This window comes from Trichomycterus rosablanca, chromosome 6 (assembly GCF_030014385.1).
Source record: "Trichomycterus rosablanca isolate fTriRos1 chromosome 6, fTriRos1.hap1, whole genome shotgun sequence".
Classification (NCBI taxonomy): domain Eukaryota; kingdom Metazoa; phylum Chordata; class Actinopteri; order Siluriformes; family Trichomycteridae; genus Trichomycterus; species Trichomycterus rosablanca.
The window spans coordinates 26,935,345-27,079,523 of NC_085993.1; the positions used below are offsets into that span (position 1 = coordinate 26,935,345).

The 144,179-nt window shown below is 38.8% G+C and overlaps 2 protein-coding genes across 6 annotated transcripts; one reads left to right on the forward strand and one right to left on the reverse strand.

Moving 5' to 3' along the window:
- Positions 1 to 7,310: 7,310 nt before the first annotated feature.
- On the forward strand, positions 7,311 to 117,373 carry caskb (calcium/calmodulin-dependent serine protein kinase b). 5 transcript variants are annotated; one of them, XM_062997620.1, is made up of 26 exons: positions 7,311 to 7,512; positions 22,485 to 22,597; positions 27,394 to 27,499; positions 32,030 to 32,107; positions 32,208 to 32,280; positions 53,126 to 53,228; positions 53,463 to 53,638; positions 54,113 to 54,235; positions 54,514 to 54,597; positions 57,749 to 57,848; positions 61,544 to 61,665; positions 65,163 to 65,321; positions 65,683 to 65,871; positions 66,620 to 66,698; positions 70,046 to 70,131; positions 70,275 to 70,343; positions 70,501 to 70,569; positions 76,841 to 76,876; positions 77,167 to 77,205; positions 77,772 to 77,968; positions 79,720 to 79,835; positions 95,986 to 96,066; positions 108,890 to 108,970; positions 111,751 to 111,953; positions 112,052 to 112,135; positions 117,107 to 117,373. In XM_062997620.1, exons 1-26 carry the CDS (start codon positions 7,454 to 7,456, stop codon positions 117,281 to 117,283), a joined length of 2,802 nt encoding a protein of 933 aa, XP_062853690.1. In that variant the 5' UTR covers positions 7,311 to 7,453; the 3' UTR covers positions 117,284 to 117,373. The 5 variants fall into 5 exon arrangements, with proteins under 5 accessions (XP_062853690.1, XP_062853691.1, XP_062853693.1 ...); XM_062997621.1 differs by having other exon boundaries at positions 96,001 to 96,066; XM_062997623.1 differs by having other exon boundaries at positions 79,720 to 79,784.
- Positions 37,029 to 41,529, reverse strand: gpr34a (G protein-coupled receptor 34a). Its single transcript, XM_062996785.1, has 2 exons — positions 41,407 to 41,529; positions 37,029 to 38,931 (listed from the first exon to the last, which is right to left on the reverse strand). Exons 1-2 carry the CDS (start codon positions 41,415 to 41,417, stop codon positions 37,698 to 37,700), a joined length of 1,245 nt encoding a protein of 414 aa, XP_062852855.1. The 5' UTR covers positions 41,418 to 41,529; the 3' UTR covers positions 37,029 to 37,697.
- Positions 117,374 to 144,179: the final 26,806 nt, after the last annotated feature.

The window sequence follows — 144,179 nt, forward strand, 5'->3', positions numbered from 1 at the left end:
GCACTGAAGGTATATTTAAGCACTTTTTACTGAGCCAAATTATTCATATGGGAGTGTAATGGAACAATATTGTTATTGGCAATGTGAAGATGAATTATGAATTTATAGTATATTTTGCTTTTGATAGTGTACGTATATTTAAGGTGGATATTAATGTGACTTTTATATTAGTAATCCAAATGTATAAAAAAAGGATTTTCTATCGTTTTATTTTGAATAACACAGAAGCATGTATTTGCTCTAAATTCAGAATGACTGTTTAAAGAAGACTGCATGTGTCAAATTGTTAGTTTTTACAATTATATTACAAGAATTCGAGGAGTTATTAAGCCTAAAATTGGATTATTAAAGCCTGGGCCCTCTTTCGTTAAGCAGGCCTATTTGTTTCACATTTCGATGCACAGCTGTTCCAGGGCAGGTTATGTTGTGGATCACAGGTACATGCTTGTCAGCCCAATCAGATACCAAAGAAATGTCATGCATTCATACATAGAGTCCCCAGAATCTTATGATTTAAGCTTTTCTTTTGTAAATGCTTACCACTGTGGTTATTCCTCTACCAGTACAGTCGTGGCCAATATTTTAAAGACTGACAAAAATTTTGGTTTTCACAAAGTTTGCTGCTTTAATTTTTATGGTGGCAATTTGCTTTAACTCTAGATTGTTATAAAGAGTGATCAGATGAATTGCAATTAGTTTCAGTCTGTTCTTGCCATGAAAATTGAGGGTTCCTATTAAGTCTTGCTTCTCTCAAGGTTTCTTCCTTAGATTATTAAGGGTTTTTATTCTTGTCACTGTTGCCCTTGGCTTACTTATTAGGTGTTTTTGGACCTAAAATCTGTACATTTGCTTTAAGGCAATTTTATTGTATAAAAAAAGCTATAATATACAGTGGGGCCAAAAAGTATTTAGTCAGCCACTGATTGTGCAAGTTCTCCTACTTAGAAAGATGAGAGAGGTCTGTAATTTTCATCATAGGTACACTTCAATGAGAGACAAAATGAGAGACAAAATGAGAAAAAAAAATCCAGGAAATCACATTGAGAGACAAAATGAGAAAAAAAAAAAATCCAGGAAATCACATTGTAGGATTTTTAAAGAATTTATTTGTAAATTATGGTGGAAAATAAGTATTTGGTCAATTACAAAAGTTCAACTCAACTTTGTAACATAACCTTTGTTGGCAATGACAGAGGTCAAACGTTTCCTGTAAGTCTTCACCAGGTTTGCACACACTGTAGCTGGTATTTTGGCCCATTCCTCCATGCAGATCTCCTCTAGAGCAGTGATGTTTTGGGGCTGTCGCTGGGCAACACGGACTTTCAACTCCCTCCACAAATTTTCTATGGGGTTGAGGTCTGGAGACTGGCTAGGCCACTCCAGGACCTTGAAATTCTTTTTATGGAGCCACTCCTTCGTTGCCCGAGCGGTGTGTTTGGGATCATTGTCATGCTGGAAGACCAAGCCACGTTCCATCTTCAATGCTCTCACTGATGGAAGGAGGTTTTGGCTTAAAATATCACGATACATGGCCCCGTTCATTCTTCCCTTAACATGGATCAGTCGTCCTGTCCCCTTTGCAGAAAAACAGCCCCAAAGCATGATGTTTCCACCCCCATGCTTCACAGTAGGTATGGTGTTCTTGGGATGCAACTCAGCATTCTTCTTCCTCCAAACACGACGAGTTGAGTTTTTACCAAAAAGTTCCATTTTGGTTTCATCTGACCACATGATATTCTCCCAATCCTCTTCTGGATCTTCCATATGCTCTCTGGCAAACTTCAGACGGCCTGGACATGTACTGGCTTAAGCAGGGGGACACGCCTGGCACTGCAGGATTTGAGTCCCTCTCGGCGTAATGTGTTACTGATGGTAGCCTTTGTTACTTTGGTCCCAGCTCTCTGCAGGTCATTCATCAGGTCCCTCCGTGTAGTTCTGGGATTTTTGCTCACCGTTCTCATGATCATGATCATCATGATCACGCATGAGATCTTGCGTGGGGCCCCAGATTGAGGGAGATTATCAATGTCTTGTATGTCTTCCATTTTCTTACAATTGCTCCCACAGTTGATTTATTCACACCAACCTACTTGCCTATTGTAGATTCACTCTTCCCAGCCTGGTGCAAGTCTACAATTTTCTTCCTGGTGTCCTTCGACAGCTCTTTGGTCTTGGCCATGGTTGAGTTTGGAGTCTGACTGTTTGAGGCAGTGGACAGGTGTCTTTTATACAGATAACGAGGTCAAACAGGTGCCATTAATACAGGTAACGAGTGGAGGACAGAAGAGCTTCTTAAAGAAGAAGTTACAGGTCTGTGAGAGCCAGAAATCTTGCTTGTTTGTGGGTGACCAAATACTTATTTTCCACCATAAATTACAAATAAATTCTTTAAAAATCCTACAATGTGATTTCCTGGATTTTTTTTTTTCTCATTTTGTCTCTCATAGTTGAAGTGTACCTATGATGAAAATTACAGACCTCTCTCATCTTTCTAAGTAGGAGAACTTGCACAATCAGTGGCTGACTAAATACTTTTTGGCCCCACTGTACTTGACAAATATACAAATACACTGCCTGGCCAAAAAAAAGGTCACACACTCTAATATTTTGTTGGACCGCCTTTAGCTTTGATTACGGCACGCATTCACTGTGGCATTGTTTCCACAAGCTTCTGCAATGTCACAACATTTATTTCTGTCCAGAGTTGCATGAATTTTTCCCCAAGATCTTGTATTGATGATGGGAGATTTGGACCACTGCGCAAAGTCTTCTCCAGCACATCCCAAAGATTCTCAATGAGGTTCAGGTCTGGACTCTGTGGTGGCCAATCCATGTGTGAAAATGATGTCTCATGCTCCCTGAACCACTCTTTCACAATTTGAGCCCGATGAATCCTGGCATTGTCATCTTGGAATATGCCCGTGCGATCAGGGAAGAAAAAATTCATTGATGGAATAACCTGGTCATTCAGTATATTCAGGTAGTCAGCTGACCTCATTCTTTGGTCACATAACATTGCTGAACCTAGACCTGACCAACTGCAGCAACCCCAGATCATAGCACTGCCCCCACAGGCTTGTACGGTAGGCACTAGGCATGAAGGGTGCATCACTTCAGCCGCCTCTCTTCTTACCCTGATGCGCCCATAACTCTGGAACAGGGTAAATCTGGACTCATCAGACCACATGACCTTCTTCCATTGCTCCAGAGTCCAATCTTTATGCTCCCTAGCTAATTGAAGCCGTTTTTGCTGGTTAGCCTCACTGACAAGTGGTTTTCTTAAGGCTACACAGCTGTTTAGTGCGTGTGGAAATGCTCTACTTTCACTATTAAACATTTCCCTGAGTTCTGCTGTAGTTTTTCTACCATTTGATTTCACCAAACCTTTAAGTGATCGCCGATCACAATCATTCAAGATTTTTTTCTGAACACATTCCTTCCTCGAAGATCGCGTTGGACAGTTCTTAACCTGATTTTAGTAGTTTTAGCAATCTCCTTAGATGTTTTCTCAGCTTGATGCATGCCAATAATTTGACCCTTCTGAAACAGATTAACATCTTTTCCACGACCACAGGATGTGTCTTTTGACATGGTTGTTTAACAAATGAGAAGCTACTCACTGCATCAGTTAGGGTTAAATAACTTGTTGCCAGCTGAAACATAATCACCCATGCAGTAATTATCCAATGGGAGGCTCTTACCTATTTACTTAGTTAAATTCAGGTGGTGACCTTTTTTTGGCCAGGCAGTGTATATTTGACTTGTTTAAGCATGTTTAGCATTGTCATCTCATTAGCATTGTCATCTCTCAGCTCCAAGGGACTGGGCGACCAGGTTTCTTTCTGTGTTAAGTTTGTTCTCCCTGTGTCTGGAAGGAAACCGCAGCATTATACACTAATTAAATAGAAAATGTTGGGAACTGCTTTGGGTCTGTGACAAAATAGGCAGCTATCACCAGCTACCACTAGATTCCTGTGGAGGCAGGTGGTCAAAAACTCTCAAGTGACCTCAAACTCTCAAAACTCTCAAAAGACCAGCAGAATGATTTGGTGGTAGCAGGCACTGAGGTACAGTAGGCATTCAGTGTGGTTATATCAGCTATTAATGAATGACTGTTTTTGATTCAGTGACATTTGAGGGATCGTATAGCAGCTTAGGCTTGCAACCTTGCCCTTTACGCACTGAAAGTCCTCCAGATAACTTAAATTGTTTAATAATATTATGCACTGTAGAGAACTTCCAATCTTTCTTTGAGAAACATTCTTTGAGAATGTTAGCATTTCAGTAATTTTCTTATGCATTTGTTGACAAACTGGAGTTTCTCTGCCCATCTTTACTCCTTAAAGACACAGCCTTTTGTAGATACTGCTTTTGAAACAAATCATGATTACAATCACCTGTTAACATCATCTGTTTAAAATCACATCAATGTTTAGTTTTTTTTTAACCTGATTTGGGGGCATAATAGATAAATGCTGATACATATTTTAAACCTCTGATGAACAATTGTGTAATTGATTTACATTTTAATTAAAAAGGATGCTGCCTTTTCAACTAACCAGTTTGGTATCTTTTTGTCCAGCTAGAGCTGCTATGGTTATCTGTAAGCACTGTTAGTTAGAAGTAAAAAAGCAAGGAGCAACAACACTAAATCTTAAATTACTAGGCAACACAAGATCGAAAAACAGGACCACTTAGTACATGTGTTTTTATCATGTAAAAGCCACACACAAGCTTAACATTACTATTTACAATACCAGGTGTGAGCTTTAGTGTGGTACTTTGTGATGCATCCAGGTTAGATTTAAACACTTATTTTTAATGCAAATTATATGTTTTGTTATAAAAGGTTGTAATTGTTTGAGAAGAATTCACTTAATGAGAAAAAGTAATAGTAAAAATGAAGAAAGTTTATAAAGTTATCAGGAATAAAACTTTTTAAAGTCGGCTTGGTCAAGGACGAGACCAGTGGGAATGGTTTAGCATGTTTTACTGAACAGGTGAAGCAGGAGTCTACTCCGAATTTACATTGAACAGGCTTATTAGACCACCAATAGCAATGAATAATGTGTAAATGCTAACTAACTCATCATAAATGCTCATACCTCAACACAACAAGCATCAATCCTTACAAACCCCTTTAAAGACTATTATTAAGCATTTGCCAGCATTGCGAGTAGGTAATTAAAGAAAAAACACTTTTTACATTTTTATTCTTTGAGTAATATGAGTAATATACTGTGTATGACTATGCATGTGACAAATAAACTTTGATTTTTGATTTCTTTTGTTTACATTCATTAAATTATTTACATTGAATTACATTATTTAGTTCCCCCAGCTCTCACAAGTGTGATGCATGGTGTTCTGGGCCACAAAAATTTTTTGTTACCTTTTAGCAAGTTGGCCTTTTGCAAAAATTGTAATGAAAAAGCTAACAAGAAATGCTTTAAACATCCCTGTCAGTACATGTGATTAAATAATCCACCAGTGAAAATTTTAATAAAACCACAAGTATTCATTTTCTGACAGGTGCACAAGCTAAAAATCTTATTCATTACCAAGGAATAGTGAACTATATTTTAACCACAGCAAAATTATAATATTATATTAAATCAAAGATTTAAGTTGCAGTCATTACTGCTAAATGTGGTGCAACCAGTTATGAAATTAAGGGACAATTACTGTTAGATAAGTTTGTTCAATATCATGAATGATTAATGAATGTTACCATAAATTGTGTTTAAAGAAGGTAAACGTTATAAAACTCAAAAATAAAATATGAAAACTCTACAGGACAGCTTCCAGGAGTGAGTTAAGATCTCCTACACTACAGCATTTTCAACTTTAGTACCAGTGCCAATTAAAATGGTCGCTATAGTAACTAAAATTAAAGCAAGATTAAAACTTTATCTTGTGCTTAACATTGTTATTACACTACTTAAGTTACAGATTTCTAGTCTGTCAACATCTTTCAATATTAATATAAATATATGATAAATAGTACATATACTTTAACCTACAGTGCCTTAAAATGTGCCCTCTTTATGTTTGTTTTTGCATATTTGTCACTATAAATGGTTTCCGATTTTCCAACAAAATAAAAAATATTAAAATGTTTAAAACAATGTAGAATCAAAAAAACAATAAATAAATCCATATTTTTCCTGTGTGAAATATTAATTGCTCCCATAATTACTTAATGTTTTAAAAAATATATGCGGTGTGGTATTTAAACACCCAACAATTATTTCCAAACATTAATTTTATAATGCATGAACTAAACAGTTATATATTTTAAATGTATGTTATGTATCAGTCCAAATGGGACCCAGTAGTAGCCCATGGGTTAAACCCAGTCAGCTAAATTCACCTAGTCCACCGTTAATCAGTGTGGACCCCACGTATGGCTAGTTTGTGTAAGATTTGATATTTCCTTACTATTTTTGGCTTTCCCAAAGTTAAGATGCCATATTGTAGCATAAAAGTAATTAGAGGATAAAAAAATCAACCTTGCCTAACATAACGTGTCATGTGAGAATGTATTTTTTCGCTGGGGGAGATAATGGGTATATAAGAAACTGCTTGGCGTTTAGAGCGGGGCGCGCCCTTCCTTGGACATCTTGGCTCAAGTGGTGAGCTTTTAAACTGGATTCATCCGGGAATTCGAATGCGTTGGCTCAACCATTTTGGCTCCTCGTCTCCCGGCGGCATACGTTTTTGAGGGAGGGGCCTGTAGATTCTGGACGGGAGTATCAGCATCGGAGCAGTACATTGACGCTCAGGGAGATTAGGAAAACGTCGATAGCTTTAGGGAACAAGAATATTTTGTTAGTGGAAAAGCTGCATTACTTAAAGCCAGGGCAACTACAATCATTTCAGCCATACGTGATTTAAAGAAAAATGTGAGCGCCGGTGGTTATTGTAGACTGCGCGGCAACGCGCCATATCTGTAACCGGTTGGTTTAATAAATCCTACTAGCCAACAATAGTCAACCATTTTCAGCTAGCATCCTAGCTAGCTGCTTAGGCAGCGGTGGTACGGATGTTGCGACCCAATCGGTGGAACGCTGTTGTTTTTACACCAATCCCAGCATCGTTTTTGGATCTTTGTTTTAATCAGCATCGCCAGCACTGTAATTGTCGACCCGAATCAAAGGATTAGAAAGCCGGGCTGCTAGACGGGGAAGAAGAAGGTGGGGCGGAGGAGTGTCAAACCCGACCAAACGTCCACTGCAAGCAAGTGAGGCTAACTGGTTAGCCTTCTACTGGAATTTGTATGAATAAACATTTTATAAGGAATATCTGCTGCTATCCGACATATTTGTAGCCAGCATTCAAATTTTGCATCTAATTGCAAAACAAAACAAAGCGGCTTTAAACCGCTTATCAATTTTAAAAGGCTTTTTCCCGAAGAGAAGGTTAGCAAGCTATCACTAATTCTCTTTGGACCATGGCTGACGACGACGTGCTGTTTGAAGATGTATACGAGCTCTGTGAGGTGATTGGGAAGTAAGTATCTAAATAAAATATTAACCAAACCATTTAAAGTGCTTTTTGGCGTTTTGATTTTAGGCAGTTCTAGCTGAATAAACGTTTTCCTTCTTAACTTGCGTACATACATGGGCTGACGTTAATGCCTTCTATCTATCTATCTATCTATCTATCTATCTATCTATCTATCTATCTATCTATCTATCTATCTATCTATCTATCTATATATATATATATATATATATATATATATATATACACACACACACACACACACACACACACACACACACACACACACACATACATACATATAAAGTATGTATATAAAGCTATATTTATTGATTGTCTGAAATATTCATGATCCACTTCAAGAAATGGTTCGTATTGATTTCCAGACCTGCTGTAAGCTTTCCTCAACCCTTTAACATTGGTACTGACCTCAATTATTTCATTTTTCATCTTGTATGGTTCAACGTCTTGGACAGATGAAGTAAAACAGAGGGAGAACTCGCCTTTTAGACTTGCTTCTTTCCAACAGCGCCTCCATTTGTAATTTACAGGTGTGGTGTAGGGCTGGTCGATATGATTTGGATATTGCAAAATGCATGTCAGAATTTCTTCAGATATCGCAGGTACCTTTAACAGGTGTGCCCCATAATGCAATAATCACGTCTGTAATACCTTATCCTCTAGTGTTTTAAGTAAAAGACAAAAAAGATAAGATCATTTTCATCTGACTGGCCAAAAATGTCCAAACACAAAAAACAGATTTCTGGTTGTATTGACTTTTAGGTCGGTTGAATTTAAAAGGTTTTAAAAGAATTTGTGAACCTGTAAGAAGATGTGAATTAGAAATTCTCTTTGTTTTTAGTAGAGATGCATGAGCACCGATACTAGTATCGGGTATTAGCCCGATACCGCACTCATTAACTCGTACTCGCAAACGAGGCTCCGATACTAAACATCCGATACCTTGTGCCTAGTGCACGTTGCTGGCTGCGTTAACGCAGGTATTTTCAACCTGTGGGGCGGCAGTGCTTGTCTGGGGGGGGGCGCGAGTGCCTGACCGGGGGGCGCTCACACGCACGTTTAATGTTATTTAGTTCCGTTTGAAAAAAAAACAAAACTTCAAAATAGAGCTAACAGCGAAGATAACCGGTTACAAAAGCAGCGACCGCTGTTATAGGACGTGTGTGTGTCTTTAATTCTCTGTTCACAGTGTCGATACAAGTGATTCAGGAGTCGACTAATTTTAAGCGCAGCGTAAGTTTCTTTTCTCAGTCATCTCTCCGTGTTTACTGTTATAATGAATGATGCGGTTGTAAATAAACACCAAATACTACAGAACATTTTGTGTGACTCGCTTACATTGTAAAGCTCAGGCTTAATTATACTGGTTATTACCACAGAGCGGGAGCCTTTTACAATTTACCGAGGTGAACCACGAATGTATGTGCTGATAGAATCGGCTCAGATGGGATCGGACTGTATTATCCTTTTAAAGTAAATATTTCAATCAGCAGAATCGTATCGCTTGTATGATGTGCACAACGTTAATTACGTGCGTTTAATAATGAACGTTAACGTTAGCTTGTCAGAAGCTTTCTCAATGATGTCTGTGTGGTGTTTTTTTTTTTTTTTTTTTTTTTTACAATTAGTGATGGCACCCCAAGCAACTGTTCCACTGCACTATTTTACACTAAAAACTACACTATTCCATAATGCTCCAGATTGCATCATTCTAAATAGGTATCGGTATCGGCGAGTACAAAAATACATGTACTTGTACTCTTACTCGGTTGGGAAAAATTGGTATCGATGCATCCCTAGTTTTTAGTGTTCTTTTTTATCACTTACAGCCATATTACGATATCTTGGCTAAATATCTTATGTTAACTATACTGTTCAATCACTTTAAACAAAGACATTTGCACGAACACACAGTATAATTAATGGGAAGCACCAGAGTGCCAACACAAAAACTACTACAGTGTCAGTAGTGCACTCTGTGAAGAAACTTTGGCCTGTTAAACACAACTGAACAAATTACAAGCCAGGTCCTTTGGAATGGTACTTTCTTAAAACCAGCTAAATGGGAATGAAATGCTGTAAAGACAACAAATGAACAAAAGTAAAGAGACTTTTGTAGCAATGTATTAATAATATGGGGCTAATAAAAAAGTAGGTTTAAAACTATATTGTGCACTGGACATTATTGGATTATTTTCTCTGATGAAGCCCTCTTGAGACTGTTTGGGCCATCTGGAAAGATTATTGTCCGAAGAAGAAAAGGTGAGCGATACCATGAGTACTATGTCATGCCAACAGTAAAGGATCCTGAGACTATTCATGTATGGGGTTGCTTCTTATCCAAGGGAGTGGGCTCACTCACAATTTTGCCTAAGAACACTGCCATAAAAACTTCTCTCAACAACCCAGGAGCAAGTTGGTGATAAGCAGTGCTTTTTCCAGCATGATGAAGCACCATGTCATAAAGCAAAAGTGGCTTGGTGAACAAAACATTTAATTTTTTGGTTCATAAGCCAGAACACTCCCCAGACCTTAATTCCTTTGAGGACCTGTGGTCAGCACTCAAAAAGTGGGTGGACAAACAAAAACAAAATTGTGATGAACTCCAAGCACTGTTTAGGCAATAATGGGTTGACATCAGTCAAGGTTTGGCCCAGAAGCTGATGCCCAGCATACCAGGGCAAATTGTAGAGATCTTGAAATAGCATGGTCAACACTGTAAATATCGAGTCTTTGCATAAACTAGATGTATTTGTCAATAACAGTGAGAAAAAAAAAACGTATGAAATGCTTATAATTGTACCTCAGTATGCCATAGAAACATCTGAAAAAATGTTTTAAAAACACTGAAGCAACAAACTTTGCGAAAACCAACATTTTTGTCTCAAAACTTTTGGCCACGACTATATGTTCAATTCATGGCTACTGCCATGGACCACTAAAACTAATTGGTTAAACAATAATTAAAGCAGTTATGTAAAAAACAGCATTTGACATACACTGAGCTAGATTTAGGCACTTTTACCACAATCTTTACTTACAGGTAAAAACATAGATGCTGTTCCTAAGGTACCTTGATTGCATGAAAAAATTACCAGAGTCAAATCTCTACCACACATGTAATCCATCGTAGCTATGCAGTCCTGAATTGTAGTATTGGTAAGACTGGTAAGGGTTGGGTTTGTCACTAAAATAAATGAATTCCAGTTCTTTAAAGGGACAGAGAAGGTGAATGTGCTTTCTTGCACCAGACAAACCGTTGATCCACATGGCAAAACAGTTCCAGTTTTAAATTGTTATTTTATAGAACTGTGATCTAGAACTCTGCTTGCCTATCCAAATTATTTCTAACGTATTTTAGTCCATTCTGTGCTGCTTGTTTAAGAGTGGTGTTCATTATGGAGTCTGGCCATGAAGTCCTTGGGTGTTAAATGAGCTTCTTATGGTTGCTGCTAACACATTTGTGTCACATTTGCCTTCATCAGGTCATCCTGCAAGTCTATACTTACAGTATGACCTAATGAAAACAGGTTTTATCTTCATTGTCCTAATAAGAATGCTAAGGCCTTGACGAAATTTAGGGTTTTTTACATGACCAGGCAGGTTTGCTGCTGTGCCATAAGTTTGGAACTTTCTGACGATACTCCCAGTGGTGTCTCTAGGAATGTTCCAGGTCTTGGAAATCATCCTATACCCAGTAATTTTGGTGCAATGAAATGAACTCTTCTGTCTCAGCATTTGTCACAGTTCCTTAGTTTTTTTTCCTCATGGTTGCAACACATGTTAAACACATTTAACATTATACAAATTTCTGCTGTTCAGAAAAGTGAAGGTCTGTTCCTTTTCTTTATAAAAATGTAGTAAGTAAAAAATATTGTTCCAAAATTATTTTTTTGGCATGAAAAACTACTGTGCAGGTACTGTGACTGACAAAAGTATTGTCAGTACCTGCTGTACACCGAATACAACCTTAATATAGTAATACAGTTGTGTCAGAAAACTTTTTTTTTTTTTTTTTTTTTTTTTTTTTTTTTTTTTTTTTTTTTTAAATAAACTAGTTTATATTGCCTGTTTTGCAAGTACAAAACAAAACCTATGGTTACAGCATCCAAACTCTACACACAAATATCAAATGAACAGCTTTTGCGATATAACAACTGTACACTGATGTGTTAAATGGAAAACACTACTAACTTGTGTTTTTTTGAGTTTTCAGTGTGCAGGGTGCAGCGGTCTCCTGTAAAACGCTGTCATAGTATTCAGGTGTATATGTATTTTCACAAATATACAGGCTATTTATGTATATTTCGTTTATATGCACCATAAAGTAAAACAATTACAATGAGAATGTTTGTTTTTATTTACTGCTGTATATACTGTATAAACAAAAACAAACAAAAACTAGACTTAACAAAAATTAGGGTGCGTAGTGTCTTCTATTTGGGTCCGGCCACAAGATCTGATCGATTTCACAGGTGATGTCCTCTCTGGCCAGACAGTGGGGGAAGTACCGTCTGGAGTCATGCATCCACCCCTGGCAAGCTGCCTCATTAGTGTCACCACAAGCTCCATGGCCTGGAAAATCGTTGTGCTCTGGAGGGGTTGGTGATCATAACCCTTCCACTTCCATGCCTAAAAGAACAGGATTAAGGAATGGAGAGTATGCAGGCAGGTGAAGCACAACAGATCACTGGTGTTCAGTAAACCAATTGCATACCAGTGCATCCCGGTAAAAACAAACCTGGACTGCTCTGGTCCAATCACCTGGTGATGTTAAGAAAGGTAATGATGTGTTGTAGGGACCAAGAGTAGCATGATGAACACCACCATTTTGGCTAATAGCTGCACACATTTCTATGTTGCCACCACGCTGCACAGGGACACTGATGATTGCAAGGTGTCTTAATATGTTTCTTCCCCTGTGCCTTGTTTTGGCAAGGTTGAAGCCAGCTTCCCAGTGTAAAGGAACTTGTTCCACTACAGCAGCATTTAGCTCCATCACTATTCATAGCGCTTCATAGCTGCATCATGCAAACTTGATGTCTTGTCAGGAGACAACCAAGTGCAGATAACTCACTGATTGGATGTTGCTGATTGTGACAATGTCAGTAATGATGTGCTTTTGTAGTTCTTGTAAATTTATGCTATTGTTTGCTCCGACCATGTTGTTGTACTATGGTCTTTTCATGCTTTGGGGTGAATATAGTCTTCTTCCAAGGGGTAGTCTAGCAGTTCTGCAAAAATATGATGCAAATGGCTTTTCAGCATTAAATGAAATGTACAGTGGTATACATAATTAAACTCTGCCAGTTCAATAGTTATGGTATAGAGGACAGGTCTACTTACCTATTCTCATTTCTGTGAGAGTGTTCGCATGATGCTTGCTACAGTGTAGCGGCTCAGATTAGGCTGGACCCTCTGCCTGGCCTCCTGAGAACTCAACCCATGTTTGACCACATGGTCAACCAAAGTGACCTTGATCTCATCTGTGATGGTTGCTCGTCCTTTTCCTTGTCCTCCTTGTCCAGTACTGGCTTTCATTGTTGTGCAAACCAACATATGCAACATGTTGCCTCTTTTTAGGGCTCAGGCTCTGATTTACAAAGGTTTGTAGTAATTAGCCAGAATTGTTTTTACTTGTGAGAACTGGGTTTTGGGTAATTCATTGGTGGGTGTGATATTTTCATTGGCAGTGTTTTCCAAAAGAAACAAGGGATTTTCAATTTTGAATGATGTGTCTGTCTACTGTAAGGAACAATGTTTGTTTAATGTTTTGCAAAAAGTGTGTTTTAGAATTGCTAAATAATGTAAGGCAGACAACGTGCTTATGGTTTAGTGTACCTGTCATGTTTGTTTAACCTGGCTTGATGGAGGTAAATGTACTTAGGCTACATTACTGGCATGTACAGGATTATTATAACAGGTAATAAAATGGTTATGTGTCATTCACACATGCTGGCTTAACATGGGAAATCTGTGCCCTGATTTGACTCTCAGTCAGATTTGATAACTGATGCAGCTGCATGATCGTCCTGTTTACAATTAGTGTCTGGGGCTACACAAAACTACAAAAATCAAAATGTCTGCAAACTAGGCTTTCATGTATAGAAAGTACCCTAATAAAATGAACATCTGTTGTCAGATTGTTGGGTTTTTTTTCTTAGTAGTTTGTGTGTTGTTACTAGGGATGCATCAATACCATTTTTTCCCCAACCGAGTACGAGTACATGTATTTTTGCACTCGCCGATACCGATACCTATTTAGAATGATGCAATCTGGAGCATTATGGAATAGTGTAGTTTTTAGTGTAAAATAGTGCAGTGGAACAGACATCATTGAGAAAGCTTCTGACAAGCTAACGTTAACGTTTATTAATAAACGCACGTAATTAACGTTGTGCACATCATACATGCGATGCGATTCTGCTGATTGAAATATTTACTTTAAAAAGATAATACAGTCCGATCCCATCTGAGTTGATTCTATCAGCACATACATTCGTGGTTCACCTCGGTAAATCGTAAACGACTTTGAGTCGGCTCCCGCTCTGTGGTAATAACCAGTATAATTAAGCCTGAGCTTTATAAGGTAAGCGAGTCACACAAAATGTTCTGTAGTATTTGGTGTTTATTTACAACCGCAACATTCATTATAACAGTAAACACGGAGAAATGACTGAGAAAAGAAACTTACGCTGTGCTTAAAATGAGTCGACTCCTGAATCACTTGTATCGACACTGAACAGAGTATTGAACACAAACACGTCCTATAACAGCGGTCGCTGCTTTTGTAAACCGGTTATCTTCGCTGTTAGCTCTATTTTGAAGTTTTTTTTTTTTGTCAAACAGAACTAAATAACATTAAATGTGCGTGTGAGCGTGGTCAGTGAGAATAATTATATCTGTCTCCCGTGGGTGAAAAATGAATTGCTTTAGTTTTAGAAGTAAAAAAATCTCGTAATGTCACGCCCCCCGGTCAGGCACTCACGCCCCACAGGTTGAAAATCCCTGCGTTAACGCAGCAACGTGCACTAGGCACAAGGTATCGGATGTTTAGTATCGGAGCCTCGTTTGCGAGTACGAGTACGAGTTAATGAGCGCGGTATCGGGCTAATACCCGATACTAGTATCGGTACTCCTGCATCTCTAGTTGTTACTAATTCCATATTTGCTTTATGGAATTTAAAGGTGGTGAGAGTAGCCTTACTGTAATAAAGGCATTAGCTGCTGTTATGCTCAATTTGATTTATGGTCGCAAATGGCCTCTCAAAGCAATCAGCAGAGATGCAGCTCATCAATGATTTAAAATGTGAAAGCTGATACAAAAGCCAAACCATTTAGTTCAGGCTACACCTCATATATATTTCATTACTATCTAAGACTTGTCTGTATTAACAGGTTTGCATTTATCTTTTCTTTCTCATATACATCTTTGGGATGATCTGGAATGTTTGAAGTGGTCGTAAGCTAAGCCTTCTCAACCAACACCAGGAGCTTACCCCACAAATGCTTTTAATTGAATGGACACAGATTCTCACAAATTTGTATGTTTAGACACTGGTGTTAAACTACAAGGCCTGGCCTGCAGTTGTGATTTCACTTCATCCCAAAGCATTTTGATTTAGTTGGGGACAGAGCTCTGTTCAGGCATCTGCAGGGGCACAGTCATTGTTATTCACAGGAACAGGAATGAACATTTCTCAAACTGGTGCCACCATGTTGGAAGTATATAATTTATTATATATAATATTTTTCTGTATGTATATGGATGGAGAGTTGTTTGGTTGATTCGCAGACCTGCCAACATGTACGCATTTTGCGTAACGGGCACGCATTTTCACCTCCTAGTACGCTTGTACGATTCCATTTTCTAAAGTACGCATATCGTTTGATCTCGCATTTCACCAGTTTCAGTCAAGTTGTCACCAGGTTTTTACTAAAGTTGATTCCACCGCTGAGCCACAGAGATCTGCGCGTAAGCCAATCAGAGCGCTTCTTTTTCACCCAACCACCCTGCCCCGCGCTTCAGTCAGAGACCTTATTAATGATGAGACCTGCCACTGACTGCAGCATGAATGGGACTTCTCACAACGCGAATCATGGCGTCCGTTTAAGGGGGGGGGGGGGGGGGGGGGGGGTAGTCAGCGTGCTAGTGGCGATGCCCCCCTCGATGTGGAGTTGTGCGCAGGCGCAGTAGCCATAACAAGCCGAAAAATCTCGTTTTTTGTGCATTATTGAGAAAGCCGCTACAAACTGTTCATGAGGTTTTTATCAGATTTGATCAATGATGTAAAATATGTTGTTCAAATGGTAATCCGCTTTTGCCCGTTGAGCCGATAACATTGAAAAGGTAAAATTAAGACGTTGAGTTAGCCCATTAGGGGATTTGTACTCATAAAATTCTTTCAAGGTTGGCAGGTCTGGATTCGGTTGTTCAACCCTCACTAGTTGGTGGAACATTTTTGACTTAATATCTTCTGATATCCCCTGCTCCATAGAACTGTGTCCAAGAACCTTTTACTTTAGACGAAAAGTCAACATCTTGCTTGGTAGGCAGCTCACAGGACAACATCAAGCACAGCTTTACACTGGGTGAAATAAGTCTTTTTTTATTTAAACTCAAGTGGCAAGTTTGACAGATCAACTGGCAGTAAAAACCCACTGCTAAGATGGTAAAATAATAAAAAAGAGGCTTATTTGGGCCAAACAGCACCACCAGTGGACTACTAATGACTGGAGGAAGGTCCGGGTGCACTGATAAATCATATTTTGAAATCTTTAGTTGTTTGCAGTGTAAATGGTGTCAGTAAATGCAATATTGAGCCAAAGAGCCAAACACATCATTTTGCAGTGACATGTTGTATTGTCTTATTGCAGTACCTTCTCATCCTGCAACAAGACAAGAACCTGAACCACAACTTCAGGCTATGTCAGAACTAGGTGATTGGCTTCATATCATAAAATAGCCAGCAAAGTCCCTCGCTCCAGACTTAAACCCCATCAATCTGGTTTGGCATGAACTGGACAGAGCTGAGAGAAAAGCAAACTAATGTGTGAAACAATTTGAACAATATGTGATTTCTAATGTAGAAGAATTGCCTATACAGATGTCTACCCCCATCCAAGCAAAGCATTTGTGTGAAATCTTTTGTAGGCCGACATGGCATAAAGTGAAGAAGTGATTCCAATAATTTTTATTTAAATCTTTTAAATTCTCTAGCTTGACATTTTTTTTACAAATGATAAAGTTTTTATTTCAGTCAAACTGGATATTTGTTTAATTTACATTTTTATAGCCCTGCATTACTGGTTTTTAATTACCCATGTGGTGTGACTGACTAAGCAAAGAATGTGGTGATTGTGGTGTTGGTAATGCACACTGTGTAGAGCTGTGGCACTGTGTGGTTAAGGGTCGGAGTTATCATTTCCTTGCCAAGCTTCAAGGACACACTCTTAAATCACTTTTCATATTTAAATGCGGTGTAAATATCTGGTTGTAAATACCTGGAAATGATAAACTTTGATAAACAGTGAATTTGGTAAAATCTCTAAAAAGGTGTGGTGTTTAGGGCTGCATCTAACGATAATTTTTTTTATCGATTAATCTAACGATTATTTTTTATTGATTAATCTATTGATTATTTTTTTGATTAATCTAATAATTAATGTATTCATTTTTCTAAAGGGGGTTATGTGTGTGCTCAAATCAAATAATTTACCCAAAATAATGAAAAAACAGAATTCATTTTAATGTTTCAATATTTTCTCTGATCCTCTCTTAACACAAAATCTCCCATAAAATTAAAGCAAGAGCTTGTAAAATTCAGGTAAAGGAATATAGTGCAATACATTTACCAATAACAATGTAAAGTCACTTTTAGGATGAATACCACCAGTCCAAAATAAAATTGTTTTACAGTAAAAATTGGTGCAGTTTAAGTAATACTCTTTTGTCTTAAGAATCATCTGGTTGATGTTGTCAGAAAGCTCAGCAGCCATCTGGGTGAGCATGGACCTGAGTTTCTTTTGTGGAAAAAAAAGTCCTCCACACTTCTTTGCTTGACCCTTAAAAACATAAAGCAGCATATCAGAATTACAATGATAGTGGCATAATCACTACTGTGTTGTCAGATGTCTCATCAGAAAAAAAACACTAGACCTCAAATTCAAATTACTGTGACAGTTTTATTTTATCACAGCAGCTCTACCTGAAATATAGTGCTCTACCTGAAATATAGTATCAATATTCTACTTTAAAACGAGACTTCAAACCTAAAATGGTTATTCATTCTGTTGTAATGTGTAGTTAAGCTAATCACTGGTAAATGTATTTTTACACAGATAAAGTGCAAAGAAAATAAATAAAATGATTTACAGGCTGTAGTGACAGGCTGTAATGTTAGTTTAAACTGTTCTCTTCCACTAATGTGCCGTTAAAGTAAACAGAAAAAATATAAAACGGCTGAATAACAATCTTACATAACGCAAGGTTCTATATTATGTTACCGCAACAGCAACAAATTACTTTGTTAATTGTTAAATTAATTTTACTAACATGGGGTGATGAGTAGGGCTGTCGCGGTGACAGAATTTCCCCTTGCGGTATTCAGCCTGTCTCAATATCGCGGTATGCGGTTATATCGCCATTTTTTTTTTGTTTTTGAAAATTACTTAATTGATCTGGATTTTAGAGCTATATAAACAAGCTTTATTGTTAGGCTATGATTCGGTATATTATTGCTTTATAATGACAAAGATGAGACGGCTTTAAGACCAATGAAATGCGTGTTTAGGCTATTGTTAAATACAGAACAGAGCAGGGATGCGCGTCTTTTCTCTATTAAAAAAAGGTTTAAATTAGCTTCTAGCCTAGGTTAGATATACACTGTGAAACAAAAAAAAAGTGTTTAGGCTAAATATTTTAAATGCACATCTAATCAAAATATGGTAAAAAAATAGAATAAAGAATAAAGTCTGTAAGAGTTTAAACCTGCGTTATCATGCGCGCTAGACGAACCAACATGTTCACCTGGATCTGAGTGGGGTAGCGATGTTCCCCTCGGTACTAAAACTCTCTCTGATGGTGCTCGTTGCATTAATACACTGTAGATGTACTGAACCTGCATGCGACTTTAGAGATCAGAGAAAGTCTAGCCTGGTTATCGCGCCACTATTAACCATCTATTTAGTAGATATAATTAACATAACAATATATACTACATTTCAAGTTATTATTCGTTTCAATACATTTTTATTCAACGAAAAAATGCATTTAAATCATTCCAGCAAGCCAGCAAGAGAGAATCTGCAGGCTGCAATGCCATATTAACCGTCATTAAATGTTTTAGTACGCCAAGGCTGTTTGAATATAGTCTAAATTACAAGTATTTATTGAGTGTGAACTCAATTTAATCATTAATAAACTTGCCTATAATTCCTGTTGCGATTGTTTACATTTTAAAACACAAAGCCTGACACTCAGCAGCAACGCATGAGAACAGGTTGCGGGAAAATGTCGCTCCTAGCTCATTTTCATTATGAATTTATTTAACATTTATTACGCACGAATGTAAGCGTATAAAACAAGATGGACCTGCAACAATAAAAAAAAGGAGAAGAAAGAAAGAAAAAACGTGAATATCGCGGTGTTGCGGTTGTCCAGCATGCCCTGCGGTTGGCTGGTCTATACCGCGATATTTCAAAATTGCGGTTAGCGCGACAGCCCTAGTGATGAGGACAGTAGTAGTCAGTATAAAGTTGATTTTCTAACTAACATAAGCACCTTAGCTACATATGTTAATAACCCTAATATATAATGTCAGGGTAGAGAAGTAAATGTAAACAGAAGTCAAGCCGGAAAGTCTGCACACCCCTTTCACCTTTTCCACGTTTTATTACGTTACAGACTCATTCTATAACAGATAAGAGTTCTTTTTTTTGCCTCAAACATCTACATACAATTGCCAATAATTACAAAGTAATTAAAAAAAAGGGTTTAGAAAATATGCAATTTTATTTTACTAACAAAAATCTTTATTTAGGGGTTACATATCTGTACACACCCTTAGCCTAATACTTGGTTGATGCACCTTTGGCAGCAATTACAGCCTCAAAGCGTCTTGGGAAAGAAGCTATGAGCTTGGCACACTTATTTCTGGACTATTATTTTTGCCCATTCCTCTTGGCATATGCTTGCAAGCTCCATCAGGTTGGATGAGAAGTGTCGGTACACAGCCGTTTTCAGCTCCTTCCACAGATGTTTGATTGGATTCAGGTCTGGGTCACTCAAGGACATTCACAGACTTTCTCCGAAGCCACTCCTTTGTTCTCTTGGCTGTGTGCTTCGGGTCGTTGTCATGTTGGAAGTTAAACCTTCGCCCCAGTATAAGGTCCAGAGTGCTCTGGAGCAGGTTTTCTTCAAGGATCTTGGTGTATTTAGCTGCATTTATCTTTCCCTCTATCAGGACTAGTCGCCCTGGTCCCGTTGCTGAAAAACATCCCCATATCATGATGCTGCCACTGCCATGCTTCACTGTAGGGATGGTAATAGCCAGGTGATGAGCGGTGCCTTGTTTGCTTCAGACGTGACGCTTGGTATTCAGGCCAAAAAGTTCAATTTTGGTTTTATCAAACCAGAGAATCTTGTTTCTCATGGTTTGAGAGTCCTCTAGGTGCCTTTTGGCAAACTCCAAGCGGGCTGTCATGTGCCTTTTACTAAAAAGTGGCTTCCGTCTAGCCACTCTACCATAAAGGCATGATTTGTGGAGTGTTTCCTGGATTGTTGATTTTCTGATAGGTTGTCCCATCTCCACAAGGATAGGCTGGAGCTCTGTCAGAGTGACCCTTGGCTTCCTGCTCACCTCCCTGACCAAGGCCTGTCTTCCCCGATCGCTCAGTTTGGCCAGGCGGCCAGGTCTAGGAAGATTTTTGGTGGTTCCAAACTTCTTCCATTTACGAATGATGGTGGCCACTGTGCCACAGGAATTTTTCTGTACCCTTCTCCAGATCTATGCCTTGACACAATCCTGTTTCTGAGGTCTGCAGATAATTCCTTTGACTCCATGGCTTGGAGTTTGTTCTGATATGCACTGTCAACTGTGGGACCTTATATAGGCAGGTGTTGGCAATCCCCAATCATATCCAATCAATTAAATTGAGCACAGGTGGACTCCAATTAAATTGTAGAAACATCTCAAGCAGTTTGTATATTAACTCTTTCCCTTTACTTTAGCCACTTTCTCTGCTATAAATTGTGAATGTTTTGTGCCTTTTATTTATTTCTTTGTTTTTGTATTTTCAGCTGTTGCTTCCCTTTGTTTGTTTGTGCTTTATAGCCACATAATTGTTCTACCTTAGTTAAGCATCCTGCAAATGTAACAGTATCTGCTGGGTCAAAAATACGCATACTACACAGCAACTATTTGGATTTACACTGATCAGCCATAACATTAAAACCACCTCCTTGTTTCTACACTCACTGTCCATTTTATTAGCTCCACCTACCATATAGAAGCACTTTGTAGTTCTACAATTACTGACTGTAGTCCATCTGTTTCTCTGCATGCTTTTTTTTAGCCTGCGTTCACTATGTTCCTTAATGGTCAGGTATTATTTAGGTGGTGGATGATTCTCAGCACTGCAGTGACAATGACGTGGTGGTGTGTTAGTGTGTGTTGTGCTGGTATGAGTGGATCAGTCAAAGCAGCACTGCTGGAGTTTTTAAATACCTTGTCCACTCACTGTTCACTCTATTAGACACTTCTATTTAGTTGGTCCACCTTGCTGATGTAAAGTCAGAGACGGCTGCTTATCTATTGCTGCTGTTTGAGTTGTCATCTACTAGACCTTCATCACTGGTCGCAGGACGCTGCCCGCGGGGCGCTCTTGGCTGGATATTTTTGGTCTAGCAGTGACTGTGAGGTGTTTAAAAACTCCATCAGCATTGCTGTATCTTATTCACTCATACCAGCCCAACACACACTAACACACCACCACCATGTCTGTCACTACCATGCTGAGAATGATCCACCACCCAAATAATACCTTTAATAAAATGGACAGTGGGTGTAGAAACAAGCAGGTGGTTTTAATGTTATGGCTGATCGGTGTATGTATATAGATATAGCCATCTGCATGCTTATGACACTACTCTGGATGGAACTTGACCACTTGGCAGAACTAGTGGAGTTAAAATAAACTTTTTCTTAATATTTTTTATAGTGTTAAAAACACGACTTTGGTAAGGTCATACTAAAAGCTTTATTTTGGCTCAATTTTACCATTTAAAAATACAGTTTTATTATTCGCATATGTAATGGTCATGGTCCTTTTTCTTTGTCTGTGTAATTACTACATGTAAGCATAGAAATACAAGGTGGATTCCAACTCCAAAAATCCTTACAGTTTTAGTCAGTGTAGCTAGATGATAGGCTATTTAAATTCCATTTTTCAAACAAGTGCTATCATACAGTGTCATAACAATGTTGGTTGCCTTGGAAAACCTAAATTAGTTCACATTAGCTAACAATAACCATTAGCTTTCATTAGCTAACTCAATGGAAAATAAAAAAGCCGAAAACCAAAAATCAAAGAAGGGGTGGGTCACTTTTGCATTGCCCCTGATTGCAGCAATTAACTTGATGGTCAGACTTGTGGCCAATTTTGTCTGCTGCAGGCACTGCCAATTTTGTCTGCTGCAGGCACTGCCAGTTGTGCCTGCTAGGGGGCGCTTAGCTGACCGGTAGCAGAGCTGAGATTAGAATTCTAAGAGATACAACTTTTGACCATCAGTACAAATTTGATTGGAAAATAGACCACTGTTTCATGTACCTTGTACTTCTGGACCATTGTTTTTTATGCTGACATATTTATGAGATTCATGGAGTGATGTCATGTAGTGGCTTTACAAGGCCAGAGTGGTTTTAGCACAGCAGTGAATAATTTTCTGTGTTTCTCAGGGGGCCTTTTAGTGTGGTGCGAAGATGCATCAACAGAGACACAGGGCAGCAGTTTGCTGTGAAGATTGTGGATGTAGCCAGCTTCACCTCCAGCCCTGGACTTAGCACTGAAGGTAATTTATTTGTTTTTCATTTATTCATGCACTTTTTCTAGAATAGTATAGTTTTTGTGCCATGGCATGTGGTGAGGACATGTTTAGGGATGAATTCTCTGCAAGTTTTAATGTATGTGTTTTTGTGTGTATGCACATGTGTGCCATAGTGTCCTGGGTAGTGCCATGCTGTGCTGGCACAGCTCTGGGCTTTGGCTACAACTCTTTGCCATCTGTGAGTGTGTGTTTGCAGCCACTTTTGATCATTTGATGCCTATAGCTTTTGAGTGTGGTGAACGATGTCCTGGCATCCTAACCTTTATTTATTTATTTTGTTTCCCCCACTTTGCACATAATTTCTGGATGCTTAATTTCTATGTGCACTCTGGCGATCTCTATTTGCCAAACAATGCTTTTGCAATGCCTTTGCTGGCCTGAAGACATGTGAGCAGCCTGGCCGCATCTTGTAGATGAATTCTTTGTATTCTTCTACCATTTATGCTGGTTTCCTGGGCAGACGCTCTGACAAGGCGAAAAATCCCTATTTGGCCAGTGCCCCCTTACACAAAGCCAGTTGTGTCTGTCATTCGTACAGACAGAATTGTGGCTGGAGTTGGCTATCGTACTAGACCACTGTGCCACTTGACAATTTATATTTGAATTTTGTTTTATATAAACAGTGTAAAAATACATACATAGATGAGCCAAAAAATAAGGACATCCAATATGCTGTCAGAACAGCTCTGGCCTGTAGAGACATGGACTCAAAAAAAGACATCTAAAATAGTCCTGTTGTGTCTTGTACCAGGGCAATACCAGCAGGTCCTTCAACCTATCCTGTATGGAGGTAAATATGTAGCAAAAGTTTTGCACCTGTGAAAACGAAATCTGTAAAATTTGTACCTGTAAAAAAAAAAATCTGTAACTGTGAAAAAGATTTGTACCTGTAAAAAATACATTTGTAACTGTAAAAAAAATCTGTAAAATTTTTATCTGTAAAAATAAAATCTGTAACTGTAAAAAAGATTTGTACCTGTAAAAAATAAATTTGTACTTTTATTTTCGATGTGAGAATAAAAACATTGCAGCACAGTTTCAAATCTGCCCGCCACGAGTTTTGCAACAAATATCTCGTCAGCGTGCTGCAAAACTGATCTGTACCTGTAGCTGCAGGGGCGGGGCGCAGGGGGCGGGACTACTGGGGAGATAGACGTAATTACCGACCAATCAAAAGAGTTTGTTTTTAGAGCAGCAAGAAGCGTGTCAATCACAAAGTTTCAGTGTAGTTGGATCAGAACATCATAACTCACGTTATAACCTCCTTATTAGTGTTGCTGTGGGTATTTTGTTGGATGTTGCCTGCGTGTTGTCTGCTAGTTAATGTGTTAATGCGTTTAACCCTGCTAGTTTTATAGTGGACATAATGGTCACTCGGCCTGACATTCGAGTTTCTTTCATCTCGTTCTCGGCTAATAAACATTCAAAAGCGAATAAACCTTCACGAACTGACTCTGCAGTAAACAAAGCACAAACTACAATCTAATATGTTTTTAAAAGTCTTTCTGTTTATTTTTAACTAACTCTATTTCGTGATTGTGAGCTTCATCTGCCTTGAAAAGCCAAGGGAGCCTCACAAAGTGCATAAAACCCGATTATAGTTCTGTATTACCTAGTGACATGTACCATTCACCACAACTGTATTAAGTCCTACAGTACCGGTACAGTCAAATACATATCGTGTAAAATAAATCTAAACGTACATTTTAATGTAATAAGCAATGTAAATTGCAATGAAAAATTTCTATATTTCATTCTTTATTATTATACTCATGCTGTAGGACTTTGTATGATTTATCACTGCTGTAAGACTTATGTAAAATAGTGAGTAGTGCAAGTGACATGGTAACTACTACAACCTTTTTTGTATAAAAATGTACGTTTCTATATTATATTTCTACGTTTATATTTTATTCTTTATTACTATACCCACACTGTAAAGCTTTTTTTCTGTAATTTAGGGGTAGTAGGTGGTGCATGTCACTACATTGCTTATTACATTAAAATGTACGTTTAGATTTATTTTACACGATATGTATTTGACTGTACCGGTACTGTAGGACTTAATACAGTTGTGGTGAATGGTACATGTCATTAGGTAATACATGACATGTATTACTTATAACCGGGTTTTATGCACTTTTGAGAGGCTCCCTTGGCTTTTTAAAAACATATTAGATTGTAGTTTGTGCTTTGTTTACTGCAGAGTCAGTTCGTGCAGGTTTATTCGCTTTTGAATGTATTAGCCGAGAACGAGAAGAAAGAAACTCTGTTTCTTGTCAGGCCGAGTGACCATTATGTCCACTATAAAACTAGCAGGGTTAAACGCATTAACACATTAACTAGCAGACAACACGAAGGCAACATCCAACATAATACCCACAGCAACACTAATAAGGAGGTTATAACGTGAGTTATGATGTTCTGATCCAACTACACTGAAACTTTGTGATTGACACGCTTCTTGCTGCTCTAAAAACAAACTCTTTTGATTGGTCGGTAATTACGTCTATCTCCCCAGTAGTCCCGCCCCCTGTGCCCCTAAGCCCCGCAGCTACAGGTACAGATCAGTTTTGCAGCCCGCTGACTTGAGATATTTGTTGCAAAACTCGTGGTGGGCAGATTTGAAACTGTGCTGTAGTGTTTTTATTCTCACATCGAAAATAAAAGTACAAATTAATTTTTTACAGGTACAAATTTTTTTTACAGTTACAGATTTATTTTTTACAGGTACAAATCTTTTTTACAGTTACAGATTTTATTTTTACAGATAAAAATTTTACAGATTTTTTTTTACAGTTACAAATGTATTTTTTACAGGTACAAATCTTTTTCACAGTTACAGATTTTTTTTTTACAGGTACAAATTTTACAGATTTCGTTTTCACAGGTGCAAAACTTTTGCTACATATTTACCTCCATAATCCTGGTGCTACCTCTTCTGCAAGTGAACAATACACTTGTGTAGGGCTGCACCTAATGATTATTTTTTTTGATTAATCTAATAACTAATTTATTGATTTCATCTAAAGGGTGTGTGCTCAAATAAAATAATTTATCTAAAATAATGAAAAAAATAATTTTAATGTTCAATATTTTTTTTGTTCTCTTAACACAATGCACTTTCAGGGCATTATTCTGCAAAACAAATACCTGCGTTAAAAGGTACCTTTATTGTAATGTCAAAGATAAAATCTCCCATAAAATTAAAGCAAGAGCTTGTAAAATTCCAGAAATGTAGTGTGATACATTTAACAACAACGTAAAGTCACTTTTATGATGCACTCAGCACATAGAATTTCACAGATGTAGTTTTGTTATTTAAGTATCCTAGATCAGCTATTAGACAACTATTTTTCATTACTTATGTTAACATTAGTCTTTACTAGTGTACGGTTTTTGCATCTACATAATAGATGTGTTTTTTTTCCTATAACAAAAGTGAATATTTCTGCTTGATTATGGGAGGCATTTGTAAGCATTTGTCTCTTACTTCAGTCAGTGCATTTCTTTTATTTCTTATAAACTTACTACCCAACAGTAACAGTAGATTTTTCTGTCTTTCATCCTCCTGCTGCCCACACATCCGTCCATAATCAGTGCCATCTCACATATTGATTTAAACCATTAACAAAGTCTGTATGTTGGCCTTGAAACACTTGTTTGGTGTTGTTTTTACCATTATTTAAAGATATCTGATATCATGCATCTGTGTGATAAACACAAATGCCTTTGTCTGAATTTTGATAAATAACTACTAGATAGAAGAACATAGCACAAAATGAGTGGAGCACCTCCAGGTCACTCAGGTCTTGACGTCACAAAGCACCCCCATACAATTGCACTAAGTCCGCTATGTTTGACTACTGATATAGTGTACGTTATTAAGTTCTGTATTTGCTTTTCTACAGACATAGTGAGACCCCTGTTTTCTGAACATTGAGGTCATCCAGATTTTTTTTGTTCATTTAATTATATTTTTGCAAATTTTAGACCTATAAGATTGGTTAGCAGTGGTTGTTAACTTAGTACTCTTCCATATATCTAAGTTCTGCTTAGTTGCATTTATGTTGTGGAGTCAAAACATTTGTTAATTCACTGATTAACCAAAAACAAATTAATTTTAAGCATGATGAATGTGTCACACAATGCATCTACAGCTACTTTTTGGTGCAATTAACTATCTCAACTTCATTTAACAAGAGCAGGAGAGGTACTATGTCACAAAAATTACACCATGTACTAAATATGCAGTAAATTACTTATTATTAATTAATACATTAGGTTCAAAATAGCAACCTGACCATTAATAGTGTGGGTTGAGAGACAGCTCTTATCTTATTGACATCTTACTAAGCATCCCATGTAGAGAGCTTCCTTTTGTGAACAATTTAAAAATGATGTGACAAAATGCCATCTCTCTTAATCCTGTGATCTCTGTAACGCTGCGTTTTAGCTTTAAATCCATCAGCGTGTGAATAAATCAAAATGCATCCTTGCTCCCTCTAGCGTTTCTTCGGGGTAAAGCAGAGTGACGTCAGCCTGTCTAGCACAACAGAACAGTAGTGTTGAGAGTAATAGGGGTCTGCAGTGCAGACATACAATATGAAGCCCACTCAGCACCATACACTCGTACTGAGACATCATATTAACTGCTTGTTGATAAATCTTCTTGCATAAAGGTGATGTAGTGTGGAAGCTTGTTGCATAAGCTTGGTATTGTTTTATAAATGTTAATAAGTGCCCTTTTGTTTTTGTAGATCTAAAGCGAGAAGCTAGTATTTGTCACATGCTGAAGCATCCTCACATTGTAGAGCTTTTGGAAACCTACAGCTCAGATGGAATGCTCTACATGGTTTTTGAGTTGTAAGTGTGTGCTTTTTTTCTGTCCTAATTAGGGGTGTAACGATACACTTTGCTCACAATTCGATTCACGATGCTGAGTTCACGATTCGATTTTCTCACGATATTTTAAACAAATGTGAATGAAGAAAATGATTTTATTTTTTCTGAAGTGTAAACAGTGCAAAACAATGCACATTTTCTTGTAAATTTTTTTAAACGAAAAAAACGTCAGTCCCCTGCAATTAAAGGTAATTACCAAGAACAGAGGTTTAACATTGTAAACACTGTAAACAAAATGCTCTATTGTGTTATATTATATCTTGTGAGTGAATTTTTTTTTCTAAAGCATAACAGTGTACTTTTTCTTTAATATAAAAATAAACATAATAACCTCTGCAAAAAGAACAAAAAATGAGCTTGAAATGATGCTACTGCAACAAAATGTGCTACTGTAACAGTACTGTACTGTAACCTACTAACAGGTTTACCAAATTTAAGTTACGTATCGCCATCTTAAATTGAAAATTAAAGTAATCAAACAAGCTCACTGAGCTTAGCTGAGTTTTTAAACACTCCAGGCTCAGCCTACTTTCATAACCTAGGATACTGACATGTTTCTACTGACATGTTTCACTTTTAGGCAAAAGCTGAGATCTTTGAGCACTTACCATGGCTCCTGCTGCTGAAAAAACTCGTTCACTTGGCGCCCTCTTGTGTTAAAACAATGCAATTTAATTAAATGCCATAAATAACAGAACGCACGTGTGCAATCGTGGATCTCCACGATGCACATCGCTACATTTTTGCATCGCGATGCATCGTGAAACGATGTATCGTTACACCCCTAGTCCTAATCTTTTAAAAACTAAGTGAATTCTTAAAATTCTTGCAGCCATTGTTTACCTATTACAACTATAACCTTGGGCAGAACATTTCATATTAGCTACTTATCACAAATCGACTTCTCATACATTCCCTTAGCGTCAATGCATTTGCCCGCAGAAGCTGAGCGTCTATTCACTGTAATGGAACCGTTTTTTCATTGCTTCAAAACTCGCCGGTCATTGGATAAATGCCACGATTTTGTCCCGCCCCCGGATGCTGAGCGTCTCTGGGGGTGAATGGAGCTGTGGGCGGGTCTGGACGCTGAGCTTCTGCAAGATGATTGGAGGATCAGTCGAAAGGCTGAATCCCGTTTTGATTGACAGCTATTTTGATATCTACACCTTCACTTAATCACTGGGAGCTTCAGTCCCATTGTGGATTTTGCGAGTGAAGTCGAAAGACAAACTGCAACCCATTTCAGGCCATTTTCTTGAAAAGGAACGGAGGGCAAAGAGGGGCGAGAGGCGAACAAATAAAGCGGCTTGCTTGCCATGAGGTGTGATCTGTGTCTGCAGAGGAAGAGATCCTGGCTTAAGGGAAATGGCAAGATGTGGCTGCCAGGACCCAACACAGTGCTTTGGCTCCTGCTTTGCATAGACAGGAGGTTGGAGAGGCCCAACCTCAGGCATTGGCTTAGGGTGACTTGACTCATCATGAATAAAACAAACAACAAAACAAAAGAAGTGATAAACCAAGGCACCAACTATTGGAATCATAACACCGGAAGTTCCTTTGTCAAAAAAAAAAAATCTTTTGCTATTCATTAAGGAATACTCGGAATAGTTAAAAACCGTCAGGTAATTAAGATCCGGACATTGAATGTGCCAAAAAAGCCCAGATGAAAAATCATCTTTGCACCACAGAATGGGCTGGAATACAAATTAAAACATAATTCCATCTTTGTCTAAACAGCAGCAAAGGATTTATCCGTAACAAAGAAATTAGAAGGCACGGAAGTGTAATTATATACACCCCCAAACCTTGGTGTAATTACCAAACCCTCTCAGATTTTTATATTCCCATTTTCTCCCAATTTAGCGTAGTCAATTTGTCTTCCGCTGCTGAGGATCCCCGATTTTCTTGCAGTTGAGGAGGGTATATTGCTGCTCACGCCTCCTCCGACCCTTTTCCACCCATGCACTCTGCACAGGTACCTCTATCCGCCGATCAGGGTCCTTACACAGCGTTTGAAGACCCAGCCCACATATTCCCATCATGTAGGCTTGATTTATAAGTTAAAAAACTTATAAATGCCAAAAACATATGCCTCGTACATGATTGAACCAACATATACCTACACCCAGAACATGGAGCATACTCGGCCATAGACTTAACAATAACAATGACCAGAAGTTATTTTTGTCATCTTGTGCAAAGTATGGGATGACCTGTGCGGCAATGACCACTTTCCAATAAAAGTGACTTTGGCTACAACAGTAAACCAACATGCGAAACAAAAACAGCAACTTAAAAAATCAAGCTGGCCTCAGAAAAACTCAATTAAACCAGGATACCACAGCCCCAATGAAATGATTTACAAACACACTTAAAAAAATAGCTGAACAAACCATACCAAGAACAGCCACAAAAATCTCGAAACCCCACAATCTGTGATTCAATGAAGAATGCAAAGATGCTTGCAGCCAAATACACTTTACTAAATTTCCCACCAGAGAACACAAACCTGTAGAATAATAAAACAAACAAACAAACCTAGAAAGACTTAATTTGGGGGAAAAAACATCACCAATAAGGTGTCTACCAGAATTTCAAGAGCTAATAAAAATTACGGTAAAAAGACAACCCAAATTTCTCTTAGTACACAGTAAGCCCTATACCAAACATATCACAACAGAGGAATTCATAATAACTATTAACAAATTACACAACACAAAATTCAATATTCACTTTGATTTTTAAAACTCCTTCCTCCACTGCAACATAGGATGAGGCAGTAGTCATCCCCCTCCCCAAACCAGAAAAGGATCACAAGGATCTGAAGAACTACTGTCCAATGACAGTCAAAAACTATGGAGAGGTAAACCAACGGTCAGTCTGGTTTCTAGACAACATTATAAAAAAAAGGAGTACGATAGATTACCTCACCATGATAAAATCATATATTAGAGATGAATTCCTAAACAAACAACACATAATTGCAGTATTCTTCAATTTGGAGAAACCCTGTGACACCACCTGGAGAAATGGCATCTTAGACAACATGCAACAAATGGGACTATGTGCATTTATCCATATACGTATACTAAAATAAACATATTAGCAAACACAAAATGGGGTGCAAACTTTACACTGCCAAAACAACAATAAAACAATGGTACAATCTTGACTAGAACAAAATCCACCATCAAGGACTAAGACTAGCATTAGGAGCACATAGAACATCACCAGTAAATAGCCTATATGAAGAAGTACACAAAACAGCTAGCAATACAATATGCCATAAAACTTAAAGGTAATGAACTAAACCCAGCCCAACACTCCATCTACAACCCCAAATCAGAAAAAGTTGGGACAGCATGGAAAATGCAAATAAAATAAAAATGCAGTGTTCCTTACTTTTACTTTTATTTGATTGCAGACAGTTTAAACCCAAGATATTTCATGTTTTGTCTGCTCAACTTCATTTCATTTGTTAATATGCTGTACCTCCATTCCTGCATTTCAAACCTGCAACACATTCCAAAAAAGTTGGATGAGCAAAGATGGCCAGAGGATCTCCAATTTGTCAACAAATGAGTGAGAAAATTATTGAAAAAACAATGTACCTCAAAGAAAGACTGGAAGGGATTTGCATATTTCTCCCTCTACAGTGCATAATATCATTAAGCGATTTAAGGAATCAGGAGGAATTTCAGTGCGTAAAGGTCAAGGGCGCAAGCTTAAGCTGAATGCCCGTGATCTTTGATCATCACTGCATCAAGAACCGCCACTCAACAATAGCTGATATAACCACATGGGCAAGGGATTACTTTGGCAAACCATTGACAAGCACTACAATACGGAGTTACATGCACAAATGCCACTTAAAACTTTACTGTGCAAAAAAGAAGCCTTATGTTAACCATGTCCAGAAGCGGCATCGACTTCTCTGGGCTCTGAGGCATCTAGGATGGACCATCACACGATGGAAACATGTATTGTGGTCAGATGAATCAGCATTCCAGGTCTTTTTTGGAAAAAATGGACACCATGTGCTCCGGACCAAAGACGAAAAAGACCGTCCAGACGAAAAAGACCGTCCAGACAACAAAACAAAGCAGAACCACATGCCGCACACATTACAAAGGCATGGCTTACAAAGAAGAGGGTACGGTTACTGGACTGGCCTGCCTGTCCCCAGTAGAGAATGTGTGTAGAATTTTGAAACGAAAAATGCTTCTTACGACGTGTTTGCTGGAAGAATGGGCCAAAATAAAAGCTGAAACACTAAATCGCTTGGTATCCTTGGTGCCAAAACGTCTTTTAAGTGTGGTGAAAAGGAATGTCAGCATTACAATGTGGTAAATGCTTTACTGTCTCAACTGGAAATAATGTGAAATTTGTTTATACAGGGTTCTTTAGTTTAGTCTTCATTAGTTTATGCTAAATTCATGTGTTATATCTTTGTTCTTTTGTTTTATTTTTCTCTTTGCTTCTTTCATGTAGTATGGATGGAGCAGATCTTTGTTTTGAAATTGTGAAGCGTGCAGATGCGGGTTTTGTCTACAGTGAGGCCGTGGCCAGGTACCCCGCCTTCTTTCACTTCATTCACTAGATATTCATTCACATCACCCAAAGCTCTGCATAGGTTATGATCTCGCTTGTCATCTTTCACTGTCCTCAGCCACTACATGCGTCAGATACTGGAAGCCCTGCGTTACTGCCATGACAACAATGTCATTCACAGAGATGTCAAGGTAAGACTATATGTATGATTTAGTAATTCCTGCACATCCAGCATGATGTCATTTGGTTTCACTAAATCCTGTTACTTTTTGACCAGTAGAATAATAAAAAAGTAAACTTATTATTAGGATATTAATTTACAGAAGTAGTGAATTTGTAAAAGCAAGCACTTTATTAGGTACACCTATCTGGTATGCACAGTTGTCCATTGTTTTATAAGCTACACCTACCATAAGGACGAACTTTGCATGTATATGAGTACTGTCTGTCATGTGTGGCTTTGTACTAGTGGTGTTAATAATTACTAACAAAGAAGTCATTGTTTAAATAATGCTGTTTGTTAAAAAGGTTTTTTACATTGTTTTAATTCTATAAATTGTAGTGCCGATTTGTAATGACTGACTGTAAAGAGAGGAGACATATCCTCTGAAAGGATCATAAACATAGCACATTGTACAATTTGTTTTGCACAATTACACAACATATAGTACTGTGCAAAAGAAATGCTATGAAGTAAGAATGCTTTCAAAAATAGTTGAAAAGTGTTAATAGTTTATTTTTGTCAGTTAACAAAATGCAGTCAATGAACAAAAGATAAATCTAAATAAATCAATTAGGGATGCATCGATACCATTTGTATTTGTACAAGTACATGTATTTTTGTACTCACCGATACCTATTTAGAATGATGCAATCTGGAGCATTATGGAATAGTGTAGTTTTTAGTGTAAAATAGTGCAGTGGAACAGTTGCTTGGGTTGCCATCACTAATTGTAAAAAAAAAAAAAAAAAAAAAAAAAAAAAAAAAAAAAAAACACCGCACAGACATCATTGAGAAAGCTTTTGACAAGCTAACGTTAACGTTCATTAATAAAAGCATGTAATTAACGTTGTGCACATCATACATGCGATGCGATTCTGCTGATTGAAATATTTACTTTAAAAAGATAATACAGTCCGATCCCATCTGAGCTGATTCTATCAGCACATACATTCGTGGTTCACCTCGGTAAATCGTAAACGACTCTGAGTCGGCTCCCGCTCTGTGGTAATAACCAGTATAATTAAGCCTGAGCTTTACAATGTAAGCGAGTCACACAAAATGTTCTGTAGTATTTGGTGTTTATTTACAACCGCATCATTCATTATAACAGTAAACACGGAGAAATGACTGAGAAAAGAAACTTACGCTGCGCTTAAAATGAGTCGACTCCTGAATCACTTGTATCGACACTGTGAACAGAGTATTAAAGACACACACACGTCCTATAACAGCGGTCGCTGCTTTTGTAACCGGTTATCTTAGCTGTTAGCTCTATTGTGAAGGTTTTTTTTTTTTTTCAAACAGAACTAAATAACATTAAGCGTGGTCAGTGAGAATAATTAAATCTGTCTCCCGTGGGTGAAAAATGAATTGCTTTAGTTTTAGAAGTAAAAAAAATCTCGCAATGTAAGGCCCTTTCCCGGTCAGGCACTCGCGCGCGCCCCCCCCAGACAAGCACTGCCGCCCCACAGGTTGAAAATCCCTGCGTTAACGCAGCCAGCAATGTGCACTAGGCACAAGGTATCGGATGTTTAGTATCGGAGCCTCGTTTGCGAGTACGAGTTAATGAGCGCGGTATCGGGCTCATGCATCTCTAAAATCAATATTTGGTGTGACCACATTTTGCATTCAATCAGCATAAGTTTTGGGATTTTGTAGGATTATAGTCAGGTGCATGATTAACCAATTATAACAAACAGGTGATGATAATCACCATTTTCATATTTAGGTTAAAACACAGTCATTAACGGAAACAGAAACAGCTGTGTAGTAGGCTTAAAACTGGGTAAAAAACAGTCAAACTCTGCTTTAAAGGTGAGGTTGTGGAAGACACTGTCATCCAATATGGCATGAATGAGCACAGCAGCTAAACAGAAGATAGTTATACTGTATCAGCAAGGTCTCTCCCAGGCAAAGATTTCAAAGCAGACTAGGATTTCAGGATGTGCATTTCAGCAAATGGAGTTGGGGATTTTGTCAGGACTGATGGTGTCTTCAGTGCTGTGAAATATAGGCAGATACTTATCCATAATGGAGTACCATTAGATGTTTCAATAAAGTAGTCAATCAATCGTAAATCAAATTAATTTCCAACAGCTGACGCTTGATTTAAACTGCAAGTGAAAATCACCTTTACCCAACCTTAGTGCGTATGCACCAGTTGGTGCACGAACTGATTCACAGAAAGAGCGCATCTGTTTTTATCCAAACAGAAACACTTTTATGCATTTATATGAGTTAAAAGAAATTGGTGAAATTTGTTTTTCATTTTTGTATGCTTGGTCACCCCTGCTGTAGCCGTTAAAAGCAACCCCACATCAGATTTTATCTTAAGAGCAACAGATGGGCTACTGTCAGTAAATGTATACTCATAACGTTTATCTGTATGGTAAGTGTAGCTTATAAAATGATCAACTAATTTACATATTAGATAGTGTGTACTAATGAAGTGTTCGGTGAGTACATAAAGTCATGCACAAACGTTGCATATGCTCGTTTGCATAGTTCTGTAAAGAGTATGGTGCCCACTAGATGGCAGTGCTAAATAAAGTTGTTACCGTCTTCACTGTATAGGCCTTCGCTATGTATTAACCCTTTAATATTGTTTGACTGGAAATTGTAGTTATTTGAAATATATTCAGTGTAATTAAACAGTATTTATTTGTTTTCATTTGCTGCACTCTGCAAATATCATTCAGTTATGGTAGTGTCTATGATGCAGGGAAAAATCATCAGTGTATAATGTGCTATAACAGTGTATGATGTGCTATAGCTGTACAGTTTTCTAAATAATAATAAAAATACTTTTCCGAAATCAATTAAATGGGACGGAATGTACTGGTGAACTGGTCGAGTGGAAGTATGTGTAAATCTTTTCTGTGTTATTATTGTAATTTAGTGTTTAGCTTTTAGGTTTTTTTTTATCTAGGGTATTTTATGTACAGTGCTGTGAAAAAGTATTTGCCCCTCACCCTCTTGCCACAGCATTGTAAAGGGATTTAAGTGAGGACTTTGTCTCTGCTGCTCCAAAACCTTTCTTTTAAGTTATTCAGATGTACATTTGCTTGTGTGCTTTGAATCATTGTCCTGCTGCATAACCCAACTGCACTTGAGCTTTAGATCACAGACTAATAGGCAAACATTCTTCTTCAGGATTTTCTGATAGAGAGCAGAATTCATGGTTCAATCAATTACGTCATACAGGTCCTGCAGGAGCAAAGCGGCCCCAGACCATCACACTACTGCCACCAAGTTTGACTGTTATTATGATGTTATTGTAGTGGAATGTGTGTTGGCTGTACACTAGAATGTAACAGGACTTATGTGTTCCATAAGGTTCAACCTCATCAGTTTAAAATATTATTATCCCAAAAGTCTTGGAGTCGTCTAGCTGTTTTGGGCAAATCCGATGTGAACTGTTTTTTGGTCTGCGTTGGTTTGCACCTTGCAGCTTTGTCTTTCTTATTGTGGAATTGTGTACATTTACCTAAACTAAGACATCTGAGGCATGCAGTTCTTTACATGTTTGTCTGGGTTCTTTGGTGACCTCATGGATGAGTCGTTGATGCATACTTGATGTAATTTTGGTAGGCTAACCACTCCTGGAAGGGCTTATTACTGTTCCAAGTTTTCTCCATTTGTCTTTGATGTGGTTTGCTGACGTCCCAGAGCTTTAGAAATGGTTTTGTAACCCACTGGTAGACTTTGTTTGGCATCCATATTTAAATCTTTTTAGAACATGGCATCATGTTCTTTTTAAGTAATGTTTAGATTGGTCTGGCAGTAATCATGCCTGGGTGTGGCTATTGAACCAAGTTCTGAATTGAATTTGGTTAATTGGTTAATTTAGTAGCTAAGGGGACACTTTTTTTTCACATAGGGCTAAGTAGGGCTGAACAGCATTTCTCCATCAATAAATTGTCACTATTTAAAGAAAGCATTCTGTGTTTTTTGGATTATCTGTGTCTAATTTTAAAAGTAATTTTATGATCTGAAACATGCCTCAAGTCTCAAAATACTGTAAATCAAACATGTAAGTCACAAAAAATAGAAGACTGTAGATCACATGACCACCTAACTGCTACTAGAACATTTCCAGTCAGTTAGTGGTTGCCTGGAACCAAGCACACCAGTATCGCACAATGCTTGATTGAGATTCTAAACAGGTTGTGATTTGGCTTCTCTACAAGTCTTTTGAACATTCTTGCTCCTCAAAATGTGCGTGCCTTTTGCAGCTGTTTGGAGCTGCTGACGTGACAGTTCTGTTAATATGTGTGAACCTATATGTGTGCAACATCTGCAACATGACCTTGCCCAGTGACCACATCCTTTTTAATGCTTTTTTTAATGCTTAGTTGACTTTCAAATTATATGTGCTTTGTTGCATAGAAGATTACAAAAGAAAATCTAGAAAGTTTTATTGTAAATAAGAACAACCTTCAAATAAAGTAGGATTATGGCATTAATAGGTAACTTGGACAACTTTTCAACATTCTAGTTCTGATCCATCTGGCTCTGTTTAACCAGTTTTGTTTGAATGACAAACTCAAAAGGAAATTAAGGGTAATTAAAAAAATTTAAATTTAAAATAATTTGTTTACATTTTTAGTTTCTTTTTATTGAGTTTTGTAGCAAGGTGATACAACAAATCTAAAACCATTTAGTGTGTGTAAATATTAAAAAAAAAAGAAAAAAAGAAAATTCAGACCAGGCAAATTTTGTACGTGTAAGTATTAGACTTTATTTGGTGCAGTTTTACAATAACTACTGATGTCTTTAAGTAATGTGTAGTTGATCTTTCTTGTCTACTTGCCATTGTCACGCTAGGGTGTATTCGTAAAGTCTAATCAGAACATTGCTAGTAAAATTGTGTGCACCAGTCTGGGGAAATTAACCACATTATACATTTTTGGGATGAATTGAAACATTGATTGTAAGCTTGACATTCTCATCCAACATCACTGCTTGACAAATAGGAATTTGAGTGTCTTATAAATTAAGCACTGTATGTTATATACACTGCCTGGCCAAAAAAAGATCACCACCTGGATTTAACTAAGCAAATAGGTAAGAGCCTCCCATTGGATAATTACTGCATGGGTGATTATGTTTCAGCTGGCAACAAGTTATTTAACCCTTACCGATGCCGTGAGTAGCTTCTCATTTGTTAAACAACCATGTCAAAAGACACATCCTGTGGTCATGGAAAAGATGTTAATCTGTTTCAGAAGGGTCAAATTAGGTGGGAACATGCTGTCTGTATGAGGTAAAATATAGCAATGTCAACAGTCAAAAAGTTTTTTAGTTTTAGATTTTTGTTTACAGTTTGTTTCCTGTACATACAGCTTTTTTAGAGAGGCCTTGTATGACTGCATTAAGAAAAGCTCATGCATTATCTTTAGGACTGGTATTTATACAACGGGGTATGACTATTAGCCCAATGCTTCCGCGTGGAGTAGCCAGCGCAGTTGTAGATGCCTGGGACATTGATGTTCTGCGAAACTCTGCGGTGGTACTGTTGATGGCCACTGTTTGGTTGTAGTGCACACAAAAAACCTGGGAAAAAGCTTTCATTGTAGCTTTTCGCACTGAACCTGAAAGCACAAAGTACATGAGAGGGTCCAAACAGCTGTTTAGTGCAGAAAGGAGCAGCATAACCTCGTTGGTGCGATCCACGAAACGGAGCATCTCGCAGGGCATATTGGTGAGCTGTGACCAAACATACACACCTCTGAAAGCATGGAAGGGCACGAAGCAAATGGTAAACAGTAAGAGCACCACAAAAGACTTTTTAGCCGCACGGGCATAATGCCCTGCATTAGGCAAATCTTGCTTATCACGGGATTCTTGCAAGAGACGGCAAGCAATCCGTCCATATGACAGCACCAGAACCAAGAAAACCAGCCAGAAACCTCCCACCAGGACTAAGTTAAAGTAGGCCTTACTGCGTGCTCGCGTGCGAGATTTGTAATGGAAGCATTTGCCTTCCTCCTCGTTGCCCTCGGCTAGCGCAATCATGGGAACCACTGCCAGTAGTGAGGCTGTCCACAGTACCCCGCATGCCACCACACTCCACCTGTTTCCTTTGAGCCAGCGATGGCAGGAGGATCCCCGTGATCCTGGAAAATCTTGTATCTTTACATATCGGTCCAGACTTATAAGGCCCAGCAGAGTGATGCTTACATACATGTTCATGTAGAAGAGGTTTCCCACAACTTTGCACATACGGGAACCCAACTGCCAGGAGTTACCAAGTACATGGTACATGATGCGGAATGGGAGGCAGGCTATGAGCACCAGGTCAGCCAGGGCCACGTTAATGAGAAAGATGCGAACTGAGTTCCGGCGTGAGTGGAGGAAGATGAACACCCAAAGGGCAAGCAGATTCCCCACTAAGCCGAACATGAAGATCAGAGAGTAACAGACAGCAAATGGCACACGAAGGGATTCTTCCTCTGAAGGACATGAACTGTTTTGTTCTAGGGAAGTGGGCTGAAGAAAAGTGGTGTTTGGCTGCAGGTACTTGTAGTTAATGGTAACCATTGTCATTGTGTTTGCCCCCATTTTTTGCAGTGTGTCTGGGTGCTTGCCAGTCAGCATGTAGTTTATAATTTGAGCCCTAAAGGAAAAAAACAACATGGACAAGTCAAATAAAGGAAGTATGGACAGTACTGTACAAGTCATGTAGGTAGACAGAAATAATTAAACAAGGTTTGTTTTCCTATTATCAACCTTAAAAGAAGAGTCTGCTCTGACCAATTTAAATGCTGTCTGCGGTGTTTTCTAAAAGTCTTTTCCTTCATTTTCTGTTTATGCATTTTCACCCCAATTTTCGTAAATCCCAATCGTAAATCGCCTTTATTACTGCAGACCTCCACTGACTAAGGATGGTCGCAATTGTCACATGCTTCTTCCGACAAGTGCAGCACTAACCGCATCTGCATGAGGCAAGTTCATACAGGGATCCGTATTATACACTGAGAGTCACGCACCAATCTCTATTATCCTGTCTCATTGTACAGGCGGGCGCGATTGATTAGCTAGCCGAAGCTGTAATTGCAGGAAACCCTGTTCAGCCATTGTCCCACTTTTTATAGCACACAGCCAATCTTGTTTGTAAGTGTCCAAGCCAGCATATAGCAGAGCTTGAGATCTCAGCACTGATGGGCTACCGTATTTTACTGCTGCATCACCTCAGCTCCCTTTTTTCTATCTTCAACATTTTTTCATTTTAAATGATCAGGTAGTACCACGTTAAAATTTATAGCCCACTACAGCTGAGCTTGGCTACATCTTGGTGTTAACATATTGAGAGTTGCCCTTGTCAGTGTGCTCTCAGAGCCAGTCCCAAGCCCAGATAAAATAAGGAGGGTTGCAACAGAAAGGGTATTTTGTAAAAAAACTGTCCATAGTCAGGTATGCAGGTCAGAATGATCTGCAGTGGCAACCCCTAAATACAGGAGTTTGACTGTAGCAGAGATGCAATGCTATTTCACACTGTAAGTAATCACATATCACAGTTTTGTTTCTTATAAAGCTGCTGCACATTTTTAGAAAGCCAAGATCAGTTAAGCCCTAAAGGTCAATTGTTTGCTAGAAAAATACTAACCTAACATTCAATAATACAGAGAGGATGACTTGAACTTTTGTCATGCTGTAGATTCCTTGACAATGTTTGTGCTGCACACGTGTTGTGACCAGTACTATTATAGCTTTTTATTCTAAAACTGAGGTGTCATCTGCATCCTTTTAACCTGTAGTAGTTTAACCTGCATAGTTTGTGCAAATAAAGCCATAATAAACAAGAATTTTTTGGTGGAATTCAAACCAAAAGATGCTGGACATGATATTTCAAGGCTATCTATGTTCGCACCTCCAGACTAAGAAATAGCTTTCTCCCCAAAGCCATTAAGGCATTAAACAACATGAGTCACCCACAAGGCATGTTCTAAAAATAGCACCAGTGACCATAAAGCTCTATTTAAAATTATATTTGCATTGCTGTTCTTTTTGAATCATTAACACTTGCAATGACAAGCAAGCGAGCGCAGCTACAATGGGGAGCAAGATGCGTTTTTTACCCCGAAAAAAATAATAATAAAAAAAACATGCCAGAAAATCAAAAGAAAACTTAATATTTTTATAATGATTGGGAGGAACAGTGTGTATGTCATGATTTGTTTTAAAATGTTAAGTGATAAGTACAAACGGGACACGTGTGACGTGACAGTGAAGATTAAAAAAATATATATATATCAGAGATGTGATAACTCTGACTTTCAAATATTGAAACAGATTGAGAATAATAGAAATAAATCATGTTACATGTTTAAATATATCCATGTTTCCTACAATGGTAAATCATTGTTAATAATTATTGTGAGGAAACATTAACATGTGATCAGACACATATAATATTCACATATTACAATATTTATTATTATTATTAATCATAATATTACCATTAAAAGTGAACCGTGCAACTTTGTTATTCAGTAAGTTTGTATCCTACAAATAGCCCTTTGTATTACTCGGTACCCTTGAAGTAGCTCTCAGTTTCGAAAAGGTTGATGACCCCTGCTCTAAACCAACCAAATGCCCCCCATTAACTCTGTTTGCTCAAAAATTATCTACCAAGTCACTTTTACACACACACAAACACACACATACTACTGTATTCAGTGATGTTTATAGAACCTTCATTGAAGCACATTGCATTTTAATCAGCCCCACTACTAGAGATTATTATGTTTCACCCCTCTGGGTTATTTGTTATGATTCCATCCATAGTCCATTCTGTTTTGCATGTTGCTGCTACTTTGTCTAGGTTGTCATAATATTTAAAACTTTTACGCATTGTTATAATACGATACTTGACTGCTTCACTTTCACATTCACTTAAAAGTATTTTCCTACAGCATTTTTTCCTCTGTTCTATTTTTATATAGCGTTCTAGTAAGAAAGCTGCAAACTTAATTTCGTTGTTCTTGTGCACAATGAGAACATTCAATAAGCAACCTAGCTCCTAAAATGGAACACTACTCCCAGTAAGGTTTCCCTTTTAATAATAAATTATTGAAATTACATCACTTACCTTTCATGCATGAAAGATTTCTACTACTTTATCATTGTGAATTGCTATTTATGCACAAGTTTTCATCATCCTTTCTCTCATGGTTTTGGGTTCGTAAGCTGGGTAAAAGTCACAGCACGTTCGCAGACAGAAGGAGAGCGAAAGAGTAAGAGAGAAAGGAGGAAAGTGAAAAAGTTGTGTGCTCTGCTGTGTAGTCTTGTTTCCAGGAAAGGGGGGAGATTCAGATAAAGCCCAACCACAGAATGAAGACTAATGTGTAAAGTACTCTTATACAAATCATTTAAAAACTAAGCATGTACAATTATACACCACACATCATGTTTTAATGTTTCATGTGATAGAGTAGTTATAGACGTCCCTCAAAAGATTTCTTCTATTTTTGCTAATTTGTCACATTTAAATGTTTTATATTTTCCGGATAATTTAAATGTAAGGTAAAGAGGACATACACAAAATGTTGCTTTTCAGATATTATTCCATGTAAAGATAAAGATTTTTTTCAAAACAAACAGTACCCATGTAAAAAAAGTAATTGCCTCCCTGAACTTGCCACAGCATCTCCAAGTCAGGGCTTTGACTCGGTCACTCCAAAACGTACCTTTTGTTTCTTTTGAGCCATTTAGATGTGGACTTGCTTGAGTGCGATCCTTGTCCTGCTTCATAACCCAACTGCGCTTGAGCTTTAGGTCACAAGTGGAAATTCTCCTTTAGGATTTTTTTGTTAGAGAGCCGAATTCATGGTTCTATCAGTTAAGTCATCCAGGTCCTGCAAAGCAGCCCCAGACCATCACACTACCACCACCATGTTGGACTGTAGTATGATGTTCTTATAGTGAAATGTGGCGTTAGCTTTAGGCCATATGTATCAAGTCAAAGATGGAACTTTATGGAAGACATGGCTCATCAGTCCACAGAATACTTTCCCTGGAGGAAATATCCAGGTGTTTTTTGCAAATGCGAAACAAGCCTTTGTGTTCTTTTTGGTTAGCAGTTATTTGTGCCTTGCAACTCTCCCATGGATGTCATGGAGTCTGTCTTATTGTGGACATATGTAAATTGATCTTAACTGAGGCAAGTGAGGCCTGCAGTTCTTTAGATGTTTGTCTGGGTTCTTTTGTGACCTTCTAGATGAGTCATTGATGTGTTCTTGGTGAAATGTTGGTAAGCCGACCACTCCTGGAAAGTTTAAAAAATGTTTACTTGAGTTATCTCTGTGTAATATTAAAAGTAGTTTGAGGAAATTGAAACACATAAATGTGACAAATATCTAAAAATAGAATACTTTTTCACATCACTAGTATTTTGGATCCAGCCGCTTACATCTTTTTCGTATTCGTTTCAAATGACTCGTGACTCGCAAAAAATGACTTGTGGACAACAAAAGTCAGCAACATTAGTTATGTGTGATGATTTTAAATATATATATATATACCATATACCATATATAAATACTGTATATACAGTACCAGTCAAAAGTTTGGACACACCTTCTCATTCAGTGGTTTTTCTTGATTTTTTTTTATTTTCTACATTGTATATTAATCCTGAAGACATCCGAACTATGAAGGAACACATGGAATTATGTAGTAAACAAAAAAGTGTTAAACAAACCAGAATAACTTTTATATTTTACATTCTTCAAAGCAGCCACCTTTTGCTTTGATTACAGCTTTGAACTCTCTTGCCATTCTTTCAATCAGCTTCATGAGGTAGTTACCTGGAATGGTCTTGAATTAACAGGTGTGCCTTGTCCAGTTAATTTCTTGCCTTCTTAATGTGTTTGAGACCATCAGTTGTATTGTGCAGAGGTTGGGTTAGTACAAAGGTCTATACAGTGACTAGCCCTATTTGACTACTGTTTTAATCCATGTTATGGCAAGAATCACCCAACTAAGTAAAGAGAAACGACAATCCATCATTACATTAGGACATGAAGGTCAGTCAATCTGGAAAATTTCATGAACTTTGAACATATCACCAAGTGCAGTCGCAAAGACCATCAGATGCTATGATGAAACTGGCTCTCATGAGGACCGCCCCAGGAGAGGAAGACCAAGAGTTACCTCTGCTGCAGAGGATAAGTTCATTAGAGTTACCAGCCTCAGAAACCATAAATTATCAGCACCTCAGATTAGAGCTCACATAAATGCTTCACAGAGTTCAAGTAGCAAACACATCTCAACATCAACTGTTCAGAGGAGACTGCGTGAATCAGGCCTTCATGGTCAAATTGCTGCAAAGAAGCCACTTCTGAGGAAGAACAATAATAATAAGAGAATTACTTGGGCAAAGAAACACAAGGAATGGACATTAGACAGTGGAAATCTGTCCTTTGGTCTGATGAGTCCAAATTTGAGATTTTTGGTTTCACCTGCCGTGTCTATGTAAGACGCTAAAAAGGTGAGTGGATGGTTTGTACATGTGTGGTTCCCACCGGGAAGCATGGAGGAGGAGGTGTGATAGTATGGGGGTGCTTTGCTGGTGACACTGTTGGTGATTTACTCAAAATCCAAGGCACCCTTAACCAGCATGGCTACCACAGCATTCTGCAGCGACAGGCCATCCCATCTGGTTTGCGCTTAGTGGGACCATCATTTGTTTTTTAACAGGACAATGACCCCAAACACACCTCCAGGCTATGTAAGGGCTATCTGACCAAGAAAGAGAGTGATGGAGTGCTGCGTCAGATGACCTGGCCTCCACAATTACCTGATCTAAACCCAATTGAGATGGTTTGGGATGAGTTGGACCGCAGAGTGAAAACAAAGCAGCCAACAAGTGCTCAGCACCTCTGGGAACTCCTTCAAGACTGTTGGAAAACCATTCCAGGTAACTACCTCATGAAGCTGATTGAAAGAATGGCAAGAGAGTTCAAAGCTGTCATCAAAGCAAAAGGTGGCTACTTTGAAGAATGTAAAATATAAAAGTTATTCTGGTTTGTTTAACACTTTTTTGTTTACTGCATAATTCCATATGTGTTCCTTCATAGTTTGGATGTCTTCAGTATTAATCTACAATGTAGAAAAAAAAATAAAAAATCAAGAAAAACCACTGAATGAGAAGGTGTGTCCAAACTTTTGACTGGTACCATATGGTATATACAGGGGTTGGACAAAATAACTGAAACACCTGGTTTTAGACCACAATAATTTATTAGTATGGTGTAGGGCCTCCTTTTGTGGCCAATACAGCGTCAATTGGTCTTGGAAATGACATATACAAGTCCTGCACAGTGGTCAGAGGGATTTTAAGCCATTCTTCTTGCAGGATAGTGGCCAGGTCACTACGTGATGCTGGTGGAGGAAAACGTTTCCTGACTCGCTTCTCCAAAACACCCCAAAGTGGCTCAATAATATTTAGATCTGGTGACTGTGCAGGCCATGGGAGATGTTCAACTTCACTTTCATGTTCATCAAACCAATCTTTCACCAGTCTTGCTGTGTGTATTGGTGCATTGTCATCCTGATACACGGCACCACCATTGGATGCACATGGTCCTCCAGAATGGTTCGGTAGTCCTTGGCAGTGACGCGCCCATCTAGCACAAGTATTGGGCCAAGGGAATGCCATGATATGGCAGCCCAAACCATCACTGATCCACCCCCATGCTTCACTCTGGGCATGCAACAGTCTGGGTGGTACGCTTCTTTGGGGCTTCTCCACACCGTAACTCTCCCGGATGTGGGGAAAACAGTAAAGGTGGACTCATCAGAGAACAATACATGTTTCACATTGTCCACAGCCCAAGATTTGCGCTCCTTGCACCATTGAAACCGACGTTTGGCATTGGCACGAGTGATTAAAGGTTTGGCTATAGCAGCCCGGCCGTGTATATTGACCCTGTGGAGCTCCCGACGGACAGTTCTGGTGGAAACAGGAGAGTTGAGGTGCACATTTAATTCTGCCGTGATTTGGGCAGCCGTGGTTTTATGTTTTTTGGATACAATCCGGGTTAGCACCCGAACATCCCTTTCAGACAGCTTCCTCTTGCGTCCACAGTTAATCCTGTTGGATGTGGTTTGTCCTTCTTGGTGGTATGCTGACATTACCCTGGATACCGTGGCTCTTGATACATCACAAAGACTTGCTGTCTTGGTCACAGATGCGCCAGCAAGACGTGCACCAACAATTTGTCCTCTTTTGAACTCTGGTATGTCACCCATAATGTTGTGTGCATTGCAATATTTTGAGCAAAACTGTGCTCTTACCCTGCTAATTGAACCTTCACACTCTGCTCTTACTGGTGCAATGTGCAATTAATGAAGATTGGCCACCAGACAATTTAGCCATGAAACCTCCCACACTAAAATGACAGGTGTTTCAGTTATTTTGTCCAACCCCTGTATATATATATATATACTGTATATATATATATATATATGTACAGTGTATCACAAAAGTGAGTACACCCCTCACATTTCTGCAAATATTTCATTATATCTTTTCATGGGACAACACTAAGTTATATCCAAGTTTTATTTCTATAGAGTAGTCAGTGTACAACTTGTATAGCAGTGTAGATTTACTGTCTTCTGAAAATAACTCAACACACAGCCATTAATGTGAACATTTCCAAATTGTGCCCAAAGTGTCAATATTTTGTGTGACCACCATTATTATCCAGCACTGCCTTAACCCTCCTGGGCATGGAATTCACCAGAGCTGCACAGGTTGCTACTGGAATCCTCTTCCACTCCTCCATGATGACATCACGGAGCTGGTGGATGTTAGACACCTTGAACTCCTCCACCTTCCACTTGAGGATGCGCCACAGGTGCTCAATTGGGTTTAGTCCATCACCTATACCTTCAGCTTCTTCAGCAAGGCAGTTGTCATCTTGGAGGTTGTGTTTGGGGTCGTTATCCTGTTGGAAAAAGATGAGGCCCAGTTTTCGAAGGGAGGGGATCATGCTCTGTTTCAGAATGTCACAGTACATGTTGGAATTCATGTTTCCCTCAATGAACTGCAGCTCCCCAGTGCCAGCAACACTCATGCAGCCCAAGACCATGATGCTACCACCACCATGCTTGACTGTAGGCAAGATACAGTTGTCTTGGTACTTCTCACCAGGGCGCCGCCACACATGCTGGACACCATCTGAGCCAAACAAGTTTATCTTGGTCTCGTCAGACCACAGGGCATTCCAGTAATCCATATTCTTGGACTGCTTGTCTTCAGCAAACTGTTTGCGGGCTTTCTTGTGCGTCAGCTTCCTTCTGGGATGACGACCATGCAGACCGAGTTGATGCAGTGTGCGGCGTATGGTCTGAGCACTGACAGGCTGACCTCCCACGTCTTCAACCTCTGCAGCAATGCTGGCAGCACTCGTGTCTATTTTTTTAAGCCAACCTCTGGATATGACGCCAAACACGTGGACTCAACTTCTTTGGTCGACCCTGGCAAAGCCTGTTCCGAGTGGAACCTGTCCTGGAAAACCGCTGTATGACCTTGGCCACCATGCTGTAGCTCAGTTTCAGGGTGTTAGCAATCTTCTTATAGCCTAGGCCATCTTTGTGGAGAGCAACAATTCTATTTCTCACATCCTCAGAGAGTTCTTTGCCATGAGGTGCCATGTTGAATATCCAGTGGCCAGTATGAGAGAATTGTACCCAAAACACCAAATTTAACAGCCCTGCTCCCCATTTACACCTGGGACCTTGACACATGACACCAGAAGGGACAAAGACACATTTGGGCACAATTTGGACATGTTCACTGTGGGGTGTACTCACTTATGTTGCCAGCTATTTAGACATTAATGGCTGTGTTTAGTTATTTTCAGAAGACAGTAAATCTACACTGCTATACAAGCTGTACACTGACTACTCTAAGTTATATCCAAGTTTCATGTCTATAGTGTTGTCCCATGAAAAGATATAATGAAATATTTGCAGAAATGTGAGGGGTGTACTCACTTTTGTGATACACTGTGTGTATATATATATATATATATGTAAATGATCCGACATCATTCTGATCATGCCATTTTCTGCTCTCTAATAACGCTCCGGCCGTCTTTACCTGCAACACACGCAATGGGTAAATGTTCTAGCCTGCTTTCGTGGTGGAGTACCCTACGTAGTGCATTTCACAGTAACAGATAACGTGAATGGAACGCTCATACAGAATTGGCGCTAATAATTGTAAGAACCGCGTTCTGAACCAATCAGACCTTTTGATTTAAAATTTTAGTAAGAAATGCTGTTATTTGCATGTATTTAATTTGCAGCGTCACACAGATGATGTGTCAATGAAACGCTTGATTGGCTTTCTAACAGGTTTGTGTTTTACTTCACAACTAGGAAAAGTTTGGAGGTTTTTAAGTATAAGCACATTTACAAAATAACGGATTATATTTCTAAAGGAACACACGCTTATAAATTTAATAGCATCTGCAACAACATAAGCTAAGGTAAGCAATATTATAGATTTTTTGCTGTGTTTGGGATTTTGGCCACTGTAATTTGCAGTGAAAACAAAACGTCAGTTTAAGCTTTTAACTGGTACCTAGGAAAGTAAAGGCACTAAGTAAAACGGCAAAATACAGTTGCTAATCTGTTGTTTTTTTTTATCTGAACTTACATATTATTTGTTTATTTCTACGCTACACTTTCAATATATGTTTTGTGTGTATTATATTGACTCGTGACTTGACTCGGACTCTAGCCTAAAGACTCGTGACTTGACTCAGACTCTAGCCTAAAGACTTGTGACTCGACTCGGACTCTAGCCTAAAGACTCGTGACTCGACTCTGACTCATATTTTGTGACTTGTAAACATCTCTGGTTTTTACATTCTGTGCCATTCCCGAAGCAACCCTCTTCATTTTTTTATCAGAATCTGGGACCAGCACTGACAAGAGTACCTCCCAAAGGCCTAGCTCTTTGGCCATCCCCCTAACCCCAAAGCCAATCAAGTCTGTTTAGATGCTTCACTGGCTGATAGCACAGCTGAGATATGTTTGATTCTAAAATTTACTATGTGTTATTGTTTATCATTATACATTATATGGCCAAAATAATGTGAACTACTGTGAGGTTGTTGGACATTTCCTTGATATGAAGAATCAGAAAAGCATGCCAGTTTTAATGACATGGCTTTTTTTTTATCTTTTCCTGTATGCACCAAGGTTTCTCTGTATCTTTCTCTGTAATCTTTTCATTATATTACATATTTTTGATGGCTTAGTAAATACCTAGCAGGGCTCTAGAGTGCGACCAATTTGGTCGCACATGCGACCTAATTTCTCAATGGTGCGACTAAAAAAAATCTCAGGTCGCACCGGTGCGACCAGGCTTCCGAAGGAAAAAAAACAGACACACATTAGGCCAATAACATGGTCTAAACCAATCAGAGATAGTGAAGGGCGGGACAATATTCTAGTGGCGATATGTAAGCAACATTCAGCTCAGCCAATCAGAATGCAGCACCAGGTTTATACATGTGCGTTCGGATGTTCTGCAGTTAATTTAGTTTTGTATACGAGACTCGCTGGATGTCCCCAGAATGGAAGTTCGGATTCTGGAGCTAGGCAGTCTAAAGTGTTGTAATGCTCACCGAAGTCCTGACTAAACAGTTAAAGTGACTCTACCCTGTTGTGTGCCTTTATTCCCACACCTCCACCACCGCACAGCAAAAGACCCGCAGCATCCCCACCGGACAGCGGCTAGGTGAGCCGACCCTCTAGTAGCAAGTGGCTAATGCTAGCGAGTAAAAGTAAAAACACAATATTTTCGTTAATAAAATATAAAAATAACTAAAAGACCATAATATATTAGAATACATGTAGTCAAAATACACAGTGAGTGCACCGCAAGCGATTTTGGGAATCTGTGTAAAAGATTCAGTAAAGCAGATAATATAATGCACTGCATTTAAGATTACACTAACACTCTAGAGCAGACCTGGGCATTGTACGGCCCGCGGGCCACATCCGGCCCGCGAGACATCTCCAACCGGCCCGCATGAGGTTCGAGGCAATTAAAAATTAGATGTAAATAAATGTACATCAAACATGCAGTATAACAGGATTGTTTTTGACGGGAGCGCTGTGTCTTTAAATATCCGTAAATTTCGTTTTCGTGTGCGCGAGTGTATCAGCTTCACCGTAATGCGAACAGAACTGAGTGTGATTGACGGTGGAGTTTTTAACAAGACATGAACTTCCAAAGTATTTATTTACTGAAGTCAGATGTAAAGCTGTTTAACGATCACAATTTAGGCTCTAAATCGCTGTTGCGGTACTAAACAGAAATACAACAACATGAACGATGCAGAGCGTCACACCTGAAGCTTCACTATCTAAACTGCAAAAGCAACAAATACTTTTTATAAAGTTTAACACATCCAGAACTGAAGCAGTCAACACCAGCTTTGTGATTTTAAAAAGAATATCCAACAATAACAAAGGACTGAAAAACAAATGTGGTAATTAGACTCCAAACAAAATAGTTTAAAAATCTGCACATTTGTTCACATTAGTTTTTTTGCTTTTTATTTGTTTAAAAAGTAAAATAATGTTGTTTTTTCTCTGCCTACTTCTAATTTTCTGATTGTAACATCTAAACATTAACAGCTTATTAGAACTGCACAATTTACTGCTTCTCATAAAGAGTGGGCAGTTGTAGCCTAGTGCTTAAGGTACTGGACTAGTAAATACAAGGTCGCTGGTTCAAGCCCCTCCACTGCCAGGTTGCTGCTTTTGGGCCCTTGAGCAAGGCCCTTAACCCTCAATTGCTCAGACTGTATAGTGTAACTGTAATGTGAGTCGCTTTGGATAAAGACGTAAACGCTAAATGCTGAAAATGTAATGTAAATGTAAATAAAGAGATAAAATTAATATTGAGCAGAATTAAGTTCACCTTATTGGTCCGGCCCTCCACAACAGTCCCAGTTTCTTATGTGGCCCCTTGGAAAATTTAATTGCCCACCCCTGCTCTAGAGCCCCATACACACACACAAACCCACACATATACAGTGCCTTGCAAAAGTATTCAGCCCCCTTGAACTTTTCAACCTTTTGCCACATTTCAGGCTTCAAACATAACGATATGAAATTGTAATTTTTTGTGAAGAATCAACAACAAGTGGGACACAATCGTGAAGTGGAACGAAATTTATTGGATATTTTAAACCTTTTTTAGAAATAAAAAACTGAAAAGTGGGGCGTGCAATATTATTCAGCCCCCTTGCGTTAATACTTTGTAGCGCCACCTTTTGCTGCGATTACAGCTGCAAGTCGCTTGGGGTATGTCTCTATCAGTTTTGCACATCGAGAGACAGAAATTTTTGCCCATTCTTCCTTGCAAAACAGCTCGAGCTCAGTGAGGTTGGATGGAGAGCGTTTGTGAACAGCAGTTTTCAGCTCTTTCCACAGATTCTCGATGGGATTCAGGTCTGGACTTTGACTTGGCCATTCTAACACCTGGATACGTTTATTTGTGAACCATTCCATTGTAGATTTTGCTTTATGTTTTGGATCATTGTCTTGTTGGAAGATAAATCTCCATCCCAGTCTCAGGTCTTTTGCAGACTGCAACAGGTTTTCTTCCAGAATGGTCCTGTATTTGGCTCCATCTATCTTCCCATCAATTTTAACCATCTTCCCTGTCCCTGCTGAAGAAAAGCAGGCCCAAACCATGATGCTGCCACCACCATGTTTGACAGTGGGGATGGTGTGTTCAGGGTGATGAGCTGTGTTGCTTTTACGCCAAACATAACGTTTTGCATTGTGGCCAAAAAGTTCGATTTTGGTTTCATCTGACCAGAGCACCTTCTTCCACATGTTTGGTGTGTCTCCCAGGTGACTTTTTATAGATATCTTTGAGAAATGGCTTTCTTCTTGCCACTCTTCCATAAAGGCCAGATTTGTGCAGTGTACGACTGATTGTGTCCTATGGACAGAGTCTCCCACCTCAGCTGTAGATCTCTGCAGTTCATTCAGAGTGATCATGGGCCTCTTGGCTGCATCTCTGATCAGTCTTCTCCTTGTTTGAGCTGAAAGTTTAGAGGGACGGCCGGGTCTTGGTAGATTTGCAGTGGTCTGATACTCCTTCCATTTCAATATGATCGCTTGCACAGTGCTCCTTGAGATGTTTAAAGCTTGGGAAATCTTTTTGTATCCAAATCCGGCTTTAAACTTCTCCACAACAGTATCTCGGATCTGCCTGGTGTGTTCCTTGGTCTTCATGATGCTCTCTGCGCTTTAAACAGAACTCTGAGACTGTCACAGAGCAGGTGCATTTATACGGAGACTTGATTACACACAGGTGGATTCTATTTATCACCATCAGTCATTTAGGTCAACATTGGATCATTCAGAGATCCTCACTGAACTTCTGGAGTGAGTTTGCTGCACTGAAAGTAAAGGGGCTGAATAATATTGCACGCCCCACTTTTTAGTTTTTTATTTCTAAAAAAAGTTTAAAATATCCAATAAATTTCGTTCCACTTCACGATTGTGTCCCACTTGTTGTTGATTCTTCACAAAAAATTACAATTTCATATCGTTATGTTTGAAGCCTGAAATGTGGCAAAAGGTTGAAAAGTTCAAGGGGGCTGAATACTTTTGCAAGGCACTGTATATACATAAAATTTTAAATATACACACGCACATAAATAGATATACTCACATACATACACATTTACTCTATTATTATAATTTTTATAAAAAATAATTGCTATAATTAACTGTAAAGAGCATGGGAAGACCATGGCCGGCAATAGTGTATTTGTGACTGGTTCTAATACATTTTGAATTGAAAGGCTGAAAAAACCCAATGCATCTATAAAACACATTACATGCCGCGATAAATGCACTGCCCGAGTGTCCCCCTCTCCCCACTGCCTTTCAGCGGCAGGCAGTAGCAAACAGATCATCAGACGAGGCCATGTTGACCAGATTGTTAGTTAATTACAAGTCAATATTGCCTGTATGGACAGTGATAAAAAAATTTAAAAAAAAAGTGAACCTGTAAAACTGCGGTGTTAAATGCGATGCAGTCGAAAATTTGGGTGCACCTAACTTTTGTGCTGGTGCACCTAAGAAAAAAAGTTAGGCGCACCAGTGCAACCAGTGCAAAAAGTTAGTCTAGAGCCCTGCCTAGCATACTTGCAATTTTCAAGCTGATGAATTATTAGCTAATGCATTATTTGGTGAGCATCAACCCATCCTTGTAGCAATTTTCTTTGGTTCATTTGGTTGCACATCACTGCTGTATTGTTTTCTGATAGTGATTGATGAGTAAAAGAATTATGCCCGTGTTACCTCACCCAGAGAAACAGGAAGTCTTGGTTGACCATTCAAGTGTTCCTAATAGTGCATGTGAACTTTGCAATATAGTGCTGATCTGTAACACACATTTGGGGAAAACATGTTTATCATAGATTTATTCTGTTAGTCATTATACATTCACTAAAGAGAAAGAAAGAAAAAGTGTGATGTTTTAAACGACAACACTGAAAATTAAAAAGAAACAGACAACACTGGTTAAGGAAACAGACTAGTTTAGGGTTCTTACCAGATGAACAGTATAAGTATTGATACATAAGCTAAACACACAAACAGCTAGTGATGTTTTACCTGACATTGAAAGCATAGCCACTTGGCATATTCTCTTTTTTGCTTTCTTTTATTATTGACAGCTTAATGTAGTGTTCATGCATACCTTCAGTGATAAGTTGCTTAGTTGCTCTTGCTTTTGTATTCTTTTGTTGCAGCCTCACTGTGTGCTCCTGGCATCCAAAGAGAACTCTGCTCCTGTCAAACTGGGTGGTTTTGGGGTTGCAATTCAGCTAGGCGAGTCTGGTTTGGTCGCTGGAGGTATGTGTATAGGTTTTTTTGCTCTGTATGAGTGTTGATGTGGGTGTGCAAGCTTGGTTAGCCTTTTTTTACACAATTGCTTTGAAGTGAATAAAGTTTGCAAAATGACAATGCTGGCTTAACATGCCATAGAATTTATTTTACACATAACTACAATAGATGTATATGCTTAATTTCTCACTTCTATTTAATTTATGTTTTATTAAATGTATCCACCTTTTTCCACCTGGCTAGGCCGAGTAGGGACTCCTCACTTTATGGCCCCTGAAGTGGTAAAGAGGGAGCCATATGGGAAGCCAGTGGATGTGTGGGGCTGTGGTGTCATCCTCTTCATTTTGCTCAGTGGCTGTTTGCCCTTCTACGGCACCAAGGAACGCCTGTTTGAAGGCATAATTAAAGGCAAATACAAGGTAGTTTTTTATTGTTAAAACTCTTAAAAGTTGAAGGTTATAGCTGGAGTTTTTCCTCAATTCATAAAATCTCCAAAATATTAAATAAAGTGTTTCCCCATTACACACTAACTAAAACAAAGAACATTTCAAAAACAGTCAACATTAGGGCAAAAAAGAATTACTGCAACAGAGTGGCAGCAGGAAGCTCATAACTCCATTGCAGAGGGAGAGAGGGGTGGTTACATGATCGGATGGATGGTGGAATGGTTAAAGGGATTTTAATATGTTAAAAAGGATCTTAATTCATTCTTCTGTTATTCAAAACTTTAGGCCCCAAATTGCTGTTTTAGTCTTGGCAGCCTAAATAAGAGTGCCATGCTGACCTGAATAAATGTGATAAGGAAAGTATCAGTAGCTGTTGGCTGCACAGATTAAAGTATTACTCTTTGAAGTTGCATTTAACAGGAAATATGTTCTGTGTTTGCACATTAGATGAACCCTCGACAGTGGACCCATATCTCTGAGAGTGCTAAAGACTTGGTGCGGCGCATGCTGATGTTGGACCCTGCTGAGAGGATCACTGTTTATGAAGCCCTTAACCACCCTTGGCTAAAAGTGAAGTATAGACATAACTAAAAAAGAATGGCCTAAACACTGAGCATATTTGGTCGATCATTCCCAACCATTTTCTCAATTATTCTTGGTTTAAAGCAGCTTTCTTAAACACATTAAGAAATATATTTGTGGCATGTGGCATGTCAATCACTTGCCTCTTTTTCTGTAAATTTATGTTGTATGATTTTATTTTTTAAAAGACAAGGTTATAATTTCTTTTTCTATGCATATATTTGTTTACCTGTCTTGTCACATGTTTTGTGTGTATTGCAATAAAGGAGAGGGATCGTTATGCTTACAAGATCCACCTGCCTGAGACAGTGGAACAGCTGAGGAAGTTCAACTCCAGGAGGAAGCTAAAGGTTCAACATTTACGATTATTTCCATATACAGCATACCAGTTTACAGTATACAGTGTATCAGAAAAGTGAGTACACCCCTCACATTTCTGCAAATATTTTATTATATTTTTTCATGGGACAACACTATAGAAATATAGAAAACTTGGATATAACTTAGTCAGTGTACAACTTGTATAGCAGTGTAGATTTACTGTCTTCTGAAAATAACTCAACACACAGCCATTAATGTCTAAATGGCTGGCAACATAAGTGAGTACACCCCACAGTGAACATTTCCAAATTGTGCCCAAAGTGTCAATATTTTGTGTGACCACCATTATTATCCAGCACTGCCTTAACCCTCCTGGGCATGGAATTCACCAGAGCTGCACAGGTTGCTACTGGAATCCTCTTCCACTCCTCCATGATGACATCACGGAGATGGTGGATGTTAGACACCTTGAACTCCTCCACCTTCCACTTGAGGATGCGCCACAGGTGCTCAATTGGGTTTAGTCCATCACCTTTACCTTCAGCTTCCTCAGCAAAGCAGTTGTCATCTTGGAGATTGTGTTTGGGGTCGTTATCCTGTTGGAAAACTGCCATGAGGCCCAGTTTTCGAAGGGAGGGGATCATGCTCTGTTTCAGAATGTCACAGTACATGTTGGAATTCATGTTTCCCTCAATGAACTGCAGCTCCCCAGTGCCAGCAACACTCATGCAGCCCAAGACCATGATGCTACCACCACCATGCTTGACTGTAGGCAAGATACAGTTGTCTTGGTACTTCTCACCAGGGTGCCGCCACACATGCTGGACACCATCTGAGCCAAACAAGTTTATCTTGGTCTCGTCAGACCACAGGGCATTCCAGTAATCCATGTTCTTGGACTGCTTGTCTTCAGCAAACTGTTTGCGGGCATACTTGTGCGTCAGCTTCCTTCTGGGATGACGACCATGCAGACCGAGTTGATGCAGTGTGCGGCGTATGGTCTGAGCACTGACAGGCTGACCTCCCACGTCTTCAACCTCTGCAGCAATGCTGGCAGCACTCATGTGTCTATTTTTTAAAGCCAACCTCTGGATATGACGCCGAACACGTGGACTCAACTTCTTTGGTCGACCCTGGCGAAGGCTGTTCCGAGTGGAACCTGTCCTGGAAAACCGCTGTATGACCTTGGCCACCATGCTGTAGCTCAGTTTCAGGGTGTTAGCAATCTTCTTATAGCCCAGGCCATCTTTGTGGAGAGCAACAATTCTATTTCTCACATCCTCAGAGAGTTCTTTGCCATGAGGTGCCATGTTGAATATCCAGTGGCCAGTATGAGAGAATTGTACCCAAAACACCAAATTTAACAGCCCTGCTCCCCATTTACACCTGGGACCTTGACACATGACACCAGGGAGGGACAACGACACATTTGGGCACAATTTGGACATGTTCACTGTGGGGTGTACTCACTTATGTTGCCAGCTATTTAGACATTAATGGCTGTGTGTTGAGTTATTTTCAGAAGACAGTAAATCTACACTGCTATACAAGCTGTACACTGACTACTCTAAGTTATATCCAAGTTTCATGTCTATAGTGTTGTCCCATGAAAAGATATAATGAAATATTTGCAGAAATGTGAGGGGTGTACTCACTTTTGTGATACACTGTATGTACCAGTTCACATTACACACCACATTTCTAAAGAATGCTGTTAAAGTCCAGTAAGTCATTACAAAGTGAATTGCAAAAAATAGAGAAGTTAGTTTTAGAGAATAGAGAATCAGTTTATTAGAACATGTTATCTGGAGACCTCAATTTTAAAATAATTGAAAATAAAGTTCTGCCTCAGTTTGTGTGTTCACCACATAAAAGCGAGTGCTCAGACAAAAAAAAAAAAAACAAGTACACTCACATCAAATCTGATGAAATGAGCGTGTTTGTAATCATTTAGGCTGTATGAAGGTGACTAGCTGTGGTTTGAGGTTGCTGTGTCTGTCTTCTTTGTTTATAGGGGAAATGTCAGGGTTTGAGCATTGCCATTTGTCACGCTGTTTGTAGAATGTTTTAGCATGTTCTTTCCATGTCACTAAGTTTCCTCTAAATTATCTGATTTCCCTCACCTTCCAGTAGGTACAAACCCTTTCCAGAAAAAAAACGCAATATACAGAAAGGTCTGTGGTTTGTTATTTCTTTTGAATCTTTATTCAACTGATAAAAGTTGCAAAAATAATTTCCAATGTTTTTACTGTTTAAATTCATTGTATTTTGTTAAACATATTTAAAATTTGATGCCTGCAACACACACCACAGAAAAGTTGGGACAGAGGTGTGTTTCCCCTTGTTTTCCCACCACCTTTTCTATTAATGAGACCTTTTAATGGTTCAGCTGCTAAACAGTCCAGGGTCGCCATTGTCTGATTCTTTTTTCTTGCTGCATTGTAAATTTTTACTAGGAGACAGATCTGGACTGCAGGCAGGCCAGTAAAGCACACACATTCACTGTCTACGAAGCCATGCTAAATGAGGCCTGGCATTGTCCTGCTGAAATAATCATGGACCTCCCAGGAAAAGTTGTTGCCTTGATGGCACTGCACTGTCTTTTACCCTTAATGGTATTTTCACACTTATCCTCTGGTGGATACTTCATTTATACCCAATTATAATTTCCTCACCTGTTATTAAGTCATTTGCTTATTGTAGAACAATGTAACTTGAACATTCTATAAAGATTGTTTACACTTATTTTGACTTTGTTCTAAAATTTTGGTGTGTTGCAGTGATCAAATTCTAAACGTGTTTCTGTTTACGATTATTATTTTATTCTTCGTATTATTATTATTATTATTTAGTAAAAAAAAAAGTGGATTTTTTTTTTTCTGTGCCCTTTTGTCTCCTTCTGTCTTCTTTTGTCAGTTAAATAAAGAAACGAGAATAAACAAATCATAGATTCTAACTTTTTATTGCATTTTACAAAATGTCCCATGTTTTTGGATTTGTGATTTGTTGATTGCCTGTACTAAATAGCCCCTAGGTGCACTTTAATGAATGGATGGATTGTGGATTTGGGCCTTGTGTTCACTGCTTTCAGAAAGCCTCTGATTTGGATTAGGTATCTCCTGAAGATAAATACATTTTCTTTTAAGAAACCAGTTGTGTCATTAAAAATTTATTTTTCAGGGGGCAGTGCTGGCGGCTGTATCCAGCCATAAATTCAACTGTTTCTATGGTGACCCTCCAGAGGAACTGCATGATTTTACAGAGGACCCCACCTCTTCAGGTAAGGACCTAAGGAGGGCACCTACAGACCTGATTGGCTATGTCTGAAGGAGGTGATGGACAAAGATTAAAATAAATTTAAATTTTTTTTTTTTTTTTCTCGCATCTTTATGTGCTGCAATTATTGGCATCCATTGAAATTGGATGAAATCTAACAGAAGTGTTTTCTAATTAAATTTTTCATGATTTAAGATTCACCCGAACAATTAGTAACACATAATGGTCAGACATGACCTACTTTTTTTGTAACTAGTGTGTACATATATGATGACACAGATGCATAATCCTCTTACTTATGGATCACCATGAAAAAGATAAGAATATACCTCAGTTGCCAGATGGTACTGAATATTTCTGTGGTCAGATTAGTCCAAAATAAAGCTTGCTGGCTACAAACATGGGGACTGTTATGCTACCACACTACCACTGAGATCCAGATTTGATTGAGATTGGCCGGCAGAGCTTCTACACAAACAAAATTGGCTATGTCTGGGGGTAGGAAGGAGGAGGTGAAGCCCTGCAATGAACTGGGCCCTATCCAGGGTGTTCCAGCCCTGACCAGGATAAAACGGTTAATGAAAATGAAATGTGGAGGACATGTGTTTAGTGCATACAGATAGCTAATAGCCATGCAGAAAATTACCTAATCTGCACTACGATCGTGGTGGTGGAACATCATGCAAACACACATATGATATTAACATGTAGCTATCATCTGTTCATTCCTGTTATGTTTACCGGAATTGGCTGAAACATTAACTTTTAAATGAAAAGAACTTCTTATAGTAAATGAAAGTGCTTGCTACATATTGTGAAATAGCAGCCACTTCCCTGTCTCACTGGTCAACTTTCACATCCTGCTTCTGTACCAGCATAGGACAAATGTGGACAGGAAAGTTGCAAAGTTTCCCTCAAACTGTCTCCATAAACTGATACTGAGTAAATCCTGCATCCAGCTCAAGTCAGCATGTTTTTTACTTTGCATACGATCTGTTAACTTTGTTTACTGCCATGCTTTGTTTTTGGTCATGTCCATTATACTGCTTAACTAAAAGTATGCAATTATCTAAATATTTATGGCCAAATGTATTAAGTAACTGTTTCAAAAAAATTGGTTAAAGGTTGGTTAAAAGTTGCCAGTGATACTTTATGCCACTACTTGGCCATGGAAGCCCAGTACTGTGAAACACCTGGTCCAAAGTCAAAGATAGACTTAAATGTAGTGTAAGCGACTGTACTCTATAGTCCTATTCTTTTGAATTCTGTGGCCTACCACTTTGCATATCTTTAACCTTATATAAAATTACCAAGCAACAAAGTTGTTTGTTTGTACTGTTTTCCAATAATAAATGTAATCATATTTGACCCACTACTTTAAATGGCTCTACACCACTGATGATTTGATGCAGATTTTCTTTTCAAGAGGTTTTTCCTTCATTATTTTCACAGGTCACTTGTACAGAGTGCTTTGTAGTATGGCCCAACTCATAAAACAAAAGGGCCAAATCTTGAATTGGTAGACATAATTTTAAATTTAAAAACCCAATCATAAAAAATGCGTGTTCATTTACTTTTGAACCGTGCAGTGCGCTTTTTTTGAGAGCACCAAGAGAAATGTTTAATACTTGAATAATTTGGAAAATTTGTTGTAGAGGTTACCAAATTTTTTACCAATGTTTTTTATTTATTATTTATGTTTTTTAGTGTTTTTTTCTGTGCCCTTTTGTCTCCTTCTGTCTTCTTTTGTCAGTTAAATAAAGAAACGAGAATAAACAAATCATAGATTCTAACTTTTTATTGCATTTTACAAAAATTTTTATTTATTATTTGTTTTTTAGTGTTTTTTTTAAGTATTCTTATCAAAATGAAATTGTCCAATTATGTAAATAGTTATTTGAAATCTAATCAGATAAAATATCTCTGCTGAACACTGCCTTGTTCTTAATTAGTTGAATTCAGATGCCAGAACCACAAAAAATGTGATTACTTAAAAAAAAAAACTGTCTATGTTTTTCTTTTCTTTTTCTATGTTCCCCTGTTTCCAAACTCACTGTGTTTTTGTCCTAATGCTGCCTATCCTGTAGGACTGCTTGCTGCAGAAAGTAGGTATTCCATGGAGGATGACAGTGTTCCTGTCCTCATTTGGGTTGCTCTGCCACTGTAAAAAAAAAAAAAAAAAAAAAAAAATCACTACTGCATTTACAAATCATCAAAAATCAGACCATCATGATTGAGTGTTCTGTTTTTTTTTTTTGTTTAATGCTAACATAGTGTATACCTTTTCTACGGTTTTATGAACCTGCATGTAGACTATATGTATGCATCTGGCGTTCTTAAGATGCATTTTGTCTGTCTTTTATTTGTATGATTTTTGAGCTTTGGTTACTAATTATATTTATGACAGCTTCTTTAAATGTACAACCCCAATTCAGAAGAAGTTGGGACAGTATGGAATATGCAAATAAAATAAAAATGCAGTTTACTTTGAATTTTATTTGATTGCAGGCAGTTTGAACCCAAGATGTTTTGTCTGCTCAACTTCATTTAATTTGTTAATATACAGTACCTCCATTCCTGCATTTCAGGCCTGCAACACATTCCAAACATTTGGGACGGAGGCAATTTAGGGCTAGTAATAAGGTGAAAAAAAACTAAATAATTATGTGATTCCAAACAGGTGATGTCAACAGGTGATTGTAATCATGATTTGGTACAAAAGCAGCATCCAGGAAAGGCTGAGTCTTTGATGAGCAAAGATGGTCAGAGGATCTCCAGTTTTTCAACAAATTCGTAAGAAAATTATTGAAATGTTTAAAAACAATGTAAAGGCGGGCGCAAGCTTAAGCTGAACGCCTGTAATCTTTGAACCGTCAGACGGCACTGCATCAAGAACTGCCACTCATCAATCGCTGATATAACCACATCGGCAAGGGCTTGCTTTGGCAAACCTTTGTCAAGCACTACAATACGGAGTTACATGCATAAATGCCACTTAAAACTTTACTGTGCAAAAAAGAAGACTTATGTTAACCATGTCCAGAAGTGGCATCGACTTCTCTGGGCTCGGGAGGCATCTAGGATGGACCATCACACAGTGGAAACGTGTATTGTGGTCAGATGAATTAGCATTCCAGGTCTTTTTTTGGAAAAATAGGATGCTGTGTGCGCCGGACCAAAAATTAAAAGGACCATCCAGACTGTTATCAGCAACAAGTTCAAAAGCCAGGGTCTGTCATGGTATGGGGTTGTGTCAGTACCCTTGGCAAGGGTAAATTACACTTCTGTGATGGGACAAAATAAAACCTGAAACACTAAATCACTTGGTATCCTCGGTGCCAAAACGTCTTTTAAGTGTGTTGAAAAGGAGTGGCAACATTACAAAGTGTGAAATGCTTTACTGTGCCAACTTTTTTTGGAATGTGTTGCAGGCCCGAAATGCAGGAGTTGATGTATATTAATAAACGAAATGAAGTTGACCAGACAAAACATGAAATATCTCAGGTTCATACTGTCTGCAATGAAATAAAAGTCAAAGTAAATGTAAGAAACTCTGTGTTTGTTTTTTTTTTTTTTTTTTTTTTTTTTTATTATTTGCATTTTTCATACTGTCCCAACTTTTTCTGATTTGGAGTTGTAAATTGTTTTTTTTTTTTCCTTGGTGTTCTAACCTAACTGCATGTTTGTGTGTATCTGTAGGGGCGGTGTCTCAGGTTCTGGATAGTCTAGAAGAAATCCATGCCCTGACCGACTGCAGCGAGAAGGATCTGGACTTCTTACACAGTGTTTTCCAGGACCAGCATCTACACACACTGTTGGATGTAAGGGCATTAAACATGACAATGGGAACTACATTAGTTAAAGCAGCCACCAAGTTTAATGCAGAACCATATAATTGACACAGAGGCATAGATTGGGATATATAGGTTGTCCCAAAATTCACGCAAGATTTGAATTTGGCGCCATTTGTGCGATAAAGTGTTGCCAACGAAAAAAAAGACAGCGTGACAGCTCACAGTTCAGGGTTATTAAAAATGGAGCGCTACACGAAAGAACAACGCGTTTTCATTGTTGAGCAATATTTTAAAAATAATGAAGGTTTGGCAGCTACAGTTCGCAATTTTCGTACTAAATATGGTCAGAATAGTGATTTAACTTCATTTCGACAAAAGAGTGCGTACAGTGTATCACAAAAGTGAGTACACCCCTCACATTTCTGCAGATATTTAAGTATATCTTTTCATGGGACAACACTGACAAAATGACACTTTGACACAATGAAAAGTAGTCTATTTATTAGTAAATTTATAGTAAATAGTATGAATAGTAAATTTATTCTTCCCTCAAAATAACTCAATATACAGCCATTAATGTCTAAACCACCGGCAACAAAAGTGAGTACACCCCTAAGAGACTACACCCCTAAATGTCCAAATTGAGCACTGCTTGTCATTTTTCCTCCAAAATGTCATGTGATTTGTTAGTGTTACTAGGTCTCAGGTGTGCATAGGGAGCAGGTGTGTTCAATTTAGTAGTACAGCTCTCACACTCTCTCATACTGGTCACTGAAAGTTCCAACATGGCACCTCATGGCAAAGAACTCTCTGAGGATCTTAAAAGACGAATTGTTGCGCTACATGAAGATGGTCAAGGCTACAAGAAGATTGCCAACACCCTGAAACTGAGCTGCAGCACAGTGGCCAAGATCATCCAGCGTTTTAAAAGAGCAGGGTCTACTCAGAACAGACCTCGCGTTGGTCGTCCAAAGAAGCTGAGTGCACGTGCTCAGCGTCACATCCAACTGCTGTCTTTGAAAGATAGGCGCAGGAGTGCTGTCAGCATTGCTGCAGAGATTGAAAAGGTGGGGGGTCAGCCTGTCAGTGCTCAGACCATACGCCGCACACTACATCAAATTGGTCTGCATGGCTGTCACCCCAGAAGGAAGCCTCTTCTGAAGTCTCTACACAAGAAAGTCCGCAAACAGTTTGCTGAAGACATGTCAACAAAGGACATGGATTACTGGAACCATGTCGTATGGTCTGATGAGACCAAGATTAATTTGTTTGGTTCAGATGGTCTCAAGCATGTGTGGCGGCAATCAGGTGAGGAGTACAAAGATAAGTGTGTCATGCCTACAGTCAAGCATGGTGGTGGGAATGCCATGGTCTGGGGCTGCATGAGTGCAGCAGGTGTTGGGGAGTTACATTTCATTGAGGGACACATGAACTCCAATATGTACTGTGAAATACTGAAGCAGAGCATGATCCCCTCCCTCCGGAAACTGGGTCGCAGGGCAGTGTTTCAGCATGATAATGACCCCAAACACACCTCTAAGACGACCACTGCTTTATTGAAGAGGCTGAGGGTAAAGGTGATGGACTGGCCAAGCATGTCTCCAGACCTAAACCCAATAGAACATCTTTGGGGCATCCTCAAGCGGAAGGTGGAGGAGCGCAAAGTCTCGAATATCCGCCAGCTCCGTGATGTCATCATGGAGGAGTGGAAAAGAATTCCAGTGGCAACCTGTGAAGCTCTGGTAAACTCCATGCCCAGGAGAGTTAAGGCAGTTCTGGGAAATAATGGTGGCCACACAAAATATTGACACTTCAGGAACTTTCACTAAGGGGTGTACTCACTTTTGTTGCTGGTGGTTTAGACATTAATGGCTGTATATTGAGTTATTTTGAGGGAAGAATAAATTTACACTGTTATATAAGCTGCACACAGACTACTTTTCATTGCGTCAAAGTGTCATTTTGTCAGTGTTGTCCCATGAAAAGATATACTTAAATATCTGCAGAAATGTGAGGGGTGTACTCACTTTTGTGATACACTGTATGTGCCAGCAAAGCCGTGGAGGCCATTTACCCGATATGCTATTCCATACATAACCCTATACTGTATACTTTATGAATCAATTAAAAATTTACAATTTTTAATTAAAAACCTGTGTTCTCTATCAAAATTACTTCTTGCGTGAATTTTGGGACACCCTGTATTAGAGGGACACATGCTGCCATCAAGGGAATGTCTGTTCTTGTCCATGGTTATTTTAGCAAGACAATGCAAGGCCTCATTTTGCACATGCTACAACAGCATGGTTTTGTAGACACAGTCTGTATGATTGACTGTCTTGCTTTCAGTGCAAATCTGTCTCCTATTGCATCACATTATGATGATGAGAATCGGTCAGTGACGACCATAGAAGTGTTTCAAGCATCACTTGAATATTTATTTGGTCAGTGAAAAATTTGAACTGTTGTATTTGTTCTTTTTTCAGTTAATTAAATAATAAAGTGAATTAACAAATCACAGCTTTTAGTAATTATTGTTTTTAACAAAATGTCTCAACATTTCCAGAAATAAGGTTTGTACTTTCTTGTACTTTTCTAACTTTTGTAATTATAAACATAAAGTTCATGTAGGTTTGTACAACCAATTTGACTGCCACTACATCCAGTGCCTAGAACAAAAACTGACACAGTTCTTTGGAAAGCTTAGACCTTTTGCCAATTTTATTTATAAATTGCTCATTTTGTATTTGATTGTATCTGCTGGTCAAATTTAGTTCTGTCTAGTCTGTGCAGTTGTTTAAATGAAAATCTGCTGACATGCAGGATTTCTCTTTAATGACTTTTAGCAGTCCTCTAGCATGGATCATTCTCTGTCATTAAAACACCTTGAACATTTGTCGCTCAATAACATTTACATTTTGCAACTTACAATTGTGACCAATTAAAAATTCAAGCAATTGAAGGTGAGCTACTAGATTGGGACTTGAAGCAGAGACCTTTCGATTACTAATTCAGTTATTTAACCGCCGACTTGTTACTTTACATTTTTTTCCATTCATTCTTTGTCCAGTATCTGTCACATTGAGTAGAGTGTGGCTCTCCATAAGTGATACAACTTCCCATTGTGTAGGAAACCCAATGCTGGTAGGTGATAAAAAGTAGACAGATTGGGCACGTCAGAGTGTGTGTGTGGTAATCCAAGTCTCCTTGATTAGATCACTGGTTGTGCAAATGTCAGCAGATTCACAAATGGGAATTTGAAATAATTAAATTGAAAGATAAACAAGGAAAAATCCAGAAAAATACTATCCAATTATGCACATTTATACACAACCGCACCATGACTGGCGGTGCCAGCAACGGACTTTACTGTTCCTCCATGGGGGAAAAAGTCTGAGCAGGTAGAGAACTGTAAAATAATTTTAATACTTGTTGAATTACCCTATATGTCATTTGTACCTTGCAGTTTTTTTTGTTTGGTAGTATTAATTAAAACAGTATTTTATTATTTTCTTGTGTTGCAGCTTTATGACAAGATAAACACAAGGTCTTCACCGCAGATTAGAAATCCTCCCAGTGATGCAGTCCAGAGAGCCAAAGAGGTGCTAGAGACCATTTCTTGTTACCCTGAGAACATGGAGGCTAAAGAGCTGAGGAGGATTCTAACACAGCCTCACTTTATGGTGAGATTGATAATACAGAATTCAATCAGAGCCAGTATTTACAGCCACATGTTTCTGTTGTGGATAGCGCTGTTGCCTCATAGGGCCTGGGTTTGATTCCCCGGCCAGGCAGTCATGGTCCTTTCTGTGTGCAGTTTGCATGTTCTTCCAATGTCTCTGTGTTTTGGTGAATATTCATGGCTGAATGTGTGAAAGACCAGATATGTTTGCATACAGTACCATACAGTTTTTTAGCACACATCAGCCTTCTTATCTGTGCTGCCTCATAGTACAGGTTATGTAGGGAGGGTGGGGCAACTTGTTAAAGCTAAAAATATGTGAAATCCTGTAGGGCACATAATAACTAATGATTCTGTGATAGGCATTACTGCAGACACATGATGTAGTGGCTCATGAGGTGTACAGTGATGAAGCATTGAGGGTCACCCCACCTCCGACCTCACCCTACCTAAATGGAGACTCTCCTGAGAGCATCAACGGAGACATGGACCTTGAGAATGTCACTCGAGTTCGTCTGGTACAGTTTCAGAAGAACACAGATGAACCTATGGTATGCACAGAAATACCAATGCTGTTAAGTTGTAATAGGAAACATTTAGCCCCTCTCATTTTTAAAGGTATTACCATGATATGTGTAGATTTTAATGAAAATATGCAACATGTTTTAGTAAACAGAGTATTCATTGATAGAAGCAATTTTGATAGCTTGGAAATTAAATTTCGCACTGTAAGTTTTAAACTTGCAGACAGTTCTCCCAGTAGTGAAATTATCTTTTCTCTCAGCTTTTGTAACAGCGTCTTAGTTTTCAACATGGTTGCAATACTCCTTGAACTGGGTTGTGTTTATATGACACATTCTAGTTATTAAGTTCCCAGTGATTTAATCATTTTGTAATCCTACTTTAGTTTGTACAGACTAGCAGTAGGATTTAAGATAAGCAATATTATGTAGGGCTTAATTAATTGTGACATGACAGTATTAACAAAATATTATGCTGCTCTAAAATACTACATCATTAGTATTCTTTCTTTGTCTGCTGTATCCAACTGATTTAGCTATGCAGAAATGTTTAGTGTCATAAATCCTTATTTTCTATGATTTTTTTTTTTTATATTTCCATTATTTTAATATAGTATAAATATTCTGCAACAAAACAACAATCTATAATGGTCAAAAATGAGGCTAATTCATCAATTAACCAAAAGAAAGAATAAATATTTACTAGTGAAACAAATGTCCCATTGTTCTGCTTAAGTTGTTAGACTAAACATAGTTGTTTTTTTTGTTTTTTTTGCAGGGCATCACTCTGAAGATGAATGACCTGAACCACTGCATTGTGGCTCGGATTATGCATGGAGGAATGATACACAGGCAAGGTATTGATGTCTCTCATGTTTGATACACTTGACTACCTAAGATAATCATTCTTTCCATTTGATTTATTTAGTTTTGCATACAAACTTAAAAATTCTTTATTATTAAGATAATTGTAAGATATTCAGAATTAACATTAACTAGGGATGGGTCTTGCTATTTGATCATCAAGATTAGTAAACAAATTGCATTCAAAGTTAAAAAATTTAAGTTGTCAAAAAGTAGTCATTCAAAACACAAAAGCTAAGATTAGATTAGAAGAAGATTTTTTTGTCATTTATACATATACAGTTGTACAGTACAATGAAATTCTTTCTTCGCATATCCCAGCTTGTTTGGAAGCTGGGGTCAGAGCGCAGGGTCAGCCATCGTACGGCGCCCCTGAAGCAGACAGGGTTAAGGGCCTTGCTCAAGGACCCAACAGTGGCTGCCTAGATTTGAACCGCCAATCTTCCGGTTGATATCCCAAAGCTCTACCCACTAGGCTACCACTGTCCCTGACAGTGTCCCTGGCAGTAATGTGCTACATACAGTAATGTACAGGGTGGGCCATTTATATGGATACACCTAAATAAAATGGGAATGGTTGGTGATATTAACTTCCTGTTTGTGGCACATTAGTATATGGGAGGGGGGAAACTTTTCAAGATGGGTGGTGACCATGGCAGCCATTTTGAAGTCGGCCATTTTGGATCCAACTTTAGTTTTTTCAATGGGAAGAGGGTCATGTGACACATCAAACTTATTGAGAATTTCACAAGAAAAACAATGGTGTGCTTGGTTTTAACGTAACTTTATTCTTTCATGAGTTATTTACAAGTTTCTGACCACTTATAAAATGTGTTCAAAGTGCTGCCCATTGTGTTGGATTGTCAATGCAACCCTCTTCTTCCACTCTTCACACACTGATAGCAACACCGTAGAAGAAATGCTAGCACAGGCTTCCAGTATCCGTAGTTTCAGGTGCTGCACATCTCGTATCTTCACAGCATAGACAATTGCCTTCAGATGACCCTAAAGATAAAAGTCTAAGGGGGTCAAATCGGGAGACCTTGGGGGCCATTCAACTGGCCCACGACGACCAATCCACTTTCCAGGAAACTGTTCATCTAGGAATGCTCGGACCTGACACCCATAATGTGGTGGTGCACCATCTTGCTGGAAAAACTCAGGGAACGTGCCAGCTTCAGTGCATAAAGAGGGAAACACATCATCATGTAGCAATTTCAAATATCCAGTGGCCTTGAGGTTTCCATTGATGAAGAATGGCCCCACTATCTTTGTACCCCATATACCACACCATACCATCAATTTTTGTGTTCCAACAGTCTTGGAGGGATCTATCCAATGTGGGTTAGTGTCAGACCAATAGCGGTGGTTTTGTTTGTTAACTTCACCATTCACATAAAAGTTTGCCTTATCACTGAACAAAATGTTCTGTGTAAACTGAGGGTCCTGTTCCAATTTTTGTTTCGCCCATTCTGCAAATTCAGTGTGCCGATCTGGGTCATCCTCGTTGAGATGCTGCAGCAGCTGGAGTTTGTAAGGGTGCCATTTGTGAGTAGCTAATATCCGCCGAAGGGATGTTCGACTGATGCCACTCTCCAGTGACATGCGGCGAGTGCTACGCTGTGGGCTCTTGCTGAATAAAGCTAGGACAGCCACTGATGTTTCTTCATTAGTGACAGTTTTCATGCGTCCACATTTTGGCAAATCCAACACTGAACCAGTTTCACGAAACTTGGCAAGCAGTTTGCTAACTGTAGCATGAGAGATGGGTGGTCTCGTAGGGTGTCTTGCATTGAAATCTGCTGCAATGACCCGGGTACTGCGTTCACCAGACATCAACACAATTTCTATCCGCTCCTCACGTGTTAACCTCTGCGACATGTCAATGGCTGTAAACAAAGAGAAGCTTGTAAATAACTCATGAAAGAATAAAGTTACGTTAAAACCAAGCACACCATTGTTTTTCTTGTGAAATTCTCAATAAGTTTGATGTCACATGACCCTCTTCCCATTGAAAAAACTAAAGTTGGATCCAAAATGGCCGACATCAAAATGGCCGCCATGGTCACCACCCATCTTGAAAAGTTTTCCCCCTCCCATATACTAATGTGCCACAAACAGGAAGTTAATATCACCAACCATTCCAATTTTATTTAGGTGTATCCATATAAATGGCCCACCCGGTACAACCCCAAATCAGAAAAGTACAGCATGGAAAATGCAAATAATAAAAAACACGTTTCTTACATTTACTTTGACTTTTATTTCACTGCAGACAGTATAAACCTGAGAGATTTCATGTTTTGTCTGGTCAACTTAATTTCATATATTAATAAACATTCATTCCTGCATTTCAGGCCTGCAACACATTCCAACAAAAGTTGGGACAGTAAAGCATTTACCACATTGTAATCTTGCCATTCCTTTTCGCCACACATACAAGACATTTTGGCACCGAGGATACCAAGCGTTTTAGTGTTTCAGGTTTTATTTCACCCTATTTTTCTTGCAAACACGTCTTCAGATGTGCAACAGTACGGGGTCGTCCACACATTTTCCACACATTCTCTATTGCGGACAGGTCAGGACTGCAGGCAGGCCAGCCCAGTACCCATTCCGTCTTCTTCTGCAGCCATGCCTTTGTAATGTGTGCATGAGTAACATTCGTTGGCTGATAAGATTAAAATGTTCTCTAATATGATTCAGCACATTCATGTTTTCTTTAATGACATAATATCTAAAAGTGTTTACAAAAAAGCAACCCTGGTATCATGATGCTTTGACTTTGTATTTATGGGGTTCTTGAAATCAAATTCTGACTGAAATACAGTGTTTTAAATATTGTTCAGTTTTGCCTAAATGCTTTTGTTCTTATTTAAGATATGCATTTTTTGTGGATTTTTTTTTTATCAAGGGATTTTTGCCAAGCTAATACCTGTGGGGTTTGCTGCTTAAAATTCTTTGTTTAACTATTATTCACGCTGGCTGCATCTTTTACTTATTATTAGTCTGAGAACGTTGTTAAATCTTGCATGGCACACTTGTCCGATTACTTTTGGTTCCAGGACATACATATGTAAATACTACAGTTTATTATTTGAGCTTATTTTTGATCACATTAGAACTGCTTATTACATGTAGACTTCCAAAGCGACCCGAATTAAAATTATGACGATTATACGATTCCAACAATTAAGGGTTAAGGACCTTGCTCATAGGCCCAACAGTAGCAAATTAGCTGTGGTGGTGCTTGAATCTGAAACCTTATGCTTACTAGCCCAGTACCTTATCACCTAGCTATCACATTTCAGATATTTGTTTATGTTTGTGTCATTTACAGGAACACTGCATGTAGGAGATGAAATTCGTGAAATTAATGGAATCAGTGTAGCCAATCAGACAGTGGAACAGCTACAGAAGATGCTGGTGTGTGAAAATATTTTGTAGTAGAATATTTTGGTAGAAAATTGAATTAGAGATTTTAAAAGATTCACTTAATTATGTGATTCACTTTGGTATTTGAAGTTTAAAGAATGTAACCCTTACAGAAATTTGTTTCTGACTCACAGAGAGAAATGAGGGGGAGTATCACCTTTAAGATTGTACCGTCTTACCGCAGCCAGTCCCTTTCCTGTGATGTAAGTGCCTCCAATTTTGTAATTGTAATAATGTTACCCCGCCGTGTGGTTAGAACAGAATAAGCACGCTATTATTAATTTGAAAAAAAAAGACAAAGTAATTACATTTAGGTTATGTATCATGGATTGTGTTTCTGCATACTTTATTGTCCTCTAGAAAGATTCACCTGACCTGCCCAGACTGTCTCCAGCAAATGGGCATGCCAGTGTCACCAGCTCCATTCTGGTAAGTCACACCAGTGTCTTGTTTTTCAAACCTAATTCCAGGAAAATTAGGCCGGTGACAAACATGCAAATGAAAAGTCAGCAATGATTTACAAATTTGACCTGTATTTAATAGAAAACATAAACAAATAAACATATAAAATACATAGTAATCATTAACATCCCTTGTTTATTACATTGCTGAAAATAATAGTGATGTTCATTACTCCACACTGGCCAATATTTATTGTACATTGTACTATTTTGTATTGTACACCTTCTGTGTAGCTTCTTATTAATGAAAACCCAGTTCACGAAGCTTTTGAAAAAACAATCATTGTGCTAATTGTGTATTGGTAGTTTGGTACTTAATAGTGAGTGATGCAACCATTTATGTGCAGTAGCAAATGGTCCCAATCTGTAAGCCTGCGTATTCCACCAGTTTACTGCTGAGCTTTGCTGCTGCACTGTTTACTGGGGCAGAACTTGCAGGACAAATTAAATAATCACACTGAAAGTCAACACTTAAAATCTCATGTCATAGCAGGTTAACAGCATGACTAGATGCTGATTTGTAGTTTATTGTTGTGTTTATTCAGTCATTTTAATCAGGCATTTTCTTTAATTTTATTCCTGACTATTATTTTATTTCAGTTGTTTTATCTGTGCCATTTTCTGTCCTGTAAATCACTTTGAACTACAGATTATTATTATTAGTAGTAGCAGTAGTAGTATTTTGTACATTCTCAGAGCAAGTACATTATCAAAATAATGGACCCATCTGAGCAGTCTAACTTAGTAACATGTATATTTTTGTTCACACCTGAGCCTGCTTGGTATTTATACAGCAATTTTAGGAGGTTTTGACCTGGTTTGAATTAAGCCCTCAACTTTAAAGAGTTTAAAGGCGGAGAGAGCTGCAAACAGGGAATTGGATTGGACACGATTGTGTCTGTCTACTTGGTATTTTACCTCTGGGGCTTTCACGCATAGGCAGACCCAGTAAAATGTGATTCTAAACCCACTTGGGACAGTATGGAAAATGCAAATAAAATAAAAATGCAAAGTTCCTTACATTTACTTTGACTTTTATTTGACTGCAGACAGTTTGAACCCAATAAATTAAATATACCTCCATTCCTACATTTCAGACCTCCAAAAAAAATGGTTCTTCCTCCACAGTGCATAATATCATTAAACATTTCGAGAAATCGGGAGAAATTTCAGTGCGTAAAGGTGGGCGCAAGCTTAAGCTGAACGCCCGTAATCTTCGAACCCTCAGGCGGCACTGCATCAAGAACCGCCACTCATCAATAGCTGATATAACCACATGGGGAAGGGATTGCTTTGGCAAACCTTTGTCAAGCACTACAATACAGAGTTACATTCACAAATGCCACTTAAAACTTCACTGTGCAAAAAAGAAGCCTTATGTTAACCATATCCAGAAGCGGCACTGACTTCTCTGGGCTCCGAGGCATCTAGGATGGATCATCACATTTACATTTTCGGCATTTAGCAGACGCTCTTATCCAGAGCGACTTACAGAAGTGCTTCCTTAGTAGACATTACCTTACTCTAGTTTAAGTAGACAACAGTCCAAGAATACAGATCTGCCGAAACACTGTTAGAACCAAAGTTTTTTTTTTTTTTTTTTTTTTGCAAGAAATTAATAAGAATAAGAACGTTAGTAAGTAAGTGAGTAAGTAAGTACATGTCGGCTTAAGTGCTTAGTAAAGAGGTGGGTTTTTAATCATTTTTTTAAAGACAGCAAGAGGGGAAGTTCGTCCCACCACTTGGGTGCAAGTACAGAGAAGAGCCTTGATGCTTGTCTTCCTCGAGTCCTGGGTGGAGGATCAAGTCGGGCAAGACTAGTGGCTCGGAGGTTGCGTGATACAGAGCAAGGTTTGATTAGACCTCGAAGGTAACTTGGAGCTGGTCCATTTTTGGCTTTGTAGGTGAGCATCAGTGTTTTAAACTGAATAGATCCCCTCCATGACACCTGGTAGGAGCACCCTTCCAGGTAGGAGGCCATCCATTGCCATGCCGAACCAGTTACTCCAAGGTTGGAGAGACTAGACGAGAGAATGCTGTGATTTACTGTGTCAAAGGCTGCAGAGAGGTCAAGAAGAAAGAGGACCGATGACAGTTTGGCTGCTTTGGCTGCATAGAGCTTCTCAGTAACAGCCACAAGAGCTGTTTCTGTGGGGTGTGCTGCCTTGAAGCCAGACTGGTACGGATCATGGAGGTCATTCTGAGTGAGAAAGAGAGATAGTGGTAGACAGTGCGTTCAAGAATTTTGAATAGTCAAGTCAACTTTATTTATATAGCACTTTTTACAATAGACATGGTCTCAAAGCAACTTTACAAAATCCAAGACCAACAGATACAAAAACCCCTGTTGAGCAAGCCGAGGGTGACTGTGGCAAAGAAAAACTCCCTGAAAATTACAGGAAGAAACCTTGAGAGGAACCAGACTCAGCAGGGCCCATCCTTCTTGGGTGGCTTGGAGGATACTTTAAATAAATAGGATTTACACAAATCATACAAACACAGAATTAAATGAACTAAAAGTTATAACTGGCAATAAATAAATAATAATAATAGAGTTATTATTCGGTCTAGTCTTCAATAAAGTCTGTAGTGAGTTCGTCATTCTTGGTGCAATTACTCCAGATCTGTCACATCCGACAGGAGCAGCATCATTGTCACGGCAGTCTCGACTTCAATCCTTTACCTTGGCGGGTAAACAGGTTTCCATCAGAATGCCCTTGGGGTAAAACAACAGAGAATGTAGTTAATAATGTACAATGCTAGTTGAGTAAAACAGTTTTACAGAGAGTTTTAGACTCCAGCAACCCTAATTATTACAGCATAACTAAAAGGGAGAGCGAGCAGGTAACAAGGTCATGAAGGCTTTCATAGGACATCAGCGCCCATCTCCCCACCGTCACCAAACCTGTGTGATCGGACAAGAGAGGCAGAACGACAGCAACCCAACATCCCTGATCACCACAAATTTCTATGACCAAGAACCCCCAAGCTCTGCACCTTTGTCTATACTAATCAAAAGCCTGAGAAAATAAATATGTTTTCAGTCTAGACTTAAACATTGAGACTGTGTCCGAATCCCGAACCGAGGCAGGAAGATTATTCCAAAGTTGTGGAGCTTTGTAAGAAAATGCTCTTCCACCAGCCGTGATCTTTTTAATTCTAGGAACTATAAGTAACCCTGCATCTTGTGAGCGAAGTGGACGCGCTGGGTTGTAGTGATTAATAAGTTCACTCAGGTACTGTGGAGCCAGACCATGTAGCGCTTTATAAGTTAGTAAAAGTATTTTGTAATCAATGCGGAATTTAACTGGCAGCCAGTGAAGAGATGATAGAACAGGACTAATATGATCAAATTTTCTAGTTCTATTTAGCACTTGAGCTGCTGCATTTTGAACTAACTGGAGTTTGTGTATGGATCTACCAGAGCATCCAGTTAGAAGAGCATTACAATAATCTAACCGAGAAGTTATAAACGCATGGATCAGTTTTTCAGCGTCATTAACAGATAGTATATTTCTTATTTTAGAAATATTACGCAAATGATAGAAAGCAACTCTAGTAATATTATTGACGTGTGTATCAAAGGAGAGATCTGAATCTAGTGTGACACCCAAGTTTTTTACATCTGAGCTGGGAGTAACAGAGAAAGTGTTTAAAGTGCACCAGGTTAGACAACTTGTCTCTTGCAGCTTTAGAGCCAACAAGTAAGACATCTGTTTTATCTGAATTAAGTAAAAGAAAATTACACGACATCCAGTTTTTTATGTCGTTTACACAATCTTCTATCTTACTGATTGTGTTAGTATCATTTGGTTTGGCTGATATATACAGCTGTGTGTCATCTGCATAGCAGTGAAAATTTATGCCATGTTTATGAATAATTTCTCCTAGTGGAAGCATATAGAGTGTAAATAATAGCGGTCCCAGTACCGACCCCTGTGGAACACCACACTTTACTTTTGTAGTTTCTGAGCATTTATTATTTACAAATTGAGAGCGGTCAGTCAAATATGATGTGAACCAAGAGAGTGCGAGTCCTTTAACACCTCCTGTATTTTCTAACCTATCCAGTAAAATGTTATGATCGACCGTATCAAACGCTGCACTAAGATCTAATAGAACAAGAAAAGAGACACATCCATTATCAGAAGGCATTAACAACTCGTTAACTACTCTAATTAATGCAGTTTCGGTACTATGGTTGGGTCTAAATCCAGATTGAAATTTTTCATGAATACAATTTTCATTCAAATAAGAGCATAACTGTTTGGAAACTACTTTTTCTAACATTTTAGAGACAAAAGGAAGGTTTGAAATTGGCCTATAATTAGATAAAACATGTGGATCAAGATTAGGTTTTTTAATCAGGGGTTTAATAACAGCACTTTTAAACAATTTAGGCTAAGGGATGCATTGATTAATGTAAGCAGGGGCTCTACAATAGCTGGGAGTAAACCTTTAAGTAAACGAGTTGGAACAGGGTCGAGTATACACGATGATGACTTTGATGATTTAATCAACGCAGTTAGTTCATTTTGGGAGATTGGATTAAAGGAATTTAGTTGGATTACCTTGTTACTATTATCATCACTATTATCACCAGTGCTGCTCAGAGTGAGTTCATAATTAACATTGGCAAGTGACACACTCTGACTCAAGTCGTATTTTTTCTATCTTATCATTAAAGATTTTTTAAAAATCATCGCTGGTACAGTCGGGTGGTATATTAGATTCAGTTTCATTGACGTTTTTAGTTAATTTGGACACTGTCTCGAAAAGGAATCTAGGATTGTTCTTATTTTTCTCTATTAGGGACGAATAATATAAAGATTTAGCTTTTATAAGGGCATGTATAGCATCTTTCCAAGCTATCTTATACACTTCCAGTGTAGTGTGCCGCCACTTGCGTTCTAATTTTCATGCTGCTTGTTTAAGAGCACATGTGTGGTCATTGTACCATGGAGCAAGCTTTTTCTCCCTAATCAGTTTAATTTTGAGTGGGGCTATGTTATCTAAGGTTGTGCGCAATACGGTCTCTAGGTGTTGAGTTGCCTGATCTAGTTCTTTAGGTTCTGATGCTGATATATTTGGTAATTCTGGTAGGCAGTTTATGAACGCTGCTGCAGTTGCAGATGTAATAGTGCGCTTACATTTAAAACGATGTGGTTGCTGTATATGATTGGATAGGGACACTTCATATATTAGTAGGGAGTGATCAGAAAAGAGAGGAGTGAGATTGGTCTGTAGTTGTTAATGTTTGTGGTGTCTAGTGTAGGTTTCTTAAGAAGAGGCATGACCTGAGCCTTCTTAAAAGCGTTAGGGACAACGCCTGATGTCAGGGAGTTGTTGATGAGTGGTGTGATAAAGGGGATTAGGTCCCGTGAAATGTCTTTGAGGATAGTAGATGGTATAGGGTCTAGTGTGCATGTAGTGGGATCGCTGGATGAGAGAAGCTGTGCAACCTCATCCGTGGTGAGTGGAGTGAATCTGGTGACTGTGTTAGTGGGTTAAGGGGCAGTTGAAAGTGTGTCAGTTGAAAGTGTGTCAGTCGGGGAGAAGGATTGATTGATTCTGTCAATCTTTTCGTGAAAGAATGTTGCAAAGTCAGTAGTAGTAAGAGAGGCAGAAGGGGGAGGAGGGTTCAGAAGTAAAGAAAAGATCACACAGTGGATACGTGTATTGTGGTCAGATGAATCAGCATTCCAGGTCTTTTTTGGAAAAAATGGACGCGTTGTGCTCCGGACCAAAGACTCCAGACTGTTATCAGACCGTTATCAGCAACAAGTCCAAAAGCCAGGGTCTGTCATAGTACGGGGCTGTGTCAGTGCCTTTGGCAAAGGTAATTTACACTTATGTGATGGCAGCATTAATGCAGAAAAGTACGTTGCGATCTTAGAGCAACATATGCTGCCCATAAGTTGACCAGACAAAACATGAAATATCTCAGGTTCATCCTGTCTGCATAAAGAAACTCTTTTTATGCTTTTTATTTGCATTTTCCATGCTGTCCCAACTTTTTCTGATTTGGGGTTGTATGAAATGTTGTTAAATCTTTAGTACAGATCTCTCAACAGCCAATGTAGAGATGGCCAAGCATTGATGAATTTTGCACCTGTTAGGGTGTGGCTGAAATAACCAAACTTATATTCATTACTTTGGGCAAGTATTATGCTTTAATAAATCAAATTTTTTTTTTACAAATGCCTGAGAGTTCTAATGGGTGATAATGTAATTTTTAGGACTTGCCAGCAACTATTCAACCCAAAGGACGGCAGGTGAGCACCTTAATAACTGTTTCTTTGCTTTGTTAGTTTAAAATTTACTTATACTTTACCTAAACACTTGAGTTTGTGTGCATGCATCTAAACTGCATTTTACATAGCCTGATGTAGTCAAGTTAACCAGCCTACACAGTAAGGTTAAATAGTCTGCTAGTGTTCATAATTGAGGTGGCCTATTCCTTTTTACTTTCACCCTAGTCCTGTCTATCAGGATTGGATTTTTTTTCCCACTTTATGACATGTGTACGCTTGTGTGTGCATGGTTGATGCTTTCGAACCCTTAGATCTCCAGACCTGCAATCAAGGATAAAATGTCTATGAAGGTAGGTGTCTTCAAAAGGGGAAACTGATTGAGTGATTGTCCCCCACAGTAACTCCCCCTCCAGTATCAGCATTGACCATTGTTTTTGTTGCACTCTGTTGCAACTGAGCTATTTTCATAAGGCTTTGCTTTTGTAGTTGTAGCTAATAGTCCTCCATTGCAAGGATCTGGTCCCCTGCCCGTTTTGCCTCTGCCCCATTCTTGTCGAGTGCCTTAGTGATATATGGTCTAGACTGCCTCTAGACTGAGGCATTGCCCTGCTTGTAAAAATGTTTTGTGTGTGTGGTTGTGTTTATGTGCCTGTGTGTGTGTGTGTAACAGAGAGCGAGAGAGAGAGACGTGGTGGTGTTTTCTGTGGCTTTTTTTATTTTTATTTTTTTTTTTATTTATTTTTTTTTTTTTGCAAACATGCAATCCATCAGTCTAGTTCAACTACAGGGCAGTCGTTCAGTTTTCTCTCAGCTCTACTTTGCATTATTTCTTTGCCTACTGCTATTTGCTCCTTTGCCTGTTTATTTACCATTTCCATGACATTAAAAAGCCTAACTGTTAAATAATCATTCACAGATATTTGTGCGGGCACAGTTTGAGTATGACCCTTCAAAGGATGACCTCATCCCTTGTAAAGAGGCAGGCATTCGCTTTCGAGTGGGTGACATTATCCAAATCATCAGTAAGGATGACCACAACTGGTGGCAGGGCAAGCTGGAAAACACAAAGAATGGAACAGCTGGACTCATTCCTTCTCCAGAGCTTCAGGAATGGTGAGCATCACACCTGTTTAAACTGTATATGTGGGGGTGGGCGCATTGAAGCAATTTACATAGAGCAAAAATTTGTGGTGTTTATTATTGTCTACCACTTACACAAACAAACTATGCAATAAATTAACTAAATATGAACTATTATGTTTTTGGGTTTTCATGCATACACTATGATAGAGCGCTCGGGTGGCGCAGCAATACAATTCTGAGCAGAGGGCTGAGGTTTAAGAGTCATGGTATGCAAACTCACACTGGTATGCAAACTCCAGTGTAATCTGTTCTGGCGACCCCTAAATACAGCAGCAGCTGAGGAAAACACACATGAAATTTGTGGGTATACATTTACTGACTATAGCCAGTCTGTTGCTCTGTACATGCATTTATCACTCTGCACCCCATTTATCCATTGGAAAGAACCCTCATAGTTGAAGCAGTTTCAAAACAGCATTAATGATAGCAAGACACGTCGCTCAGGTGGCGCAGCGGTAAAAACACACCAGAGCTGGGATCTCGAATATATTGTATCGAGTCTCGGCTCTGCCTGCCGGCTGGGCTGAGCAACCACATGAACGACGATTGGCCTGTTGTTCATATAGGGGTGTGATATTGAGCCAGATAGGGACTCTCACATGACTGATTCAACTACGATCTCTGCTGGCTGATTGAAGGCGCCTGCACAGAGATGGGAAGAGAGTGCGGATCAGGGTGTGTCTCTCCGTACACAGGGCTTGTCCGCAGCTGATCTTGTTTGGTGTAGATGACAAAATGCATACGGCTGCTGCCCACGTGTCGGCGGGGGCATGGGATAGCTTCGAGCCGGGGCCGGCATTGGTGGAACACTGCTTTAAACTTTTCGGTTATAAAACCTCAAGCACACTTCTGCCAAAGGACAATATAATTTAGCTACATACACCAATGCCCCTCCCCTATGGAAACTCACAAAACCAAACATCATACTGGACAGTGCCAAACTTAAAATAAACACACACCCAAACAAATACGTAAAGGAATTCCTTGACATTAGATGTAAATTCCCTATCCACTCAAAATTCTTTACAGACGGCTCGAAAACCAAAAACTTTAATAGGAGGATTGCCTTTTCCATTTGCTGATCGGTTACTATTGCTGCTGATACAAACAGCTCGATTTACACAGCTGAAGCATGTGCTCTAGAAATGACCTTGAAACATTAGAAATTCAGGTTACAAAGCGCACTTATATGTACAGACATTCAGTCCTGACGCCAAGCAATGGAAATGCTATCTCTCCACCACCCTATATACTAAATAAAATAATGAGTATTCAGCTGCAAACTAAACAGTAACTCAACAGCTGCAAAAATGACATCAGTTTGTGCTGGATCCTGGGTCATTGTGGCATTGCTGAAAATAATAAAGCAGACCAGTTAACAAGGAGCGAAATCTATAACTGCATTTTACATGTTGTAATGACTGGTATAAAAATTTTGTGTATACATTGCCAACAAAAGGCATCGGTTGGAGATTATAGGATTGTGAGTAAGGTCATACTTACGCTGTCAAATTTGATCAACCTACTGACTAGATAAATTTATTGGCTGTTGATCCTGTCAAATTTAATACTACCCAATAATTTTAAAGTTTGAATATAAAAGAATGTATTTGCCAACCGGCATGCAAACTGAAAGTCATGCAGACTGTCTTAACATATGAATATCTGTTTTTGCCACTCCTATTGTGTACAGTCATTTTTGTGTATTCTGTACCCCTTAGGCGTGTGGCTTGCATAGCAATGGAAAAAACCAAGCAGGAGCAGCAGGCTAGTTGCACCTGGTTTGGTAAGAAGAAGAAACAGTACAAAGACAAGTATCTAGCTAAGCACAATGCAGGTAGGTAAAGATACTGCCTGCATTATTTCATGCTACATTTCTCAAATGTTCACACAACTGCTTAGTCCAGCCAGTAACTCCCTATTGATTATTTATGTAATGTCCTTCAATTAAAAAGCTTTTCATAAATTCATGACAATATGTTAGGTGTAAGAATACTTGGTCTGTGATTAGTATGCAGTAATAAGTTATAGCTAAAGCATGCCTGCAAAAGCAAACTAACAAACATTTGTTGTTTTGTGTTGATGTTTTACTGTTTCTTTGAATGTACTAAATTAGTTGCCTTATATTTGCTATATAGTTACACAAAATTAGATGGTGTTGAGTGTGAAAGTAGTGTGCTATAGGTTTAGTATAATTTAATTTGAGTAGTATAGTGGCTGTATTCAACATCGACTGATAAGTTTGTTTTACCGCTGTCAGTGGAGGTTAAATAAAACCTCACGCTGTAGAAGTTGGGGTGGCACAGCAGTCTTCCACACTAGCCCACCACTGCTAGGATCTCGAGCTCTTGAATTTGAATCTCTGCTCTGCTATCAGCCGACTAGGCTCCTACATAGGCATGATTGGCTATGTCTGAGGGTGGGTGGGGCGAAGCGACTCCTCATTAATACTGCACACATGGCCTCTGTTGGCTGGTTGTTGATTCTTGCACAGAGATGGGGGGAAAAATGGATATTAGTGCATGACTGTGTGTTAGGTACGGCCCTCCTCTGTCAGAGTCAGATTTAGGGTCTGCAACAGTAGAGGAGATACAGCTGGGTAATTGTGTATTACGAAATGGGAGAAAAAAAAAGAAAAACATGTATAAATAAAATAACAATCACAAGGTACTTTGGATAAGTGTCTGCTAAATGCTGTAAATGCAAATATTAGTACTGTGACTGTTATGTTACTAGCCTATGGAAAAAGGTAGGCTGCACTTTCACAGCATTCACAACAAAGTTCTCCTGCTTACCAGAGCTGCTGGCAAACACCCAAAAAACAAACATCTGGCCTGCCAGCTTTTGCTTAAAATGTTTTTCCTTTACAGCTGGTGCTCTACTTTTTTGGTGTCTGATGCCATGTAATAATAATAGCTCTAATAATAATAATAATGTAAGTCTCTTTGAATTAAAGCATTTGCTAAATGTAAAATTATATATGCAACCAGGGAAACCAGTGTAGTAGCGGTAGCTCAGTGGTTAAGGTACCGGACTATTGATTAAAAGGCCCTTAGCTTTAAATTGTTTGCACTCTATTTGTTTGCATTTGTGAGTTGTTCTGAATAAAATAGTCTGTCAATTGTCAGAAATGTAGATGTACAAATCCCATTTCCAAAAAAGTTGGGACATTTAGTAAAATGCAATACAAATAAGAATCTGTGATTTGTTAATTCTCTTAAAATATAATGGCCTTTTATTATCCCACAAGGGGAAGTTTGCATTGTTACAGCAACACAGGGCAAAGAGAATATACAGAAAATTATATGTATATAGAAGTAATTTATAAAATTTAAAGATAAAAAGATTTTTAAAAAATGTAAATAGATACATGTAGATAAAAGAAATGTAAAAAGAAGCTTAAAAAAGAAATGTTAAATAAAAAAAGTTACAAAATGTTTAAAGGGTTACAAATATTACACAGAGACTTTATCACTATATATACAGTACACTGATCAGCCATAACATTAAAACCACCTTATTGCGTCTACACTCACTGTTCATGTTATCAGCTCTACTTACTATATAGAGGCACTTTGTAGTTCTACAATTACTGACTGTAGTCCATCTGTTTCTCTACATATTTTTTAGCCTGCTTTCACCCTGTTCTTTAATGGTCAGGACCACCGCAGAGCAGGTATTATTTAGGTGGTGGATCATTCTCAGCACTGCAGTGACACTGACATGGTGGTGGTGTGTTAGTGTGTGTTGTGCTGCTATGAGTGGATCAGACACTGCAGCGCTGCTGGAGTGTTTAAATATCGTGTTTACTCACTGTCCACTGTATTAGACACTCCTACCTGGTTGGTCCACCTTGTTGATGTAAAGTCAGAGACGATCGCTCATCTACTGCTGCTGTTTGAGTTGGTCATCTTCTAGACTTTCATCAGTGGTCACAGGGCGCTGCCCACGGGGCACTGTTGGCCGGATATTTTTGGTTGGCGTACTATTCTCAGTCGAGCAGTGACAATGAGGTGTTTCTACACTCTTCATTTTTTCAGCTCATACTTTTTTAGCCTGCTTTTACCCTGTACGTCAATGGTCAGGACCACTACAGAGTAGGTATTATTTGGGTGGTGGATCATTCTCTGCACTGCAGTGACACTAACATGGTGGTGGTGTGTTAGTGTGTGTTGTGCTGGTATGAGTGGATAAGACACAGCAATGCTGTGACTGCTGGACTGAGAATAGTCCACCAACCAAAAATATCCAGCCAACAGCGCCCTGTGGGCAGTGTCCTGATGAAGGTCTAGAAGATGACCAACTTAAACAGCAGCAATAGGTGTGCGATTGTTTCTACAATGTGGACCAACTAGGTAGGTGTGTCTAAAATAGTGGACAGTGAGTGGACACGGTATTGAAAAAAACTCAAGCAGCACTGCTGTGTCTGATCCACTCATACCAGCACAACACACACTAACACACTATCACCATGTCATTGTCACTGCAGTGCTGAGAATGATCCACCACCTAAATAATACTTGCCCTGTGGGGTCCTGACCATTGAAGAACAGGGTGAAAGCAGGCTTAAAACGTATGTTGAGAAATAGATGACTACAGTCAGTAATTGTAGAAATTTAAAGTGCTTCTTTATGGTAAGTGGAGCTGATAAAATGGACAGTGTGTGTAGAAACCAGAAGGTGGTTTTAATGTTATGGCGGATTGGTGTGTATGTATGTACAGTGTATCACAAAAGTGAGTACACCCCTCACATTTCTGCAAATATTTTATTATATCTTTTCATGGGACAACACTATAGAAATAAAACTTGGATATAACTTAGAGTAGTCAGTGTACAACTTGTATAGCAGTGTAGATTTACTGTCTTCTGAAAATAACTCAACACACAGCCATTAATGTCTAAATAGCTGGCAACATAAGTGAGTACACCCCACAGTGAACATGTCCAAATTGTGCCCAAATGTGTCGTTGTCCCTCCCTGGTGTCATGTGTCAAGGTCCCAGGTGTAAATGGGGAGCAGGGCTGTTAAATTTGGTGTTTTGGGTACAATTCTCTCATACTGGCCACTGGATATTCAACATGGCACCTCATGGCAAAGAACTCTCTGAGGATGTGAGAAATAGAATTGTTGCTCTCCACAAAGATGGCCTGGGCTATAAGAAGATTGCTAACACCCTGAAACTGAGCTACAGCATGGTGGCCAAGGTCATACAGCGGTTTTCCAGGACAGGTTCCACTCGGAACAGGCTTCGCCAGGGTCGACCAAAGAAGTTGAGTCCACGTGTTCGGCGTCATATCCAGAGGTTGGCTTTAAAAAATAGACACATGAGTGCTGCCAGCATTGATGCAGAGGTTGAAGACGTGGGAGGTCAGCCTGTCAGTGCTCAGACCATACGCCGCACACTGCATCAACTCGGTCTGCATGGTCGTCATCCCAGAAGGAAGCTGACGCACAAGAAAGCCAGCAAACTGTTTGCTGAAAGCAAGCAGTCCAAGAACATGGATTACTGGAATGCCCTGTGGTCTGACGAGACCAAGATAAACTTGTTTGGCTCAGATGGTGTCCAGCATGTGTGGCGGCGCCCTGGTGAGAAGTACCAAGACAACTGTATCTTGCCTACAGTCAAGCATGGTGGTGGTAGCATCATGGTCTTGGGCTGCATGAGTGTTGCTGGCACTGGGGAGCTGCAGTTCATTGAGGGAAACATGAATTTCAACATGTACTGTGACATTCTGAAACAGAGCATGATCCCCTCCCTTCAAAAACTGGGCCTCATGGCAGTTTTCCAACAGGATAACGACCCCAAACACAACCTCCAAGATGACAACTGCCTTGCTGAGGAAGCTGAAGGTAAAGGTGATGGACTAAACCCAATTGAGCACCTGTGGCGCATCCTCAAGTGGAAGGTGGAGGAGTTCAAGGTGTCTAACATCCACCATCTCCGTGATGTCATCATGGAGGAGTGGAAGAGGATTCCAGTAGCAACCTGTGCAGCTCTGGTGAATTCCATGCCCAGGAGGGTAAAGGCAGTGCTGGATAATAATGGTGGTCACACAAAATATTGACACTTTGGGCACAATTTGGACATGTTCACTTTGGGGTGTACTCACTTATGTTGCCAGCCATTTAGACATTAATGGCTGTGTGTTGAGTTATTTTCAGAAGACAGTAAATCTACACTGCTATACAAGTTGTACACTGACTACTCTAAGTTATATCCAAGTTTCATGTCTATAGTGTTGTCCCATGAAAAGATATAATGAAATATTTGCAGAAATGTGAGGGGTGTACTCACTTTTGTGATACACTGTATATATACAGGGGTTGGACAAAATAACTGAAACACCTGTCATTTTAGTGTGGGAGGTTTCATGGCTAAATTGGACCAGTCTGGTGGCCAATCTTCATTAATTGCACATTGCACCAGTAAGAGCAGAGTGTGAAGGTTCAATTAGCAGGGTAAGAGCACAGTTTTGCTCAAAATATTGCAATGCACACAACATTATGGGTGACATACCAGAGTTCAAAAGAGGACAAATTGTTGGTGCACGTCTTGCTGGCGCATCTGTGACCAAGACAGCAAGTCTTTGTGATGTATCAAGAGCCACGGTTTCCAGGGTAATGTCAGCATACCACCAAGAAGGACAAACCACATCCAACAGGATTAACTGTGGACGCAAGAGGAAGCTGTCTGAAAGGGATGTTCGGGTGCTAACCCGGATTGTATCCAAAAAACATAAAACCACGGCTGCCCAAATCACGGCAGAATTAAATGTGCACCTCAACTCTCCTGTTTCCACCAGAACTGTCCGTCGGGAGCTCCACAGGGTCAATATACACGGCCGGGCTGCTATAGCCAAACCTTTGATCACTCGTGCCAATGCCAAACGTCGGTTTCAATGGTGCAAGGAGCGCAAATCTTGGGCTGTGGACAATGTGAAACATGTATTGTTCTCTGATGAGTCCACCTTTACTGTTTTCCCCACATCCGGGAGAGTTACGGTGTGGAGAAGCCCCAAAGAAGCGTACCACCCAGACTGTTGCATGCCCAGAGTAAAGCACGGGGGTGGATCAGTGATGGTTTGGGCTGCCATATCATGGCATTCCCTTGGCCCAATACTTGTGCTAGATGGGCGCGTCACTGCCAAGGACTACCGAACCATTCTGGAGGACCATGTGCATCCAATGGCGGTGCCGTGTATCAGGATGACAATGCACCAATACACACAGCAAGACTGGTGAAAGATTGGTTTGATGAACATGAAAGTGAAGTTGAACATCTCCCATGGCCTGCACAGTCACCAGATCTAAATATTATTGAGCCACTTTGGGGTGTTTTGGAGAAGCGAGTCAGGAAACGTTTTCCTCCACCAGCATCACGTAGTGACCTGGCCACTATCCTGCAAGAAGAATGGCTTAAAATCCCTCTGACCACTGTGCAGGACTTGTATATGTCATTTCCAAGACGAATTGACGCTGTATTGGCCGCAAAAGGAGGCCCTACACCATACTAATAAATTATTGTGGTCTAAAACCAGGTGTTTCAGTTATTTTGTCCAACCCCTGTATATGTATATATATATATATATATATATATATATATATATATATATATATATATATATATATATATACAGTGTATCACAAAAGTGAGTACACCCCTCACATTTCTGCAGATATTTAAGTATATCTTTTCATGGGACAACACTGACAAAATGACACTTTGACACAATGAAAAGTAGTCTGTGTGCAGCTTATATAACAGTGTAAATTTATTCTTCCCTCAAAATAACTCAATATACAGCCATTAATGTCTAAACCACCGGCAACAAAAGTGAGTACACCCCTAAGAGACTACACCCCTAAATGTCCAAATTGAGCACTGCTTGTCATTTTCCCTCCAAAATGTCATGTGATTTGTTAGTGTTACTAGGTCTCAGGTGTGCATAGGGAGCAGGTGTGTTCAATTTAGTAGTACAGCTCTCACACTCTCTCATACTGGTCACTGAAAGTTCCAACATGGCACCTCATGGCAAAGAACTCTCTGAGGATCTTAAAAGACGAATTGTTGCGCTACATGAAGATGGCCAAGGCTACAAGAAGATTGCCAACACCCTGAAACTGAGCTGCAGCACAGTGGCCAAGATCATCCAGCGTTTTAAAAGAGCAGGGTCCACTCAGAACAGACCTCGCGTTGGTCGTCCAAAGAAGCTGAGTGCACGTGCTCAGCGTCACATCCAACTGCTGTCTTTGAAAGATACGCGCAGGAGTGCTGTCAGCATTGCTGCAGAGATTGAAAAGGTGGGGGGTCAGCCTGTCAGTGCTCAGACCATACGCCGCACACTACATCAAATTGGTCTGCATGGCTGTCACCCCAGAAGGAAGCCTCTTCTGAAGTCTCTACACAAGAAAGCCCCCAAACAGTTTGCTGAAGACATGTCAACAAAGGACATGGATTACTGGAACCATGTCCTATGGTCTGATGAGACCAAGATTAATTTGTTTGGTTCAGATGGTCTCAAGCATGTGTGGCAGCAATCAGGTGAGGAGTACAAAGATAAGTGTGTCATGCCTACAGCCAAGCATGGTGGTGGGAATGCCATGGTCTGGGGCTGCATGAGTGCAGCAGGTGTTGGGGAGTTACATTTCATTGAGGGACACATGAACTCCAATATGTACTGTGAAATACTGAAGCAGAGCATGATCCCCTCCCTCCGGAAACTGGGTCGCAGGGCAGTGTTCCAGCCTGATAATGACCCCAAACACACCTCTAAGACGACCACTGCTTTATTGAAGAGGCTGAGGGTAAAGGTGATGGACTGGCCAAGCATGTCTCCAGACCTAAACCCAATAGAACATCTTTGGGGCATCCTCAAGCGGAAGGTGGAGAAGCGCAAAGTCTCGAATATCCGCCAGCTCCGTGATGTCGTCATGGAGGAGTGGAAAAGCATTCCAGTGGCAACCTGTGAAGCTCTGGTAAACTCCATGCCCAGGAGAGTTAAGGCAGTTCTGGGAAATAATGGTGGCCACACAAAATATTGACACTTCAGGAACTTTCACTAAGGGGTGTACTCACTTTTGTTGCCGGTGGTTTAGACATTAATGGCTGTATATTGAGTTATTTTGAGGGAAGAATAAATTTACACTGTTATATAAGCTGCACACAGACTACTTTTCATTGTGTCAAAGTGTCATTTTGTCAGTGTTGTCCCATGAAAAGATATACTTAAATATCTGCAGAAATGTGAGGGGTGTACTCACTTTTGTGATACACTGTATATATATATATATATATATATATATATATATATATATATATATACAGTATATATATATATACGTATATACAGTATATATATATATATATACAGTTAGGCCCAGAAATATTTGGACAGTGACACAAGTTTTGGCATTTTAGCTGTTTACCAAAACATATCCAAGATACAGTTATATAATCAATATGGGCTTAAAGTGCAGACTCTCAGCTTTAATTCAAGGTATTCACATCCTAATAGGAGGAAGGATTTAGGAATTACAGCTCTTTAATATGTAGCTGCCTCTTTTTCAAGGGACCAACGGTAATTGGACAATTATCTCAAAAGCTATTTCATGGGCTGCATGGGTTATTCCCTCATTAATCCATCATCAATTAAGCAAGTAAAATGTCTGGAGTTGATTCCAGGTGTAGCATTTGCATTTGGAAGCCGTTGCTGTGAACCCACAACATGCGGTCAAAGGAGCTCTCAATGGAAGTGAAACAGACCATCATTAGGCTGAAAAAAAAAGAAATCCATCACAGAGATAGCGGAAATGTTAGAAGTGGCAAAATCAACAGTTTGGTACATTCTGGGGGAAAAAGAGCGCACTGTTGAGCTCGGGGACTCGAAAAGACCTGGACGTCCACGGAAGACAACAGTGGTGGATGATCGCAGAATCCTTTCCATGGTGAAGAAAAACCCCTTCACAACATCCACCCAAGTGAAGAACACTCTACAGGAGGTAGGTTTATCAGTATCTAAGTTTACCATAAAGAGAAGACTTCATGAGAGCAAATACAGAGGGTTCACCACAAGGTGCAAATCATTAATCAGACTCAAAAATAGTAAAGGCCACATTAGACTTTGCCAAAAAACATCTAAAGAAGCCAGCCCAGTTCTGGAACAGCATTCTTTGGACAGATGAAACTAAGATTACCTGTACCAGAAAGATGGGAAGAATAAAGTATGGAGAAGGCTTGGAACGGCTCATGATCCAAAGCACACCACATCCTCTGTAAAACATGGTGGAGGCAGTGTGATGGCATGGGCATGCATGGCTTCCAATGGCACTGGGTCACTAGTGTTTATTGATGATGTGACAGAAGACAGAAGCAGCCGGATGAATTCTGAAGTGTACAGGGATATACTTTCTTCTCAGATTCAACCAAATGCAGCAAGGTTGATTGGACAGCACGTCACAGTACAGATGGACAATGACCCAAAACATACTGCGAAAGCAACCCAGGAGTTTTTTTAAGGCAAAGAAGTGGAATATTCTGCAATGGCTGAGTCAATCACCAGATCTTAACCTGATTGAGCATGAATTTCACTTGCTTAAGACAAAACTTAAGGCAGAAAGACCCACAAACAAGCAACAACTGAAGACAGCCACAGTAAAGGCCTGGCAAAGCACCACAAATGAGGAAACCCAGCTTTTGGTGATGTCCATGGGTTTCAGACTTCAGGCAGTCATTGCCTGCAAAAGATTCTCAACAAAGTATTAAAAATGAACATTTTATTTATGGTGAAGTTAATTTGTCCAATTACTTTTGAACCCCTGAAATGAGGAGGCTTTGTAGAAAAATGGTTGAAATTCCTAAACGTTTTATAGGATATTTTTGTTTAACCCCTTGAATTAAACATGAAAGTCTACACTTCAATTGCATCTCAGTTGTTTCATTTCAAATCCAATGTGGTGGCATGCAGAGCCCAAATCATGAAGATTGTGTCACTGTCCAAATATTTCTGGGCCTAACTGTATATATATATACAGTGTATCACAAAAGTGAGTACACCCCTCACATTTCTGCAGATATTTAAGTATATCTTTTCATGGGACAACACTGACAAAATGACACTTTGACACAATGAAAAGTAGTCTGTGTGCAGCTTATATAACAGTGTAAATTTATTCTTCCCTCAAAATAACTCAATATACAGCCATTAATGTCTAAACCACCGGCAACAAAAGTGAGTACACCCCTTAGTGAAAGTTCCTGAAGTGTCAATATTTTGTGTGGCCACCATTATTTCCCAGAACTGCCTTAACTCTCCTGGGCATGGAGTTTACCAGAGCTTCACAGGTTGCCACTGGAATGCTTTTCCACTCCTCCATGACGACATCACGGAGCTGGCGGATATTCGAGACTTTGCGCTCCTCCACCTTCCGCTTGAGGATGCCCCAAAGATGTTCTATTGGGTTTAGGTCTGGAGACATGCTTGGCCAGTCCATCACCTTTACCCTCAGCCTCTTCAATAAAGCAGTGGTCGTCTTAGAGGTGTGTTTGGGGTCATTATCATGCTGGAACACTGCCCTGCGACCCAGTTTCAGGAGGGAGGGGATCATGCTCTGCTTCAGTATTTCACAGTACATATTGGAGTTCATGTGTCCCTCAATGAAATGTAACTCCCCAACACCTGCTGCACTCATGCAGCCCCAGACCATGGCATTCCCACCACCATGCTTGACTGTAGGCATGACACACTTATCTTTGTACTCCTCACCTGATTGCCGCCACACATGCTTGAGACCATCTGAACTAAATAAATTAATCTTGGTCTCATCAGACCATAGGACATGGTTCCAGTAATCCATGTCCTTTGTTGACATGTCTTCAGCAAACTGTTTGCGGGCTTTTTTGTGTAGAGACTTCAGAAGAGGCTTCCTTCTGGGGTGACAGCCATGCAGACCAATTTGATGTAGTGTGCGGCGTATGGTCTGAGCACTGACAGGCTGACCCCCCACCTTTTCAATCTCTGCAGCAATGCTGACAGCACTCCTGCGCCTATCTTTCAAAGACAGCAGTTGGATGTGACGCTGAGCACGTGCACTCAGCTTCTTTGGACGACCAACGCGAGGTCTGTTCTGAGTGGACCCTGCTCTTTTAAAACGCTGGATGATCTTGGCCACTGTGCTGCAGCTCAGTTTCAGGGTGTTGCCAATCTTCTTGTAGCCTTGGCCATCTTCATGTAGCACAACAATTCATCTTTTAAGATCCTCAGAGAGTTCTTTGCCATGAGGTGCCATGTTGGAACTTTCAGTGACCAGTATGAGAGAGTGTGAGAGCTGTACTACTAAATTGAACACACCTGCTCCCTATGCACACCTGAGACCTAGTAACACTAACAAATCACATGACATTTTGGAGGGAAAATGACAAGCAGTGCTCAATTTGGACATTTAGGGGTGTAGTCTCTTAGGGGTGTACTCACTTTTGTTGCCGGTGGTTTAGACATTAATGGCTGTATATTGAGTTATTTTGAGGGAAGAATAAATTTACACTGTTATATAAGCTGCACACAGACTACTTTTCATTGTGTCAAAGTGTCATTTTGTCAGTGTTGTCCCATGAAAAGATATACTTAAATATCTGCAGAAATGTGAGGGGTGTACTCACTTTTGTGATACACTGTATATACACACACATATACACACACACACTGCCTGGCCAAAAAAAAGGTCACCACCTGGATTTAACTAAGCAATAAGAGCCTCCCATTGGATAATTACTGCATGGGTGATTATGTTTCAGCTGGCAACAAGTTATTTAACCCTAACTGATGCAGTGAGTAGCTTCTCATTTGTTAAACAACCATGTCGAAAGACACATCCTGTGGTCGTGGAAAAGATGTTACTCTGTTTCAGAATGGTCAAATTATTGGCATGCATCAAGCAGGCATGCATCTCTAAGGAGATTGCTGAAACTACTAAAATTGGGTTAAGAACTGTCCAACGCATTATTAAAAAGTGGAAGGACAGTGGGGAAACATCATATTCGAGGAAGGAATGTGGTCGGAAAAAAATCTTGAATGATCGTGATTGGCGATCACTTGGTCAAATCAAATCATAGAAAAATTACAGTAGAACACAGGGATATGTTTAATAGTGAAAGTAAGAGTGTTTCCACACGCACAATGCGAAGGGAACTCAAGGGATTGGGACTAAACAGCTGTGTAGCCTTAAGAAAACCACTTGTCAGTGAGGCTTATCGGCAAAAACGGCTTCAATTTGCTAGGGAGCATAAAGATTGGACTCTGGAGCAATGGAAGAAGGTCATGTGGTCTGATGAGTCCAGATTTACCCTGTTCCAGAGTGATGGGCGCATCAGGTTAAGAAGAGAGGCGGCTGAAGTGATGCACCCATCATGCCTAGTGCCTACCGTTCAAGCCTGTGGGGGCAGTGCTATGATCTGGGGTTGCTGCAGTTGGTCAGGTCTAGGTTCAGCAATGTTATGTGCCCAAAGAATGAGGTCAGCTGACTACCTGAATATACTGAACGACCAGGTTATTCCGTCAATGGATTTTTTCCTCCCTGATGGCACGGGCATAGTCCAAGATGACAATGCCAGGATTCATCAGGCTCAAATTGTGAAAGAGTGGTTCAGGGAGCATGAGACATCATTTTCACACATGGATTGGCCACCACAGAGTCCAGACCTGAACCCCATTGAGAATCTTTGGGATGTGCTGGAGAAGACTTGTGCTGGGCAGTGGTCCAAATCTCCCATCATCAATACAAGATCTTTGGGAAAAATGAATGCAACTCTGGACAGAAATAAATGTTGTGACATTGCAGAAGCTTGTGGAAACGATGCCACAGCGAATGCGTGCCATAATCAAAGCTAAAGGCGGTCCAACGTTTCCTCTTTATTTACAGATTTAAAGGCCCTTTTCTTATTATTTATAAGAACCTTATAATTTGGCGTAAACAACCAACTCATTATTGGCAAAACACTGTACTGTTTTGGTGGGTACATTGTTTGTAAGGCTGTTGACATCTCTGTGTGGAACATTTTTAGTCTGTTGTTTCAAAGCAGTCTTTAAGATAAGATAAGACTTTATTGATCCCCTTAGGGAAATTAACTTTCAGAACCTACCTACCTTTCAGGCCCTACCTTAGTCGCCTAAATTCGCACCACGGACTGTGAAATTAGCCGGTTTTCATGTATTATGCAATTTGCTGTGTAATTCAAACTTTATGGTTTGTGTCTAGCGATTTACCATTTGTCATTCATGTAGCATTCAAGTGCCTTACATTTACTGGTTAATCTGCACTATGAGGTGGTCCTAGCAGTCCTACGGCAATTCAGTTCGCAATCGGTTAGTCAAAATGTCCAAGATGTCGAAGTCTAAACACTTCAGGCTTTGTCCTGCACTGACCGAGATCCCTCCAGAGTCCCTGAATCTTTCCACAATATTATGAATAGTGAATGGTGAAAACTAATTTATTACATTATTGCTTGTAAAGACTTATACCATCTTTTATACCATGTTTTTCTCACCAGTAACCAGTTCATGTGCTAATCGTGGAACGTTTAACTTTAATATTCTATAAACTTTTCATTCTTATTTTGCCTTTGTTCCAAATTTTGGAGTGTGTTGCAAGCATCAAATTCTAGATGTCTGTTTACAAATTACAATTAATTTAATCAGTGAAAATATCATTAATCTTTTGTTTGTATTTTGGTAATAAAAAAAAAATAGAGAAAATGTACAAATCACATATTGTTCTTTTTACTGCATCTTACACAATGTCCCAAAGGGGGTTTGTAATGATAGTTGGCAGCACTTTGATCTTCACGATTACATTTATGAGCTGATAACATTATGGGTCTATACATTTGTTAAATAAATACAGCAGAACTAAAGCTACTTTGCTTTGTTGGGAATCATTTTTAATTTGACTAAAACCGCATGGCTTTATGACCGTGTCTTTTAACTTGTGCTGAGCATGTGTCATCCTCTCTAGCTGTGTGTTGTGTGTGTTTTATTTGTGCCTGCAACTAAACCAGGTACTGTTTCTACCTCAGCACAGTTATGATTTCTGTTTAAACAAACTTGATTCCTTTGATTTCCCTCCTTGTCCTTTTTCATGCTGTCTCTTCTTAATGGCCTTCTTGCATGTAAGTATAACTAACAACATTTTTTTGTTTGCTTTTTTATATGTACTTTAACCTAATAAAAATGTTATGCAGTTTTAGCAAGTAAGAAGTTGTCAACAAATTGTGTCTTAGAAAATAAGACAAGGCCATGTTTGTTAGTCCCTAATTATCCTTGTATTTTGTCTTTGCTGTTCTAATGTTACTTTTTGCAACAAACAGTGAACAAGATCTACAATGCTGTTGATCTTTTATTAAGTTCAGCTTTAATTTTCATTTACTTTCTGCTGTTCAAGTGCATTACTGTGGGCATGCAGGATATGTTGGAGCCTGTTCCACTGCATTTAGAATTAGGACACTGCCGCTCAGGTGGCGCAGCGGTAAAAGCACACACTGTTCACCAGAGCTGAGATCTCGAATACATCGTATCGAATCTCTGCTCTGCCTGCCGATTGACCTGTTGTTCAGATAGGGGCGGGATTAAGCCGGATGGGGACTCTCTCTCAGACTAGTGCAATTACGACCTCTGCTGGCTGGTTGGTGGCGCCTGCAAGGAGATGGGAAAGGAGTGCGGTAGAGGGTGTGGCTCTCCGTATACAGCGCTGTACTGCACTGCACTCGTCAAGTGTAGGTGATAAGATGTTCGATTGCTGTGCACGTGTCGGAGGGGGCGTGGAGCAGCCTCATCCTCCCCAATCAGGAGCGGGGACCAGCATTAGTGAGAGGATGATTGATGGTCAGAAATTGGATGCACTAAAAAGTGGGAGAAAAGGGGAAAGAAAAAAAAAAAAGAATTAGGACACTTACATTGGCCCCTGGTCCAGTAACAAAGGTTCCATTTGAAGTACCAAAAGGCACATGGTTTGGCACCATTGGGACCATTAATATTCAGAGGCAGGGCCAGAAATAGTTTATTGTTTCGCAGACCATGAAGTGTGAGTAAATATTAATAAGAAATGTACAGTGTATCACAAAAGTGAGTACACCCCTCACATTTCTGCAAATATTTTATTATATCTTTTAATGGGACAACACTATAGAACTAAAACTTGGATATAAGTTAATGTAGTCAGTGTACAACTTGTATAGCAGTGTAGATTTACTGTCTTCTGAAAATAACTCAACACACAGCCATTAATGTCTAAATGGCTGGCAACATAAGTGAGTACACCCCACGGTGAACATGTCCAAATTGTGCCCAAAGTGTCAATATTTTGTGTGACCACCATTATTATCCAGCACTGCCTTAACCCTCCTGGGCATGGAATTCACCAGAGCTGCACAGGTTGCTACTGGAATCCTCTTCCATTCCTCCATTATGACATCACGGAGCTGGTGGATGTTAGACACCTTGAACTCCTCCACTTTCCACTTGAGGATGCGCCACAGGTGCTCAATTGGGTTTAGTCCATCACCTTTACCTTCAGCTTCCTCAGCAAGGCAGTTGTCATCTTGGAGGTTGTGTTTGGGGTCGTTATCCTGTTGGAAAACTGCCATGAGGCCCAGTTTTCGAAGGGAGGGGATCATGCTCTGTTTCAGAATGTCACAGTACATGTTGGAATTCATGTTTCCCTCAATGAACTGCAGCTCCCCAGTGCCAGCAACACTCATGCAGCCCAAGACCATGATGCTACCACCACCATGCTTGACTGTAGGCAAGATACAGTTGTCTTGGTACTTCTCACCAGGGCGCCGCCACACATGCTGGACACCATCTGAGCCAAACAAGTTTATCTTGGTCTCGTCACACCACAGGGCATTCCAGTAATCCATGTTCTTGGACTGCTTGTCTTCAGCAAACTGTTTGCGGGCTTTCTTGTGCGTCAGCTTCCTTCTGGGATGACGACCATGCAGACCGAGTTGATGCAGTGTGCGGCGTATGGTCTGAGCACTGACAGGCTGACCTCCCACGTCTTCAACCTCTGCAGCAATGCTGGCAGCACTCATGTGTCTATTTTTTAAAGCCAACCTCTGGATATGACGCCGAACACGTGGACTCAACTTCTTTGGTCGACCCTGGCGAAGCCTGTTCCGAGTGGAACCTGTCCTGGAAAACCGCTGTATGACCTTGGCCACCATGCTGTAGCTCAGTTTCAGGGTGTTAGCAATCTTCTTATAGCCCAGGCCATCTTTGTGGAGAGTAACAATTCTATTTCTCACATCCTCAGAGAGTTCTTTGCCATGAGGTGCCATGTTGAATATCCAGTGGCCAGTATGAGAGAATTGTACCCAAAACACCAAATTTAACAGCCCTGCTCCCCATTTACACCTGGGACCTTGACACATGACACCAGGGAGGGACAACGACACATTTGGGCACAATTTGGACATGTTCACTGTGGGGTGTACTCACTTATGTTGCCAGCTATTTAGACATTAATGGCTGTGTATTGAGTTATTTTCAGAAGACAGTAAATCTACACTGCTATACAAGCTGTACACTGACTACTCTAAGTTATATCCAAGTTTCATGTCTATAGTGTTGTCCCATGAAAAGATATAATGAAATATTTGCAGAAATGTGAGGGGTGTACTCACTTTTGTGATACACTGTATTTGATGTAGATGACATACACACTTAGAAGATGATCTATTTTCACTTATTTCAGTTTGGGTCAGTTCTTGTTTTTTGTGCGCAATAAAAAACACCCTAATGATAAGGTTTATTTACTACAGGCATGAATTCTAATATTTAATTTATGCTGTTCGTCACTGAGTTCCACCCATAAGTAAGCGCATAAGCATTTCACATAGAGCAGGATTTTCTTTTGATCACTAATGTCACTCATTCTCGTTTTTTATACTGCTTTAGGGAAATTCATCTCACTTTTTTTTTTCATTTTCCTGCAGTGTTTGACCAACTAGACCTCGTCACATATGAGGAAGTTGTGAAGTTGCCAGCCTTCAAGAGAAAAACTCTGGTTTTGTTGGGTATGTGACGTGTTCCACTTTTTTGTACAAGAGGGACTAGGGCTGTATCCACATAATATGTGACAAAAATGCTTTTGTACCAATTGCGGTATTGTTTACAATGGAGTGAGGTACCACCTTGACCTTGCTGCTGTGCAGATTTACTTTTTTGCTTATGTGCTTTAAGTTTAATCTGATTGAATCTCATTTTGACCTTGAGAGAAACTAGTTAGATGACAGTTAAAAACAAAGCACAGACATTGTGAAGAGAAACTGATTCTTACTTTCAGTAAGCCTTAAATAGTTGGATTCTGCTTTACATTTAAATTATGGCATTGTGAAGAAAATATGGCATGGCAACGACTAAGCTGGGAAATTGAGAACGGTTTTGCATTTTAGATATCAAGTTTCTTGAAAGTGCTTATTGCGGCTTTGTAGCTCTTTAATTATTTTTTTGCACTGTTTGAACAAAGCAATAAAGCTTTATTAACTTGTTTTTCTTTTTTTATTATTTCACGTCTCCAAATGACGATCCCTGTCAGAGCTTTCTTGTCTTAAACTAAAATGCATTTCATACAAAACTACAGTATACAGGGATAAACACCCTACACTCTACTGTTAGTGTTGTTTTTAAGTTTGCTGTTCAGTTGCACTGCCAGCAGAAAATGTTTTTGTATTCCTGCGTATCATGTGAAACGTGATAGTAAGTGGCTGTATTAACCAAGTCTCACAGTGCATGAAGCACAGCATATTTAGTATTAGAGAGTACAGGTGCTCGTCACACTTATTGCTAACAAGCATATGAATTATCAAGAATAAATATTATGAATACAACTTTGTGGTAACAGTTTGGGGATGGTCCTTTTTTTGTTTCAGCATTGATGTGCCACTGTGCTTATCCCCTTGGCTGTCCAGCTTATTTTTGTGCATTTTCCGCCTGAAGGACATACCTAGTTTCTAAAGCTTTTCATTCAGAAAGTTTATAAGATAACACAGAATTTATACTTTAATGTTATATAAAACCCCTTAAAGTATCAGAAAAAAACAGCTAAATGCCATGATGATATTTAACCATGCTCAAATGATGATAAAAAACCCCAAAAATATAGGCGCTTTAAAAAAAATTTTTTTTTTATCCAAAGTTTCAGTGAGTGTAAGTAGTAATGCAGGTCTGCAAAACCATTAGCAACACTTTATTCATGTGGCAAATGTTGTTTACAATCACCATCCCAATTCTGTTCTGGAGTTATTGAAGTTGGAGTAAAAGAAGGCCTCGTTGGTCTCCACATGTCTCCAAAGCTTTCCAACTCAAAAGAAACAGATTATACTGCAGACAAAATGTGTAAGATAAATTTTTTGTACTTTACAAAGTCATTATTTAGAACATTTGTGCGTTTTTGGCTCTAAAACTCTCCCACACTCTGTTAACGCACATGAAATGCACCCCTCCCCCATTCCTTCACAGCAGTCTGTAAAAACGCATCATTGTATCACTGACTGGCTTGCGACCAAATCAACTCTTTTCAAATGAATTGTTCATTGAAATCGAATCAGGGAGCTCTGCTCTTATCTATGGTAAAGATTCATTCGTTTTCCTCACTCTGTTTCATTATGGAGTCGTGCGTAAACTATTCAATGGATCCTTTCAAAGATTCAGTCGCTGATAAACAGCTTTTTACACCAACCAGAGCTTCCAAATACATAGATTAGGCGGGATTTTAGTTGTTCCTCCAATCCAAAGCAAGATATGCTAATATTTTTTGAATTTCTCCAATGGGCATCACTTACATGATCTGGTAATGAAAAACTGTCTCTTCATTGGCTGTAAAGGTGTAAGTGACGGGATAGCTACCAAATTACCAGTTTTAGTAAAGTACGTCATTAGTTCATATTTCTGAGGCGCGATTTTATCCTTTTAGCGCGTGAATATGATGTTTATGTTCTGAAAATAGTTTGGAAAAATCCAAGATGGCCACCATAAAGGAAAACATTTATAAAAAAGTGGATTTTATCTCTAATGGAACCGCTAATGGATATAAATTTGGTCTCAGTTTGAAGAAAATAAGATAAGGTAAGCTGCTTTTCTGGTTTGAAGTAAAATGAACAGCAGAAATGTGATCGTGAGATTGTGCTGGTTTGTTTGGTATAAATATTGTCAATATTAATAAAGTACAGCTTTATAATAATACAAAATATAAACACTGTAATTCTGTCAGAATTTATCAGACCTAAAAATTTTTGTGTTTTTAGGATAACTTATAAACAAAATACGCCCAGTGTCTACGTTGCTAAAAAGTAGAGATTTTAAGCTATCAAAAGGTACCATTTTTACCAGCAAGGAATATGTTGACGATGAAAAACTTACAGATATAAATTCTTGTTCATTTTTGGGCCTGTATACAGGCCGAGGACAGCGAAGAGGTTTAACATAGACCTTGTGCAAAGGTCTTCCAGAAATGTGAAGGCTGTTATAACCGTAAAGGGGAAAAGCAACTCCATATATATGGTTTAGGAAGTAGATGTCCAACAAGTTCATTGTCAGATGGCTACATACTTTTGACCATATAGCAAATATTTTACACATTTGAAACAAGAGTGCACTAGTACTATTCCAGCAACTTATACACCCCAAAAGTTTCTTTTAGACTTATATACAAAGTGCTGTGGAAAGGTTTATGGCAGGTGTGGAAGTAATGCTGTACGAATGCGTTCAAAAATAGAAGTGGTAATATTTTATTCCTGTCAATTAACAAAATACGAAATGGATGACCAAAAGAGAAATCTAAATCAAATCAATATTTGGTGTGACCATCCTTTGCTTCAAAACAGCATCAGTTCTTCTAGGTACACTAGGCACAATGTCAGGGATTTTGTAGGATTATAGTCAGGTGTATGATTTTCAGTTATACCAAACAAGAGGTAATAAACATAATTTTCACATGTAGATTGAAAGTTAGGTTGTGGAAGATAGTTTTATGTCACAGATCATTCACCGAGGCAAGACAAAGCAACAAAACACAAAGTAGTTATACTGTATAAGCAAGGTCTCTCACAGGCAATGATTTCAAAGCAGACTTTGGTTTCAAGATGTGCTGTACAAGTTTTTTTGAAGAAGCACAAAGAAACGGCAACGTTTATGACTGTAGACACAGTGATCGGCCAAGGAAACTTAATGCAACAGATGAAAGACACATCATGCTTACTTCCTTCGGAAGATGTCTAGCAGTGCCATCAGCTCAGATCTGAAACCAGTGGGACCCAGGTACACCCACCTACTGTTTGGAGAGGTCTGGCCAGAAGTGGTCTTCATGGAAGAATTGCAGTCAAAAATGCATAACTTCACTGTGGAAACAAAGTCAAGTGGCTCAACTATGCAAGAAAACATAGGAACTGGGGTGTAGAAACTGGGGTCACACCAAATATCGATTTGATTTAGATTTTTTGTTAAAAAAAACATTCTTACTTTTTCCATGTGCCTAAAACTTTTGCACAGTAGTGTGTGTGTGTATATATATATATATATATATATATATATATATATATATATATATATATGTATGTATATACAGGGGTTGGACAAAATAACTGAAACACCTGTCATTTTAGTGTGGGAGGTTTCATGGCTAAATTGGACCAGTCTGGTGGCCAATCTTCATTAATTGCACATTGCACCAGTAAGAGCAGAGTGTGAAGGTTCAATTAGCAGGGTAAGAGCACAGTTTTGCTCAAAATATTGCAATGCACACAACATTATGGGTGACATACCAGAGTTCAAAAGAGGATAAATTGTTGGTGCACGTCTTGCTTGGGCATCTGTGACCAAGACAGCAAGTCTTTGTGATGTATCAAGAGCCACGGTATCCAGGGTAATGTCAGCATACCACCAAGAAGGACAAACCACATCCAACAGGATTAACTGTGGACGCAAGAGGAAGCTGTCTGAAAGGGATGTTCGGGTGCTAACCCGGATTGTATCCAAAAAACATAAAACCACGGCTGCCCAAATCACGGCAGAATTAAATGTGCACCTCAACTCTCCTGTTTCCACCAGAACTGTCCGTCGGGAGCTCCACAGGGTCAATATACACGGCCGGGCTGCTATAGCCAAACCTTTGATCACTCGTGCCAATGCCAAACGTCGGTTTCAATGGTGCAAGGAGTGCAAATCTTGGGCTGTGGACAATGTGAAACATGTATTGTTCTCTGATGAGTCCACCTTTACTGTTTTCCCCACATCCGGGAGAGTTACGGTGTGGAGAAGCCCCAAAGAAGCGTACCACCCAGACTGTTGCATGCCCAGAGTGAAGCACGGGGGTGGATCAGTGATGGTTTGGGCTGCCATATCATGGCATTCCCTTGGCCCAATACTTGTGCTAGATGGGCGCGTCACTGCCAAGGACTACCGAACCATTCTGGAGGACCATGTGCATCCAATGGCGGTGCCGTGTATCAGGATGACAATGCACCAATACACACAGCAAGACTGGTGAAAGATTGGTTTGATGAACATGAAAGTGAAGTTGAACATCTCCCATGGCCTGCACAGTCACCAGATCTAAATATTATTGAGCCACTTTGGGGTGTTTTGGAGAAGCGAGTCAGGAAACGTTTTCCTCCACCAGCATCACGTAGTGACCTGGCCACTATCCTGCAAGAAGAATGGCTTAAAATTCCTCTGACCACTGTGCAGGACTTGTATATGTCATTTCCAAGACTAATTGACGCTGTATTGGCTGCAAAAGGAGGCCCTACACCATACTAATAAATTATTGTGGTCTAAAACCAGGTGTTTCAGTTATTTTGTCCAACCCCTGTATATACAGTGAGGAAAATAAGTATTTGATCCCTGCTGATTTTGTAAGTTTACCCCCTTACAAAGACTTGAACAGTCTATAATTTTTATGGGAGGTTTATTTTAACAGAGAGAGACAGAATATCAACAAAAAATCCAGAAAAAAAAAAACATTAAATAAAAGTTATGAATTTATTTGTATTTAATTAAGGGAAATAAGTATTTGATCCCCTACCAACCAGCAATAATTCTGACCCCCACAGACCGGTTATGTGCCCATGAGGCACACAAATTAGTCCTTTCCCTGTATAAAAGACACCTGTAACAGAATCAGTTTCTTCCGTTCAAATCTCTCGACCACCATGGGCAAGACCAAAGAGCTATCAAAGGACGTCAGGGACAAGATTGTAGACCTGCACAAGACTGGAATGGGCTACAAGACCATCAGCAAGACGCTTGGTGAGAAAGAGACCACTGTTGGTGCGATAATTCGAAAATGGAAGAAATACAAGATCACAGTCAATCGCCCTCGCTCTGGAGCTCAATGCAAGATCTCACCTCGTGGGGTAAGAATGATTCTGAGAAAGGTGAGGTCAGCCCAGAATTACACGGGAGGAGCTTGTCAATGATCTCAAGGGAGCTGGGATCACAGTCACCAAGAAAACCATTAGTAACACACTTCGCCGTAATGGATTGAGATCCTGCAGTGCCCGCAAAGTCCCTTTGCTCAAGAAGGCTCATGTACAGGCCCGTCTGAAGTTTGCCAATGAACACCTGAATGATTCAGAGAAAGCTTGGGAGAATGTGATATGGTCAGATGAGACCAAAATTGAGCTCTTTGGCATCAACTCCACTCGCCGTGTTTGGAGGCAGAGAAATGCCCAGTGGGGATGGTGTTCTTGGGGTCATATCCAGCATTTCTCTGCTCCCAGCTCCCTTGAGATCATTGACAAGATCCTCCCGTGTAATTCTGGGCTGACCTCACCTTTCTCAGAATCATTCTTACCCCACGAGGTGAGATCTTGCATGGAGCTCCAGAGCGAGGGCGATTGACTGTGATCTTGTATTTCTTCCATTTTCGAATTATCGCACCAACAGTGGTCTCTGTCTCACCAAGCTTCTTGCTGATGGTCTTGTAGCCCATTCCAGCCTTGTGCAGGTCTACAATCTTGTCCCTGACGTCCTTTGATAGCTCTTTGGTCTTGCCCATGGTGGTCGAGAGATTTAAACGGAAGAAACTGATTCTGTGACAGGAGTCTTTTGTACAGGGACAGGACTAATTTGTGTGCCTTTTGTGCAATTCACACATTCTCCCAAGCTTTCTCTGAATCATTTCTCTGTGGGGGTCAGAATTCTTGCTGGTTGGTAGGGGATCAAATACTTATTTCCCTTAATTAAATACAAATTAATTTATAACTTTTATTAATGTTTTGTTTCTGGATTTGTTTGTTGATATTCTGTCTCTCTCTGTTAAAATAAACCTTCCATAAAAATTATAGACTGTTTAAGTCTTTGTAAGTCTTTGTTTTTCAATTCAACAGGTGTTTCAGTTATTTTGTCCAACCCCTGTATATATATATATATATATATATATATATATATACAGTGTATCACAAAAGTGAGTACACCCCTCACATTTCTGCAAATATTTCATTATATCTTTTCATGGGACAACACTATAGACATGAAACTTGGATATAACTTAGAGTAGTCAGTGTACAACTTGTATAGCAGTGTAGATTTACTGTCTTCTGAAAATAACTCAACACACAGCCATTAATGTCTAAATAGCTGGCAACATAAGTGAGTACACCCCACAGTGAACATGTCCAAATTGTGCCCAAAGGTGTCGTTGTCCCTCCCTGGTGTCATGTGTCAAGGTCCCAGGTGTAAATGGGGAGCAGGGCTGTTAAATTTGGTGTTTTGGGTACAATTCTCTCATACTGGCCACTGGATATTCAACATGGCACCTCATGGCAAAGAACTCTCTGAGGATGTGAGAAATAGAATTGTTGCTCTCCACAAAGATGGCCTGGGCTATTAGAAGATTGCTAACACCCTGAAACTGAGCTACAGCATGGTGGCCAAGGTCATACAGCGGTTTTCCAGGACAGGTTCCACTCGGAACAGGCTTCGCCAGGGTCGACCAAAGAAGTTGAGTCCACGTGTTCGGCGTCATATCCAGAGGTTGGCTTTAAAAAATAGACACATGAGTGTTGCCAGCATTGCTGCAGAGGTTAAAGACGTGGGAGGTCAGCCTGTCAGTGCTCAGACCATACGCCGCACACTGCATCAACTCGGTCTGCATGGTCGTCATCCCAGAAGGAAGCTGACGCTACAAGAAAGCCAGCAAACAGTTTGCTGAAGACAAGCAGTCCAAGAACATGGATTACTGGAATGCCCTGTGGTCTGACGAGACCAAGATAAACTTGTTTGGCTCAGATGGTGTCCAGCATGTGTGGCGGCGCCCTGGTGAGAAGTACCAAGACAACTGTATTATGCCTACAGTCAAGCATGGTGGTGGTAGCATCATGGTCTTGGGCTGCATGAGTGTTGCTGGCACTGGGGAGCTGCAGTTCATTGAGGGAAACATGAATTCCAACATGTACTGTGACATTCTGAAACAGAGCATGATCCCCTCCCTTCGGAAACTGGGCCTCATGGCAGTTTTCCAACAGGATAACGACCCCAAACACAACCTCCAAGATGACAACTGCCTTGCTGAGGAAGCTGAAGGTAAAGGTGATGGACTAAACCCAATTGAGCACCTGTGGCGCATCCTCAAGTGGAAGGTGGAGGAGTTCAAGGTGTCTAACATCCACCAGCTCCGTGATGTCATCATGGAGGAGTGGAAGAGGATTCCAGTAGCAACCTGTGCAGCTCTGGTGAATTCCATGCCCAGGAGGGTTAAGGCAGTGCTGGATAATAATGGTGGTCACACAAAATATTGACACTTTGGGCACAATTTGGACATGTTCACTGTGGGGTGTACTCACTTATGTTGCCAGCCATTTAGACATTAATGGCTGTGTGTTGAGTTATTTTCAGAAGACAGTAAATCTACACTGCTATACAAGTTGTACACTGACTACTCTAAGTTATATCCAAGTTTTATTTCTATAGTGTTGTCCCATGAAAAGATATAATAAAATATTTGCAGAAATGTGAGGGGTGTACTCACTTTTGTGATACACTGTATATATATATATATATATATATATATATATATATATATATATATATATATATATATATATATATATATACATGGGGTTGGACAAAAAAACTGAAACACCTGTCATTTTAGTGTGGGAGGTTTCATGGCTAAATTGGACCAGTCTGGTGGCCAATCTTCATTAATTGCACATTGCACCAGTAAGAGCAGAGTGTGAAGGTTCAATTAGCAGGGTAAGAGCACAGTTTTGCTCAAAATATTGCAATGCACACAACATTATGGGTGACATACCAGAGTTCAAAAGAGGACAAATTGTTGGTGCACGTCTTGCTGGCGCATCTGTGACCAAGACAGCAAGTCTTTGTGATGTATCAAGAGCCACGGTATCCAGGGTAATGTCAGCATACCACCAAGAAGGACAAACCACATCCAACAGGATTAACTGTGGACGCAAGAGGAAGCTGTCTGAAAGGGATGTTCGGGTGCTAACCCGGATTGTATCCAAAAAACATAAAACCACGGCTGCCCAAATCACGGCAGAATTAAATGTGCACCTCAACTCTCCTGTTTCCACCAGAACTGTCCGTCGGGAGCTCCACAGGGTCAATATACACGGCCGGGCTGCTATAGCCAAACCTTTGATCACTCGTGCCAATGCCAAACGTCGGTTTCAATGGTGCAAGGAGTGCAAATCTTGGGCTGTGGACAATGTGAAACATGTATTGTTCTCTGATGAGTCCACCTTTACTGTTTTCCCCACATCCGGGAGAGTTACGGTGTGGAGAAGCCCCAAAGAAGCGTACCACCCAGACTGTTGCATGCCCAGAGTGAAGCACGGGGGTGGATCAGTGATGGTTTGGGCTGCCATATCATGGCATTCCCTTGGCCCAATACTTGTGCTAGATGGGCGCGTCACTGCCAAGGACTACCGAACCATTCTGGAGGACCATGTGCATCCAATGGCGGTGCCGTGTATCAGGATGACAATGCACCAATACACACAGCAAGACTGGTGAAAGATTGGTTTGATGAACATGAAAGTGAAGTTGAACATCTCCCATGGCCTGCACAGTCACCAGATCTAAATATTATTGAGCCACTTTGGGGTGTTTTGGAGAAGCGAGTCAGGAAACGTTTTCCTCCACCAGCATCACGTAGTGACCTGGCCACTATCCTGCAAGAAGAATGGCTTAAAATCCCTCTGACCACTGTGCAGGACTTGTACAGGGGTTGGACAAAATAACTGAAACACCTGGTTTTAGACCACAATAATTTATTAGTATGGTGTAGGGCCTCCTTTTGCGGCCAATACAGCGTCAATTCGTCTTGGAAATGACATATACAAGTCCTGCACAGTGGTCAGAGGGATTTTAAGCCATTCTTCTTGCAGGATAGTGGCCAGGTCACTACGTGATGCTGGTGGAGGAAAACGTTTCCTGACTCGCTTCTCCAAAACACCCCAAAGTGGCTCAATAATATTTAGATCTGGTGACTGTGCAGGCCATGGGAGATGTTCAACTTCACTTTCATGTTCATCAAACCAATCTTTCACCAGTCTTGCTGTGTGTATTGGTGCATTGTCGTCCTGATACACGGCACCGCCATTGGATGCACATGGTCCTCCAGAATGGTTCGGTAGTCCTTGGCAGTGACGCGCCCATCTAGCGCAAGTATTGGGCCAAGGGAATGCCATGATATGGCAGCCCAAACCATCACTGATCCACCCCCATGCTTCACTCTGGGCATGCAACAGTCTGGGTGGTACGCTTCTTTGGGGCTTCTCCACACCGTAACTCTCCCGGATGTGGGGAAAACAGTAAAGGTGGACTCATCAGAGAACAATACATGTTTCACATTGTCCACAGCCCAAGATTTGCGCTCCTTGCACCATTGAAACCGACGTTTGGCATTGGCACGAGTGACCAAAGGTTTGGCTATAGCAGCCCGGCCGTGTATATTGACCCTGTGGAGCTTTTGACGGACAGTTCTGGTGGAAACAGGAGAGTTGAGGTGCACATTTAATTCTGCCGTGATTTGGGCAGCCGTGGTTTTATGTTTTTTGGATACAATCCGGGTTAGCACCCGAACATCCCTTTCAGACAGCTTCCTCTTGCGTCCACAGTTAATCCTGTTGGATGTGGTTTGTCCTTCTTGGTGGTATGCTGACATTACCCTGGATACCGTGGCTCTTGATACATCACAAAGACTTGCTGTCTTGGTCACAGATGCGCCAGCAAGACGTGCACCAACAATTTGTCCTCTTTTGAACTCTGGTATGTCACCCATAATGTTGTGTGCATTGCAATATTTTGAGCAAAACTGTGCTCTTACCCTGCTAATTGAACCTTCACACTCTGCTCTTACTGGTGCAATGTGCAATTAATGAAGATTGGCCACCAGACTGGTCCAATTTAGCCATGAAACCTCCCACACTAAAATGACAGGTGTTTCAGTTATTTTGTCCAACCCCTGTATATGTCATTTCCAAGACGAATTGACGCTGTATTGGCCGCAAAAGGAGGCCCTACACCATACTAATAAATTATTGTGGTCTAAAACCAGGTGTTTCAGTTATTTTGTCCAACCCCTGTATATATACAGTGGTGTTAAAAAAAATTGCAGTGATTTTAAAAAAGCAAATAAAGCACAAAATCATTATAATAATTTTTTATTTCCATAAATGCAAATGCACTGAAAATACTACACTTTTAATTCTAAATCAAAACATTAACAAAATTTAGCCAGTTTGTGTTAATCCTTTACAGAACATTAAGAAAAATGAATATTAGGCTGTTCAAAAAAATAGCAGTGCCAGCATTTTTCTTTAAAAACTCAAAAAATGTATGTACGTATAACATAAAAAATGTTTGAGGTTTCACTTTACTTTGAATTACTGAACTAATATTTAGTGGCATAACAATTGTTTCCGAGATCTGTGTTGCATCGAATCGACCAACCTCTGGCACCTCTGAACAGGTATTCCAGTCCAGGATGATTAGGCTACATTACACAGTTCTTCTGCAATTTTGGGTTTTGCCTCAAAAGAACGCATTTCAGATATCAGCCCACAAGTTCTCTGTGGGATTGAAGTCAGGGGATTGGGCTGGCCACTCTATTACCTCAATCTTGTTTGTCTGTAACCAAGATGTTTTGGGTCATTGTCATGTTAAAACACTCATTTTAAGGACATTTCTTCTTCGACATAGGGCAACATGATCTCCTCAAGTATTTTGATATATTTAAACTGATCCATGATCCCTCGTATGTGATAAATAGGCGTAACACCATGGTATGAAAAACATCCCCATATCATCATTTTGTACCACCATGCTTTACTGTCTTCACAGTGAACTTTAGCTTGTATTCAGTGCTCGAGGATCGTCTGACATACTGTCTACGGCCACTAGACCCAAAAAGAAAAATTTTGCTTTTACCAGTCCACAAAATGTTGAGCCTTTTCTCTTTGGACCAGTCAATGTGTTCTTTGGCAAATGTTAACCCATTCAGAACACGTCTTTTTCTTAACAACGGAACTTTGCAAGGAGTTGTTGCTGGTAAATTGGCTTCACTTAATCATCTTCTGTACTTACTGGTAACTTCAGATGTTCCTTGATCTTTCTGGAGGTGATCATTGGCTGAGCCTTTGCCATTTTGGCTATTCTTCGATGCATTCGAACAGTAGTTCCACGCTTCCTTTTGCATCTTTCAGGTTTTGGTTGTCACTTCAAGGCATTTGAGATAATTTTAGCTGAGCAGCCTATAATTCGCTGCACTTCTCTGTATGTTTTTTCCCTCTACAATCAACTTTTTAATCAAAGTACGCTGTTCAACAGAACAATGTCTGGAACAACCCATTTTACCCAGTATTTCATAAGGAAATGCGCTATGACCAACCTATGCAACATTTGCCACCCTCCTACCTTAAATAAGGGCCAAAATTGACACCTGTTCTTCTGCAGAATGAATGACTTCACCAATTGAAATCCTCACTGCTATTATTTTGAACAACCCCCTTTCGATCAATGCTGCGATTACTCAGAATGAGTGGCATGCATCTCCTAATTGTTGGGTTTGTTTTGTTTTCAATACTCTACTACACTTTCAAGTAAATTTTTTGCCATGTAGAGATATCACTTCTACTAAAAACAGTGATTTATCAGGTTAATGGTGTTGGACTGCTATTTTTTTGAACACCACTGTACGTATATATATATACGTATATATATATATATATATATATATATATATATAAATACTACATTTTTATATATATATATATATAAAACCACCTCCTTGTTTCTACACTCACTGTCCAGTTTATCAGCTCCACTTACCATATAGAAGCACTTTGTAGTTCTACAATTACTGACAATTACTATCTATACTGTGTAGATAGATAGATAGATAGATAGATAGATAGATAGATAGATAGATAGATAGATAGATAGATAGATAGATAGATAGATAGATAGATAGATAGATAGAGATTTTTTTTATGTGTAAGAGCTCAGGTTGCCAGATGTTGACCAGATAGTCTGTTTTCAGAAACAACAAAGTATACATTCTTTGCTGGACAAATTTATATTTGGAAGAAGCCAAGCAATGTTTTAACCCACAATGTCTTCTAGCAGCAGGTACAGTGGGTGGTACAATGGCATGGGTAGCATTTGATGGATCAAACAAGTGTCTACAAAATTCTGTTTAATGTCATATAACAGCCAACACATGAGATAATTTTGCAAAAGTTGCAAAATAGGTGCACCGAAGGTCCAAAAACATATATATTGCTTGCCATATTGCTTGAATTTATTGCTTGCCATTTCTACTATTTTGTCCACCCCTTAAATATTTGTTTAAAATGTATTTCTATTTTTCAGGAGCCCATGGTGTTGGAAGGCGACACATCAAAAATACACTAATTGCTAAGCACCCAAACAGATTTGCTTACCCCATCCCACGTAAGTCATGTAGAAAGACGCTCGCACCACATATTCGGGAAATGTTTTATTTGAGAAGGTTTTTTATTCAGTTGTATGTTCAGTTGTATATTCTGTCATGTAGTTAGATACTGCTTTACCTATGTCTAGTTCTGAACCTAACTTCAAAACTTGGTAGTTTTTTGAGATGTAAAGTCAGCAATACTGGTCAAAGCCATAGCCTCGAGGTTAAGGCACAGGACTAGTAATCCAAAGGTTGCTGGTTCAAGCCCCGCCACTGCTAGGTTGCTGCTGTTGGGCCCTTGAGCAAGGCCCTTAACCCTCAGTTGCTCAGACTGTATACTGTAACTGTAATGTAAGTCGCTTTGGATAAAGGCGTCTGCTAAATGCTGAAAATGTAAATTTCAGTGGGCTAATCAACACGCTTGAATATGGGCATTAGCCATCAATTATTGTGATAATGTGAATAATTTTATTCCTTTAACCCTAAATGCAATGCTAGTTTTAGCCTTTTTGGACTCCCAGCTATTATAAGATTTTATTTTTGTAATGCTATTTGTGCATTTTTTTTTCCCTTTTTCTTCCAATGTACTTGTATCCAATTGCCCATTTAGAGCTCAATACACAAAAACCTGATGGAAACAAGTTATGTACACAATATACTGCATAGGACACACCAAACTTACTCGTACCTACAGTGTATCACAAAAGTGAGTACACCCCTCACATTTCTGCAAATATTTTATTATATCTTTTCATGGGACAACACTATAGAAATAAAACTTGGATATAACTTACAGTAGTCAGTGTACAACTTGTATAGCAGTGTAGATTTACTGTCTTCTGAAAATAACTCAACACACAGCCATTAATGTCTAAATGGCTGGCAACATAAGTGAGTACACCCCACAGTGAACATGTCCAAAGTGTGCCCAAAGTGTCAATATTTTGTGTGACCACCATTATTATCCAGCACTGCCTTAACCCTCCTGGGCATGGAATTCACCAGAGCTGCACAGGTTGCTACTGGAATCCTCTTCCACTCCTCCATGATGACATCACAGAGCTGGTGGATGTTAGACACCTTGAACTCCTCCACCTTCCACTTGAGGATGCGCCACAGGTGCTCAATTGGGTTTAGTCCATCACCTTTACCTTCAGCTTCCTCAGCAAGGCAGTTGTCATCTTGGAGGTTGTGTTTGGGGTCGTTATCCTGTTGGAAAGGAAACTGGAAAGCAGTTTTCGAAGGGAGGGGATCATGCTCTGTTTCAGAATGTCACAGTACATGTTGGAATTCATGTTTCCCTCAATGAACTGCAGCTCCCCAGTGCCAGCAACACTCATGCAGCCCAAGACCATGATGCTACCACCACCATGCTTGACTGTAGGCAAGATACAGTTGTCTTGGTACTTCTCACCAGGGCGCCGCCACACATGCTGGACACCATCTGAGCCAAACAAGTTTATCTTGGTCTCGTCAGACCACAGGGCATTCCAGTAATCCATGTTCTTGGACTGCTTGTCTTCAGCAAACTGTTTGCTGGCTTTCTTGTAGCGTCAGCTTCCTTCTGGGATGACGACCATGCAGACCGAGTTGATGCAGTGTGCGGCGTATGGTCTGAGCACTGACAGGCTGACCTCCCACGTCTTCAACCTCTGCAGCAATGCTGGCAGCACTCATGTGTCTATTTTTTAAAGCCAACCTCTGGATATGACGCCGAACACGTGGACTCAACTTCTTTGGTCGACCCTGGCGAAGCCTGTTCCGAGTGGAACCTGTCCTGGAAAACCGCTGTATGACCTTGGCCACCATGCTGTAGCTCAGTTTCAGGGTGTTAGCAATCTTCTTATAGCCCAGGCCATCTTTGTGGAGAGCAACAATTCTATTTCTCACATCCTCAGAGAGTTCTTTGCCATGAGGTGCCATGTTGAATATCCAGTGGCCAGTATGAGAGAATTGTACCCAAAACACCAAATTTAACAGCCCTGCTCCCCATTTACACCTGGGACCTTGACCCATGACACCAGGGAGGGACAACGACACATTTGGGCACAATTTGGACATGTTCACTGTGGGGTGTACTCACTTATGTTGCCAGCTATTTAGACATTAATGGCTGTGTGTTGAGTTATTTTCAGAAGACAGTAAATCTACACTGCTATACAAGCTGTACACTGACTACTCTAAGTTATATCCAAGTTTCATGTCTATAGTGTTGTCCCATGAAAAGATATAATGAAATATCTGCAGAAATGTGAGGGGTGTACTCACTTTTTTGATACACTGTACCTGCTAAAGCGAGACCATTCCCCCACTTGCCCCTCTGTGGATCAAGGACATCTGCCAAACACATCTTTTACACATGCCATAAGATGAACAAAACCAGAACCAAATTCTACAATACAAACAACTACAAGGAAATCATTAACTTAACTGCATGAAGCTAGTTCACGTGCTGCTCTCAATTATCCTAAATCTAATTAGGAAGTAATTAGGAATCCCTTCAGTTTGCCCACCCTCAAACAGCTCACACAAATGTTTCTGAGATTCAAACTCAGTCTCTACTTAAGAGTCACTTAAAGCCAATAACTTGCAGAAAAATGTTTAGCTTTATGGTTAGGTTATATATTTTCAGTATCATAAGTTCAACCTAGTGTTAAGTGAAGTCTTCACTTTTTACAGTGTACAACTGTTTTAAATAGACTTTGCCAGGTTTTTTTTCATGTGTACTTTTAGGTTCTGTCTAGAAAACCTAATAATTTCACTTAATATGTGACTTTTTTCACTTTTGCATGCACAGACACAACCAGGCCCCCTAAAAAGGACGAGGAAAATGGTAAGAACTACTACTTTGTGTCACATGACCAGATGATGCAGGACATCTCAAACAATGAGTACCTGGAGTACGGCAGTCATGAGGATGCAATGTACGGCACAAGGCTGGAGACCATCCGCAAAATCCACGAGCAGGGCATGATCTCCATCCTGGATGTAGAGCCACAGGTACTGATCACTTTCTTATAAATGACACTTTTTCAGCTATCATTATATGATGTGGCTTTAATTATTTATGTACCTAATTAAGCTGTGGTTTCTAACAGGCACTTAAAGTTTTGCGGACAGCAGAATTTGCTCCCTATGTGGTTTTCATAGCTGCACCCACTGTAACTCCTGGTATGAATGAGGTGAGCACCAACTTTTTATGTGACATCTTTTTCTTTTATTTAGAATTCACTTACAAACTTAGATCTAAAGACAGAAAGTGTCTTCTAAAAAAACTGCTTATTTAAACAACAGAACAATGATGTTATTTATGACAACACGTTCATTTTCTTATATACCACAGGTTTGTCAAACAAGAAAAGAAACTACAATACTGTTTAAAATTAAATACCTGTATTTAATATAAACAATGTCTTTCGCCAGTTTAGCAAGTTGCTTGTTGTTATGCAACAAAATAACATAGATTCTTACTGGTCAAAATAACAGAAACAAAGTAACAAATAAAAGACACAAAAACATTCAAATCTCACAGTGGAGAAAGTGGATGGAACAGGGATAGAGCAAAGCCAAGGACTGGTTGTCACAATATGACAGGATGCTCAGACTGTCTACAACACTAGTTTTCAGAAAAAAGAAAATATAGGGAACCTGAAACACAAGCCAGGGATCGTAGTGGTAAGCCCACTACCATTAATTGCAGCCCGTGCTTGTCATGGTTCCCCCATTGTGTGGGGACCAGTCTAGACAATGGGTCATCACACAGCCTCTGGGGCAGCTCACTTATCCAGGGCATTTCCAAATGTGACACCCTGAAAATAGGTCAAAAGTACTGTCCTAATACACCAGCAGAAAACCAGACTGGACTGAGCCCCTCATTACCATTCCAGTGAAAACCATGTTTACCAGACAGAGGAACTGGCAAATCTGTGAAAGAGAAACCATGATGTATATAGAAGGACTCCCACCTAAAGTAAGGCGCGACACATCATTCATCTACACCTCTGTGCCCCCTTTGCAGATCAAAGACACGACTCTGAAATGGCTCAATGCCGACATCATTCAGCAGTGGAACATCATAGTTATGGTTATTTATTATTACATACATTTTAATAGCCACTAAGCCAAACCTTGTACTTTTGGGGCATTTTAACTGTGTTTTATATTAATCCGTTTATTACGGATTTACAATGATTTATATCAATTGCTTTTGGGATATAAGATGACCTACCACTTATGTATTATTAACCTGGAAGAACAAGGTAGACAAATTAATGTCTGCCTCTTAGGGTCAAGGGTGACTAAGCTTAGTGTTTTATATTCTTACTCCTTTACTTGGGTCTAGTCCTTTGTCTTATATATTGTCTTGATTTGAAGGATTCTTTGGGAAGTTGTCCCTGCTGAGCCAATGCATGCTGCATGTGTCAGTTATTTTGCATGTGTCTATTTTTTTTTCTTTGGCTTTTTCTCTCCCTGCACTTAGCTCCCAAGGTGGATGTTCACTAACTGGTCAATTATTAAGAACACCTCATTTATGTATTTAATTACCTAGTCAGTCAGTCATGTGGCAGCAGAGACAGGAGCGCTATAGTAACTCAACCACTCTTTACAAGAGAGATGGGCAATTACATTTTTCAATTTGCCAATTGGCCAATTTCTTAACCCACATAAGTAAATGGGACTGTTGTGGAGGGCTGGACCAGTAGTTCTTGTTGGATATTCTTTTTGGATATCACAAGCTGGCCTTGACTGCTCCAGTTCTGGATGTGTAAAACTTAATCAAAAAGTACCTTGTTGCTTTTGAAGTTTAGCTAGCTAGGCTTCAGATGTGTCCATTCTGCATTGTTCAATTTCTTGTATTTCTCTGTGTGTTTGGTATCGTAATGGCGATTTAATCCTAGATTTAAATTGTGGTCCTTAAACAGCTTTATCTGACCTCAGTAAATGAATACATAAAATGTCTTGTTAAAACTCTACCATCTCTCTGAATAGCACTCTTCTGTTTTGTCAACACATTACGGTGAAGCTGGATACACTCGCACACCCTTAAATTGCTTTGAGGCAAATGTACAAAACAGCAGAAGACTGCATTAGATTTTACTCAGGTTTTTGGCATCTAAGCACATGAATCTGAGACTACACCCTAAGATAACACCCTAATACCACAGTCTAGCTGAGTATTACTGCTAAACCTTTGCATCCCTGTATGGCCACATTACCCATCTTATAATGGCTACTTCCAGCATCTAAAATTGGTTTAATGAGTAGTACTGTAAGTTTATTGTTTTTTAATGCCCCCTGCCTTTAATCCATAAAATGATGCAATCATGTGAATTTAAAATAGAATCGTAAAGGACTGTTTTCAACATTTTAATGCAGTTGTTCTGCATACTAAAAAGAGTTGGGGGGGGTCCTACTTGGTATTTGAGGGTGTTTCTAATAAAGTGACTGATAAGTGTTTGATGTTGAGCAGTTTAATTTATGTTTGAACGGTCAACATCAAAATTATTGGTATCTTAGATAAATATTCTCTTCAATGCAAAATTTCTTCTCATATTTTACAAATTCCTAGGTCAATTTCTGTAGACATTACTTTTGAGCTTAGCCTACATTGTTTGAATGAGGTTTAGGTTAGGTAGCACAGCAAAATCTTAATTCTTTGGTCAAGGCAGTCAGATTTTAATTACAACCTGTTACTTTATGGAGTCAGGGAGACCATATCCAAACAAGTTCCCCAGTTGCCCAAAACATCGCAAATCCGTACGCATAACCATATTTCTTTTTATTTTAAAGAGCTATATTTTGTATATTTTTGACTGGCCATGAAAATGTTACTTGGTGACCCTGATATGCTATAGTCTAGCTCAAATTGGTTTTCTTGGAGAACTTATTGCCTCTCTAAGCATTCATAGTATAGAGTGTGCCCAAAATGCACTTGTGTATTCCTCCAGCTGGTTTAATAAAGATCCAGTCATTTCAAACCTTTTTAGTTGTGTAGCTTAGGGCTGTCGCGGTGAAAGAATTTCCCCTTGCGGTATTTAGCGTGGTTCAACATGCGGTAATATATTTTTTTTTTTTTGAAAATTACTTAATTTATCTGAATTTTAGAGCTATATAAACAAGCTTTATTGTTAGGCTATAATTCGGTATATTATTGCTTTTTAATGACAAAGATGAGACAGCTTTAAGACAAATCAAATGCGTGTTTATTGTTAAATACAGAACAGAACAGGGATGCGCAATAAGAATGCATGTCTTTTCTCTATTAAAAAAAGGTTTAAATTAAGCTTCTAGCCTAGGCTAGATATACACTGTGAAACAAAAAAAAACAAGCTGTTTAGGCTAAATATTTTAAGTGCACATCTAATCAAAATATGGTAAAAAAAAAAATAAATAAATAAATAAAACGAAACCTTTCGTTTAGAATAAAGTCTATAAGACCTTAAACCTGCATTATCATGTCCTTGTTGCGCCAACATGTTCACCTGATGTGAAAAACCAACATGTTCACCTGAAGGATCTGAGTGGGGTAGCGATGTTCCCGATGGCACTAAAAACTCTCTCTGATGCTGTGCTTGTTGCACAAATACACACGTACTGTACCTGCATGCGACTTTAGAGAGCAGAGAAAATCTAGCCTGGTTGTCGTGCCACTATTAACCATCTATTTAGTAGGTATAATTAACATAACAATATAATATATAAAATAATACTACATTTTAAGTTAATATTTGTTTCAATACATTTTTATTCAACGAAAAAATACATTTAAATCATTCCAGCAAGCCAGCAAGAGAATATTTGCAGGCTGCAATGCCATATTAACTGTCATTAAGTGTTTTAGTACGCCAAAGCTGTTTAAATATAGTCTAAATTACAAGTATTTTATTGAGTGTGAACTCAATTTGATCATTAATAAACTTAAACTATAATTAATGTTGTCTACACCGTGATATTTCAAAATTGCGGTTACCGCGACAGCCCTAGTGTAGCTATTTTTAGCCATTGTCTAATTGGGGAAGATCAACATAACTCACATTTGTGTCTAGTCCTTAATGAATCATAGTTAACCATTATGTTGCCCCAGTAATTATATTCCAACAAAACTTTGAGTGACAGCTTAAAAGACAGCTTATAAACATATGGTGTGGGAAAAATATGTGGGACCAGACTTTTACATTGAGAGAACTGAGTTTCTTTTTTCACTTGATTGGATTTTTATTGTGAAATTAAGCTAAACACAATATTTATTATCTTATTAAAACCAATTTTAACTAAGGATACCAATCACTCTGAAGCTGACTATGAATACATTTGATTCCTCCTTGGTAGTTATTTGCATGTGCATTAATTAGATAAATGTAATAGTTACTTCGTCTTTTTAAATGTAATAGTTACTTCATATTTTTACTTCTGTGGTGGGAAACCTTATTTTCAACAGGCATGTGTGGCTGCAAATTTTTTCCAACTAGTAAGCAGTTTCAGCTAATTCATTTTCATCAGTTGTTGACGGAAGACCGAAACAAGATGATTAAAAAGGTGTATTCAGGTGTAACTTCTGCTTGGTCACAAGCAGCCACACTTATTCTTTGTAGATGAGGTTTACACGCCAAGTTTGGTAAATGTTCTGAACTCCAACCTTCATTAAATGACCCAATCATTTAAATGAAAATGGTTAGAAACATGATGTACAGTAGTTGCATTTCTAGATTAGTTTTTCTAGCATTTGACATTGATTGGGAAATGTATTTTCATGCATGTATGTGTTTTCAATTGTTGTATCACAATGAAAGCAACCATGGTGCAAAATATAAATTTATTATCTGTCATTGTTATATTAATTTATAGATTCATGCATAATAATTTACACTGCATGAGCCAAATAAATGTACTTAAATTAACACTTGCCTGTACTGCACCCATTGGCAGTAATACCCTATATTACCTACTCCACAAAGTCCCACAGGAGACAATGTAAATTTGCTTATTTAAAAAAAACAATCCTGCTTACAGTTTTGCTTTTAAAGTGTGCATGTGTTTACAGGTGATCTCACAATGAAAGCAGCCATTGTCAAACTGTCAAATCAAATTGTACTAAAACTGTACACAAATTTGTCCATTGTTTGACTCAGCTCCCTTTTCCTCTTTCTCAACAGGATGAGTCTTTGCAGAGACTGCAAAAAGAATCAGAAGCACTGCAAAAGTCTTATGCTCACTACTTCGACATGACCATCATCAATAACGAGATCGATGAAACAATCCGGCTGCTGGAGGAAGCCATCGATGTAGTGTCCACAACCAGCCAGTGGGTGCCAGTGTCCTGGGTCTATTAGCGGCTGCTTTAGGCCTCAACTTTACACCAATGTTGCCGTAGCCTACCACTTTTTCCAAATAAATAGGTACTGACACTTGTCTGTAACAGACTCCCAAACCTTTAGTTCCTGTGTTGATATAATTAAGACCCTGATGTGGGACTGCATAGGCATAGTTCTGTATATATCTATACATATAAATATATAAATATGAATATAAAAATAATAAATATGGTCCTGTACTTATAGTTTAGGGGGTTGACATTTTGTACTTTTGTTTATGGATGAAAGAGACGGCATCTGCCAGCAATGAAGAGCACAGTAAGGGGTTTTGTTTTTATTTATTTGGACCAAGGGGGGGTACAGTAAAAGTGCTCTAGATGTAGGAGAATGTCCCATGTCCAGTCTTTGGGGCACTACCTGGTGCATCAGGTTGTGTAGAAGAGAATGGCCCACCCCCTCTACCCTACCAGTACAGTTTAATACAATGCCACATTAACTGGATATGCTCATAGTGGTGTGACCATAAACTGTTGATAAGCACACTTGGCTTGTATGTGCCACAATTCTTCCTTATTTATATTTGACTGTATGCTTGGTGGGACTGGCTTTTTCCATTGACTGTTGAAAGGTCAATGACTTTAGTCAGTCTTTTGTGCTCAGCACCTGTACTAAATTTTCAATTTGCACAATAGAAAATAAAGAGTATAGGTGCTCTTTCTTTCTCACTCTCTCTTACTCTTAAAGTGAACTGAGTGCAGTGAGTTTGGTGTTACCAGTGTTAAACTTGTCTCATTTTAAAGAAAACATTTTGGTTCAGACTACTACCAACAAAAAATACGAATCTTATCTGAAGGATGTAATAGGCAACAGACACACACCTATGCACTTCCCTGCAACTCTGTGACTCTGGTAACCCTGTGAACGGACAACCTTTGTCATGCCCTGTAAAGTGATGTGTTTGTAAATTTGTCTTTGATTTGTTGTTTGGGTGAGGGGAAAAAGAAAAAAAATCACTTCCTGGATCTGCCATTTCTGAAATGTGCTGTCTTAAAAGTATTATTGTTTTATGTTTATCCCAAGATAAGACTGATGGGATTTTAATGTGTAAGTGTTTCAATGGTGCATACATTTTGCGAGTGAAATGAAGAAAAGACATAAATGAACTCACTATGTAACAAGCTCTTCGTTTCATATTTACCTGTGTAAATTTCTCTGAAAATAAGTTACTCTATGATTTTTGTAAATAATTTTCTTTCTTGTTGGGAAAAAGTAAACTGCCTTTGAATTCATGCAGATGTTATACTGTCTCCTATCATTTGTTTATTCATTTTTGTCATTCTGTGATTACAAAATCAAGGTAGTACCACAAAATCAAGGTAGTACCACAAGATCAAGCTTACTCCAATGAACCAGTACCTCTGACCCATACTTAATATCTATTTTACTTGAGTCTAAGAAATGGAATGAACTAGACTGACAGCTTAAGGTACTAAACATGCAGCAATAACCATACATGCAATAAATGAGAAAATGTGACCTGCAAATGTCTGTGAATCCCCTAGCCTAGCTTTAGATTCACCAGAGAAACACTAACTTTTCATTTGTGGTACAGTACAATCACACTTGGTTATGCGCTTACCTGGTGCGGTGTACAGCAGGCATTGCGTCGCTTTGCTGTATCTTCTGTAAACTTGTCCAGGTTGTGCTCTGAATATATCCGCAAAATGAATGAATAACTATTGATAAGTATGCATGTAAACTAGAACCAGATCGGGTGAGTTATTTGTGTAAGAATTTTTTTGCTCTCGATGTTAGAATTTTGTACTAAAAGCTTATCAGGAAGTATTCGGGAAATGCGAATAGGTTTACGGTTGTAAACTTCAGTGGAATGTCTATTTTTGTTCTGACAAAAAGTTTATAAGTAATTGCGACCTTCCTGACTCCTACCGAGGGGGGGGAGGCGGAGCCCTGGGCTTGTTTAGCACATTTCATTGGCTCCACCAGCAGTGAAGGAGGAGGAGCCTAGCTTAATTTAAAAAACCGGCGCGCTCAGACGCACGCTTTTTTGGCTGGCGAGGATCTGGATTGCAGGAGAAAAGGAACGCCGATCGGCTTAGCTCTGCACAGATCATTTCTCACACTTAATAAAGGGTATTTGAAGAGTACTTTCTGGATTCTCCGACTGCTTCTTCAGGAGTCTTTCGAAAAAAGATTCGTCGTAACAAATGGTAGCAGAGGACGGTTCGAAGAGGCCTGAAATAGCATCAAAATTGATTCAGCTGACTGAGCTAAGACCTGAATTCTGAAAATCTTTTGTACTCAATACAAGGCGCGCCTACACAAGGTAAACAGCACTTATTATTTAGCGTAGTGAGTGTGAAATTGAATCTCAGGGTCCGTAAGTATCTGATTAAATTACTAAAGTATAATTAGATAGTTTAAAACTGTAAATATATGCTGGAGCTAAAATGTATGTTTCCTGATTGCTGAGTTTGAATTTGACTGTTCTAAATTTAACGAGTCTGTCTGTTTTGGTAGCGGGATTCGATTAATTCGATTGTCACAAACTTTAGCGAGTCTGTCTGTTTTGGTAACGGGACTCGCCTAATTCGATTGTAACAAATCTTAAAAGAATCTGTCTGTTTTGGTAACGGGATTCGATTAAGAAGTTTGTTCTAAATTCTATCGAATCCGTCTGTTTTGGTAACGGGATTTGATTAATTCGATTGCTACAAATCTTAAGAGTCTGTCTGTTTTGGTAACGGGATTCGATTAAGAAGAGTGCTACAAATCTTAAAAGAATCTGTCTGTTTTGGTAACGGGATTCGATTAAGAAGTTTGTTCTAAATTCTATCGAATCCGTCTGTTTTGGTAACGGGATTTGATTAATTCGATTGCTACAAATCTTAAAAGAGTCTGTCTGTTTTGGTAACGGGATTCGATTAAGAAGAGTGCTACAAATCTTAAAAGAATCTGTCTGTTTTACATTTTAAGCATTTAGCAGACACCTTTATCCAAAGCGACTTACATTACATTTACAGTATACAATCTGAGCAATTGAGGGTTAAGGGCCTTGCTCAAGGGCCCAACAGCAGCAACCTGGCAGTGGTGAGGCTTGAACCAGCAACCTTTTGATTACTAGTCCAGTACCCTAACCACTAGGCTACGGCTTGCCCTACCTTGTTTTGGTAACGGGATTCGATTAAGAAGTTTGTTCTAAATTCTATCGAATCCGTCTGTTTTGGTAACGGGATTTGATTAATTCGATTGCTACAAATCTTAAAAGAGTCTGTCTGTTTTGGTAACGGGATTCGATTAAGAAGAGTGCTACAAATCTTAAAAGAATCTGTCTGTTTTGGTAACGGGATTCGATTAAGAGGAGTGGTTCTAAATTTAACGAGTCTGTCTGTTTTGGTAGCGGGGCTCGAGTAATTTGATTATTCTAAATTCTGTTCGAAAATAGTACATCAGGAGTTTTGTTTGTCAGTGTTTCTGTGTATGTTTGTCTGTGAACCGCGGGTGAAACCGTGTGTGTGCTTTGTGTCATTTTGGTCTGCGTGTGTTCTTTTGTTCGTCGGCGCCATTTTGGCTCTGGGAGCGCAGCGTGGTTATCTTTTGTCCGCCGGCGCCATTTTGGCTCTGGGAGCGCAGCGTGGTTATCTTTTGTCCGCTGGCGCCATTTTGGCTCTATGTGCGCAGCTTGCCGTATCTCTTGTCCATCGGCTATTTTGTAAGTTGTTGTTGATAATTTTATAATTTAATTTAATTTATAATCTTAAAATAACTGAGTTGAGACGAAATATATGATATGGTACCTTATTAAGTGTGTTTTAAGGTGGGTAGTGTCTGGAAGAATCCATTGACTTGCAAGCCCTGGCATATTGTATCCGAACAATAGGTTTTAATTCTTAAACTAGGAAGGGGGGCGCTTAGAGTAGAATTCATCCATTTGTGAAAAGTATTATCCCTCACAACTGAAAAGAGTAAAACATTTTCACAAATAATTAAGGAAAATCTCCTTAATCAGGGTTGTTATTAAAATTATTTGAGAGTAACACAGTGCTTGTTGATTGTGATAAGAAATTTGCTGGGTGTGTTGGTGCATGTATTGTTGAGAGATTATTCTATTGTTTCTTTGTTCTAATGTGTGGGGGTTGTGAAGTTAGGAACACATGTCTACGTGATCCAAAAGTTTAAGGCCTCCATTGTAGTGTTAATGATAAACTTTAGAAATACGGCATGTGCTCCCCTCTGTAGTTGATAGTGAATTGGAGAAATCCCACTGGGGGCCCTGGACGACCCTCAAGGGGCGGAGCTAAAGTGACATCACGAGTGACTGACATTATCTGCGACTCCCCATCTCTGAGTAAGACCAGTTCTTCCCCAGGTGAATAACTTGATGTGCGTTGTCTTTTAGCTTGACACTTTATCCAGTCCATCACACTTGTGTTTGACTTTGACTGCACAGGTCTTTGATAACAATATATATAGTAAACTTAACCTAAAATGGGAGATCTAACAGCAGGACAATTGCAGCAGGTAGTTGTTAATAGGATTAAAGACACCACTCCAGCAAAAGGTAGAGACAAGGAAGGGGAGAAATATAAAAAATTATTTCATAGTTGGGTAACTAGGGGATTGTATCCAATTTCAAGTGAGCCTGTTCCTCCAGCTGCACAGAGATTACAAATCTTGGGACACCAGCAGGGAGAAGTTGGGGCACAGCAGGAGAAATTAGATCAAGGAGGGCTACTGAAGTCTTTAGCCTACAGAAGACGGCTGATAAAGCTGCAGGACCAACTAGTTAGAACTAAGGTGGCTTTGCAACATATGAAAGTTGTAATAAGCAAGGTAGATAGAGAAATGAGCAAAGGACTTGTGACTCCAGACGTTGACGCACCTCAGCCTAAATTACCAGTCCCTGATCCATCAGTTTACCCCTACCTAAGGCCCCTCCTCCATATGAAAATGTAAGTAATATGTTAAAAGTTCTCCAGCAGATGCCGCTAAGGGATGAGGAGCATTCAGATCCCACTAAGCAGGATGTTGCTTCACCCACACATCACCGTCCGGAAGCCCAAGAGACTACTATGGTAGTGACCGGAGGGCAGTTAAGTGTGCACTTGGCCATGTTGGACGACTTAAACGCAGAAATGGCTAACCTAAGGCAAAAACACAAACAAACCATAGATAGAATGGCTGATTTACAACAGTCACCAGCTGGCACAAAACAACAGAGACCTGAAAATAACACGGTAAGATTCCCCGAACAGGTACCTACACACTCACCTCAAGACAATCGTAGTGATTGTGGTGAGTCAGAACAAGATAGTGTAGGCTCTGACCAGACCAGATCCTCTTTTCAAGCTCTCCCAACTATATCCCCCATATCCAAGCCACCTGGACCCCCTGAACAGATAACAGTGACTGGTTATCATTTGACATCAACCGGCCCCCACCCAATGACATACCCCCAGGTAAACCAGCAGGACTGTCACCCCACCACATTGACCGTCACACGGACCCACCCTGTAGCCATGCCCATTGCGCCACGTAAATCCCCTAGTACAGACTATAGGGCACTTCCCATGAATGTAACTCCACCACCTGTGAACCCCATTGATTCGTCAATCTCGGAACACCTAGAAGACGATTATATGTTAAATAAAATGCATCGACAGCCCATCAACCACCCTGACGACGGACTCAGACTAAGAAGCGGGAAACACCTGCAACTCCCACTAATTGAAACTGCCTCCGGGGGTCAGGTTTTTGTTCCATGGTCTCACCGCGATATGCAATCGTTAGTGAATAGTTTGAACAGTTAACCGCAGCTGACAATTTATGTATGGGTGATCTTAGAGCCATAATGCTGAGAATGGATTACAAGGAACCCTTTGGGCGAATAGAAACGCAGCTAGGAACTACCGCATTGTCTTCTCGTACCCCTTTTTCACGCCATAGAGGAGATGTTTGGGATGCGTTACGCAGCATGTATCCCACACAACAGAACCTACAGGCGTTAGATGGTATGACTATGAATAAGGGTGAAGAGGGAGGTGAATTTTTGAGGCGAGCTCAGAAGACCTGGAGACAGTGTACGGGAGAGCGACATGACCATAATTCAGTAAACTCGTTATTATTTAAGACGCAAGTTGCCAAAGCACTCCCAACTACTATACAGGACAAACTAGATGATGTAGTGGGACTGCTGAATAAACCAGAGGACGAGTGGACAGCGATTGTGATACATTGCATAACCAAACATAATAAGAAGGAGTCAGACCAGGCGGACATTTTACAGCATATGCAACAACGCCTGGTTAAGCTAGAACTGGCAGAAAAAGACAACAAGGGTAAAAAGAAGCAATTGGTGGTAAGTGAGACATTCGCCAACGATAATGTACAACCGGTCCAAACCGCACCTCCCGCCCAGCCGTTAACATTGCAGATGCCACAACAGTACATACAACAACCTGCCCCTGCCCAATACCAGCACCAGTACCAGCCACAATATTATCCCAACCCTCCTGTACAGCAGTGGGCAACCCCACATAATAGACGAAAGGGAGGCCCACGTATGCCACACTCCCAGTTTAGACGATCAGATAGGGCAGGATGCTTTAACTGTGGTGAATCAAACCACTGGGCAAAACATTGTCCCTACCCAAGCCAGCCTGCAGGGACACCGCAACTGCGGTTTACCCAGGGACCTGCACCACAAACACATCCCGGAATTCCAAATCAAACCCTAGTACCTGTCTACCAGCCCCAGGGCCCTGGAAACTTTGGAGGCCCTTACTGATGCTGCCCAGTGTCCACCACAGGTCGTGACATTTTCCCAGAACCAATTATAACCTGTGGTATAGGTGGTGAGCAGTTTGACTTTTTAATTGACACTGGAGCTACAGCCTCGGTCATCACTGGTAAGCCCAATTGGATTCCTCCGCTTACCTCAAACACAATCACCACTGTTGGATACTCGGGAACAGCGCAGACCCAATATTTCACCACCCCAATGGTTCTGGAAATTGGACAGCTAAAATTAACCCATTCTTTCTTATACTCACCAAATTGTCCTATTTGTCTGTTGGGCAGAGATGTATTGTGCAAATTATCGGCCACTGTATATTGTACCCCACAAGGTACAAAGTTAGTTTTACCAGGCCAGGAGCCTCCTCCAGAGGCCAGAATTTGTGTAATGCAGCCTGTTTCTGAGCCAAAACCTCAGTCCTGCGACATCTATTGGGCTAGATTGACCGCACCCGACAAACAAGGTACCACATCCAACTTAATGTATGTATTTAACTTGTGGAAACCCTGGTTGATGGCACAAGCCTGCCTAATTCCGCCCCAAGACCCATACCATTGTACCCTGTACTACACCAGAGACCCTGATGACCTGTACGACGACTTATGGAAACAAAACATGGAAGGGTTAAATAACCAATTGTGTAGTGTAGCCATTTTCTTAGGACCAGAGGGAGTAGCAGCAGCAGTGCAGCTAAACCAGGAGCAGATGGAGTACTTCAGAAGGGATCCGGATTCCTCGCTGACACCACACGTCTCCCTGCTGTTGGTTAAAGGTTTTGAAGCTAGATCCCTTGGTCCTATGGTAAGTCATGCACAGACCCTGACATATGCACCGACGGACGTTCCATACCTGTCACGAACGCTGGACAGTAAGTATTGGAAAATTGGTTGTAAGTGTGTGGACAATGCACGTTATGAGCAGGTTTCCCTCCCACGTCACCATGGACGAGAACTCACAGATCACCACCTGGCTGATCAGATGCTAAGGACTGTCCCTACTTCTTTATGGACCACCTCCAAGATAGACGTAGGGCATGTAAAACATCATGTCGCCCCTATTTCTCTGAAACCCGAGGCAGAGGTCGTATATAAAAGTCAATACCCACTCTCTGCTGAGGCCGAGACTGGCATTGCCCCAACTATACAAGGCCTATTGGATGCCGGTGTTTTACTCCCAACCCAATCAAATTGGAACACACCCATACTTCCTGTCAAAAAGCCAGACAAGAACGAATATAGGATGGTGCACGACTTGAGACTGATCAATCAGGTGACTGTCACTGAGAGCATACCGGTCCCGGACCCCTACAGATCACTACAGAACTTGACCCCTGAGCACAAGTTCTTCACAGTTATTGACTTAGCTAATGCTTTCTTCTGCATACCAATACCATCACATTTAGCTAACATTTTTGCTTTCACTTATCGGGGACAACAATACACCTACACTAGATTACCACAGGGTTACAAGGACAGTCCCGGTATTTTTAACAAGTGTCTGAAACAAGATCTTTCCCAGCTGCTGACTAACCAATTGCTGGACACTGACACAGCACTAATCCAGTATGTAGATGACCTACTCATTGCCTGCACTGACTCACGCACCTGCCTGACAGACACACAGACGGTCCTTTGTAGGCTAGCACAATCAGGGTATAAAGTCAACAAATCCAAATTACAGGTTTGCCGACCCGTTGTCACCTTCTTAGGTCGTTGCATTTCTCCAAAGGGACACACATTGACTTTGAAAGCTGTACAAACTATCCGAGCCTTCCCTAAACCTAAAACAGTCAGCCAGATGTTATCTTTTTTAGGTCTGACAGGCTATAGTAGAAATTACATCCCAAATTACACTGGCCTAACCTCACCACTGAGGTCTGAAGTGACCAGATTGGGTCAACGTAACCTCACTGCTCTAATTGAGTGGAGTACCAACCTGGAAGCCAGTTTTGTAGAAGTAAAACAAGCACTCGCACTTGCAGAGCATTTGCAGTCCCCTGACTACACTAAACCTTTTTATCTGGATGTCTCTGAAAAAGAAGGCATTGTAAATGCTGTTCTTTTTCAGAGAGGGGGGAGCAATGGGGAAAGACAAATTCTCCAATACCATAGCTCAAAATTGGATCCGGTAGTACATGGACAACCACAATGTACTAAACATTTGGCAGCATTAACCACAGCAGTGGACAAAACAGCCCACATTGTTATGTGTCATCCTATGGTAATCAACACATCGCATGGAGTGGTAGCATTTTTGACCTCAGCTGCGTTTACACTATCTAATGCTAGGCGGGCAAAGATTAGTGACACCCTGCTTCAGCCAAGCATCACCTTTGCACCTGCAAAAACGGTTAATATGACCAGCACACTTCCTGGTAGAGTAGACGAAGATGAGTTACACATCTGTGAATTAGTAGCTAGTAAAGCGCTAAGGGTTAGGGAGGAATTGAGCACCGAACCTCTAGGAGAAAGGGACATGGACCTGTATTGCGACGGATGCTGCTACAAGAGCAATGAGGGGTTGGTAGCCTCATATGCTGTGGTAAGTGAAAAACAGGGACAGTTTGAGACCTTAGAGGATGGAATCATACCGCAACCAGCTTCCGCCCAGCTGGCAGAAATCACTGCTGTAACTAAGGCACTGAAGCTGTCAGCTGGTAAAAGGGTTAACATCTACACTGATTCAGCCTATGCACACTCAGCCATACATGTAGATGGACCTCAATGGCTCCGACGTGGCCTAGTCACCTCGCAGGGCACCCCTATTAAACACATGACGGAGTTACAGGAACTGTTGACAGCAGTACACCTACCGAAGCATGTGGCCATAATTAAGTGTAAGGGACATTCCAACCTGAAAACCACGGTAGCCCAGGGGAACAATGCAGCCGACTTAGCAGCTAAAGCAGCGGGGGGTTATGTAAGACAGCTGGTAGCACTGACGACACTGAGTCTGCCGGAACTAACAGACACTCATCTTAGACAGATGCAAGAGAGGGCAGGAGCGTATGAAAAGAATAGTTGGTTACAGAAAGGGGCAAAAGAGGTAGACGGAATCTGGAGAAATCATGAAGGGAAGGTAGTGGCACCAGGGGCCGTATTAAAGCTGCTCCTAATCGAAGCCCATGGTCCCACCCACGTAGGGACAAAAACCATGCTGCATCACCTTAGGGCCAATTGGTGGCATCCAAATCTAGCAGACATGGTTCAGTTGCATGTGAGGGAGTGTGGGGCGTGCCAGGAGAATAACCCGAAACCAACCTACAGGTTACCTATTGGAAACTTTCCAGTACCAGACGCACCTTTTAAAGAAATTTGCATTGATTACACTGACATGGGTCCAGACAGAGTGGTGAAGGGTTATCGTTACCTACTGGTAATGATAGACAGATACACAAGGTGGGTGGAAGCCATACCTGCCAGGCGTGAAGATGCCAAAACTGTAGTGAAATGGCTTAAGACCGAGCTGATTCCAAGGTATGGTGTACCTACAATAATCAGGTCGGATAATGGGACCCACTTCAGCAACAAGCAACTACAAGAAGTGGAAAAAGCCCTGGGTATAACCCATAAATTTGGCTCAGTGTATCATCCAAGTTCGCAGGGTATTGTAGAAAGAGCCAATCAAACAATCAAGACCAAATTGGCCAAAGCCTGCTATAAATCCAAGATGACTTGGGTTGAAGCATTGCCATTAGTGCTCATGTCCATGAGAAGCTCCCCTAGGGGGGACACTCATTACTCACCGCACCAGCTACTGACTGGCCGAACCATGCCAGGTCCGCCACGAGTTAGAGCTGTAGGCAAAATGTTAAGTTTGTGGGATGAAGAGTTAGATAATTACATGGAGGCTTTAACTAAGTTTGTTGCCAGTATCTCTCCCCAGAAACTGGAAGAAGGAGAGGAACGAGCACCAGCGCTGCCTACGGTGGAACCAGGACAGTGGGTCAGGATCAAGGCACACAAACGGAAGTGGGATCAGCCGAGGTGGACCGGACCTTGGGAGGTGACTGAAGCCACTTCACATGCAGTCAGAGTAAGAGGAAAGAAAGGTAACAACTGGTATCATCTGAGCCACTGCGTCCGTGCTGAACCTCCGACCAGAACCCTCGCAGGGACTGGACAGGATCTGCAGGCACCCATCCTTGAGGGTGATTCTTAATTCTGCTTAAGGCGGGTCAGACTAGTAAGAGAATGGGTCAAGTGGCTAGAAAAGATGTTTGGACCATGGAAGGGAGCTATTACGAGTTTGGTGATGTCAGTATGTGTGGGATTGGCAATTTTAGTGGTATGTTGTTGTTGTGGTGTCCCGTGTATCAGGGTATTAATAGAAAAATTTGTGGTAGAAGTAGTGAGCAGAGGAAGCAGAGGGGGGCAGGATCCTCCAGTTATCCAGATGGTGTTGGCTGATTTGTCTAAATATCATATAGATGATGAGGTGGAGGATACCCTTGAAGGTGGGCCGGAAGACCCACTTCGAGCGGCATAAGTGCTACTAACTCTGCTTACTTAAAGGTAAAACCGTCCAGAGAAAATGAGGAGAGAGGACCAGCACTACGGATCATACACCGAGAGGAAGGAAGGAGACGTGGAAGGACTGGCAGAGGCAGACTTCGTGGGAATTGGAAGACCCACTCCGAGGGACAGAAGTGACACCAACTGGACCAGCCAACAGGGAACAAAACACAGCAGAAAGCCCGACAAAACCGACTATGTGGAAGAAGAGTCCAGTGGAGCCAACGGAACGGAACAAGAAGATGAGAAAGGATTTGGTTAGACTAGGAGGAAAAACATAAACATATAGTTCGCAGACACGCAGATCATCTTTGAAAACACTAGTTAAGTGCAACACACATAGTTTAGCTACAAAACGCAAGGGGTTAGTTCAGGATTGTTTACGATGTATATATGTTTGGTACTCTGCTATTTTTATGAAGGATATTCCCTGTGTTTCATTGTTTAAATGTTCGTGCTGCTGCGGAAACAGGTAAGACCGACAGGGGAGAATCCATGAGACTGTATGAGCCATGCAGAGAAACAGGAGCTATGGGCCCCTTCTGAATATCTGCGGCTCCGTCCGGTGGAGGACAACCTGAACGGACTTCCTGTGGAAGCTACGCACCCATTGTTTTTATTTTTTCTCGTTTTTGATTTCCTATTTTTTTAATTGCTTTATTTTGTATTCCTATTCTATTTTTTTATTTTGTTTTGTTTTTTTGTTTTTTTGTTTTAGGGTTAGGAGCTGTTGCGATAGGTACGGTTCCTTTAGTTTAACTGGTAGCCTTTTTATTTTTAGATACCTTTTATTGTAAAAATTCAGCCCAGTGGCCATGTAAGTCAGAAGAGGTTAAATTGGGGGGTTGCTGACAGCTATCCTTTTCTCCTGGAATCTAGAAACACCTAACCTAAAGTTAAAAGTTAATGTGAAAGCATTAAGATGCTTTCAAGGGTGCATTGTTAGGATTTTCGGAACATAAAAAACGTAAATTTAATATGGGAAGTTTTCCGGCATTCACCCACGTGGTCTTTTGTTCAAAATGGCGCCGGCCATGTCCCCTTTGTTCAAAATGGCGCCGGCCATGCTCCCTTCCTGACTCCTACCGAGGGGGGGGAGGCGGAGCCCTGGGCTTGTTTAGCACATTTCATTGGCTCCACCAGCAGTGAAGGAGGAGGAGCCTAGCTTAGTTTAAAAAACCGGCGCGCTCAGACGCACGCTTTTTTGGCTGGCGAGGATCTGGATTGCAGGAGAAAAGGAACGCCGATCGGCTTAGCTCTGCACAGATCATTTCTCACACTTAATAAAGGGTATTTGAAGAGTACTTTCTGGATTCTCCGACTGCTTCTTCAGGAGCCTCTCGAAAAAAGATTCGTCGTAACAATACTAAGTTTAATGACTGCGGTAAAGTTAGTTTTATATTGGACATTCGTTTAACATTCGCCATTCCGATCTATATAAATGGTTGGAAAAACACCTAACATCTACTTATTTTACGAATTCTTGCACAGGTTAAAGTAGACAACATGCTACAAAAACTATTTTATAATAATTTTAAGGTTAAATGTATTTATTTAAAGAAAGATTAAAATGAAACCGCTGATCATGCGCCAAGTTCAGCTAACGCGTTAGGGAGCGTCATAAAATTAACAGAAAAACGTAGGAAACATTTACTCTGCACTTATTACAGACCAAAAAATAATTTTAAGTCTTGTAATGTATTAGTGGATTCATGTCAATCTATTTTTTATGAACACAAATTAATGTATCTCACAACCTACAAACCTTGTTTTATAGACAATACCTTTATTTTTATTTAATTTTAATTTATAGTTAAGATCAGTTAATCCATAAGACTTTTATATTGGAACTAAAGAAATCTATTAAACTCTCATATGATTTAATATAATAAACCCAAACTATTTTTAATATACACATATTAATGTCCCTCACAACCTACAAACCTTGTTTTTTAAATAATACTTTTATTTTTAATTTCATTTTAATTTATAGTTAGGATCAATGAATCTATAATACTTTTATATTGGAACTAAAGAAATCTATTAAACTCTTACATGATTTAATATAATAAACCCAAACTATTTTTAATATACACATATTAATGTCCCTCACAACCTACAAACATTGTTTTTTAAATAATACATTTATTTTTATTTTTATTTTTTTATAGTTAGGATCAGTAATACGTAATAAAGGTGTATAAGAGATAAGTCTATTAAACTCTTACATGATTTAATATAATAAACCCAAACTATTTTTAATATACACATATTAATGTCTCTCACATCCTACAAAAGTTGTTTTTTAAATAATACTTTTATTTTTAATTTATTTTAATTCATAGTTAAAATCAGTAAACCAATAATACTTTTATATTGGAATTTAAAAATCTATTACACTCTTACATTATTTAATTTAATAAACCCAAACTATGTTTAATATACACATGTTAATGTCCCTCACATCCTACAAAAGTTGTTTTTTAAATAATGCTTTTATTTGTATTTTTATTTATACTTATGATCAATGAATCCATAATACTTTTATATTGGAACTAAAGAAATCTATTAAACTCTGATATCATTTAATATAATAAACCCAGACTATTTTTAATATACACATATTAATGTCCCTCACAACCTACAAACATTGTTTTTTAAATAATACATTTTTTTTATTTTATTTTAATTTATAGTTAAGATCAATGAGTACGTAATAAGTGAGTATAAGAGATAAATCTATTAAACTCTTACATGATTTAATATAATAAACCCAAACTATGTTTAATATACACATATTAATGTTCCTCACATCCTACAAAAGTTGTTTTTTACATAATACTTTTATTTTATTTATATTTATACTTATGATCAATGAATCCATAATACTTTTATATTGGAACTAAAGAAATCTATTAAACTCTGATATCATTTAATATAATAAACCCAAACTATTTTTAATATACACATATTAATGTCCCTCACAACCTACAAAAGTTGTTTTAAAAAAAATACTTTTATTTTTATTTTATTTTAATGTATAGTTAAAATCAGTAAATCCATAAGACTTTTATATTGGAACTAAATGAATCTATTAAACTCTGATATCATTTATTATAATAATGTCAAAGTAATTTTAATATACACATATTAATGTCCCTCACATCCTACAAACCTTGTTTTATAAATACTGCTTTTATTTTTATTTTATTTAAATTTATAGTTAAAATCAGTAAACCCATAATACTTTTATATTGGAACTAAAAAATCTATTAAACTCTGATATCATTTAATATAATAAACCCAAACTATTTTTAATATACACATATTAATGTCCCTCACATCCTACAAAAGTTGTTTTTTAAAAAATACTTTTATTTTTATTTTATTTTAATTTATACTTAAGATCAGTTAATACATAAGACTTTTATATTGGAACTAAAGAAATCTATTAAACTCTGATTTGATTTTATATAATAAACCCAAACTATTTTTTATAAACATAAAAAAAATATTAGTGTCCCTTACATCCTACAAACCTAGTTTTATAGATTCTGTTTTTATTTTAATTTTATTTTAATTCATAGTTAAAATCCAAATAAATCCATAATAAGAGTAACAGATAAATCTATTAAACTCTGATATGATTTAATATAATAAAGTCAAACTATTTTTTATGAACACATATTAATGTTCCTCACAACCTACAAACCTTGTTTTGTAGGTACTGCTTTTATTTTTATTTTATTTTAATTTATAGTTAAGATCAATGGATCCATAATTTGTGTACATCAGAGATAAATCTATTAAACTCTAAAATGATTTAATATAATAAAGTCAAGCTATTTTTGTTAAACACATATTAATGTCCCTCACATTCTAAAAACATTGGTTTATAGATACTGCTTTTATTTTTTTATTATTTAAATTTATACTTTAGATCATTGAATCCTCAATACTTTTACATTGGACACAAATAAATCTATTAAACTCTAATATAATTTAATATAATAAAGTCAAACTATTTTTAATATAAACATATTAATGTTCCTCACAACCTACAAACCTTGTTTTATAATTACTGCTTTTATTTTTATTTTATTTTAAAATATAGTTAAAATCATTAAATCCAAAATGTGTACAAGAGATAAATCTATTAAGTTCTGATATAATTTAATATAATTAACCCACACTATTTTTTATATACACATATTAATGTTCATAACATCCTACAACAGTTATTTTGTAGATACTAGATTTTATTTTATTTTATGGTTCAAATCCATAATAATAAATCCATAATAAGTGTGTATCATAGATAAATCTATAAAACTCAGATTTGATTTAATATAATAAAATAAAACTATTTTTTTTAAAACACATATTAATGTCCCTCACATCCTACAAACCTTGTTTTATAATTACTGCTTTTATTTTTAATTAATTTAAAATTAAATTTAATATCAGTAAATACATAATAATTGTATATCAGAGATAAATCTATTAAACTCTGATATAATCTACTGTAATAAAGTAAAACTATTTTTTATATATACATATTAATGTCCCTCACATCCTACAAACATTGTTCATAAGATTTATTTATTTCCAGTATAAAAGTATTATGGATTTTTTGATCATGACTATAAATTAAAATAAAATAACAATAAAAACAGTATCTATAAAACAAGGTTTGTAGGATGTGAGAGACATTAATATGTAATTAATAAAAATAGTTTGACTTTATTATATTAAGTTATATCAGAGTTTAATAGATTTAACTCTTATACACACTGATTATGGATTTATTATTATGGATTTTAACTATAAATTAAAATAAAATAAAAATATAAGCAGTATCTATAAAACAAGGTTTGTAGATTTTGAGGGACATTAATATGTGTATTTAAAAAATAGTTTGGGTTTATTATATTATATCATATCAGATTTTAATAGATTTATTTAGTTCCAATATAAAAGTATTATGTATATACAAATTTTAACTATGAATTAAAATAAAAACATTTATAAAAGCATTTTCTGTAAAACAAGGTTTGTAGGATGTGAGGGACATTAATATGCGTATATTAAAAATAGTTTGGGTTTATTATATTAAATTATATCAGAGTTTAATAGATTTATTTATCTATAGTATAAAAGTATTATGTATTTTATTGATCTTAACTATAAATTAAAATACAATACAAAAAAAACCCAGTTTCTTTAAAACAATATTTGTAGGATTTGAGGGACATTAATATGTGTATATTAAAAATTGTTTAGGTTTATTATATTAAATCATATCAAAGTTTAATAGATTAAACTCTGATACACACTTATTATGGATTCATTGATCTTAAGTATTAATTAAAATAAAATAAAAATAAAAGCAGAATCTAAAGAACAAGGTTATAGGATGTGAGGAACATTAATATATGTTCATAAAAAACAGTTTGGGTTAATTAAATTAAATCATGTCTGAGTTTAATAGATTTATCTCTGATACACACTTATTATGGATTCATTTATCTTAAAAATAAATTAAAAAATAAAATAAAATAAAAACAGAATTTAAAAAACAAGGTTTGTAGGATGTGAGAGACATTAATATGTGTATAATAAAAATAGTTTGGGTTTATTATAATAAATCATATCAGAGTTTAATAGATTTCTTTAGTTCCAATATAAAAGTATTATGGATTCATTGATCATAAGTATAAACTAAAATAAAATTATTATTTAAAAAATAACTTTTGTAGGTTGTAAGGGACATTAATATGTGTATATTAAAAATAGTTTGGGTTTATTATGTTAAATCATGTAAGAGTTTAATAAATTTCTTTGTCTCTGATATAAAAGTATTATGGGTTTTCTGATTTTAACTATAAATAAAAATAAAATAAAAATAAAAGCAATATCTTTAAAACAAGGTTTGTAGGACATGAGAGACATTAATATGTGTATATTAAAAACATTTTGGGTTTATTATATTAAATCATGTAAGAGTTTAATAGATTTATCTCTTATACACACATTACGTATTCATTGATCTTAGATATAAATAAAAATAAAAATAAAAGTATTGTTTAAAAAACAAGGTTTGTAGGTTGTGAGGGACATTAATATGTGTATATTAAAAATAGTTTGGGTTTATTATATTAAATCATGTAAGAGTTTAATAGATTTCTTTAGTTCCAATATAAAAGTATTATGGATTTACTGATTTTAACTATAAATTAAAATAAATTAAAAATAAAAGCAGTATCTTTAAAACAACTTTTGTAGGTTGTGAGGGACATTAATATGTGTATATTAAAAATAGTTTGGGTTTATTATATTAAATTATATCAGAGTTTAATAGATTTCTTTAGTTCCAATATAAAAGTATTATGTATTAACTGATCTTAAGTATAAATTAAAATAAATTAAAAATAAAAATATTATTTAAAAAACAACTTTTGTAGGATGTGAGGGACATTAATATGTGTATATTAAAAATAGTTTGGGTTTATTATATTAAATGATATCAGAGTTTAATAGATTTCTTTAGTTCCAATATAAAAGTATTATAGGTTCATTGATCCTAACTATAAATAAAAATAAAAGTATTATTTAAAAAACAACTTTTGTAATTTGTGAGGGACATTAATATGTGTATATTAAAAACATTTTGGGTTTATTATATTAAATCATGTAAGAGTTTAATAGATTTATCTCTTATACACATATTACGTATTCATTGATCTTAAGTATAAATTAAAATAAAATAAAAACAAAAGTATTATTTAAAAAACAAGGTTTGTAAGATGTGAGGGACATTAATGTGTGTGTATAAAAAATAGTTTGGGTTTATTATATTAAATCATGTAAGAATTTAATAGATTTATCTCTTATATACACTTATTATGTATTCATTGATCTTAAGTATAAATAAAAATAAAATACAAATAAAAGTATTATTTAAAAAACAAGGTTTGTAGGATGTTAGGGACATTAATATGTGTATATTTAAAATATTTTGGGTTTATTATATTAAATAATAACAGAGTTTAAGAGATTTCTTTAGTTCCAATATAAAAGTCTTATGGATTTACTGATCTTAACAATGAATTAAAATAAATTAAAAATAAAAGCAGTATTTATAAAACAAAGTTTGTAGGTTGTGAGGAACATTAATATGTGTATATTAAAAATAGTTTGGTTTTTTTTTATGAAATCATATCTGAGTTTAATAGATTTATCTCTGATACACACTTATTATGGATTCATTGATCTTAAAATTAAATTAAAATAAATTAAAAATAAAAGCAGTATCTTTAAAACAAGGTTTGTAGGATGTGAGGGACATTAATATGTATATATTAAAAATAGTTTGGGTTTATTATATTAAATCATATCAGAGTTTAATAGATTTATTTGTCTCCAATATCAAAATATCATGGATTTATTTATCTTAATTCTAAATAAAAAATAAAATAAAAATAAAGGTATTATCTGTAAAACAGGGTTTGTAGGTTGTGAGATACATTAATTTGTGTTCATAAAAAATAGATTGACATGAATCCACTAATACATTACAAGACTTAAAATTATTTTTTGGTCTGTAATAAGTGCAGAGTAAATGTTTCCTACGTTTTTCTGTTAATTTTATGACGCTCCCTAACGCGTTAGCTGAACTTGGCGCTTGATCAGCGGTTTCATTTTAATCTTTCTTTAAATAAATACATTTAACCTTAAAATGATTATAAAATAATTGTTGTAGTATATTGCCTACTTTAATCTGTGTAAGAATTCGTAAAATAAGTAGATGTTAGGTGTTTTTTCAACTATTTATATAGATTGGAATGGCAAATGTTAAACGAATGTCCAATATAATGGCTATGGTAACAGCTAAATCTGGTGGAATCTCATTCACTACATGGAATGTTAAGGGTTTAGGACATCCAATAAAAAGGAAAAAAATATTATCTTACCTAAAACCCAAAAAATATGATGTGATCTTTTTACAAGAAACATATTTATCAATGGAGGAGTCTAAAAAATTATGCAATGATTGGGTGGGTCAAGTATATAGTGTGGGAAATAGTAAAAGCAAAGGGGTGATCATTTTGATTAATAAACACTTACAGTTTAAACATTTGAAGGTGGTTAAGGATGAAAATGGCAGAATTATTCTATTATTGGCAGAAGTACAGGGACAACAAATGATATTGGCAAATATATATGCACCAAACATAGACAATCCCGACTTCTTTTCAGATTTGGAGCATAAAATACTCAGTTTAGGAAACTATCCAGTAATACTGGGAGGAGACTTCAATTTAGTTATGGATCCAGTGCTAGACCGCAGTGAACTAAGGGGACTAAAAACATCTAGAGCTCTATTAACAGTAAGAGATATGTGTGCTACACTAGGCCTGGTTGACATATGGCAAATTCAAAACCTGGTAGGCAGGGATTATACATTCTTCTCAGCAGTTCATGGAACATACTCAAGAATCGATATGTTTTTGGTGTCTAAACTTCTTCTCCCCTCCATATTGAATTGCTCAATTGGAAATATCATAATCTCTGATCATGTGAATGTTGACCTTAATATAAAGCCTTATATCAAAAGAAAGCGATCATTTAGGTTTATACTTAACTCTTCTTTACTCCAGGATAAACAATTTAGGATAAACCTAAGAACACATATAAGGACATTCATTGAGATCAATGTTCTGTCAAAGCCATCGGATGGGGTGGTCTGGGAAACACTTAAGGCAATAATTAGGGGCTATGTCATCCAACATGCATCGTATAAGAAAAAAACTGAGAAAGACAAGATTGTGCAATTAGAAAAAGAAATAAAAACATTAGAAACAAAAGCAAAAGCTAATATTTCATTACCTGAAAGGAGAACGCTGACCCAATTGAAGTATAAATACAATAATATATTGTCACAAAAGGCAGAATTTGGGTTGTTCCGATTAAGACAGAAATATTTTGAGTCAGGTGACAAAGCAGGGAAACTACTTGCTAGTTATATAAAAGAAAGAGAATCAACAGCTATTATTCCTGCTATACAGGACTCTTCTGGTATCCTCCAAGTGGAACCATTAGAAATTAACAAGGCTTTTAGAGAGTTTTATGAAAGGCTATATACGTCAGAAACAAATATTCAGGTTGAGGAAATCCGTGCATATTTGGAGGATTTGAAATTACCCAAATTAACAGAAGAGCAAAAAAATTTAATAGACTCCCCTATTACGGGTGAGGAGATTGCAAGTGTAATACGCAAATTACCCACTGGCAAAACACCAGGTCTGGACGGGCTTACAGCAGAACTGTTAAATGCAATGTTGATGAATTGACTCCACCACTACACAATATGTTCAAGGAGGCATATGAGGTGGGGCGGTTACCTCCTACTCTCTCACAGGCACTAATTACACTAATCTTGAAAAAAGGTAAAGATCCTTGTGATTGCAAAAACTATCGTCCAATCTCATTAATGCCATTAGATATTAAGATTTTGTCAAAAGTGTTTGCAAATAGACTTGAGGAGGTAATCCCCTCTGTAGTACACAATGATCAGGTGGGATTTATTCGTAACCGAAGCTCATCGGAAAATATAAGACGTCTTATTAATATTATGTGGGCGGTCTCCAATAATAATTCTCCTACCGCAGCCATATCGTTAGACGCAGAAAAAGCTAGTTTAGTTTTTTCTCTAAAGTATCCGGTTTCAAGATAAACTGGACAAAATCAGAAGCTCTCGCATTAACACAGTATTGTCTTGCTTCACTTTTTCAGGCAGGAAATTTTCAATGGCCAAAACAGGGGATACGTTACTTAGGTATATTGTTCCCCCCGCATATTAAAGACATTGTTAAAGAAAATCTAGATCCCCTATTGAAAAATATTGCATCTGACACAAGCAGATGGTCAACTTTAAATCTATCCTTAACAGGCAAGGTTATCGCACTTAAAATGAATAGTGTTCCTAAGATTAATTATTTATTACAAGCTTTACCATTGGAATTCCCATTAAAATATTTCAAACAATTTGACACAATATGCAAAACATTTATTTGGAATGGAAAAAGACCCCGTTTGCATTTGGGAAAATTACAGCAACTGGTTGGAGATGGGGGACTTGGGCTTCCAAAACTTCTATATTATTATTATGCTTTTGGTCTGCGGCATTTAGCCCACTGGTCACTACCTCCTGAAAGAGCTCCACCATGGTATGGTATTGAACAGTCAGTGGTGGCTCCACTGCCTCTCCTTCACTGTCTATCTGTTAGACTACCTGAACAGGGTAGATCACACCCCATTCTTGTGAATATGCAACAGATTTGGAAAAGGGTGAGTCATATAGTCAATAACAACCCATATCTAAATTTGTCATCTAGTATATGGCTAAACCCTAAGCTGTGTATTGGCAAAAAACCTTTCTTATGGAAAGAGCGGGTACAGAAAGGGATCTTAACATTAGCAGACATCTATGAACAAGGAAATCTGAAATCATTTGACCAGTTAGTACAACAGTTTGATTTATCTAAATCACAGTTATGGAGATATTTTTAGCTATGACATATGTTCAAAGAAACTTTTAAGTTGGGCGTTATAGAGCCACAACCTGCAGATTGGTTGTCTCAGATTTTAAAAGTATATGGTAAGGGTCATGAAGCATCCAAATATTATTTAATTTTGATAAATCGATCAAAGGGAGGATATATGGAGGCCCTCAGGGTAATATGGGCACGGGATCTAAATACAGATATTAGTGAAGATGAGTGGGTCAAAATATGTCGAAATTTGAAAAAACAGTCAAGGGACCTTAGAGTTAGATTGATGCAATTTAAGATTTTACATAGATTTTACTGGACACCACAAAGACTTAAAAAACATGGGTTAACACAAACAGCAGAATGTTGGAAATGCCAAGGAGAGGAAGGTACACTGATTCATGCCCTGTGGGAATGCCCTAAAGTTCAAGACTTCTGGTTGAAAATTCATGAATACTTGGTCAAGATTATGAGAACACAATTTCCCTTTTGCCCAAGACTTTATGTGCTTGGGGATCCTACAGTCTTGATACAGTGGCCAGAATCTCTGGCCAACTGGATCCATACATGTATTATGATTGGAAGACAAATAATTCTTAGGAAATGGAAATTACCAGGTATCTACACATGAATGGCAAAATGAACTGGCAAAAGTGGCAACGTATGAGAGAATGTCATTTAGGCTATGGCAGAGGATGGACGGATTTACTAAAAAAATGGGGAAGATATTTAAGTTATTTAGAAGAAGAGGAAGAGATAGAATCAGATAATTGAATGTATGTAGTGGGGAGTTATTCATCTTACTGCACTTCAACCTATGAGGAACGGCATTAAAAATTAAGGTTTTTCTAAAATTATGTTTTTTTTCTTTTGTGAGTTTATGAGGATACATGCTGTATTACTGTGTTTTTCGTTTGGTGTTTTATTCTTTCTATGTTGACATTATTTTTTTGTTTTATTTTGTTTTGGGTTTTTTTTGGTTTTTTTACTTAAATTTTCACTCTTCGGTATATATGTCATATATCTGCAGAAGTATTTGTTTTGTTTTACATTGTGAAACGGAGAGAAGAAAATCAATAAAGTATAAATCGTAAAAAAAAAAAATGAGGTCTGTGAAATTGAGCACATTTTCCTGTGAACTTAGTAGGGCCCTACTCATATTGCGCCTCATATTTCATACGCTACGTGAATGAAAAATGTTAAATTGCTAAATACAAACCTTTAATTTTAAATTTCACGTCAAATTGCATATTTCACAGAAAACGGCTCATTTCACGTCCGTGACACGATTTTCACGACCGTTAATTAGGTAGGGCTTTAGCTATGTTACTGCGTTCTGTCCCATATTTTCTACAAGCCCCTCAGCTTTGAAAAGCACTTAACCAGCTGTAACTAAACCGTCCTCAACTGTGAAGTGTAAACTGTTTGTTTCTCCTTTTAGTCTGTTATTAAAAGAAAAAATCTCTAAATAAAGTTGCAGCTACAAGCTAGTACTTCTGTCTGGTTTCTTAACCATGCCCCAAATTTGGTAGAGGATTGTGATTGGACAGTGATTACCTTTCAGTTTGTCACTAATTCTTTGCTGGATAAGACTGAAATACAGTGCATGTTTGAAGCAGCACACAGTGAAATACAATACAGCTGCTTGTTGACTGCATTTCAAGCTGATACTGTATGCAGAATGCAGTAAGATAGCTAAAGAATGGACAGCTCATTACAGCCTGAACTGATATACATATACTGTGACGATGGTGAGAAGGAACAAGACATTTCTACTCTTTTAATCTGCAAAAGGCAGCACCTTTTATTAAGTTCCTTCAAAACCGTGAGAAGCCTTAAGAAGAGGCTCGGTCTGAATTCACAGACCACTACCACTATGCTCAAACAAGCACAGAGGTTAAACTTTGTGTGTGTGTGTGTGTGTGTGTGTCCAACTCCTTATCCAACTGGTCCTGAGTCACTGCACCGATACACCACTAACACACCGACACACAACTAACACACACTAACATAACAAAGACTCAGGAACAGAAAAAATCTGCAAACCCAATTACAATAAACCAAATTACACAAAGACTCTAAACTAAAGAAACTGAAACTAAAGTCCAAAGTGTTATTTGGCCCTAAACAGACACTACAGTGCAGCAGATTATCTGAGCACAGTATCCGACCCTAAATTAAGAAACACCTTGACGAGGTACAGACACACCCGGTCCTGGCTGCCCTGGGAGGAGAGGCTGTGCCAGCACTGCACTTTCAGTACAGTAGAGACGGAGCTGCACTTCCTCACCCAATGCACCAAATACCACCACATTCGGTCCCAATTCTTCCCCAAATTTAACACCATCATCCCCAATTTCAGGTCCCTCCCAGACCCCGACAAACTGCCCCACCTACTGGGGGAGCACAGAGAGAGCTGCATGCTAGCAGCTCTATACACACACCTGCTACCAGGTGAGGGACAGTGGGTGACCATGTCTAACACACACACAACTCATTTTTATTTACCCCATTACTGTGAATGTTACCATTTTTATTGTTACTATTTGCACTGTTTTTATTATTATTTTATTCTGTTTATTTTTTGCCCCTGTAATTGTTTTGTATATATTTGTTCTTTCTTATTGTTTTTTTTTTTTTTTTTTTCTCTTTAACTGAGCTTTGGCAATACGAATGTCCTTATTTGTCATGCCAATAAAGCATCCTTTGAGTTGAGTGTGTGTGTGTGTGTGTGTGTGTGTGTGTGTGTGTTTGACACATTGTCCATTTTATCAGCTCCACTTACCATATAGCCCCGCCACCACCAAGTGCCACTGTTGGGTCCCTGAGCATGGCCCTTAACCCTCAATTGCTCATCGTGTTCAGCTCATTGTGTAAGTCGCTTTGGATAAAAGCGTCTGCTAAATGCTAAAAATGTAAATGTAAATATATAGAAGCACTTTGTAGTTCTACAATTACTGACTGTAGTTCATCTGTTTCTCTGCATGCTTTGTTAGCCTCCTTTCATGCTGTTCTTCAATGGTAAGGACCCCAACAGGACCACCACAGAGTAGGTATAATTTGGGTGGTGGGTCATTGTCAGTACTGCAGTGACAATGACATGGTGGTGGTGTGTTGTGCTGGTATGAGTGGATAAGGCAGCAGTGCTGCTGGAGTTTTTAAACACCTCCAAAACCAACCGAAAATATCCAGCCAACAGTGCCCCGTAGGCAGCGTCCTGTGACCACTGATGAAGGTCTAGAAGATGACAAACTCAAACAGCAGCAACAGATGAGCAATCGTCTCTGACTTTACATCTACAAGGTGGACCAACTAGGTAGCAGTGTCTAATAGAGTGGACAGTGAGTATTGGACATGGTATTTAAAAACTCCAGCAGCGCTGCTGTGTCTGATCCACTCATACCAGCACAACACACACTAACACACCACCACCATGTCATTGTCACTGTAGTGCTGAAAATCATCCACCACCCAAATAATACCTGCTGGTCCTGTGGGGGTCCTGATTATTAAAGAACAGGGTGAACGGGGCTCCCCTGTTGGGAGCTGTGACAGTCAGGATCAAAGCCAAGCCCCGGATGACCAGAGCCAGGCTCCTCTTCCTCAGAACCAGGTGTGTGTCTGTGTGCAAGTGAGTGTGTTCCTGTGTATGTGTGTACAGTCAACAACATGCAAGTGCGTGTATGTCTCTGGGGGCAGTATGTAAGTTTTGGTGTTTGCCTAAGCACCTGTGTGTACGCTTATATTACAGTAAATACACCTATGTGCATTTACCTCAGATTTGTCTGTGTGTTGACCTATCTTTGTCTGCACATGTGCATTAGTGTTGTGTGTTTTGTGCGTATAGCTGTAATTTGTTTGTGCATTGTATGTTCGTCTATGTGTATTGGCCTATGTCTGTCTGTCTGTGTATCTGTGTGTGTGTGTTATTGCCTGTGTGTATCTGTAAAAAATATATGCATTTCATATAGTTTTAAGCTGCTTTTTTTGGTGGGTTGTATTTTTGTGTGCAGACACAATTTTCCAACTCCTCTAATGAAACATCTCCAGTAAACCCACTGAAGGAACAGGGGGATGGTGATGCTATGAAGGCACAGGAAGAGGAGGAGACAGCATTCCCTCACACTGAACTTGCCAAGCTGGATGATATGATCAATCGGTCTGTAATCTTAAATTTTGTGCTGTATGTAGGATATACACATTTAACAGTCAACACATTTAGGCTATTAAAATTAAAAGCATACATTTCCTGTGTGAAGGTCTAAGGACAACAGAAAATGCATACTGATAATGCAGATCACATTTTGTGGATACACTATGTTGGCCGTTCAGTAAAAATGCAGAACAGTTATCTTAAACATAAAACAAAAATGTGAAAAATGAAATGTCATTAATTTTGTCATATTTATTTTTGCAAATTCCCAAAATGTTATATGAAGTGACATTACAAAAATGGAAAAAATTTATATTCTAAATGCATTATGTGTGTAGAAATGCTATATAGTGTTTTAGATATAGTTATTCTGGGGTACTTTGTACCATCTTTACCATTAAAAAGGTGTTTCACATCAGTTTAGCTATTTACAGTTGTTAAAGATGTATGGAGACAAAAACCATGCATCCATCAGAAGATTATTAAGTTAGAAAAAGATTCATGTGTGTGTGGTTTACATGCATGTTAATTATCTGATTAAGTTTAGATTCTGGCAAAAATTTGATTTATATTCATTTCACTGACTGCATGACCATTTGAATGAAAATGTAAACAGTATTTATTACCTTAAACCTTTATTTAACTGACACAAGCACAAAAAATGACAATGTTTTGGCTGATCAACTTGATTGTGTTTTGTAAATACAAATTAAAAATTTGATGTGTGAAGCACACTCAAAGTTGGGGCAGAAGCAAAATGAATGAGAAGTTGTACAGAATATTCAAGTTAAATTGTTGAAAATTTTTCAATGCAAGATTGCAAATACTTAAGGTGCTTCACAATCTACTGTAAATAAAATGCTGACAAAAATGAGTAAAT

What these genes read in the sequence shown, in the direction of transcription:
- caskb (XM_062997620.1), top strand. Translation starts at nt 7,454, where the DNA reads ATGGCTGACGACGACGTGCTGTTTGAAGATGTATACGAGCTCTGTGAG. An exon ending in GTCTGGTTTGGTCGCTGGAG is followed by an intron (nt 53,229 to 53,462) that starts GTATGTGTATAG and finishes CCACCTGGCTAG; the next exon opens with GCCGAGTAGGGACTCCTCAC. An exon ending in AGAGGACCCCACCTCTTCAG is followed by an intron (nt 57,849 to 61,543) that starts GTAAGGACCTAA and finishes GTGTATCTGTAG; the next exon opens with GGGCGGTGTCTCAGGTTCTG.